This window comes from Panthera pardus, unplaced genomic scaffold (genome assembly GCF_024362965.1).
Source record: "Panthera pardus isolate Hobbes unplaced genomic scaffold, ASM2436296v1 HiC_scaffold_3, whole genome shotgun sequence".
Lineage (NCBI taxonomy): Eukaryota > Metazoa > Chordata > Mammalia > Carnivora > Felidae > Panthera > Panthera pardus.
The window spans coordinates 32108291-32250956 of NW_026526876.1; the positions used below are offsets into that span (position 1 = coordinate 32108291).

The 142666-nt window shown below is 48.5% G+C and overlaps 2 protein-coding genes across 9 annotated transcripts; one reads left to right on the forward strand and one right to left on the reverse strand.

The window, feature by feature from the left end:
• The first annotated feature begins 51057 nt into the window (after positions 1-51057).
• Positions 51058-66173, forward strand: ETV4 (ETS variant transcription factor 4). Of its 8 annotated transcripts, none has more exons than XM_053892777.1 (13): positions 51058-51277; positions 51752-51895; positions 52077-52170; positions 52394-52441; positions 59492-59545; positions 60746-60869; positions 61293-61454; positions 61717-61985; positions 63939-64013; positions 64169-64237; positions 64394-64566; positions 64815-64916; positions 65283-66173. In XM_053892777.1, exons 2-13 carry the CDS (start codon positions 51836-51838, stop codon positions 65505-65507), a joined length of 1455 nt encoding a protein of 484 aa, XP_053748752.1. In that variant the 5' UTR covers positions 51058-51277; positions 51752-51835; the 3' UTR covers positions 65508-66173. The 8 variants fall into 8 exon arrangements, with proteins under 8 accessions (XP_053748752.1, XP_053748748.1, XP_053748749.1 ...); XM_053892773.1 differs by having other exon boundaries at positions 51062-51277; positions 60743-60869; XM_053892774.1 differs by having other exon boundaries at positions 51062-51277; positions 51785-51895; positions 60743-60869.
• A 3704-nt stretch (positions 66174-69877) lies between these two features.
• On the reverse strand, positions 69878-100195 carry DHX8 (DEAH-box helicase 8). Its single transcript, XM_019434855.2, has 23 exons — positions 99958-100195; positions 95569-95654; positions 94946-95018; positions 94473-94558; positions 92469-92578; positions 91717-92088; positions 91162-91306; positions 90623-90826; positions 89884-89971; positions 87591-87688; positions 86512-86659; positions 85074-85255; positions 83343-83537; positions 82853-83038; positions 82516-82726; positions 81983-82164; positions 79726-79866; positions 76519-76674; positions 73208-73345; positions 72336-72464; positions 71959-72155; positions 71320-71499; positions 69878-70586 (listed from the first exon to the last, which is right to left on the reverse strand). Exons 1-23 carry the CDS (start codon positions 100103-100105, stop codon positions 70367-70369), a joined length of 3675 nt encoding a protein of 1224 aa, XP_019290400.2. The 5' UTR covers positions 100106-100195; the 3' UTR covers positions 69878-70366.
• Between the last annotated feature and the right edge of the window lie 42471 nt (positions 100196-142666).

Consider the following 142666-nt stretch of genomic DNA (forward strand, 5'->3'; position numbering starts at 1 on the left):
AGGAGATGAAATCATGGAACAAAGAAGATTAGAGCCGCATTTCTTCCCTTCTCTACAATGGAAAACTCTAAGATGGGAGAGGGGAACCTGGGGCGGCGGGGAGCTTGATGAGGTTATGGTTTTGAAACAGGAGCTGTCAGGAACTGCCGATCTGAAGGGTGACGAGGTTCTCGTTTTTTCTTTCTTCTGAGTGGGCTCTCTTTCTTGGTTGACCTCAGTTTAGAGCCTCCTCTGCCGGGGCGAGTCTGTCCTATTATGTGGCCAGCCTGCATGTGCCCCCTTCCGCCTGGCTAACCACTGGGCCTGGGCACCCGCAGAGGAGCAAGGCACCCCCTCCTAAAGGAGAAGGGCCCCCCCACCCCCCCCGTGCGGGAAGGGGCTCCAGGGAGTAGGAAGAGCCAGACGTGGAGTTGGAGGGCTCTCCTGCCACTTCCCAGCTTTGCAGACTCGCTCAAGTGTCCTAAACCTCCGAGCCTCAGTCTTCACTTGGAAGTAAAGATGATTTAACCCAGCTCATGGGTTTGCTGGGCGACGAAACAAGGCAGGAGGGGGCGGGAGAGGCGCTTTGGAAACCAGGGCTCCCCCCACACACGCAGCCCCCGCCCCCCACCCCCCACCCCCCACCCCAGCCAAAGAGGCAGGCAGGGCCTGGAGCGAGAGCATAGATGGAGGCCCACCTGGGCGTGTCTAAATCCTACAGAGCCAAACACCAACAGGCTCTTGAATGAAATATGTCGTGTCCTCCGACTTTGATAAATAGTCTGCCATGAGAACCTGGAAGGCCAGGTCTGAATTTGGAGCTCCTGGACTCCTTGGAGTTCAATATGAAACCCCACGGCATGGGGAAGCCGGCCTCTGGCCCCCTGGCCCGCCGCCCGGTCCCCCCTTCTCTTCCCACCGCCAGCTCCAGCTTGCATAGCAAGGGCTCCATGCAGACCCACGAGGATAGCCCAGGCCTAAGGTCTAACCTGTGCACCCCACCCTCCCCCCAACACACACACAGGCTGCAAATAGCTGTGGACCTAGAGGTACACGCACTAGGAAAATATCTGGGGACAGTGGGTTCGGGGAAGAAGCTTGTACAGATCCTAGAAGAGGGCTCCCCAGTCCCAGGAACACCCAGCTCAGTGGGGGAGGAGGCCGTTGGCTCTAGGTGGGCACATTCCCTTGGCCCCGCACACTGCTCACCCCCGTGGTCAGGGGCGTGGGTGAGAAACCAGCACTCAGGTCGGGGCCCCTTTTGCTGATCAAGGTGGTAGGTACTGCTCTGAAGTGATAGCAAGTAGGAGGGATTTTTATTCTCTCCCCAAGGTTTTGGTATTTCTTTCCTCACTTTCTCTCTCGGATTCTCCATCCCTCTCTTTTCTATTCTCCTTGGGACAAATCTGGGGATAATTTACGCACCAGCCAGTCAGAGAAGTGGGAGATCCGATGCCCTTAGGGACACAAGAACCGGGATGCCAGGAACTCTTGGGTGAGGTTTTCAGGCTTCGAAGCCTGCAAGTATCTCCCTTCCTACATCGCTGAGAGGCCAAGAGGCTTCTAATTTACTGTCTGAAAACAGAGGATCCTTAGAGCCTTAGATAAGAGCATGGCCGAAACCTGGGCAGGGGGAGGGGGTATGCTCCAAGCACTCAGCAAGCAGTGAAGGATGTAGGGCTGGACAAGGACACTTGGAGACGTGGTGACACCCACCTAGAGGAGAGATCCACGCCCCAGGTGGGGCTCAAAGCCTTCCTGTCCCACGTCCCCACATCAGGTGAGACGGCACACCCAAGCCCTGGTGAGCCTGATGCAGAGGGGAAGAGGCCACGGGGGGCAATGCAAAGAGATCCGGAATCTGGACCAAGAATCAAGAACCACACGCCTGGGCCTGGCTGAGGGGTGGTGAGCATCCTGGGCAAGAAGAACATGGGCTCTGAGACCCCAGACCTGCAACCAGCTCTTACTAATCCCAGCTACCAGCTGTTTGAGGTCAGGCAAAGTCCTATCCCTCTCTGAGCCTCAATTTTCTCATCTGTAAAATGGGGATAATGATGTTTTCCTCACAGAGTGATGGTGAGGATTTGAGTAGATAAAGCACAAGATACGCTTAGCACTGTGCCTGGAACGGACAAAAGGATCAATAAATGTTAACTACGTGATTATTACAATGATCGAGATGCCTGGGAAATGTCCGTCAAATGGTGGTCGAACTTGTATGACCTTCAGGGGGTCATGTCCCGTCTATGGCCCTTGATTTCCTCACCTGAATTTCTTTTATTCTCTGGAGACATTTCACCATCAATGCCCAGAGTTCCCCTGACACAAGTCATAGCTAACACTTGCAAAGGACCTGCTGGGGACCCGACGCTATCCAAAACAATTCACACACATGATGTCATTTCATCCTTCCCTTTGGGGGCCTTTGAGGAGCCTTCTATTATTCCCCATTTGGCAGATGAGGAATTCGGGACATAGGAGGGTTAGGAATTTGCCCCATGTCACCCGGTAAGACACAGGCAGCCTGGCTGCCCTTCACTGATACCTGATCTACTGTCCTTCCCTGTCCAAATGTGGGCCGTGCCCCTGCCAGAGCCACCCGGCAGTGCCTTCTGACCGAACCTTCTGGTCAATCCAGCCAGCTCATTGGTTTGGCCACTATTCCCCCCACCAAACTAGTAATGGAGCCAAATTAGTCATTTTGGCCCCTGAGTCAATGATCCTGCTTCAACGTGTTTAGAATTTCTGACAGTGACACATCCCTCTACCTCTGGGTTTGAAAGAAGCAGTGGTAGGAAATATTGATTTTGTTTTATTTATTTTTTTTATTTTTTAAGTAGGCTCCACGCCCAGCATGGAGCCCGACGTGGGGCTTGAACTCACGACCCTGAGCTTAAAACCTGAGCTGAGATCGAGAATGGGATGCTCAACTGACTGACCCACCCAGGCGTCCTGGAAATCCTGATTTTGAATTACAATGGGAAAATGGCCACTCCTCTGATCATTTACCTCTTAACCAAGGACACTGAGCCACCTTGTCCCGTGAGGGGACACCATCGTAAGGTGAGATACACTGGTCTGCGACTGTGGTTCCATTTCACAGCTGAGGAAACGCAGCTGGGGGCAAAGGGGTGCAGTCAGTTGCCTGGAATCTCACAGCCTGCTGGCGGTGGGGGCAGAGGTGACGCGCGAACCTGCTGATCTTCTGATGCACCTGCGTATACCCAGCTGGCGGGACCATCCCGCTGGTAACGCGCTCTGAGGGGGTCGGAGCCCCCGGCCACTTGGGGCATCACGGCGAAGGGTAGGAATGGCCGGGGACCATTTGGCTGGGCCTGACCCATTTGCTCTGCCTTTTGGCATTGGTGCACAAGGCTACATTAAGCATTCTTTTCCGAGTTGTTTGTGGGCAGACGAAGCCTGGAAAATGCAAGACACGGAGGCACCTGGCTCCCGGGGGACGATTTCAGAGTCTGTCTTCTCACCTTGTTTATTTGTAAAATGGGAACACAGACACAACTGGTGTATGTTTTACATTAAACCAAATAGGAGCTGGTGGCATTTCTGTCTGCACTTGAGACATGTTTATACTGCTGGGTCCATTATGAATCTGTTTAATATCCTCCAAATTCTGCGAGTCCTTCCATCCCTGCAGCCAGGAAGTGGATAATGTGCACACAGGGAAAAAATTTCCAGGCGCTCAGACCTTTAGGTAAATGAGGATTCTTTTTTTTTTTTTCTTTTTTTTTCTTTTAAGAGGAAAAAAAGCCTGTTGCAGAAAAATTAAATTCTTCCTGTTCAAAATGGTTTTTCCAATGATCCTTTCCTTGTAGGAAATGTCTTAGGTCCTAGAGAGATGCCGAGGAAACCACCAACTACTGGAGCCTGAGGCCCACACAGATGACAGTCGTGTCCCTTTACCCGGGAGAGCCTGGCATGGGGTCAGAGAAGTGAGTGACCCTCTAGGGCTGAGGAAGGCCTCGGGGATGTGTCACCAGGAGCTCAGGTCACCTGAGGGCTGCTTTGCTTTGCTGGGGGCTCCTGGGAAGCCAGCATCAGGCTAACCCTGCAGGCTTCCCACAGGACTACTGGCAGGAGCAGCTCCGTGCTTGCTGGCAGAACAGAGAAGGATTATTTTGGGGAGAAAAATGAGATTCCTGTTACTGCTTTATTCCTCCTGCAGAAATGTTGGTGTGTCCCAGCCAGGGCCAAGAGGAGAGGCGGGTCAGTGCCAACAGAGAAGTGAGCTCATCGCATGTGGGGACGGGAGGAGTTTCCAGCAGGGCAAGGGTGGAAAGAGGGCTCCCTGCTTTGAATCCTAAGTCTTTCATCAAAGCAGAACCCTTTGACCTTCCCGCCGCCTCCCTCCTCCATCCGTCTCGCTCTTCCAGTATGTGGGCCCTGCTCCCCATTCGATCCCTCTATCTTTTCGCATCTCTGGCCAAACACTCCCCCTCAACACGCCTGAGTGTCTGGGCACATTCTTGTTTGGAGGTTGCACAAAAGGAAGAGCCCAGGCTTTGGCATCTGAGAGACCGCAGTTCAAATCCCAGCCCCACCAGTTACTGGCTGTGTGGCGTTGGCTAAGGGCCTTCGCCTCTCTGGGCCTCTGCTGTCTCCATACTATCTTGCAGCTAGATGAGAAAGCAAATGGGGGGTGCCTCAGTCGGCGAAGTGTCCGACTTCGCCTCAGGTCATCATCTCACGGTTCGTGAGTTTGAGCCCCGCATCGGGCTCTCTGCTGTCAGCACAGAGCCTGCTTCAAATCCTCTGTCTATCCCTCCTCTCTCTCTGCCCCTCCCATGCTCATGCTTTCTCTCTCAAAGCTAAATAAACATTAGGGACGCCTGGGTGGTTCAGTCGGTTTGGCGTCTGTTCAGGTCACGATCCCCTGGTTCATGGGTTCGAGCCCCACGTCGGGCTCTCTGCTGTCAGCACAGAGCTCACTTCAGATCCTCTTTCCCCCCCTCTCTCTCTGCCCCTCCCCTTCGCATGCCTGTGTGTGCGCGCCCGCGCACAGCGCGTGAATTCTATCTCTCTCTTTCTCTCAAAGATAAATAAAATAAATAAATAAATAAATAAACATTTGGGAAAATACCTAGGACACAGTAGGTGCTCATTCAGTACTTCCTCCCTCCCTTCCCTCTTGCACCCACCTTGCGACCTTTAGGCAGGAGAACGGGCAGAACAGTTTTCTCCGTCCCAGTAACGTTGGGCTTGGACACGTGACCGGTAGGGGCCAATGGAGCAGAAGTGACAACGTGCCAGTTCCAAGGCACAGCCTAAAGGGGCACGATATGTTTCTGCCCCTGCTGTTCGCCTGGAGAAGAGCATGTCCCAAATAGCAGGTTGCCCAAGAAAAGGAAGAAACACGTGGAACATACCTGAACCTCCGCCTGGAGCCAAATACAGGTGAGATCCAGCAGAGCCAGCCACGTGTGAGCCGAGAAATACATGAACGCTGGTTGTTTCGAGATGGCTTACTACGGGGCATTATCGCAGCAAAACTGAACAGCACAGAGGCTGTGATCGCCTCTAATCCCTGAGCTTGTCCCCATCCTGCCTCTTACCCACACTTCCTCAGTTCATCAACTCATTTAATGAACAGTCGTATACAAGCCACCTGTCATGTGCCAGGCATCGGTCCAAGTGCCGGGGCGACAGAAACCCTGAGACACTTCCAGTCTAAGGAGAGGGACAGATATATAAATAAATGATGACACTATAACATAGTATGATACTGTGATTTATAATAAGAAATATATATTTGGTCTTTGTCCCCTTCCGGGCACAGAGCTCCTAAAACCTTCAGCGACAAGTCTTTTGTTATGTTAATGAGGTAGCTGGGAGGGGTGGGGGGGAAGCATCTGGGTCTCTTAAGGATGGGGGTGCTGCTCACCAGAGGAACCAACCACGTGATTGGAGGGCTGAAATTTTCAGTCCTACCTCTTCTGACCTCTAGGGAGGAGAGAGGGGCTGGAGATTGAGTTTAGTCATCAAAAGTCGATGATTTAATCAATCGTGCCCAGGTAAATGAAGCCTCCATTAGAAAAACCAAGAGGGTGGGGTTTGGAGAGCTTCTGGGTAGGTACACGTGAAGATTCGGGGAGAGTGGCTCTCTCGGAGGGCACGGCAGCTCCCCAATCCTGCCCCCATTCTGTGCCCTGTGCACCCCTCCCATCTGGCTGTTCCTACGTTATATATCCTTTTGAATACACGGTAGTCTAGTAAGTAAAACGTTTCCCTGAGTTCTGTGAGCTGCTCTAGCGGATGAACTGAACCCAAGGAGGGGCTCATGGGAACTTCTGATCTATAGCGGTAAGTCAGAAGCACAGGTGACAATCTGGACTTGCATCTCGGGTCTAAAGCGGGGATGAGGGTGGGAGCAGCAGTCTTGTGGGCCTGAGACTTTAACCTTTGGGATCTGATGCTATCTCCAGAGAGACAGTGTCAGAACTGAGGTAAATCTGTGGGACACCTGGGCAGTGACGGTGGAGAACTGAGTTGTTTAGAGGTGTGGAAGTCTAGGGGCACCTCGGTGGCTCAGTCGGTTAAGCGGCCGACTTCGGCTCAGGTCACGATCTCACGGTTTGTGAGTTCGAGCCCCCCGTCGGGCTCTGTGCTGACAGCTCGGAGCCTGGAGCCTGCTTCAGATTCTGTGTCTCCCTCTCTCTCTCTTTGCTCCTCCCCTGTTCACACTCTGTCTCTCTGTCTCAAAAATAAATAAACTTAAAAAAAAAAAAAAAAACCCTGCCCTGCAAAAAGAGGCGTGGAAATCTACTATAAGGGTATAAACACTGTAGTCAGGTCTATGCAAGCTGCTGGGTGAGGGGGAGTTCAGCACAGGGTTACACAGACCACGAGAACCAGATTAGCTCTGCTTTGCTTTCTTTTCTTTCAGCCTCTACCCACAGCCCTCCTAGCCACCCAGAAACCTGAGGCCTGGCTCAGAGTGCGTGCTAGATTCCAGAAAGTGTTACAGAAACAGCTGTGACTCCCAGGTACTCTTCCTTCATTGGGCACTGACTAGGTGCTTCTGTGCCAGAAAGGATGACACATGCCCTCCCGTCAAGTTGAGCTGAGTCTGCTGGGGATGACACTCGGCAGACAAGTGTGGAGAACAATCAGACACAACCTAAAAGGCTATCTGTGGCCCTGGGCACACAGCTCACCCACTCTGAGCCCGTTTCATTATCTTCAAAATAACACCCATCGTGGAGCACTTGGGTGGCTCAGTGGGTTAAGTATCTGACACTTGATTTCAACTCAGGGCATGATCTCACAGTTCATGGGTTCGGGCCCCGCATCAGGCTCTGGGGTTGACAGCTCAGAGCCTGGAGCGAGCTTTGGATTCTGTGCCTCCCTCTCTCTCTGCCCCTCCCCCGCTCACACTCTGTCTCTCTCAAAAATAAGTAAACACTTCATAAAAAATAAAAGTCTTCCTCTGCCTCTCGCTCGTTGTACAAAGCTGGGCCAAGCGCCTACCTAGCACGCGTTGCACCTGTGAGGGGTGGGTGGAGTTACGTGACAAGCAGGGCAAAATGCTACTTATGCTCATCCCCAGACGTTTAGGGTGTGGCTCATGAGTGTCACTACCGTATCAGTGGACCCCTTCTTGCCTGTGTCTTTTGAACTATTTCCTTGGGATCCATTCCAAATCCTTTCTCCAACCCTTTCTGCAGTTGTCAGATCCCAGGAAAGCAGGTAGCAGTAAATCCGGTAGCAGCTAAGGCCCAGGACCACACCATGGTGGCACCCTTGCTAGGAACTGCCCGTGGCTGGTGACCCACAGCTGCTCATTCTGGCTGATGCCCGGGTGCCAGAGATTACGTCATCGGGAAGGACAGGGTCTCAACAGTGGGGGTGGGAGGAGAGGGAGGAGCGGGACGTTTTTAGTCTCTTGGGACGGCTACCTCATCCTGAGCGGGAGGAAAACTGGTACACATGCAGAAGGCAGGCTTGCCCAGTAGTCCTTTGAGAACAGCCCAGAAAATCCTCATGGGAGTGTAGGTATCACATCTCAGAGTGGAGTTAGAGGCAGCCAAGGGTTAGGGTCGGGGCCCCAGCCTTGGAATCTGCTTCGTGAGAAAAAGCACACGAATGAGCATGAAGACGGAAAGCAAAGGCCAGAAAGGGGCAGGGTCCAAGATGGCGGCTCTCCACTGGACGGGCTTCAGGACAGCCTGAATCCCCAGGACTGCATGCATATTTTGTGTGTGTGTGTGTGATCCAGGTGTATCCAGCTAAGACACCCAATCCTTTGGGTTTGAATAAAGTCACCTCATTCCACACGCACTCCTCCCAGCCCCTCCAGGGTTACTGGGATCTAGCTTATGACTTTCCCAATTATCACAGACTCCACCATCTTCCAAATTAGTTCAGTTTGTGGGTCATCTCATCACACTCGCCTGCTGGTACAGTCCTTGTTCTACTCTGGATTGACCCAGAGGGAGAAATCAGCCTCCCTCCATGACTTCAACACACATACAGAATCATTCATTAATCATTCATTAAATCATTCATTTACCCAGCATGTTATACATGTTTGAAGGTTCAAAGACCAGCAAGGCAGATTAGACATTTGTTTTGTTTCGACGTTGCTGTTTTGTGTGTGTGTGTGTGTGTGTGTGTGTACGCATTGCGAGTTTGTTTTTTATCTGCTCAGTGTCCTTTTTGCCACCCAGTAAAAACAGAGAACTGCTGGGGTGCCTGGCTGGCTCAGTTGGTGGAGAATTCAACTCTTGATCTTGGGGTTGTGAGTTCGAGCCCCACACTGGGTACAGAGATTACTTAAAAAGTGAATTTTAAAAAATTTGTATTTATTTATTTTGAAAGAGAGAGTGTGCATTCATGAGTGAGGGAGGGGCAGGGAGAGAGAGGGAGAGAGAGAGAGTCCGAAGCAGACTTCACACTGTCAGTGCACAGAGCCCTACATGGGACTCAGACTCACGAACCATGAGATCATCACCTGGGCTGAAACCAAGAGTCAGACGCTTAACCGACTAAGCCATCCAGATGCCCCTGAAAATAATGAAATCTTAAAAATACAAACAAAAACAACAGACTACGTTTTCCCCAATTCCATGTTTCTGGAAATGTTGCCATAGACGGTGTCCCAGTCCCTCAGCCAGGGGTAAGCACCTGACCCAGGCCCTGCCCAAACCAACTAAGGTACCCCATCTCCAGATACCCCAGATGGTGTGGGGTAGGCCTGGAGATATTGGGGCCCTCTTCCCAACTGCATGGAAGACGCCTCTCTACAGGAAAGTGAATGAACCCAATACCAAGAGAAGCCAAGCCAAGAGGGACAGGGAGATGAAGAGAGATGTGTCCTAGATCCTCTTGAGCCCGTGTGACAGCAGCCATCACGTTAATGGTGCTCCCTTGATTGACTGTTACAGTTCAGTGGGATCATGGCTCCCCTGCCAACTTCCCAGTGAAGTGAGCCAATATATTTCATTTTCCCTGGGTTTTTTTTTTCACCTTAAGAAATATGAGTTGACGTTCCATCACTTGCTACCGAAAGACCAAGTACAGAAAGGGTTTCCATCTACCCGTCTTTGCTGGTCCTCAAACCTTTAGCCAAATCCACAACACATTTTTTGGTATTGAAGTCATGGGGCTAATTTCCACATCTAGGCCAACCAGAGCAGAAAGAGGGAAGTACCTGCCGGATGGTGAACCATTTTCACATGCAGAGCAAGTTAGTTTTCCCTTTGTTCTGCTCCCACCTTTCATACCCTGACCTGGGGCCCACAGCCCTGGCAAGTGATTTTCTCAGATGGGGACATTTTCTTTCCCCAAAGGAATCTGGAGGCGAAAATAGTTATATTTTCATAGCACGTATGTATTTTTTTCTATGTGTGTTTTTCTGGAGAGAGCATTGGTAGTTTTCATCCAATTCTCAAAGAGTTCCAAGACTCAGAAAACAAGATAGGAAAAAAGAAGGTGACAGGAGTGGGGAGGTGGAGAGGCCCTTGCACACGGGAGCAGGGGGAGGAACAGCCAGATGAAAGCTGGGGTCAGACACTAATGGGCACATCACACACCCTTCCAACCAGAAGTGTCCTGAGAGGTATTCAAACACTTTCAGGCTCAGCACCCTTTGTTCAAATGAAATCTTAACAAGAAAACCCAATCTGTGAAACAGACAAACGGAGGCAGATAAGGCTTCGAGGGAAACCCTCGAAGACCTCAGAGAGGTTTTGGGAAATCCTTAAGACTCCCAATGTACACTTCGGAAAAATCCCTGATCTAGCCTAATCGACACGTGTTACAGATGGGGAAACTGAGACCCATGCCGGGAAGTGAGATGCTCAAGTTGTCCCGCGAGTTGTGATATCACTGGGACTAGAATGTATGACTTCCAGGTTCCAGTGGCCAGGTCTGTGCTCTTCTCTCTGCCTGGGAAAATGTGAAAGCCATATTTTCTGCCCCCAAAGCTCTTGGTGCTCAGTGCCTCCCACAGCCCACACGGGGACCTGCCTCCAGTCCTATAAAACAGCAGCCACTCCAGCCCTATGCCCCCTGCCCCAGCCTCTCTGGCCAGGACACAGAGGATCTCCTTCATCGTGACTGTGGAGGAGGGGCTGGAAGACACCTCCCCGCTCATCTGGCAATGCAAGGCCGGGCTGCTGTCCTCTCTCAGGGCCGAGGAGGAGCCAGTGTGAACCTCGGGCCCAGGGACCAAGGTCTGCTGGGGCAGAGTCCCAAGACATCTCACTTTACAAGGATGGAATTTCACGACTTGTGCATTTTAATTAAATTTTTATTTTTATGCAATTTTAGCTAAAGTTCCCCTACTCCTACAGCTCACTCATTGTTATTAAAAACCATGACAAGATGAGAAAAAAAAAGGAAAGAAAGAAAAACGCTGTCCGAGCAATGAAAATGAGGCCACTTTTTAGAAGAGGTCTGACCGCCCTTGCACGCTCGAAACCCACTCCCAGCCTTCGGATTCTGATTCCGCCCCCGTGACTTCACAGATCAGATTTTAAGTCTGTGGCTTATTGCTTTCTGAGCCTCCTGGGGCTTATAGGATTATTCGGGATTTAATCCTTTAATAATTTTTCCTCCCTCCTGTCTGAGGGCTGGTTTTCCAGCTGAAATCAGCCTGGGTGAAAGAGCCTGCTCCCAGCCTTTCTCAGACTGCTGTCCTCCGTTACTATACGAAAATGAAGGAGGGCATTGGTGGAGAGCTGACCACTTCTGAGACTTACAAAGAGAAAGTTTATGGACCCTATTCTGAAGCTGTAGTGAAGAAGGGGGAGGCAGCCATACCAAGGCCTGTGCCGGAAGCCTGGCATACGTTATCCTCTTTATTCCTTACCACAGCCCTGGAAGTGAGGGTGATTATCCCCATTTTACAGAAGAAAAAACAGGCTCAACGACAGGTAACATGCTCAAATTGACAGAGGTGATAAGAAGCAGAACCAGGCTTTCAACCCTCTCCCACTGGACTCAGGATCCCTGCTCTCTGAGCCACACCAGCTGCTGGGCACTGGCCCCCCTCGACCCTAACCTGTTATCCCTTTCAGCTGAGCATGTGGCTAGACAGGGACATTTGTGGAATGGAGACCCCTTGTTCAGCCAATCGGCTTTGGCAGTTAAAGGAGGAGTGATGGCCCGAGCTGATCCCCTCACCAACATATTCTCCGGGATGAGCAGGTGTGATCTAATTCCAAGTGCCCTGAGTACCTGCTGTAAACCAGGCAGAACAGAGAGGAACTAGCAAGACTTCTCACCTGGGGCAGGAACCAAAGCTATTTGTACTAACATAACGGGCCATGATGTTGCTACCGTGTGGGAGCCCAGAGGAGGCAATGAGCCCCTGACCTCGCCAGAGGCGGCCACATTTGGGCTCAACCTTGAATGGGTGAGTTGGATGTCCGCCAGCAAGGAAGGAACAGGGAAGCACTGAGTGGGGTGACAGCATGAGCAAAGGTGTGGGGGTCTGAAAGAAAAGGCGCATTAAAGAAACTACAGAAAACACAGCTGTAAGTGTGGAGCAGGAAGGGGCAGCTACAGGATGGCTGAGACATAGGATGTGTCCTCATAGTTTGGGACAAGGGTGAGATCTCAGCCGATGCTGTGTCTGGAGCATAAAGTAACAGGAAAGGTGGCTGGGATTCTGACCTAGCTCCAGAGAAGGGACAGGGTCCCCAGGATCCTTTTGTCATCCCAGAGGGAGACATTCCCAGAGGGGGGGAAATCAAATTGAAATCCTGGGGCGATTCCCACTCATGACCCGGAGGGCCCCAGTAACCAGCCCTCTTGCCCAGCAGACCCTCGCCGGAAGACAGCAACCGAGACCTTAAAAGGGAAGCCTCTGTCTGCTGCCCTCCTTCCCTCAGCTGAGCTCTGCAACCAGTAAGTCGGCTCTGGGTATACATTTCATTCGATCGGCAAACCTCGAGTGGGCAACTTCACTGTGCCACAGACTGTGCTAGGCATTGGCATGTAGAGGTGGAAAAGACAGCCCCGCCCTCCTGGTAGAAGGAAAGGACAAATAAACATTGGAACCCGGCAGAAATTCTATCAGTGGAGGTGATCACTGGGGGCTATAATTGCATCAGTATCTCCAGGGATCTCATTAGAAATGCAAATCTGGGGGCACCTGGGTGGCCAGTGGGTTTGGGTGTGACCATTGATTTTGACTCAGGTCATGATCTCTTAAGATCTAGCCCCACGTTGGGTTCTGAGCTGACAGTGCAGAACCTGCTTGAGATTCTCTCTCTCTGCCCCTCCCTTCCCCCCTCTCAGTAAATAAAAAAAATGTCAGGGCACTTGGGTGGCTCAGTTGGTTAAGCTGCCAACTCTTGATGTCGGCTCAGGTCACGATCTCACACTTCATGAGATTGAGCCCCGCATCGGGCTCTGTGCTGACAGCTTGAGCCTGCTTGGGATTCTCTCTCTCCCTCTCTCTCTCTCTCCCTCTATCTCTCTCTCTCTCTCCCTCCCTCCCTCTCTCAAAATAAATACATAAACTTAAGAAAAAAAATGCCAATTTGCACGCCCTGCTCCAGATCTATTGATTCAGGAACTGGGGGTTGGCCTAGGATCTGCTGTTTAACAAACCCTCCAAGTGATTCTGACGCAGGCGACAATGTTTCAGAATCAATGAGCTATAGGAATACAGAAGAGAGAGTGGTACTTAACCCTGAATGGAGTGATGGGGAAGGCTTCCTGAAGGAAGAAACTCTTGCAGTGGAATCTTCGAGAACAAAGAGCCAGAGGAAGGTGATTAAAGCTGTCCCAGGTAGATGAAGCCGGGCATGCAAATGCATAGGAGGTGAGGGGCTCTGGCTGTTTTCAAAGAATTAGAGGAGTGGTGGGTTGGCAACTCTCTGCAGATGAGAGTAGAGGGGCTGGGGAAAGCAAGACAGAAAGAAATAAAAGATTTCAGAATTTCTGATAGAAGGCAGGTGAGAAAGAGATCTGAGGTGTGCAGGTGGACCCCCCTGCAGTGAACAGCCAGGTCTGAGCCACGCAGGAGCCATGCCCCCAGAGGCCTGGAAGCTCCCCCCTCACCCCAAAACTTAACCAGAAAACGGCATGACCTCATGTGTTATGGCTGCAAAGGCACGGGGGAGGCCAAATCCGGTGTTTGTATTGAAATTAATTGGGGGCTCCGTGGATGATGAAGGCTTTGAGGAATGCACAGGCCCCCCCTTGTGATCCCACGAACAATGGTGTCACTTACGACCACCGAGCCCCCGGAGGCTCACATCTGCACATCCACAGCCCCTCTCGGTGAAATAATACTCGTAGGGAGACACGAATATTTAAAAGTCAAAACAGATACCTACAGGACCTTGGGATGAAGAGGGCTCGGGCAAGCCCCCCAGAGCTATTTTTAGCCTAGGAAATGGAGCCCCCCATTTTACCAGGGTAGCCGCTTGTCAATCAGGAAAATCCCTCTGCTCACCCCCAGCCCTGATTTATGGTGATTCAGAGGGGAGACGCTGCCAGGAACAGGGCTGGGGCCAGGAAAATTTCATCTGTCTGGAATCCGACAGGAAAAAAGAGGCCTGGAAATTTCAGAGGAAGCTGGGATCTGTGCGGGTTCCAGCGCCTCTGTTTGTGTTCGCTCAGCTGGCTCCTGTTAGCGAGTTAAGGGTCCGCTGAGGAAAAGCGTCAGGCCAGGTTTTTCCATCACTCCAGAACCTTGAGCTTGATCCCCAGGCAGCGGCTGCTCCTGCAACCTCTGACCCCAAACAACAGGAGCCTTCACCAGGTTCCCCCTGGCCCCCAGCCCTGGGCCATATCTTAAATCAACATCTTTGGGTTTTTTCTTTTCTCTTACCAAAAAAAAAAAAAAAAAAAAAAAAGATAGCAAAGTGATTCTATCTTTCTGTTGTTTGTTTAATCAGATTTAGCACAGTCAAGAAGTAGGGTTCAATATGAACACTAATGAATTCAATTTAGTTTTAATTTCCTTCCCTGGAGTGGCTCAAGCTCTCCCAAAGTGGACTCCTCATCAGCCCTCCCTGATGCTGGGGCACCAGGAGCACCCCCTGACTTCCAAATCTGATGCTACGAGCTCTAGAATAGAGCCCGGGATTAGGGCTCTGCTCAAAATCTTGTGTGGCAAATTCTAAAAGGACGGACGAACAAAATTATGTCCTTTGCCTTCGTGCATTCATTCATTCATTCACTGAGAGCCTGTTTTGTGCCAAGCCCGGTACTGGGGGTGTGGGGTGGGGCAGGGGGAATACACAGTGGACGTGACCTGCCCCCTTGAGGAGCTCACAGCTAGGTGGGGGCATAGCCCTGTAAATAAATAATTGCCCTATAATAACTACAGGGCAGAGGGACCAGTCAGCAGAGAGGACAGGCTGATAAGGCAGGGCAGTGGGGACAGAGGGGAGAGCAGGGTTTAGAGGATATATAGAATCCCAATTCAAATACCTGCGGTGGCTGAAACACGGGAGTTCAACTACCAAACATCAGTGGGCGAGGGGAGACCTAACTTCCTAAAGAACTCAAAGCAAGACCTCATGCCATAATCTCCAAAGGACAGAAAGAATCTAGGCCCGTGGCCGCTTCGTCCAGGCAGCCGGGGACCCAGAGGAAGGGAGTCTCCGTGGCCTGGCCCTGACCCATCTTGGAACCCAGGGTTTCCAGTAAGGCACTTGCCTGCACAAAATTTAAGGAGATGCTCAAAACTCAGAAATCAAGAGAGATCATATTTTAATGCAGTACTTTTTAAATCAAAGTGAATGAAAAGCTTTATGATAAACCAAAATGTGAAAATGTGAAATAAAGACAAAACCCAACCTCACATCCATCCAATCTTCTGCCTCAGCCACCTCACCCCAATCCCAAATCTGGTTCCAAAAAAAACCCTTTATTTTAAAAGACGGGCAGCCAGGGGCGCCTGGCGGGCTCAGTCGGTAAAACATCTGCCACTCGATCTCAGCGTCGTGAGTTTGAGCCCCACGCCGGGTGGAGAGATGACTTAAAAAAATAAATCAGTAAAAAAAATTTAATGAAATAAATAAAAAATAAAAAATAAAATAAAATAAAATAAAATAAAAATTAAAAAAAAAAAAACAGGCAGCCTGATTTTTTTTTTTAATACTGTGTTACATCTTATTGCTCTCGCTTACTGAGTCCTTTGGTGCCCCATTGCATTTTGAGCCTTTGACAAGCGCCTCGCTCCCCTCCCCCTAGACCAGGCGTTGCCAAAGAGGGTCCCTTCCTGGAATAAAACCCCAGTGAGGAGCCCTCCAGCCTGCAGAGATCAACACGCCCACTTGAATCCTGCTTGAGATTTCTCTGAGCTCCTGTGCACTGAGGGCTCTGTGTGGACCAGCAACCCAGAACCAAGAGGTCCTACAGAACCTGGCACCCTGTCGCTTGGAAAATCTGATGCTACCACACATCTGGGAAGGGTTGTGCAAACTCTCTAAGTTCAGTTGCCTCATCTGTAAAGTGGAGAGAGGAATGTTTATTCGTTCCTTCTCATTTCAAAGATATCTAAGTCGGTGCCGGCCCAGGACCCAAGCCCGGGACCTTTCGTACATCCAGTCCACCAACAATGAGCCCAGACCACGTGTCAAGCACTGTCCTGGGGAGACGGGGAGATAAGCAGCATGTAAGAAATGTACTCCCCACCCCCTACCCACCACTGCAGTTTATACCCACAGATTCGAAAGAGCGAGGCCCCAGGAGAGACCGGAATCATCCATTCATTTGTTCATTCATTCATTCATTCATTCAGTAATAGGCCTCCACTGAATAGCTATATTCGCCGGATGCTGCCAGGCATTGTTTGCATCAGGCGTGATCCTTGACCTCGAGATCCTCGAGTCAGGCAGGCATAGAAAAATGGCTGCAATACAGTGACGTGTGCTCTTTAGAGACAAAAGATTGTGGGACTTTAGAGAGTCAGGGGAGGTGTTGCAGAGCAGGACCTTGAATTCAGTTCAAGTAGAATCCTGCCAGATTGCCCAGCACTTTTCAGACAAGGACTTTGTCTTACCATTCAGGCCGCGACAAACAAAAGACCGTAGACGGGGAGGGGGTCATCGATGCCCAGAGAGAAACAGAGCAACCACAAGACAGGGGCCAAATACCGTCACCTTCTCCCAGGCTTTGTCATTTGCATTCCGGTTCTAGAGCCCTGACTACATGTAGCCTTGCCATAAACTCCCTTTTCCTCGCTGTGACATAAGCAAGTCTCTGTGCCTTGCAGATAAATGGTCCGGATCAGAATAGGTCCATCTCGCCCACTCCTGGGATACCAGTTTCTTCTTTCAGCATCCTTAAAATGGTGAGATATTGGGGCGCCTGGGTGGCTCAGTCGGTTGAGCATCCGACTTCGGCTCAGGTCACGAGCTCACAGTTCGTGAGTTCGAGCCCCACGTCGGGCTCTGTGCTGACAGCTCAGAGCCTGGAGCCTGCTTCGGATTCTGTGTCTCCCTCTCTCTCTGCCCCTCCCCTGCTTGTGCTCTGTCTCTCTCTCAAAAATAAATAAACATTAAAAAAAAATTTTTTTTAATGGTGAGATATTCGCTAGAGCTCTTAGCTGGGACGAGGGATGTATTTCCCATGCATCACTTGTACTATGTTTCTGGTGGATTACAGGTGAAATAGCTTGGGGGGTCTGGCTGGGGAACCCAAGCATCATGTGGGAAAATGAGTGTTGACTTTGGAACCACCAGTTTAACAAGGAGTTGGGGCCTGAGCATGGCACACCCATGCAGCCCAGTTGAGATCTCACTCCTCTCTCCATTTCCTCTTTCCTCTTGATCCTAAAAGCTGACTCAAGTCTCTCTCACTTTATGGGACAGACTCATATTCTCACTACCTCCACTCAGACCCTACCAGTCCCACATGCACTCCCCTCTCCCTCTTTCCCCAGAACTTCCTGAAGGAGCCATCCACACTTACTGCCTCCCCTCCCTCCCCTCCCACTGAGCTCTCAACCCTCTGCCCCACTTCCCATCATCCCTCTATACCCTCCCTCTGGTTAAGCTCCTGTGAGCCCAAATGCCCTGGGCTTGCACTGAAATATCTCTAACCTAAACTCTTCTCTAAGCCTTGAGCCTATCATGACTCATCTGGTCGTTTCATCTGAACATCTGTCATTCGCTCAGAATCAACAAGTCCCAAACTGAGCCTATCCTCTGCTCTCGACCTGCCTGCAGGGGAAAGGGTCAGTGAGAGAGAGAGAGACAGAGAATCTCAAGCAGGCTCCATGCTGAGCATGGACCACCCCCACAACCCCCACCCCCCCCGGGCTCGATCCCATGACCCGGGGATCATGACCTGAACCAAAACCAAGAGTCCAACCCTTAGCCAACTGAGCCACCCAGGCGCCCCTCTCCTTTAGATTATTGCAAAATATCCCAACTGACTTTTCTACTTCTAGACACTTCCAATTTCCATCCCTCCTCTCCATGGCCTCCAGCATTCCCTTTCTAGAAACAGATCAAACGTGCCATTTTCTGCCTAAGAGCTTCCAATCGATCCCCATTGCCAATAGGATAAAAACCACAGTTTTATCTTAGCATACAGAGCCTTTCACGGTCTATGGTGGGCTGGTCTTACCACCCGTCCTGCCACCACTCCTTCTCCTGCACACTTTGACCAGATTCCATGCTTCTCCTAGTCTCTAATCACGCTGCTTCTTGCACACTCTGCATAACACATGCAGATCTGCTGTGTTTGTATCCCCCCAAAATTCATGTTAAAATCCTAATCCCTGGGAGTGCCTGGCTGGCTCAGTCAGTAAAGCATGTGACTCTTGATCTCAGGGTTGTAAGTTCGAGCCCCGCCTTGGGTGTAGAGATAACTTAAAAATTAATAAAAATAAAATAAAATCTTTTTTAAAAAGAAAAGAAAAGAAACCCTAATCCCCAAGTTGATGGTGTATAGGGGCGGGGCCTTTGGGAGATGATTAGGTCATGAGGGCAGAGCCCTCATGAATGAGATCAGTGTCCTTATAAAATGAGGCCCCAGAGAGCTCCCTTACCCATTCTGCCATGTAAGGACATGGCAAAAAGACGGACAATTTATGAGCCAGGATGGAGGCTCTCACCAGCCTCCAAACCTGCTGGCTCCTTGATCTCAAACTTCTCAGCCTCCACAACTGTGAGAAATTCACTTTCGTTTATAAGCCACCCAGTCTGTGGCATTTTTCTTCTAACAGCCTGAATTGACTACAGCAGGGTTCTTGTTCAAAAAGTGCACCTTGGGGGACCCGGGTGGCTCCGCAAGTTAAGCGTCCAGCTCTTGATTTTGGCTCAGATCATGGTCTCATAGTGCATGGGTTCAGCCCCACATCGGGCTCTGTGTTGCCTTCTTGGGATTCTCTCTCTGTCTCTGTCTCTGTACCACCCGCCCCCCCATCACACACGTGTGCTCTCTCTCTCTCTCAAGATAAAAATAAACTTTAAGACAAAGAAACAAAAAAGCACCCCCTGCTCCCACTGCACACATCTTGGCTCCCTCCACCCAGAGATGAGAGGAGTTGCCCCTTTAATATACTAGTGTCTGTGGGCTCTGGGGGTCCCTGTGCCCAGCGCTCTCCGGCCTGTCGACTTAGGGCTGCCCTTCTGGAGACCTCTTCCTTCAAATAAGGGTCAGGCCCTGGGTGGCCTGGGGTGGAGGCCTGAGGGTGGGTCTTGGACCTCTGGCCTGAGGCCCGCCCAGCAGGGCGCCCTGTCCCCAGCAGGGTGGAAAGGTCACGGAGGTTTCTCTCCCTCCCCAACCTACCCCCCCCCCACCTCCCACACCCTCCCAGCCCTTGACCAAACACACAGCCTGCGGAGGGCTCTCGCTCAGTCACCGGCTATCCTTTGGAAAGGAGGAAGAATCCCAAGAGCAAACTCCAGATGCAATACCTCCCCATCCCCCCACAGCCCACCAGCCTGTCCCTGCTTGGAGCAAAGACAGAAATCAGCAAGCAGGGACAACGACATCAGCGGATGTTCGTTAGAGACCTTCACACCAGAAGGGGAGCAGGTCTGTGGAAGGAACCAAAGAGCAGGGACCTTGAGTGACCCTCACCGCCCCCCCCCCCATTCCTGCGTGCTGGCTTCTTTCTCCTCAGCCCTTTGGGCCCCCAAAGCCTTAGCTGCCCAGGAAGATCCTGTCTTCCTTCCAGCAGCCGGAATGTTCGCCTCTGCTATTAACAGAACATCCGGTAAGGTTTTCATTGAAAACTTAACTCTAATTATGCTACCTGCTGACCAGGAATGCGAACAAAACCAAGCCCAACCGTGAGGCAGCAAACAGATCCACACGGGAAAAGACAGGAGAGGCAGAAAGGGGCAAAGGCTGAGGAGCAAGGAACCAGGGGAACCCTGGACGTTTCTCCGACTCGAAGCTCAAGCACCTTGTCTCTGCCTCCCAGGAGACCCCCGGCTACTACCCTGAGACCCCCACCTCCCCCCGAACCTCCCCAAACACACATGCATCCTTTCCCACCGCTCCTCTGCTGCCCCAGCCCCACACTGGCCCAATGATCCCTGTCTCTTGTTCAAAGCAGGCTCGCTGTCAGCAGATTTTAATGTTGTGAATCCAGAGAATGACCTGAGACTGTCCTCTCCGAATGGCGCTGCGCTCCCCACAGGCACGCGGCAGGGTGTGGACTAGCCTGAGAAGCCACAAGAAACAAACGTGGTGACAATCATTTACTGGGATATCTGGCAGGGAGAACCTTTGTTCTCACACCAAGTCAACCCGGAGAGGTTATGAGGAAGAAAGCAAACCTAGGTGAATTTTTTAAGGAAAACACCATCTTCAGAATCGTGTGGGCTGAATATAATGTGGTATCCACCGTTAGATCCTGGGACGGAGAACGGGCATGATGGAAACACCAGAGAGATACAAGTAAACACTGGAGTTTAATTGCTATAAGGTACCAGTGTTAACTTCTCCGCTTCTGGATTTTTTTTTAAGTTTATTTTTATTCATTTTGAGAGAGAGAGAGAGAGAGAGAGAGAGCAAGCAGGCTCTCTGCTGTCAGTGCAGAGCCTGACAAGGGGTTCGATCTCACCAACGGTGAGATCATGACCTGAGCCGAGATCAAGAGTCTGATGCTTAACTGACTGAGCCACCCAGGCGCCCCCATTTCCCAGTTTTGACAAAAGGATCGTGGTTATGTAGGGTGTTAACACGAGGGGAAACTGAGTAAAGGGTATATGGGAACTCTGTACTATCATTGCAACTTTTCTATAAATCTAAAATGATTCCAAAACAAAAAGTTTAGTTCAAAAAACAAAACAAAAAAAAAACCCTCGTGGCTGTTCCGGGCTTCCTGCCCCCACCCCCACCCCCCAATCCCCAGCAGCGTGAGTTCATTATTGGCTCCATCAGGGATCCTTGGGTGGCAATCCCCAAGAGCCCCACAAGGATGAGCTGGGACCAGAGGCAGGATGTGTGGTCATGGGCAGGTCTGAGCCAGCTCGAACACAAGGGAATCCATCCGCAGAACCACAGACAGCCCAAAGCCCTGGAATTCCAGATCATTCCAGGTCTACAGGGCATTTGTTCACCTAATAAGTATTTATCACAGCACACGCCAAGGGTCGTCCCAGGCTGTTGTGAGAAGGGGAGCGTTGAGGGGGAAGAGCCCCATGGGTGTAAAGATGAGTAAGACCCAGAGAACTACGGTCTCCTCTCCTGAGGAAGCAGTGAGGGAAACAGATGTGCTCCCCCCGCCCACCCCACCGCGCAGTGACAATGCCCGGTAGTGACTGGAGTGTGGGGATGTGCCTGCTGGGGTGATCAGGGAAGGCTTCACGGAGGAGGTGGTATACATTCTAGCAACTAGAGCCCAGTTGCTCCTTGTGACCCAGAGAGCCACACCCAATCCTCTGGCTCAGGCGGCAGGAAGAAGCTGAGAGAAAGGAGGGCCACGCTCTCTGCAAATATCAAGTGCTGTCAGCACCATAACGTCATCATCGCCGTCATCCCGTCATTGTCATCATCACCATCTGACTCTGATGGGCCCAGCAGGAGGCCCGGGGCCCCAAAGGGAACCCCCCGGGTGGGGGACAACAGGCACTAAGGAGACCACAGCCCAGGGCCGAGGTTCTTTCCCATACCTGCAGCTAGCAGGCCCGCTCTGAGGTGGGCAGGGGTGTGTTGACACAGCTGGGGAAGAGAGGCTCCGTCGGCCTCATTAATCACTTCTGAACGGGGGGCTCGAGGGAGGGACACCCCAGGGGCCTGGGCTACCTCTCACCCGGGGCTCCTGAGGGCCGAGGGGGCGGGGGGCGCGCCTGGCCTCCAGCCCGGAGCCAGGGGAAGGTCTGAAGAGGCCAGGATGGCAGGACGGAGGATGCCAGGCCCCAGGGACCCCCCCCCGACCCCCCCCCCCCGCAAGGCCAGGGGATTTCCCAGCCAGGATGTTTGTCCGAAGAGTAGCAGCCTTCCTGCCCGGAGGTTAAAAACCACTTCCAGCCTGCGGCCGGTAACCCCCTAACAGGCAGGTCCCCGGAGGAGCATTTGTTTTTTTCTTTCTCATTTGGCCAAGCCAGTGTCAGCTGCTTGCCATGCGGTTCCTGACCCTCCCTAAACCCTGTCCAGGGTGTGTGTGTGTGTGTGTGTGTGTGTGTCAGGGGATAACCTGAAACCCTCAAGGGTCACCAGCCTTCACTGAGAACGGAGAGAAGATCCGTTCGAAAGATTGGTTTGAACCCAACAAGGGAGAGGACGGGGAACCAGTGGAATTGGGTCTTCATCCTTTGTTCGTTATTCACTCCGTAGACACTGCCTGAGCACCCACCGTGTGTCTGGCTCTGTCCTGGGTGCCCAGGGGACAGCAAAGAGCAGAGAGAGTGCCGCCCACCTTCTAGAGAGAGGGGCAGAGAATGGGGAAACGGTATGTTCGCCAGAGTTGTTAGGAAGGCCAACGCCCTGAGCCCAGACCCAGTTTCCAGAACTGCCCTCCCTGGGCGTCCTCTTCCTCTCTCCCTCAGAGAGGCCCCTCCCAAGTGTGAACCTGGAGGCCTGAGGCTGGGCTGGCGGGTGGAGGGCTGTGGAGGGCAGGAAGGCCGGGTCGTCAGGACTCCCCTGTGGCCGCTATCTGCTCTGAAGGGTGAAGGAAGGAAAGGCAAGCATCTCCCTCCAGTTTAATCCTAAACTGGCTGGACTGGCAGGTGGCCATGGGGCCGGGGCCTCTGCCCTCTCTCCACTACCTCGGAGCACAGGGCATGTGCCCTCTGCCTCTCCTCCTCCACTCCACACTCCTTTCTCTTTCCCTCCTCTTCTTCCGCTCTGACTCTGCCTTTCTTCCTTCTCCCCCATCCCCTGTGCTCTCTCTCCTCCCCCCTCCACTTCTTCCTGTCTCACATTTTCCTGCCCAGGAATCAGACCCCAGACAGTACCTAGGAAGTCTGCGGCCTTGCCTAATAGAACCGTAATAGTCCTCGGGGAGGCGCGATAATGACATCCTCCTTAAATAAAAGGACTTAATGGAGATTTCCCAAATTTGAAAACCACATTTCCACTAGCAACCTATTCAGCAAGTGACTGCTCTGGAAAGGAACTCACAAGGAAACTGCAGCGGGGAGGGGGCGATGTTGGAGGAGGGAAGGAATGGGTGCAAAGAAAGGTCTGCTCCGGGACTTTCCATCCAGGACAAAGCACCTGGTCTGACCGGAATCATGAAGGTGGGCCATCTCAGTACCCGCCCTCCCCCACCCCCCACCCTACTGGGCCAGCCCAGAAAGAGCAGGAGCTCAGAATCTGGAAATCCTGTGTGACCTGGGTGAGTTACTATTCCTCTCTGAGCCTTTGAGCCTCAGCTTTCCTCAGCAGTGAGTTGCCTTGTAATCATCATCTCCCAGTATCACCCCAGGGAGGTCAGGCCATTGGCGTTTACCTAGTTCCTAACATAGAGCAGAAGCCAGATGAACTGCTGGCCACACAGCTAGACCGGAGTCCTAATCCTGTAGGAGAGCAGGTAAACCCATTCACCCTGGATTTTGAAAATACCAGATTATTGCACGAGGATGAGGGAATACAATGGTGGTTTCATTGTCTCTCACTAGGATACTAATGAGCAGTACGTGAGATGCAGAATATAAACTCAAGATCTTGGGGACTCAGGGATCCCTCAATTTGCTTCAGGTAACCGTATAAACCCTTTTGGGGCTCCTGTTGGTACCTCTGAAGGCACGGACGCTAAGACTGAAACCACGGAGTCTAGAAACCACGTAATTCCCCCCACCCCCCGTCCTGAGATGAGAAATGTGCTGGGAAAGTGCAGATGGCAAATGGATGTTATCTGAATGAATCAAGTCAGAAGTCCTGGTTCACTGGTGAATCCAGCTCTGCCACTGACTTGCGCTGTGACCTCGGGGAAAGGTCTTCGCCTCTCTGAGCCTCCACTTCCCAAGATGTAGAATCATGAGATTAGGTGATCTCTAAGAGCATTCCCATTCTAAAAATCATTTAAATTGGAGGTAAAATTCTTCGGATTTGGGCCTCTCTGCGGCGCATGGGATGTGGTGGGTTCGCCAACACTGCCACCTTGTGGCAGGAACATGCAATTCCCTCCTGAGGCTTCCATTCGGTATCCTGTCTAAGCCACCAAGACCCACGGGGTCCTTGCACCCCACCACCCCACCACCCCATCCCACAGCAGAAATTCATTCTTATCCCCAGCTCCGTTTGGGGATGCCTGCCTGGCTCAGTCGGTACAGTATGCAACTCTTGAACTCAAGGTCGTGAGTTCAAGCCCCACACTGGATGTAGAGTTCACTAAAACAAACAAACAGGGGCACCTGGGGCACCTGGGTGGTTCAGTTAAGCATCTGACTCTTGATTTTGGCTCAGGTTATGATCTCACGGTTTGTGAGTTCCATCCCCGCATCAGGCTCTGCTGACAGCTCGGAGCCTGCTTGGGATTCTCTCTCTCAAAATAAATAAATAAACTTTAAAAAGCAAAACAGCGACTCTGTTTTGAAAAATCTCTCTGTTAGGGTCTGTAACCTAGGACACACACTGTTACAAATATGATCCCGTCTTGGAGGTGGAGGAAGACTACCATTTCCAAGCTCCTACCATGTGCCAGTTTCCGACGGTAAATAGGTTACACACATATTCTTTTGTTTCATCCTGAAAACAGTGCTCTAAGGAAGATATAATTGGCCTTTGTTGTACAAATGAGGAGACTATGGCCCCGAGAGGTCAAGTGACTTGCCCAAAGTCACATAGCTAGAAAAAGATGACCCCGAAACTCAGAGAAAGATCATCAGACTCCAAAGCTCTGGTTGCCTCCCCAGAAATGGCAGCTGTTTTTTCTCAGATATTTCAGAATACATCTTCACAGGCCTCTCAAGTTGGGGAGCAGGGTCTCCAAGGAACACCCTGCCCTGCTCCTAAAATGGGAATCGCTGAGACCTCACCCAAGGCTCTGGGCTCACCAGGCTGACTTGGGGCACATCAGAAGCTTTCAGAATGTTCCCTATGATGCCAAAGAGAAACCCCACATCCTAAAGAAGGCATGAACCCGTGACTCAGCCAGGACATCTTGCACGATCCCCAGCAAATGTAACCACCTCCACCCCCGTAACAGCTGATACCCCACAAACAACGTGGGTATCATCAGGAGAGGCGGAAGGAGAGCTGCAGGGATGATCTTTACCCCAGGCTGGAGATATCCGTCCGTAACTGTCTCATCTTGTAATCTTATCTTATTCTTATGGGCTGTTATTAACACCCACCCACAGGCCCCGGAAATGTCCCAAATGGACCAAGACACTGCCAGTACCTCCCCTAGAGCCCACCAACACCAAGATGGCATAAATACTACGGCTCCATGACTCTACCCCTTCCAAAAGAAACCTGTAAAACTCAAAGATGAAACAATAGCAATAACAATGATAATAACATAAAGTATGCGTGCAGTCAACTGGACGCAGAGCTAACCAGGAAAAGGCTCCGTCAGAAGTCAAATGGGAAAAGGCAGAGCACAGCAAGGTCTCGCTCCCTGCAACCTTCTGCCCCTACGCCTGTCCCTGTGCAGCTCACCCCCGTTCCACGGAAGCATGCCCTCCTTTAAACTTCCTCTGACACTTTCACGTTTGTTCACAGTACGGCAGCGCATCCAGATGTCCTTTATCTAAGACGTTGTCACTGTCCATTGAGCGTGATACGATGGTGATGCTCCGTGACAGCAGCTATCATTCCATGACACGTGCTCGGCCACTGCACACGACACGGTGTACACAGCTTGGCACTAGCTGTGTAGACGCGCAGGGGACCTGGGAAGACTGTGCAGCATCCCCGGAAAGCACATGCCACTCTGAGAGCTTACCCTCCTGCCCTGGGTTTTCCCATGAAACCCACCAGCCCGCTACACTGGCCCTTAGCCCCTGCCCTACTCGATCACAGGCAGCTTGAAGAGCCACTGAAAGCCATGTACAAGCCAGGGGAAAGCTTTACCTTATTGCGGAACAGTTTCTTGGGGACAGCTTTCTTTTCCTTGTGAACTCCAGAGGAGCGAAGCTCCACGAACTGGCGGGGTGGTGTTAGTCAGCCTGAAGCTCTGATTAACTGGCAGGGTGATGACGGTGTCGGGGTGAGGCATTGCCCTCTGGCTCCCCCCACCCAGGTCAGAGCAGCTGTTATCACTGAGGGAGCAGAGACTCCCAGCTCCTTTCCCTATAGGCCCGGTATCTATCGTCCGTAAGGGCAGCACCCAGAAGACAGAGCCTCAGACCAGCCCCACCTGCTGACCATCTAGTGGGGAACCCAGGCACCCAGAGGGCCGGCGGCACAGGCAACCGGCACAAGAACTCAGCACGGCATGGGCTCCCCAACACCGTTTGGGGAGACCCAGGGCCAAGCGAGGCTCCAGCCTCCAGAGGGTTAAAAACCCACTCTCCTCCATGGCTCCGTTCCAAAGGGTCTCCGTTAACACCAGAGGTCTCCTGATATCTCACTCACTTTAATAGATTTTTCCCATTGACGTCTCACTTTATTGACTATCATTTCCTTTTCTGCAGGGGAGCTATTTTCTGGGTCACTGATCCAACCAACTTAAAAGGGGCTGCAGTGATTAGGTTTTATTGGTGGTAACTTGCACAGAGATGAGCCGACTTGCTCCTACCTGCTAACGGCTCCTTTGTTTCCCCCTCCCAACCCCCACTCGTTGTGTTGACTTATGGGAGGGACAAAGTCGGAGCATTAGGTGGGGGGCTTTATGGAGTGACAAGAAACTTCTGGCTGCACTGCCTCAAGTTCTCTGCGGCATTAGGGTAAAGGCCATTAAAACACACACACGTGCGCACACACACGCACACACACACACCCCAAGAATTACCGCTAGCAAGAGCTTGAATAAAGACAGAAGCAAATCCAGAAAGTCACCCATTTACTGAGCATTTACTGAGCACCTACGACTACCATAAATAATGCCTTCGTTAACACTTGCAAGTTGCAGAACTTTTTTGGATTTATTATCTCACTTGACGCTCACAATTCTGAGCCATAAGTAGGATGGTTATTATCCCTACTTCAGGGATAAAGCACCCGAGGCCAAAGAAAGTGGCCCTAAATCACACAATTAGCTAGTGGCACACTCAGAACAAGCCTTCGGTTGTCTGACTCCAGAGTCTCCATCCTCCTAGGCTGAGAACCCAAGAGGATACCAAGAGATATAAGGCAAAGTTAACATTTAATGTAAGCAAAAAAAAAAAATTTAATGTAAGCATAGGGGACGGAACAGAAGCAGAATTGGAGAGGCTCCCATAGGCATCTGGTTCGACCCCCTCAACTTACAGGTGAGGGAAAATGAGTCCCAGGGATATAAAATCATGCCCAATTCACACCATGAATTCATTCATTCATTCATTCATTCATTTTCTGTGCCAGGTACTAGTATGTGTTCTCATGAGAGCTTATGTGGTAAGCAAGGACTTGAGTGCAAAGGAAGAGCCATTCGCCTGTGGGAACACTCGTTCATGTCGAGATGGCATCTGTCCAGACCGCCTTTGATCCTTCTCTCTCCTGGGTCACTGGTCTAACCTTTTCCCCTCCATAGGCCTTCCCACCCCAGCCTGTGACCATATTCGGAGCAGCCCATCTCCGGCCAGGACCCCAAAGCGCCAAGTCCCCCGGCTTGGTCTCCGTCCCACTCAAAATGCCCCTCCAGTGCCATCTTTCACTCTCAGCTTGTAATGTTCTAAAATCAGATAGACCTTGGAGCGCCCGGGCGGCTCAGCTGGTTAGGCATCCAACTTCAGCTCAGCTCATGATCGCAAGGTTCATGAGCTCAAGCCCCACATCAGTCTCCACGCAGACAGGGCAGAGCCTACTTGGGTTCTCTCTCTCCCTCTCTCTCTACCCCTCTCCCACTTGCATGCATGCTCAATTAACAAACTTAAAAAAAACTTTTTGGGGCGCCTGGGTGGCTCAGTCGGTTAAGCGTCCGACTTCAGCTCAGGTCACGATCTCGCGGTCCGCGAGTTCGAGCCCCGCGTCGGGCTCTGGACTGATGGCTCAGAGCCTGGAGCCTGCTTCCGATTCTGTGTCTCCCTCTCTCTCTGCCCCTCCCCCGTTCATGCTCTGTCTCTCTCTGTCTCAAAAATAAATAAACGTTAAAAAAAAATTTAAAAAAAACTTTTTTAAGTAGCGTTTCATATATACATGGAAAAGAAAAGACATTTATTTGGAATCAGACCTTGTCCGGAAGCACAGCTGCCACTATCCGGCTCCTTTCTGAAAACCAAATGCCAAGGCGTGCAGAACAAGAATCAACTGAGAGGATTCAATTCCACAGCCACGAGTTAGGGATGGGGGGCATGTATTTGTATGGGTAAATATTTATGTGATGGCTTCAGCACATGAGGGGCGATGTGATGAGGGACTGTGACCATGTTTGTGTGTCTGCCTTTGAGGCCTACGGAGTTATTCCTGTCCAGTCCCCTACTCGTGTGCTCATTCAGTCATTCAGGAAGCTTCTATTCGCCCAGCATCTTCTCTGTGGCAAGCATTGCTCTGAGATCCGGTGATTCAGAGATGACTGAGACACAGTCCCTACCCAGGAGAAACCCATGGTGGAATGTGGGAGAAAAACACATGTGCAAAGAATTACAGCCGCATGTGGTGAGCCCCACGGTCAAGATATTTGCAGGGGAGAGGAGAAAGGAAAGCGTCTGGCAAAACGCTACGTCTGAGCGGAGTTAAGGACAAGTAAGGGTTCACCGAGTGGGCCGGGGGTGAAGGAGGGTGTTCCAGGCAATAGAAAGAAACATGCAGGGGCATGGCGTGCTCTTGGAACTAGAACAGTCAAGTTCAAAGGAGGGAGAGAGGTAGGCAGGGGTGGATCACGGCGGACGGGACTGCTTCTGAACTCTGGGACTCTGGAGATCAGTCAGCAGGGGGACCAAGAGGGTGACATTGGGTGGAAGGACAGGCAGGAATGTCCCTCTTCAAATCTGGCCAACAAAGTGAACTCTTTTTCACAGAAAGGCCCCGAAGACAGGCCCTTATTATCCTTTTGGTCCGTGCGTCAAACTCCTTCCAGCGGAGAGAGGTTCTCTCCCAGCTTTGGCTGGAAATCACCATGTTCGTCTTTCTTCACCCCCCCTCTCCCCTCCCCCTCTCTCTCTCCTTCAGGCCCCTGTAATGCAGAATCTGTGTTTTGCTCCCTGTGAATGAGAGAATTAAACCATCTGAATTTAATAAATTAAACACATTTCTTCTCCTAGACAGGAAGCTTGGCACATTTCAGAAAGAATTCCAGCAAACCCTCCAGAAACAAATACAGAGCCTGGGATACACCCAAATGAGCAACGGCTAAAAGGGTCGGCTGGTGACCAGAACCCATTTTTGTCCGCATAAATCTGCAGCCATCGGGGGACGTGCATGACAAAAACCCATCACGGCTGTTCGCCTGGAGGAGCAGCAGCGGGTGCGTGCCCGGCACTCCCGCCAGAGAGAGGAGGTTCAGCACCTCCCCGCACGGCGCACGCTACATGCGTGTATTCGCCCAGGCCCCCGCTGAGTCCCAGATCCAAACGCCAAAGAGAGAGGAAAGCTTCTGGGCCCTGTTTTAAGGTGCTGCTCACACACTCACACACGGACACTCACCGTCGCACCCAACCTGCACCCACACACACATCACACATTAAGAAAAAAAACAACTAGACTTACCAAAAGTTCACTGCTTTTCCTAAGATGCCTTTGGAGCTATTTTATGTACAGTTTATTGGACTAGAACAGCTACACAGAAACGTGCCCAGATCGTTAAGTGTAGGTTCGATGCCTTTTTACAAAGACCATTCTTGGATCAAGAAGCAGAACGTTTCCTGATCCCAGAGGCCCCCACATGCCTCCTTCCCAGGATAACCACTCTCCTGGCTCCTAACAGCAGGGATTAGCTTTGCCTCGTTTTGAACTTTATTTTTTCTTTCTGGTTTTGAACTTTACACAAATGCAGCCAGAAACTCACTTCGATGCCCCGTAATAACATCCACATCCAGAAATTCATAACACTGACACCGTAGGACAAAAGAAGATTAGGAAACAGGCATTAATCACTCTGTTTAGACAAAGAATAAGGAAAGGCTTTGAAGAGTAAAAATGCAATCTACTGATGCAAGGGGTTCTCTGATCCATCGGGCGAAACTAAAGTCAGACTGGCTGCAGGACGGCAGGACGTGAGCCCTAGAACAGAGGATATGAGGTATAACCAGACCTATCCCTCCTGGGGTATTTTTCAAAGTGGATTGAAACCACCATACTGAATACAGACTCTGGAGATCTGGGCCAGAGAGTCCCAGCTCTGCCCCAAACTCTCTGATGACCCATTTTGTCTCTCTGAACCTCTGCTCTCTCACCTGTACAGTAGGGGGTGAGAATAATAATTAAACTTCCTTGAGCACTTGCTGTATGCCAAGCACTGCTCCAACCTACTTAATCCTCTAGAACCACGGGTCAGCAAACTGTGGCCCGTGGGTCAAATCTGGCCCCTCACCTGTTGGTAAATAAATAGCCTGCAAACTAAGAAACATTCTCACATTTTTAAATGGTGAAGATATTAAAAGGATGATATTTCATGACACATGAAAACGATGATATTCAAATTTCAGCGCCCGGGACGCCTGGGTGGCTCAGTCGGTTAAGTGTCCGACTTCGGCTCAGGTCATGATCTTGTGGTCTGTGAGTTTGAGCCCCGAATCAGGCTCTCTGCTGTCAGCCCAGAGACAGATCCTCTGTCCCCCCTTCTCTCTGCCCCTCCCCCACTCATGCTCTCTCTCAAAAATAAACTTAAAAAATTTTTTTTTTTAATTTCAGTGTCCGTAAATAAAGTTTTACTGCAACACAGCCATGCACATTCATTTCGGTTTATGACTATTTCCAGAGCAGCTGTAACAAAGACCTTACGGCCCACAAAGCTGAAAATATTTACTAACTGGCTCTAAACACTCAAAGGTTGCTGATTCCTACCTCAAACCACCCTCACCGTGGGCACTTTTTTTTTTTTTTACATCCCCACGTAACAAATACGGGAGCTGAGATCCAGAAAGGTTAAGAAAACTACCGGGGTGGGGGGGGGGGGGGCGCCTGGGGGGCGCAGTTGGTTAAGCGCCCGACTTCAGCCAGGTCACGATCTTGCGGTCCGTGAGTTCGAGCCCCGCGTCAGACTCTGGGCTGATGGCTTGGAGCCTGGAGCCTGTTTCCAATTCTGTGTCTCCCTCTCTCTCTGCCCCTCCCCCGTTCATGCTCTGTCTCTCTCTGTCCCAAAAATAAATAAAAAAAAAAAAAACGTTGAAAAAAAAATTAAAAAAAAAAAAGAAAACTACCAGGGGGGCCCAGCTGGGAGTAGGAGGTCTGAGCTAAGTGAGGCACCTGTTGTATCCAATCCACCCACTCCAATGAGCTGCCCGCCATATGTGAGGCCCTCTAAGCAGTGGGTGTGATGGCATTGCTTGGCAAACTGCAGAGAAGGATAGAAACGATAGGTGCCTCCCTAACCTGGCGGTCATCAGTGACTGATTCTACACCCCCTCTCAGATTAAAAGGCCCCAATACCTTACACATACCTTATCCAGCCCAAAGATCTTCTGATTTAAACTAGCAATTTTCAGGGGCACCTGGGTGGCTCAATCGGTTACGCATCTGACTTCGGCTCAAGTCATGATCTCACGGTTTGTGAGTTTGTGCCCCACATCAGGCTCTCTGCTGATAGCTCGGAGCCTGGAGCCCACTTTAGGTTCCGTGTCTCCCTCTCTCTGCCCCTCCCATACTCACATGTGCTCTCTTTCTCTCTCTCTCTCTCTGTCTCTCAAAAAATAAATAAATGTTTAAAACAAATTTTTTTAACTAGCGATTTTTCAGGGACCCTGGATGGCTCAGTGGGTGAAGCATCCGACTTGGTTTCAGCTCAGGCCATGATCTCATTGTTCATGGGTTCAAGCCCTGTATTGGCTCTGTACTTGGGATTCTCTGTCTCCCCCTCTCTCTGCCCCTCCCCTGCTTGTAGTGATTTTCCACAAACTTTTACTTCAGAGGCAGAGGGTTGGCTTAACCATACTCTGTTCATGGCCTGTTATAATTCATATTTGCAGAGTCATGTGTTTGGCTTCATTCATTCATTCATTCATTCTCTTTCATTCTCTTTCATTCCCAAGCCTATGTCCATATGATAGGATCTATCATTCTGTTTGCTGAGTTCTTGCAGAATGGGTAGTGTTATTTTATATGTATGTGGCTTTTTATTTACTTAAATGGTATTGTGTCATTTCTTCTTGTGCCCTACTTTTCCCCTTGGCAACATTTTTGCCCTGGACCCTCCTATTGAGGTACAACACGCACACAACAGTAAAATGTGAACTGTACCCTGGTCTTAAGTATAAAACTCGATTTTTTATCCATAAATCTCCCTGAGTAATCACCATCACCATCACAAGAGGACAGGTTTCCAGCCCTCTAAAAGATTCCCTCGGGCCCCTGCCCGTCTAGGGTCTATTCCCTTCCCCCATCTGCTGCCAGAGGTAACCACTCTTCCAGCTTCAACTTGTTCTTGAACTTCATCTGCGTGGAATCAGATGGTAATTCTCCTTTCATGCGCTGCTTCTTTCACTCGGCTTGTCTGGGAGATCCGTACATATGGTGTGGGTAGTAGTAGTTTGCTCTTGGGAACTGCTGGGGAGCAGGAAGTTTTTAAGATACAGCCACGCGGCTCTGTGTACAACCAACTGTTACTTTTCGCTGCCGCTCCACGGCACGTCCGCCCCATTTTACCTTTCCAGCCTTCCAGCAAGGGACCCAGGGGATGTGCCTCGGCAACCACCCTCATCCACTTCCCCTTACGGAGCTGTATGTGCATTTCACTGGGATGAATACCTAGGAGCGGAATTGCTGAGGGACAGAGTCAGGCTGAAACTGACAGGTTCAACCGAAGCAGGATCTGGGTGGGAGAAGGCAGAGCTGCTCTGCTGGTCTTCCCCTGACCCCATTCTCCCCTCCCCCTTCCCGTCTAGAAAACCTTTCAGCTCCTCCTCTGTGTCCTCTTGCGGGACCCCGCTAAGCGCCTTGCTTCCTGAATGTCTCTGCCTCCGTGGCAGCCGCGCCATCCTCCTGCATTATAACAAGACGATAATCAATGAACTGCTAACTCTATTGCAATAAAGGAGCGAGCCCAACCTTATATAATTCTTTTTAATTGTTTTCTCACATTACAAGGGTTTTTTTTTTTTTTTTGCTAAACTTATTCCGCCATAAGTTATGTCGTTTAATTTCTCAAAGTGCTAATAATTTAATTGCTTCCTTCCTGCGCACAAAGTGCCTGTACTGTCCTCCCTCCCCAGCGCAGAGATTATAAAACGGAGTTGGCAGGAATACCTAAGAGGGGAGTCTTTTTGGCGGCAGGATTTGATGGGAAGCAGCTTTCTCAGAAGTCAGTGTGTGGGACTGGGAACCTGGCTTCGGACTTCAAAGGGGCATGGGGCCCAGCCAAGCCTGCCTGCTCGCTGCTAGCTCGAGGGGGTTTGTGATAATCACAGGGGAGGGGAGAGGGGAAGAGCTGAGATTAGAGGGGCAGGATGAGGTAAGGGAGCCCTGAACAACACAGTGTTCCGGGTTCAGAAAGGCTGTCAGGGAGGCTGGAATCCATTTCCAGCAGGAAGGATTTAGATCAGATCCGACACATTCTTGACAGCCAGGACTCTGAAGAGCTGCCTGGACCAGGGCAGGGTGGGGAGGTGGCATCTACTAAGAGGAACTAGCATTTATGGAACCCCTCACTGGCAGCCTGACACTGTATTCCCCTAGGTCACCGCATTTTGTCTTGACACCCCACTCTCTGAGGTAGATACTCGTATTAGCCACTCTTTGACAGATGAGGAAACTGAGGCAAAGAGACGTTCATTTTCTCGGGTCCTCATAGCTTGCTGGTGGCAGAGCAAGGAGAGTCAGCCTCCAAAGTCCACGCTTTCATCAGCCACGTGGTAATGCCTCCACCATCTGTCTGAGTGGAATGATGACATCACAGCTTCTGTGGCAAGATGGGGGGAGGTAGGGGGCCTCGGAGGGCAGGACTAGGGATGAGCTCCAAGGCCGCGCTCTCCCCCCGCCCCTCTTGCCCAAAGTCTGATCCTCAGAATTGCTTTAACAGCCCCCCACCTCCACACCCTCACTGTCAATGACTCCACATTACCTGCAGGATACAAGGTCCTTAACTAGGTCTCCTCTATAGAATGTTCACACTCCCCAGCCCCACTTTTAATGCCCCAAACTCCATTTCCCTGGGACCCCTCTTTCCTTTTGGGCTTCTGCGCCTTTATAAATGCTGCTTCTTCAACCTGGACCTATCTTCCCTCCCCTACGGATGAAATTTCACAAGGTCCGGCTCAAATGCTGCCCCCATTCCCCCCCCCCCTTCCCCAAACCTCCCGGGACACTTAGAGCACACCTCTCTGGGAAGGACACCTGGTCGCCTGTACTGCTGGCATGAGCTTGCTCAGTGGTCTCCCCTGGTTACTTACTAGCTCTGTGCCTCCAGGAAACACCTCTCTGATCCTCGCCTGTGCGGTGTGGAACGAGTAACACACATGAAACGTTTAGCCAGGTACTGGGTGAGCACCGAAAGAAAGGTTCGTTGTTATTTTTGGCTGTCGTGGACTATTGTGTTCCCTTCTCCTGGCACACTACCTGTCATGTAGTAGCTGCTTAATAAGTAAATAAAATGGGTAAAATAGCTAATCAATTCATTACCTCCCACCTCCTCCCTCCTCCAGCCCCAGAAATGATGCTGTGCGTCCAAGTTTGGGACCCCAAATGTAGCATCTCTTTTGTTGTTTCTGCTAGCTGTGTACTTCCTCTGGAAAGCACGGCTTTCAGGGTTCCACATAAATGAATACCTTGTCCCCAGTCTCCCTCCTCTCCACAAAGCGGGCAGCAGAGGGCATCCTGAACCAGCAACCACAGGCATGGACCATTGTCCAGAATGTCCTGCCTCCAGATTTGGAGAACCCAGATCTTTGCCCCCACAGGGCCATCCCTCTTGTTTTTTCTATTCTTTCTCTGACTCTGGTTACAATCTCCATTATCTGAAACCAATTGAGCGCTTAATCAGGACTCTGCCCCCTTGCCCTGCTCCTCAGGATGGGGGTGTCTGGGACAAGTTACACATCTCCTGTTCTCAGTCTGTTGAGTCCATTCACACAAGGGAAAGAGCACTAGACCGAATCAGAGATGTTCTGGCTCCATCATTCCTGGCTGTGTGACCTTGGGCAAGTCACTTGACCTCTCTGAATCCCCAGGGTGCAGTGTGATACTGTAGGGAGATGGGTGAGACTCAGCAGTGCAAAGCCAGCCAGAGGTTAGCCTGATGGGCCCCCTTCCCTGCCTGCCCTGGGAGACCGGGTGAGGCAGAATCAGAGCTAAATGCCTTGGGGTCTCCAGAGTTCGAGATCCTGAGGGGACCAGGGAGGAGGGGTGGGATACAGAGCCACCCGCATGACCCTGGCCGTGGAAAGGTGGGGGACTCGGAGGGCATGGGCAGACGCCCTCCTGCCAGGGGGACCTCATGACAAGGCACCCTCAGTGTGGCCCTGGGCTGCCATTTCCCTTTCACAAGCCGTTGCTGGAATCGGGTTTGAACACAAGGCACAACTTGCTTCCCCAGCGCTGTCTGAGCAGAGCAAGTAGGCTTTGCAACTCCTAGAGAGGGAACGGGAGGGACCCAGCATCTCAAGTCCCCCTTGTATGTGTCAGGACGGACACACACACATCAGTATGGCCATAAACTCTCCATCCTCGGCAGGGAGCAGCAGAGAACAAATGAGAGCCTGACACCCCAAAACGTGGGTGTGAGGGGCCCAGTGTGGAAGGACCTCCAGGAAGAGCCAGTGTTCAGCAGGGGGCTCAGAACCTCTTCGGGCTAGAATTGGGGACGCCCCCTCCGGGAGTGGCTCCCCACCCTCGTGTTGGCATATACCCTGCCCGGGCTGCCTCGGTGCCTCAAACTTGAGACTTGAGTTATGAAAAATGTTATTATTATAACATTGCGCTGCCACTCCCCGCCCACCTCCCCTACCAGACAGGAAGCCTCTGGCAGGTAGAGGCCTGTTTTACGTCTCCATGGACAAACCCCTTCCCCCAGCACCCACTCACTTCTTCATTCACAAATATTTATTGGCTTCTGAAATCAGACAAGCCTGGGTTTATAGGCTGGCTCTGCCCCTTCCCAGCTGGGTGACCTCAGGCAAATTCCCTCTCCTCACCGAACCTGTGCGCTCCCACCTATATGTAATTAGGGGATAATGACAGACCCTCCTGCCCCCCACCCATAGAGTGTTTGAGAGGATTAAATTATTCTATGCAGGTTTAGAATAATGTCTGGTACCTAGTTAGCTCTCAGTAAACGTTAGCTGTTTCTATTTTACGTACAACACTTTCCCCATAGCGGAGAATGTCAGTCTTCCCTGCCAGAGGGCAAACTCAACCCCCAGAAGGAACTCCATGAATGTGTGTTGAATGAATGAATGAATGAACGAATGAACGAATGAATGAGGGAGGACAAGGCTGGCACTATGAGTATGAGCTTTCAAGAGTTGTTGCCAGTGCTGTTCAAGATGGTCTCCTGGGGTGGACCACAACAGTGACCATTCCCTACTTGGTCCCCAGGAAGTGCCACTCAGGTGTCTTCTGCTCATCTCTCTGACTCTTGGCTGGGTTTTTTTAAATTAATTTTTAAATTTACATCCAAATTAGTTAGCATCTAGTGCAACAATGATTTCAGGAGTAGATTCCTTAATGCCCCTTGCCCATTTAGCCCATCTGCCCTCCCACACCCCCTCCAGTAACCCTCTGTTTGTTCTCTATATTTATGAGCCTCTTCTGTTTTGTCCCACCCCCCCGGTTTTTAGATTATTTTTGTTTCCCTTCCCTTATGTTCATCTGTTTTGTATCTTAAAGTCCTCAGACGAGTGAAGTCATACGATATTTGTGTCTCTCTGACCAATTTCACTTAGCATGATACCCTTCGGTTCCATCCATGTAGTGGCAAATGGCAAGATTTCATTCTTTTTGATTGCCGAGTAATACTCCATTGTATACCCCGTCTTCGTTATCCACTCATCCATCGATGGACATTTGGGCTCTTTCCACACTTTGGCTATCGTTGATAGTGCTGCTGTAAACATTGGGGTGCATGTGCCCCTTCGAAACAGCACACCTGTATCCCTTGGATAAATGCCTAGTAGTGCAATTGCTGGGTCGTAGGATAGTTCTATTTTTAATTTTTTGAGGAAACTCTGTACTGTTTTCCAGAGTGGCTGCACCAGTTTGCATTCCCACCAACAGTGCAAAGGAGATCCTCTTTCTCTGCATCCTCGCCAACATCTGTCATTGCCTGAGTTGTTAATTTTAGCCATTCTGACAGGTGTGAGGTGGTATCTCATGGTGGTTTTGATTTGTATTTCCCTGGGGATGAGTGATGTTGAGCATTTTTTTCATGTGTCGTTTGGCCATGCATGTCTTTTGCCCATTTCTTCACTGGATTATTTGTTTTTTGGGTGTTGAGTTTGATAAGTTATTTATAGATTTTGGATCCTAACCCTTTATCCGATGTGTCATTTGCAAATATCTTCTCCCATTCTGTCGGTTGCCTTTTAGTTTTGCTGATTGTTTCCTTCTTGGCTGTTCTTTAAGGCAAGTTTCCTAAGTGTCTCCAGCTGCCTGGCCTCCCCAATGAGGGTGCAGGAATTAGGAGGGGAGCACAGTCCCCCTTGAGCCCCATCTTTCTAGGTGGTGGAGGGCTGGCCGGGGGCTGACTCCAGTGACACGGTGGCTGAGCTGTCACTTTGCATCCTGTGGACTCAGGACCCGGTGTGTGGTGATGGGCAGGGCTCTTCCCCGAGGATTCTGATTCGCTTCCCCATCTCATCCTTAAGTCAGGCTTCAGGAAAGTAAGAGCATTGTGTATTTGGAGCCTGTTCTTCCCCTCCTGCAGGTTCCTCACTCCTCTGTACCCCGGAGGGCCCTGGGAAGAAGCTTGGACCTAGAGCCAGATGGCCAAGCCACATAGAAGAAAAGCCCCTGCCCCTTTGTCACCTAACTCTCCACCCCACCCTCCAGCTTTCCTGACCTGGGGAAGATACACCTGCAAGGGTCCTTCTCGGCTTCCTGGGCAGTCAGGGTTCCTGCTGGCAAGATGGGTCATGGGCTGCCTCTGCCCTTGACTTGCCCAGAGATAGTCGGCCCCTTCCATTGGGCTGCCCAACCTCCAACACGGACTCCTACTCTCTGTGAATTATGTCCTCCATCTACACTCGAGAGCAAGGCTCAGCAAACTTTTTCAGTCAAAGGACAGAGAATAAATAACATAGGCTTTGAGAATCAGACACACTGTCTTTCCTGCAATACTCAACTCCTCTGTTGCAGCACAAAAGCAACCAGACAACATGTAACCCGGTAAGTGTGACTGTGTCCCAACGAAACTACTTAGAGTCACTAAAATTTGAATTTCTTATCTTTTGCATGTCCTAAATGTTGTTTTTCTTTAGCTGCTTTCTAGTTATTGAAAAAAGGTGAGGGGACGCCTGGGTGGCCCCGTCGGTGAAGCGACCGACACTTGGTTTCGGCTCGGGGCATGATCTCACGGTTCATGAGTTCAAGCCCCGAACTAGGCTCTGCACTGACAGTGCGGAGCCTGCTTAGGATTCTCTCTCTCTCCCTCTCTCTCTGCCCCTCCGACTTGCTGTCTCTGTCTGTCTCAAATGAGTAAGTAAACTTTTAAAAACTTAAAATATTAAAAGAAAAGAAAAGAAAAAAGGTGAGAACCCTTCATAGCTTGCAGGCCACGCAAAAACAGGCACTGGGCCCGAGGTGGCCCACAGGCCATAGTTTCCCAAGCCTCCCCTCAGAGACTCTGGTCCTTCCAGATCTCTCCAGCGAGCATCCCCTGGCCACAAACTCAGTTCCGGGGGCCGCACAAAGCAGCTTCAGCAGGCCCTTTGCAAAGCGCTAACTATTCCAGGGACTGGACGGGGCACCACACAGGGGTACAGGAAAGGAGTGGGGCACCCAGCCTGCCCCTCAGGAACTTCTAATCCAATGGGGGTGTCCAAGACAAGTCCAAGGAGGAGTCTAACACAGGTGGATAAAGATCAGGGTCATGAGAGAGAACTTACCTTATCCAGTGAACAAGCAAGTTCTGGCAACGTGCTTGGAAAAGTTGAGGGAAAATAACCAGCTCTCTGGGAGAAGAAATGTACCGGGAAAGACCCCATGGAGGAAATGACTTTGGAGATGGACTGGAGAACAGGAACTCCAGGAATGAAGAGGTCACCTCCACACGAAGGGCACCCTCTGGCTTTTGCACAAAAACACTGAGAATGTGTAGCCACGCCTCATACCCATAATGCCATCACTGGACGGTGGGCTACTTGGGGCAGGGGTGGGGGCCTGACTCATTTCTTAGCCTCTGGATCCTCCCAAAAAACGTGTTTCGTTTGTCTGTTTTTTATTTTGTAGTAATTCTTGCTCCCAAAGAAAGGAATCTCTCTCTTTTTTTTAAGTTATTTTTTATTTATTTATTTATTTATTTAGAGAAGGAGAGAGAGAGCACGTGCAGGGGAGGGGCAGAGAGAGAGAGTCCCAAGCAGGCTCCACACTGTCAGTGCAGAGCCTGATGCAGGGCTCGATCCCACAAACCATGGGATCATGACCTGAGCTGAGACCAAGAGTCGAATACTTAACCGACCGAGCCACCCAGGCGCCCCTCCAAGGACATGTTCTTCGTACAAAGTACGTTTTAGTAAATGTCTGCTGAGATTGAAAGGAGGGTGGGGACGGGAGAGCGGATGACAACGATTTGATGGAAATTGAACCAACTAGACTGTGTTGTTCCCTCCATTATCTCCAACTCCCCAGGTTCCAGAAAGGCCTTCCCCAGGAATGTGCCAGCTGTCTTGGGCACAACCTAAGAGGCTCTTAGAGGGGGCTCCTCATTCTGGGAGAGTTACTGCAGCCTTCTGACTTCTTGAAAACAAGAAGGGAAGCAGCAACTACTATTGTCCGTGTGTGTCCACACACACACACACACACCGACCCACAAACCCCCCCTTCTCTGACAGCCACCTCCTGCCTCTTAACTGGACAGCCCAGTTCTCTGCCAAAAAAAATGTGAAGTCTCTGAGACATCCCAACAGCCGCAGCAGACTGGGCTCTAGAGGCCTCAAAGCCAACTCCCCTAGGATCCACAGGAGCCCGATCACCAATACCCAGTGAATGAGATGGGTCACTCCCTTGAAGCTGGCAAACCAGAACCATGGCTGACAGCTACTGATGCATGCCCAAGGTAGCAGCACGCAGGAGAAGCGGGAGGAATAGTCGGGACAGATTGAAAAGAGCCCTTACCACCACCCCCACACCACTGGTTTTCTCCTCCTCACCCCGGTTGCCAGGGCTGACTGACCTCCCCAGAGGAATTCTCAGGGGACTGGGACTCCGCCCCTCCCACCACCCACCGCCAGTGCCCTTGACCCCGAAGCTAGCCCACCACCCACCACTGCCCACAGGATGTGCTGCCTATCCAACGTCAGTCCGTACACTGAGAGCCTGAAGAGGAGGAGGCAATGAAGTGAGGGTGTAGGAAAAGGGACGGCCACTTGCACATGTACATGCATATATGTGCACAAACATACAAAGAGAGACTGGGAAAGGGCTTGTCCTGTTAACTTGGCATTTACTACACATTATCTCCAGGGCTTTCCCTCCTATAAGGTCATTGACATCAAGAGCCAAGGGAGATCTTATTATCCCCATTGTACAGATGAGGATACTGAGCTTCAAAGAGATTACTTGATGGGAATGCAAACTGGTGCAGCCACTCTGGAAAACAGAATGGAGATTCCTCAAAAAACTAAAAAGAGAACTACCCTACGACCCAGCAATTGCACTACTAGGTATTTATCCAAGGGATACAGGTGGGCTGTTTCGAAGGGACACATGCTCCCCCATGTTTATAGCAGTGCTATCGACAATAGCCAAAGTATGGAAAGAGCCCAAATGTCCAACAACAGATGAATGCATAAAGAAGATGTGGTATATATATATATATATATATATATATATATATATATACACACATACAATGGAGTATTACTCGGCAATCAAAAAGAATGAAATCTTGCCTTTTGCCACTACGTGGATGGAACTAGAGGGTATTATGCTAAGCGAAATTAGAGAGACACAAATATCATATGACTTCACTCGTCTGAGGACTTTAAAATACAAAACAGATGAACACAAGGGGAGGGAAGCAAAACTAATATAAAAACAGGGAGGCGGACAAAACATCAAAGACTCTTAAATATAGAGAACAAACAGAGGGTTACTGGAGGGGTTGAGGGAGGGAGATGGGCTAAATGGGTAAGGGGCATTAAGGAATCTACTCCTGAAATCATTGTTGCACCATATGCTAACTAACCTGGATGTAAATTATAAAAAATAAATAAATTATAGAAAGAAACAAAGAGATTACTTGACTCACCCAGATCACAAAGCCAATCAGAGGCACAACCAGAATCTGGATCTAGGCCTACTTCCCAACCCATGCCGCTAACCCCAGAGTCAGTCTATGATTATGCCTAGGGCTCCAGCAAAACAGAGGTGCCACATCTTTTTTTCTTTTAAATGCTCTGGTATTGGTGATCAGGATAAAAATTGAGGCGCCTGGGTGGCTCAGTTTGGTTGAGCGTCCGACTTCAGCTCAGGTCATGATCTCGTGGTCTGTGAGTTCGAGTCCCATGTCAGGCTCTGTGCTGACAGCTCAGAGCCTGGAGCCTGCTTCGGATACCGTGTCTCCCTCTCTCTCTGCCCCTCCCCTGCTCACACTCCGTCTCTCTCCCGCTATCAACAATAAACACTAAAAAAAAAATAGAAAGATAAAAATCAAATCTTGTCTGGACTTCCTCTAAGTTATTCAGTGGTTTCTATTATCTATTGTTTGTATTTTTAATTGTGTGGCATGGGACAAGGGGCACAACTGTTGTATCTTAACAATACACAGAACAACCTCCAGAAGTTCTGGTCCTGATGCATAAATTGTTTCTACTACAGAACTACCAGTTCTACTAGAACTATTGCTTCTCTGGTTGTTCCAGACTCTGTCGGGATGAAGTGTCTTTGCTGGTGATACACTCAGGCCTCCGTGCTCACAATTCCACACCATTTGTGTAAACAAAGGAGAGGAGATTAATGTATGTGTGTGAGGTCTGTATTTGCTGCTGCTGCTGTGTGTGTGTGTGTGTGTGTGTGTGCGCGCACGCGCGCGCGTGTATACACACATACATGGTCCAGGTCACCAAGAACACACAAGAAAACGAACATCTTGGATGCCCCTAGGAAGGCAAAATGGGTTGCCAGGACAGAGATGATAAAATCCCACCGGAGAATATTACATGACTTGGGGATTTGGTACCATATGGATGTCTTACCTATTCAAAGAAAGAAAGAAACGCCTTACAACATTTACCGCCTCGTGTTAAGCAAAAACAACAGAATTCAGTAGCTTCTGTTTCCAACTCTGAAGACGTACCTGGGACAAAAAACAAAAACAAAAACAAGGGTCTGGTCACTGCCTTGTAGTAATGCAGACAGAAAAATACAGAGAACCAAATACAATTTAAAACATCACCAGATGAGATCCATGCAGAGTGAGGAAGTCAGGAAAGTGAGAGGGAGGGAAGTGGGCAGAGAAGAGAACTGGTACCAACTAGGGAGGCAGGGGAAGGGGCGCCAGAGGCCAAGCCCCTCCCAGCAGGAGTTTGCATGGAGGGTTGGGGGATTGGGGGGAGAGACGTTTAAAGCGAGGAGCCCAGCCGGTGATTCCTGAAATACACCAGTAAATCCAAACAGAAGAAGGAGGTGGAGCCACAGAAAACCAGCCCCTCACACATCACTGGAACTTCAGGGGACCCTTCGCCAATCTGGGACTCGGTTTCTTTGTCTATAAAATGAAGGGTTTGGCCCAGAAAGATCTCCAGGTGCCTCACAGCTCTAATATTCTCTGATTTGATGGCTGCAGCCTCTGGAAACACGCATAAAATAGATTAGTTTTAAGCAGTAGTAAAAACAAAACTGAAGATCAGATTTATCATTTTAATTAAATATACTTTACATTCTCAATTTCTAGGGAGCAAAATGCTACCCCCCCCCATCAGTTTTCCCTTTGTGGGAGACATTCATGTCTGATGCGCAATTTAAGAAAATGCCGAAGCACCCCCTAAGAAGATCCGCAATTAACAAGACCCTAACAGGTATTTCTTATCAGGAAAGTGGGACTTGTGGGGGGCGGGGGAGAACATAAAAAGTAAATGTCAAGGGGGGGGGGGGTCAGATGGGGTCAGGGTGTGGAGGACTAGGGATCCGCTGCTAAGAACAACTTGCTTTTGTCTCCTGTCTGCTCTCTACTCCCAGACGCGGCAGCCACCCCTGGAACTGGGTGGAGCTTGGAGGGGAATCGGGAGCTAAGAGTTTGGTCCCCGCCCCCGATGACAAAAGTGAATTGCTCTCTGAACTTTAAAGTGCTCAACTATAAAATGGAACCAGGGGCGCCTGGGTGGCCCAGTCGGTTAAGCGTCAGACTTCGGCTCAGGTCATGATCTCGTGGCTCGTGGGTTCGAGCCCCGCGTCAGCTCTGTGCTGACAGCTCGGAGCCTGGAGCCTGCTTGGGATTCTGCATCTCCCTCTCTCTCTGACCTTCCCCCGTTCCTGCTCTATCTCTCTCTGTCTGAAAAATAAATAAACATTAAGAAAAAAATAAATAAACAAAACGGACCTAAAAATACCAATTTCAAGGAGGGCCGGGCAAATGTAAGATAACATATCTGAAAAGGCTTAGGAAAACAATAAAGCATAAAGCCTGTGTGAGAACACCGTATTTTGGAAATTTAAACTGGGATTCCGAATGCCTGGTCGCCCCCCTCCTCCCCAGGTTAGGTATTGTGTCCTCTCTGAAAAGGCTTAGGAAAATAAAGCATAAAGCCTGTGTGCGAACACCATATTTTGGAAATTCAAACTGGGATTCCGAATGCCTGGTCATCCCCCCTCCTCCCCGGGTTAGGTATTGTGTCCTCCCAGCAGGCGCCCCCCTACCGTCCTTCCTCTCTGCCACGTACTTTCTCCACCCAGGCACTTGGTCCCCACAGAGAGAGAAGAAAACAGAGCTCCACCCAGAGGGAGGGTCATTTCCTGGGCTCTGGGCTCCGGGCTCCGGGTTCCAGACCGTAAATTAACAAACATGGCTGTAAATTGCCAGATAAATGTGGGCTGCGGTCACCAGCAGGCGGGACAGATGAGGATCAACAGAAGTAAATCTACAGCAGGGGCTCCCTGAGTCACAGTTTAGCCCTAGGGTGCCTCAGGGGCCGCCAGGGGCTGGGGGTGACAGACGAGTTTCTGTTTTGGAGAACAAAAACACTCAGAAATAAAACCGGGAATCCCCACCACTCTTCCCCCCAAAACAGTCCAGAACGAGTCAAGTACCCTGGCTTCTTGCCACAGCCTTAGCGATTTGGGGCATCCCTTCAGTTGCCCATTATTCGTGATGACAAAGAGCAAATATAGACACTCAGAGAGACTAAGTGAAATAAAAGACTTTTAATCTTTAAAAGGAAAAATTGCCTTCCCTTGGTAGAGCCCCGCCCAGCAGGAGCTGTGACCATTCATAATTCAAGTCTGCACGCAATTAAAAAGGGGAGCATTCTGGACTCTGCCCAACTGGCACCATTTCCATTCTAATCCTTCAGGCTGCTGACATTTGTCTGTTTGTCTCTCTTTGATAAAAAGAGGGGGTAAAAATCAAAAGGGGGGGAAAAAAAAGAATCTTCAATCCTGAAGCTTTCAGACAGGGCCTGAACTTGAGCTGGGGCACTTGGTCTATAAGTAGAGGGTTGAAAGCTAAATTAATAGGGGAAGAGACAGAACAGGACAAGGAAGGCTTTGCATTCTGGGGGAGTCCCGAGCAGCTGCAGGGAGCAAATAGGAAAAGCTGAAGTCACCAGAACCTTCTAAAAATAAACATTACTCTCCTCGGGGCGCCCTTGGTCTCTCTTTGGCCTTCCAGACTCTTCCCAGTATTAGGCTCAACCTTTCTTCTTGGGACAATATTCCAGATGAAAGGAGGATACATGTATTCAGCCTTGTTTAAAAATATTGAAATGCTAGGGGCGCCCGGATGGCTCAGTCGGTTAAGCGTCCCACTTTGGCTCAGGTCATGATCTTGTAAATTCAAGCTCTGCATGGGGCTCTCTGCTATCAGTGAGGAGCCTGCTTCGGATCCTTTGTCTCCCACTCTGTCCCTCCCCTGCTCGTCTGTGCGTTCTCTCTCTCTCTTTCTTTCTCTCTCAAAAATAAATAATAATTTAAAAATTATTGTTAATTTTTTTTAAATACTAAAATATTGAAATGCTAGGGGCGCCTGGGTGGCTCAGTCAGTAGAACATGTGACTCTTGATCTCAGAGTCGTGAGCTTGAGCCCCACATTGGGTGCAGAGTGTAGAGCTTACTTAAAAATATATTTAAATGCTATTCACTAGGTTTGTGACAAGTTCTTATACAGCCCTCCCCCAAAATATGGCTCCCCAGGAGGAATCCTAAAATCAGCCCCTCCCAGGGATTGGATCGGGCCCCAAGGAGGTCACTGTGTCCATCCCTCTCCTCCTGAGGATATCACAGCTGCCACACTCAGATGAGGGTCTTCTGGAGCCCTGGACCTCCCACCTCAAAGTACTGACTGCCAGCTCCTTCTGTCATAGAAGATTCCCTGGGAGTCAGGCTGGTGTTGATCACCTTCTATTTTTTTTTTTTTTCCTTAATCTTTATTTAGTTTTGAGAGAGAGAGTGGGGGAGGGGCAGAGAGAGAGAGGGAGACACTGAATCCAAAGAAGGTTCCAGGCTCTGATCTGTCAGCACAGAGCCCCATGTAGGGCTCAATCCCACAGACATGAGATCATGGCCTGAGCCCAAGTCAGACGCTTAACCGACTGAGCCACCCAGGCGCCCCATCACCTTCTACTTCTCCCAAAGTTCTTGAGTATAACCCACCCTACAATACCCAAGAGGAAGAGAAGCCTGGTCTCCAAGACCTCATCTTTAGGACTTTTCTCCCAAAACAACTCTCCTCTACCAGGGTGCCCTCTGGAATTGAGCAAGACATCAGCTTTACCAGCACCTTCCCCTTTAGCCTCATATGCTCCCAGCCATCTGACTAGAAGGAGGGCTCCCTTTTCTGTGGGGTCACAAGAAAGGGAAGGTAGAAATGAACAAGGGAAGTGGTTGCAACTCCCACCCCCAATATATCCTCCAAAGTGGATGCCTTTCCGACCACTTAAAAAAACTTATTTTTTCATGTTTATTTTTGAGAGACAGAGCGAGTGGGGGAGGGGCAAAGGGAGAGGGAGACACAGAATCCGAAGCAGGCTCCAAGCTCTGAGCCTGACGCAGGACTCAAACCTAAGAACCTCAAGATCATGACCCGAGTCAAAGTCAGACGCTTAACCGACTGAGCCACTCAGGCGCCCCCAACCATTTTTAAGGTAATAGATATTGACAAGATATTTGTAAAGACATCTATGATGAAAGACATTAACACAGTGGTTCTTTTTTTTTTTTTTTATGTTTTTTTATTTTTGAGAGAGAGAGCGCGTGTGTGCAAGCGTGAGGGAGCAGGGGAGAGCAGAGAGAGAGGAGGAGAGAGTATCTGAGGCGGGCTCTGCGCTGAGATCAGACAGTCTGACCCGGGCTCGAACTCATGAACCATGAGATTATGACCTGAGCCACAGTCAGATGCTTAATCTACTGAGCTACCCAGGTGCCCCAGCACAGTGGTTCTTAACCTGGAGGTGGAGGAGGTAGGGGAATCACAGACCTGCTCTGTGATGACCCTGCTAAAAGCCATGGCCCCTCTCCTCAGCAACGTGTACACACACACACACACACACCCATGCAGGCAGCTGGCTTCAGTGGGTGGTACGTCCACGGACCTGCTTCAGAACCCCTGCGCTTTGGAGGGGTCAGTGTGAGCGCAGGACTGTGAGTCAAGGACAAGAGGATGCCCACGAGTGGTACTTTGTTTTTGGTGGTCCTGCCCCACCAGCCCGTGGGGAAGACCCCATGATTTCCCACCCCTACAGCCTGACCCTGTTCTCTGGTTCATTCCCCCTGGTGACAGCTCTAGTTTGGGAGACACTAAAGGGACATGGGACAACTCTTGACCCTGTTTGTCTCATCCATCCGGCCTTACAGAGCTGTCTCCCGGGGTTACCTTCTGAATTCCACCCTTTATGCCCCTGGGACTCTGCACTCTCCCAGGCACTGAGGAAGCCAGGCCTTTGACAATATTTATGTCCACCCTTCACAGTCAGGCTGGACAGGTCACCCAGCGCTCCGCCACGACACTCTCTCTGAAAGCCGCCTGGGATAGCCGGCTTCTCTGATGGCTCCGGGGCCTCCCTGTCTGATCTAGGTGCCTCTCTCTTCTCCTTCCAGGGTTCAGCCCAGGTCTCTGAATAAGCCCCAGGCTGCTTGTACATGAACATTTGCATTTCTAAAAAACCCACACTGACCAACACTCCTGGGAAACTGGTCAGACTCCAGCCCCGATATACTAGAAAGAAGCATTTACCTGGGCAACCCCCACCCACGGTGTGTTGGGGACATTTCAGGGAGTATGTTGTGCTTCGTCCCCCACCACCCCCCCCGCCAGAGGGCACTGTGAACATCCTTAAGCTGAGTTGTGTCCACGTGTCTGTGTCCTGACTCTGGAGAATCCTCCAACCAGCCTGTTGTGTGTTCCCTCAATACATTGTCTCTGTGACAAAGAGTCTGTTTTTGGTGTTCTTGGTCTGTGGAGTAAACCCTTGGGGAGGATGTGTGTTTGCAAAGCCTCAATTTCCTCATGTGTTATGGGGAGAAGACACCTCACAGGATCACTGTGAAGGCTGTACGAGTTAATGCAGGTTAAGCACTGGACGTGCTCAGAATACGTTTCTTATCGTGATGTGATTTCCGACAGAAACCTCCAGCCCCTCTATTCCTTCCTTTCCCGAACTAGCTCAAGCCCTGGAAGAGGCTAGAATGTTCCCCTTGGAGTTGTCACTGCTCTGAACCTGGGTGTTGAATCAGAGGCCAGGTGAGGGCAGTGGCAACAGCAGTGGTATTTCCTCTGGCTCAGCCAGCATGCTGAGCCAGAGCCGGAAGGGGTTGGGGGTGGCTCTCAGCCGGGACCCCGGAAGGGGAATAGAAAGAGAACACTCACTCCCCAGAGAGCCTGGGGCCCTCCAGAGAAATGCAAAAGCTCAGAACCAGAGAGGCACCCCTAAGAGAGCCCCCCCCACCCACCCAGAGTGCCTGCTCTGGGACCTCCGGGAACCTTCTTCATTGTCATGGAGACCACATCAGAGCTGCCTTCCAGGAAGAATCCTCTGTCCTCCTCCCCCACTTCTTTTGGCCCTGAGACACAAACTCCTCCCTAAGCTGGTTCCATCCAGCCCAAAGCTGGGATTTGCTTGGGCTTGTCTCTCCTTCTTGGGGCAGGGCTCCTACTAAGCTCGATTAGTTTGGTCTTTATTGCACCTATTCACAGAACTAGTATTTCACGGGACTCTCACAAGCATGAAACAGGCTGGGGGAAGATTCTAAGAGGCAATGAGACCTGGGTCCTCAGGACCTGGAGAGCTCTCCATACATAAGGATGACTACACCAATGAGGCAGAAGGAAAGGCATCTACAACAGAGATATAGGCAGGAATGTTGTGGGGTCCTTAAGACTCAGTTATCTGTAAGGCTTCCTGGAGGAGAGGGGCAAGAAACATGAGCTTTAAAGGATGGTTGCTTGCAGGGCGCCTGGGTGGCTCCATTGGTTGGGCGTCTGACTTTGGCTCAGGTCATGATCACATGGTTTGTGAGTTCGAGCCCCGCATCAGGTTCTGTGCTGACAGCTTGGAGCCTGCTTCGGAGTCTGTGTCTCCTTCTCTCTCTGCCCCTCCACAACTTGTGCTCTGTCTCTCTGTTTCTCAAAAAATAAATAAATGTAAGAAAAAAAAACATTTTAAAGAATGGTTGCTTCTGGGGCGTCTGGGTGGCGCAGTCGGTTAAGCGTCCAACTTCAGCCAGGTCACGATCTCGCGGTCCGTGAGTTCGAGCCCCGCGTCAGGCTCTGGGCTGATGGCTCGGAGCCTGGAGCCTGTTTCCGATTCTGTGTCTCCCTCTCTCTCTGCCCCTCCCCTGTTCATTCTCTGTCTCTCTCTGTCCCAAAAATAAATAAAAAACGTTGGAAAAAAAAAAAAAAAAAAGAATGGTTGCTTGGAGAAAAGAGAGAAGTTTATTTTCATTTGCCCACAATGATCTCCTGGAATGAGCACTAAATAAAATAAATAGTCCTGGGTGCTAGAGGTTTGGCGTTCTAGTCCGAGTTCTAACCCTGACCAGCTGATAGAGCTTACAGGTATCACTTCCTTCTCTGAAACTCCATTGCCTCACTTGTAAAGTGGGGGTGTTAAATTAGATGAATTTTGTGGTTTGTTTTAAATAAACGCTACCACCGGCATGGGGCTCGAACTCACAACCCAGAGATCAAGAGCCCCATTGCTCTACCTCCTGAGCCAGCCAGGCACCCCAGGTTAGATGAATTTTGAAAGCAGCCCCAACTGGCCTGGGGTTCAACTAGTCTCTTCTATATATCACAAATAGGCAAGGGGCAAAATCAGGCACTCCTCTTTTTTTTTTTTTTTTTTTTTAATGTGTATATTTATTTTTGAGAGAGAGAGAGAGAGAGTATGAGCAGGCAAGGGGCAGAGACACAGAATCTGAAACAGGCTCTAGGCTTGGAGCTGTCAGCACAGAGCCTGACGACGTGGGGCTGGAACTCAGAAGAGGTGAGATCATGACCTGAGCCCAAGTCTGACACCGACTGAGCCACCAGGCGTCCCTCAGTCACTCCTTAAAGGAATGTATGCTCTGTAGACCCAGAGATTGTCTCTGAAAGAAGGCCTGGGTGACTTCATGTCCTGTGTGCCCCCATGGCTATAGCCTAAACAGCCCCGCTCTTATCAGGTGTCTTGGTCACAGCTGCCTACCTGCCTACCTGACACCCAGCACTATGTCTGGCACAATAAATGTTTATTGAATGAATTGGTGAATGATTGAGGGAACAGAGCCTATGACCAGCTTTTTGGCTAGACTGAAACCAGTCCTACCCCCAGGTTCTCAGATACCTTGAGGCTTTTCTCCCTAAGACTCTATGTTTGCTCTCAGGGTAAGGGGAAAGGTAACTCAGAGAAACTGCACTCTCCGAAGTCCACGCTGGGGCCTCTGGTTTCTACTGCAATCAACAGAAAGTAGGTCACAGAACAGCTCTGAAGAGCAGACCCTTGAGGAAGAGCCTGGATTCCATGCTAACTTACATTTATTGAGGGCCTACTGTGTATCAGTTGTTGTCACAAAGCTTAATTCATTTAACTGTGGCCTCAAAGGGCTGTACAGGAGAATGTGGGGGGTTGGGGGCTGTAAACCCCAGCTGTGCTGAGTGACCGCGGCCAAGTCACCACCCTCACTGAGTTTTCATTCTCAATCTCTGTCAAATGGAAACAATAGAAGCACTTCGCCAGGTTATGGGAATGAAATGAGCACGTGGAAGCGAAGTGCTTCATAAATGCTAGTTATTACTGTTCCTCTGGGCACAAGTCCGCTCGCCTCCCCGCAGGGCGCGCACACACAGGCATGTTCACACTCCCACGTACACGCAGATGCAGAGACGTGTGCAGACGCCAGCCGGGCCAGCCCGAGGAGCTCGCTGAGCTTCACACCCAGGGACACCGCTCAACCCCTCGGTGAAGCCTTCGGGTCCTTCGCTTAGCTCCTTTTCTCTCAGCTCTTTATGAATGAACTCCGGCCGCTGAGGAGTTTATTTTTTTATGAATGGGAGCCCAGGCCGTGAATGAAGCCGGGAGCCAGCCCCTGCGTCCTGATTGGCCCCCGCGTCTGGGAAACTCCGCCCCCCACGGCTCGGCCGGGCGAGTCTCCGGATTGGCGGGCGTGCCCGGCCCTGGGGTTTCATTCACAAAAGTCAATGAAACAAAGGGAACGGGGTGGGGGTGTGGGGGTTGGAGAGAGAGTCGAGGCCGAGGCAAAGGAAATGCACCAATCAGCGGCTCCCCCGGGCTCACAACTGTCGGCGGCGCCCGGAAAACAAGCGGGTGCGCGGGGAACCCAGGGCCGGGGTTGCCTCGCTCCGGCCTAGCCCCGCGGCCCTCCGTGCGGCCCCGGGGCAAGCTCTCGAGCCCCCGGGGCTCCAAGACAGACGCCCGGGCCTCAGGTGAGGCTGCGGGAGGGGGAGGGAGGGAGAGCGTCTGTGACTCCTCGCCCCATCTCCAACACACGCTGCACTCTTCAACTGCCGCCTCCGCAGATTCTAGGGCAAGGGGTGGGAGGCGCTGGGATTCCGGGTTGGAGGGGGCGCGGGAGTTGTGGGCGTGCGAATGGTGAGCGCCTCGCCCGCTCCTCCGCGCGCGAGCGCACACACACACACACACACACACACACACACACGTCTTATGTAACCGAGCTCGGGCAGAGCAGGGCTGCAGAAAGCAGCCGAAACGCCGAGCCTGGCTCCCAGGAGCAGGTGGGACCTCCTTTGGCGGGAGGGGGAGTGGTGGCGGCGCTCAGCTCGGCAGGCGGAAACCTCCCCATTGCCTGAGTGAGTCGGAGAAGTTTTGCTGTCGGACCTAGAGCCTCGGGACTGCCCCTCCCTGCTGCCCTTACCCACCCCCACCCAATGCCTTCCCAGGACGGTGTGCGAACGCAGCCCCCCCGCCCCCAGGTCTCTGCCCCCGCGCGGGGCCCTGGCCGTGCGGCCGGAGGGAGCGGCCGGATGGAGCGGAGGATGAAAGGCGGATACTTGGACCAGCAAGTGCCCTACACCTTCTGCAGCGTGAGCGCCGCGCCGGCCTCCACGCCCGCCCCCGCCCCGCACCCCGCCCCACAGCCCCTTCCCCGAGACCCCAAGGCGGTCCAGCGCTGACCAGCCCCTGTGTCACCCCGGGACCCCAGCCCCGCCCCCCAGGCCCCGCGGCCTCGGGGTGACTCGGGGGCATTCTTCCCCTTCTCCGCAGAAATCGCCCGGAAATGGGAGCTTGCGCGAAGCGCTGATGGTCCCGCAGGGAAAGCTCATGGACCCGGGCTCCCTGCCGCCCCCCGACTCCGAAGGTAAAGAGCCGGAGAGACAAATCGTGACCCTCCCCACCTCGCACACCCAGAGGGCCGATCCCGGAGCCCCCGCCTCGTTCCCCAAAGGAGTCCCCTCCAAGGGATTCTGATCATTCTTGGGCCCCTACCACCAAGGGGGGAGGGCCACCCGGCTTGCTAGGGCTCCCTCCCTCTCACCATCACCTCCACCTCACCTTCTCCAATTCCATTATTCACCCCTCAGATCTCTTCCAGGATCTCAGTCACTTCCAGGAGACGTGGCTCGCTGAAGGTGAGTAGTTTTGTGACCTTTTCTCTATTATTGGGGTGAGGAATTCTCTGGAATTGGTATTCCAACCTAACCCACTTCTCTCTCCCCGCCTCAAGGAGCTCTCCAAGACCCCCCCCCCACCCCGCCCCCAGTTCCTACTCCCCGCTCTCCCCAGCGCCCAGTGTGGACACTTATATTGATATTTATTTTCTCTGCCCTGAGCCAGGCTTGTGTAACTAGGCCTGGGGATGAATCAGACCATTGTGTGGGGTATTTGCTTATTTGAATGGAACTTGGCCCCAGGCCCGTTTTCCTGGTAGAAATTTTCATTTGCAAAGTTGGTTAAGCAGCAGACACCAGGCCAAGGTGTGTGTTGGTGTGTTGAGGGTGGGGGGCGGATAAGAGACAAGAGGGTGGGGAGAAAGAGCAATTAATATGTAACCTATGTGCTGGAGTTGCCAAAACATTGATTTTCACCCCCCTTGGTTTCTCCTCTTTCCAACCCCCAATGCTAAACAATTTACTGTCTGAGCCAAAAGCACAACAAAAGTTTAAATAATTCCTTTTTGCGGCACTTTGGCAGAGAGGGCCCAGGGCTTCCCCCCCAAACAGCCTTGATTGTAATTCTGATGGCATGTGATCCTCCCTCCTCCTTCCCTCCTGAATACCTCTGCCCTAGGCAAATTCCCCCTGCTTTGGCTGGGGTGTTTGCGGAGGGGTTAGCTGCGAGCTGGCTGGGGAGGGGTCAGGAGCTGGGCCTTCTCCGGGTAGGGAGGTGGGTTCCGAGTGTTTTCTGGTTGGATCCACTGGTGTGTTTTGGTGGAGCCTCAGGGTGTCGCTGGTGGGGTTGCAGGTAGAAGCCTTATGGTATTTAGACCGTCTCTGAAAGGGAAGGGTTAATACCCCCATCTTAGGGTCCTTTTATTTTAACACTCTGGAAACCAAGAAACCACTGCCCACTGGGAACCCCTTTCTAAGGGCTTTCCTTTAAGATCTCGCCATCCTTCCACCTGGGTATCTGGTGATTTTTAAAGCTCAAACCCAGCTCCTCTGGAACCATCTTTAAAACCTTCAGATAAAAGGGAAAGACCCCTGACTGGATCCTTGGAGTGAGACTATCTGTCTTGACTACCGTGGTATCCCCAAAATATGTGTATTAATGGAACGACTATTTAGCATGGAGCAAACACTCAGGACGTTTTGTAGAATTTGTGGCCAATGGCTGCATGGGTGCTGGAGGGATCTGGGGTATTACACACGGATCTGGGGTATTATACACATCTTCTCCCAACTGCAAGCCCCATGTGCCCAGCCCTGAGTGACAGTCAGAGTATGCCCTGTCGGCCCATCCTCCTCCCGAGGTTCCGGAGCTGGGCTGGAGCTGAAGAACGCAGGGGTGTCAGTTTCCACAGTCTCTCAAAGACTTCCTTTCCCAATGCCTGATTTCTGTCTGGCTTGCCAGGCTTCTTGTCTGTCAGCGGAGGGTCCCTGTGCTCCCCACAGTGGGCAGCTCCCAGGGCTGTGATTTAAGGGCAGACTCGGAGGTGGGCATTTTGGCAGCAGCTGGTCCATTTGTGCCTGGTTCTGGAATGGGAAGGGAAGGAAAACGTTCTCTCAACCTTGGAAGCCCCACCCCTTGGCGGTGGGGGGTCTAGAGACTGTGCATGTGTCAGTGTGAGGGCGAGTGTGTGTGTTTCAATGCTGCTGCCCTGGGAGTCCCTGTACATTTAAATCCAGTGGGTGGGGAGGTGGGGGTGGGGATCTCCTTGGTTCCCTCTCCTTCCTTCTGAGGGAGCAGCTCAGGTTCCCAGCTGGCGATGGATGGCCAGGCCTGAGAGGGGGATGCTGAGGCCACTGGCTCCTCACTCTCTCTGCGGAGACAGATGCAGCTGCCGGGGCCTTGTCCCCCTGCACCATCCCAGCACCACCCCAGCCTCCTCTCCTGCCTCTTCCCACCAGGTCAGTGACTCCCGAAGCCCAGGGGGGAGCTTTGGGGTGGTAGGGAGGGGTCTAGCTTCTTTGGAAACTTGCCAGTGGTGGGGTGCACCAGGAGGAGTGGGACCCGGAGCCCAACCTCCCCTTCGCAAGTTTGATTTTTTTTTTAAGCCCCAATTTGGAGAGATGCGGTGAGTCCTAGTAGTGTGGGTGGGGCTGTGAAGAATTCAGGGGATGCCAGGCTGGGTCCGAGAGGATGTGGTTGTGGGTTCAGTCTGGCGTCCGGGCTTATTTAGGGGTGAGTGTGAGTGGGGCTCTGTAGAGACAACTTAGACATCTTTGGGTTTGAGGTTTTTCTAGACAGTGGCCGGGGATGGGGGGGGGGGGCGGTTTGAAGTAAGGCTAAGAGGGTGTGTCTGTTTTTGGGTATCTGTTGAGTTGCTAGAGAAAGGATCAGGCTGCTGTAGGGAAACCCAGGTTCGGGCAGGCTGAGCCCAAGCTGTGCCTGGTTATGGTAAAAAATGTGCTGCTTCTGGTCGAAGGTTCCTTTCTGGGCTTGTCGGAAGCCTTCGGGAACCCTCAGGGACAATGACTTTGTTCTGTTTGGTATTAAGGAACATTGAGTCTGGACCACGTATGTCCTTTGTATGAGGCTGGGGTCTATAATGTAGAGTCTGTGGATTTGCAGAATCTGTGTGGATAGGTTGCAGGGGTCCTTAAGCCCTCTGATACTGTGTAAAATCGTTAGGGGTGCACCATACACAAAGCAATGTGGATTTTTCTAGGAAGAGAAGATCCATAGCTTTTATGAGGTTTTTAAAGGGGTGGGTCTGTGCTCCCCTTTTCAGAAGGTTTACGGCTCCCAAATCTTCCTCCAAGTTCTCCAGTCCCTTTGCCCTTTGGTTTTCCCCCATCATTTTTGCAAGCCGAAAAAGAGACCCTAGTGTGTGAAGGGTGTGCACGGAAGATGTGTTTCACCCGTGTGCTGCCGTATAGTAAAAGGAATTAGGGTGTGTGTGAATCTGTGTGCTTGCACGCTGGTGCCTCAGCGTGTCCGTGGAGCAAGATGGGGATAATCCCCTCCCCCAGTTTTTCCTAGCTACAATGCCTCCTTCGACATCTTTCTGTCTCCTCCCCTTCCAGAAGGCTCTTGGGGACAAATGTCCCTCCATAGATAGAGAACTGGTTCCTTCCAGTACAGAGGCTACCAGGGTGGGGGCAGGGTAAGGGTGAGCGACAAGGCCAGTGGTGACACGGTGGAGCAGAAGCCCTGGAGAATGCCTCCCCCTACTTCTACTGGAACTCCTGAAGAGGCCCCTTCACCCTGTGATGGGGCCCCAGGAAGGGGAGAAGATGATGGGGCGTATATGGTGTAGGTAGGTGGCTAACCTGGGGTGAGCTTAAGCTGCTTGGCTATTTTAACCTGCTTCTCTTGGAGCCCAGCCTGGGAGGCTTCCAAGCCCCTTCTCTTCTACTGACCCCCATATTGGAGGGATGATCCCCAAAATTCTCTCTTTCTGGGCATTATGCTGGCGTGGCACTTTTTCCACCCCCTCCGTAATCATCTGCCATGTCCCCGGGCAGATAAACTCCACCTTAGTGCCAGGATGGAGTTGGGGGTAGACCCTGGCACACTAGCTCGGCAGCCAAAACTCAGCCAAGTCAACAAATAAATAAAATGGCATACACTCAAGACCAAACACGGTAATTAGAAATTCTCCTGCTCTCCAGGAACTCGGGGCTCGGTGTTCCTGTTCCTATTTCTATCCTTGTGGACAGTCTCTGATTGAGGCCCCTCTCCTATCCTTTTGGTTTGAGAAGCCAGTGTTCTGGGCAGGAGCCAAGCAGAGACTGGGGTTCACATCACAGCCCATTTTTGCCTTGGCTGATTTCTCCTGGCCCTGGGAAGAGGATGGCCTCTCTTTGGGAGGAGGGGCTGTGTGCTGGGAGGAGGGGCCTCCCCGGGGACTGCTGCGGAGTGGACATTGGGGTCAAACCTCGGGGGCCTGAGGCGGGAGGGAAGGCAGGATGACCCCTAGGGCTCTCTAGAGTCATGTGAACTGGCCTGTGACTGGCCTGTGACGCCAGCAGGAGATGCCCCCAGCCCATTACCTCAATGGAAACTGGCAGGTAATGAAGCCCCAAAGGGGGCCCAGAATGCGTCAGCCTCCCCCACGCTCTGCACCTCCCCTGCCCTGGGGACCCTCCCTCCTTGCCTAGGTAGCAGGGATGGGAAGGTTGCTTATCCTGCTCCATCACCCCCATCCTGCCAATTTTGGGGGTATCGCCCGTGGCTGGGCCAGAGGGCACATCGGGGATGAACTTGGCCCTTGCGCCCCAGAGCAAGGTTTGCTCCTTCCTTTTATCTCGTGTTTCCCAAACCTGACTTTTTTTTTTTTTTTAAGAGAGAGAGAGAGCGAGAGAGAGCGAGCGCAGGGGAGGCCGGGGAGAGAATTTCAAGCAGGCTCCACACTCAGTGTGGACACTCAAAGAGGGGCTTGATCTCATGACCGTGAGGCGCCCCTCAAACCTGCCTGTTCTTATGGGCCACCAGGGGTGCTTGTTAAAAGTACAGGTGCCTGGGCTTCAACCCTGCCTATGGAATTAGATTCTCCAGGGGTGGGGACCGGGAGTGTGTGCATGTTTAAGCAAACTTTACACCCAACGTGGGGCTCGAAGAGTCGCATGCTCCACCTACCTAGTGAGCCAGCCAGGGGCCCTAGGAATGTGTACTCTTTCTTCTTTTTCTTTTTTTCATTGTATTTACTTCAGCTAGAGAGAGCAGGGATGAGGGGCAGAGGGAGAGAGAGAGAATCTCAAGCAGGCTCTACACTCAGTGTGGAGCCCGACGCAGAGCTTGATCCCACAACCCTGGGATCATGACCCCAGCTGAACTGAGCCACCCAGGCGCCCCAGGGATATGTACTTTTAATGCCCTGGGGATTCTTGATTTGGGTCAGTTTGGGGGATTGTTGCCTTCGTGCCTCAGCTGTGCTTCTGAATAGATAGATGCTGCCTGTGTGTTTTTGCCAGGGGACTTCGTGTCCTACTCATTTATTTGATCACTTTGGAATAGTTTCCCGCTGACTTCTCGGGAGTCCTTCTTTAGCTGCTGGTGGCTTCTGATTCTTAAACCCTTCAGTCCAATCCCTTTGTCAAGATGTCAACTATCCATAAACGTACCTTGAAGTACTTGGCACATCTGATATTCAAAGCAAGTTGGGGAAGAATCCTCCTGCCGGGCAATTGATCACAGCCTAAAGCATCCCTTGTGAGATGTGCTTTCTCTGGAGGGAGGACTTGCCTTTATTAAAGTTAGCCTGTGTGTGGGAAGGGGGATGTCCTCAGGGAGAGGGAAGAGCTGATTTGTTAGGATCTCTGCCACTCTTGCTCCCCAGTCCACAGTGTCAGCTCCCACCAGCCTGGGGATGGGATCGTGGTATGTTTATTCACATAGTCCACAAATAATGCATTGAGCATCTATTCTTAGCCAGACCCCATTTTCCAGTTGCTGGGATATCAGGAAGACAGAGAAAGCAAACGCCCCTGCCCTCAGGGAGCTTAACTTTCAGGTGGAGAAGGTAGACAACAAACCCATAAAAGTAAATGAATTAAAGAGATGCAAGTAAATTAATAAGATACATGCACGTAGCTGTACATGCGAGGGCAAAAATAAACAAGGGAAGCGATGGGTAGCCAAGAGGGACCACTTCGGTGTGGGTGGTCAGAGAAGACGTCTGAGGAAGTGACCAAGTGACAGCTAGGACTTCAGTGGCCAGGAAAAAAAAAATACAGGCAGGCAAAGGTTTGGGGAAGAGGAATGAAGAGCTCTGGAGACGAAGGACAAGGAGAGGCAGGTCGGACAGGTAAGCAGGCCAGACCATGTGGGGCATCAGAGGCCTGCTGAGAAGACGACTTTGGGGTCCCTGCTTTAAGCAAGGAGAAAAGGGAGGGGCCTTCTATTGCAGAAAGACCACTCTGACAGCTGTGTGGCACCTGCTGTAGGAGGTAAGCACGGAAGCAGGGAGTTCCAATATAGAGGCTCTGGCTGAAATCCCAGGAAGAAACCATGGAGCCTCTGCTGACTGGGAAGCCTAGAGGCTGGGGTGTGTGTGTGCAGGGCTGGGAGTGGAGGTATTCTCCAGCCGTCTCCTCCTGCCCTTCGTCCTTCCCAGCCGTTCTCGATCTGGTTGCCTTCTCCGTCACTTTCCTCCTTGTCCACTCTGAGAGCAGTCTCCTTCCTTGGCTTCCACCACCACGTCACTTTCAAGCCACTCTCTTCCTGGAGTATCCGGGAGTTCTTCTTGGTGTCTACCCCTTCCCACTTCTGTTTTGACTATTCTTGAGAGAGGGGCAAAGATTCTGGGGTCAGGGGAGGGACTCTGCTATATTCCCTCCTGAAGGTATTGGAGAGGCCAGGGTAAGCACTAGAAATTAAAGCTGGAATATCCAGGTTGGAGATCATGGATGAACTGCTGTTCTGTTGCTGCCTAACCCCCAAACCCAGTGCCACCCATGCTGGCACCCTGGGAGTGCTTCTCAGACCTCCAAGCTCGGAAACCTTCCTCTCCTAGCTGCATGCTGCAGACGGGAGGCAAGGGGACCTGCCCGTGTCCCCAGCCACTTCCTCTCCCACTGTCCTCTTATGCACCTCTCTTGGACCACCACCCTTCCTCTATTCCATCTTCTTCCCCAGGTTCTAGATTTCACCCGGGAGGTTGTATAAAACACAGATTCCAGGGCCCGGCCCAGCTACAGAATCTCCCCATGTTATTCTAGGTTCATTAGGATATCCTGCAATGCCTGCCCCTCCCAGATGTGACTCTGCTGGGAGATCTGGGAGGGGCAGGGCTGCCTTCACTTCAGGAAAATGGAGGGAATGAATACAAAGCATCCAGGAAAAGACTCTGGAATCTGCTCAGACAGGTTCTGGGAACTTGCAGCCTGCCCTCCAGGGTCTTAATGGAGCGTAGAGATGGAGGGCGCTAGGACCTGGGGTGGGGTTGCCTTGCGTCCTAGGAAGGCTGTTTTCCCCTTGGGCTGGTGCTAATCTGCAAGGCCACCGCAATGGTGTCTCCTGGGGACTGCCATGGGGGGGGCCCCACCCAGACTCACCTCTGACCTCTCTCTCTGCAGCCCAGGTACCAGACAGTGATGAGCAGTTCGTTCCTGATTTCCATTCAGAAAACTGTGAGTGGAGGGCCCTGGGTCAAGGGAGTGGGGAGTAGGGGAGGGCAGGAAATGAGTCATAGGGATAGAGAATCACAAAAGATGAACTTGTTCCCTCCTAAAGGAAAGGGAGAACAGGGCTCCCCATTCTTAGGTTTGGACTCCAGGACTCAGTAACTGGGAGATGAGGCCCTTGGTCCAAATCGGGGCTTTCTGCATCCTGGCTGTGGGACGTGCGAACTTCATCTCTCTGATCCCCCAGTTCCCAGTTTCCGAAATGTGGGGCTTGAGCCAGCTCAGCAGGGTCCGGTTCTACTTTTCTCAGTTACTTTCACGCACCCAGGAGCAATTTTGCCCCCGAGGAGACACGGGGCAACGTCTGTAGATGTTTGGGGTTGTCACAACCGAGGGTGGGGTGCTACAGGCATCTAGTGGGTAGGGAGGCCAGAGGTGCTGCTGAACACCCCGTAATGCTCAGGACGGCCCCCCACAACAAGAATGATCTGGCCCAAAGGTCAATAGTGCCCTGTTGAGAAGCCCCGATTTACTGTCAGATACTCTGGTCTCAACTGTCTTTGATAAAATGCAGTAAGGGCACATATAATGGAAAACAGGGAACAGTCAGTCACAGGCATTTGGCTCCACGCAGGAAGACAGACCCTCGCGCTCAGCAGACTTGGAACCAAATGTGCTGCGCGGCCTGGTGGCTGGGGTTTGCAGACCCAGCGGGGGCCACAGGAGAGACTAGTCTTCACAGAGAATCAGGACCATGTGTTTAATGTTGGTCAGCTGACGTGCAAGTAGGCTAATATCCAACCTCAACCGGGAAAAGAAAGATTCTTTAGAGCACCAAATAAGAAAACATCTCTCTCCTTTGGAATTTTCCAGGGCGCTCAGGCAAACCACAGCCCCTGGGTTGGAGGTGCTCAATCCTACAAAGGTGTTTTTTTGGGGGTTGGGGTTGTAGTAAATGTTGGATTTTGGACAGTTTCTTTGGTTAATATTGGACATCAGCCCGACGTATAAAGCTAGACATGGCGTCAACAGCCCAACTGTCTGACCGTGAGTCTCTGAAAACTGAGACCCAGAGAGGGGCTGAGTCTGCACAGGTCACCCAGCTGGCCGTCAAAGAGCAGAAGGTGTCGGGAGCTCTTCTGGCCTCTTCTGTGACCCGCTCTGGCCTTGTTCTGCCCCCACCCCCACCCCTCACCCCTGCAGTAGCTTTCCACAGCCCCCCCACCAGGATCAAGAAGGAGCCCCAGAGTCCCCGCACAGACCCGGCCCTGTCCTGCAGCAGGAAGCTGCCACTCCCCTACCACCATGGCGAGCAGTGCCTTTATTCCAGGTAAGCCCCAGCCTGGCCCTGGTGAAGGGCCGGGATGGGGGAGGGAGGGCGAAAGGCGGCAGATGCACTGCCACATAGACCACAGAAAGGATTTCTGAGCCCCTGTAAGGGGAGCCCCACGGCTCAGGATTTCCTCTGAGTTGGCGGGAGGAAGAACGCAGCAAGGGGGTTCAAGGGATGTGTGTGTCAAGGCCTGGGCAGAGCCCTTCCACCCGAGGAAGCCACCGGCCCACCCAGGGGAGAGGCATTCTCAGGATTCACAAAAGGAGAAAAAGAGTTCGCTTGGGGCCCGGGCCTTTCCCAGCACCTTCTACTCGTCCTCCTCCCCTGATCCCTGTGACTCACTTCCCGGGGGGATAAAGGGTTCAAAGATGCTCGCCCAGCTTCTCTGCCCCCTCACCCCCATCTCCCCCTCAACTCCAGTGCCTATGACCCCCCTAGACAAATCGCCATCAAGTCCCCCGCCCCCGGTGCCCCTGGACAGTCGCCCCTGCAGCCCTTCTCCCGGGCAGAACAACGGAGTTTCCTGAGATCCTCCGGCACCTCCCAGCCCCACCCTGGCCATGGGTACGTCGGGGAGCATAGGTAAGGAGGAGGCCAGGAGACGCACAGAACCTGTGGGCCCGGGCCTCACCAGTTCTTCCTCAATCCCTGAGTGTTCTCCACCTGCCCTTAAGAGACCTGGCGTGGGGGGAGGTAGGGAAGAAGGGATGTCGACACCCCACCCCCAACCCTGACACACACACACACACCTGAGCCCACTCTGCAAGCTCTGGGGGTGGCCGGCGCGAGGACCCAGCACGGCTCAAATTAATCTCTTCTTCCTTCTCCCTCCAACCACACCCAGCTCTGTCTTCCAGCAACCCTTGGATATTTGCCACCCCCTCACATCCTCCCAGGGAGGGGGCCGGGAACCCCTCCCGGCCCCCTACCCACACCAGCTGTCGGAGCCCTGCCCACCCTACCCCCAGCAGACCTTCAAGCAGGAATACCTTGACCCCCTGTACGAACAGGCGGGCCAGCCGCCAGTGGGCCAGGGTGGAGTCAGCGGGCACAGGTACCCAGGGGCGGGGGTGGTGATCAAACAGGAGCAGACGGACTTCACCTACGACTCTGGTAAGAAATGCTCCCGGGGAGGGGGAGGAGGAGTTTGGGGGGGATCGCCGGGGAGGGTGGCATGTGATCAAATGGACGGTTCCACTAGACCCAGAATGTCTCCCGAGTGTTTTCCCCACCCACCCCCACGCCCATTTACCAGTGCCTACCTCCAACCCACCCAACCACTCGCTTTTTTTTAATGGAGGTTCAAAACAATTGTCATTTTCCAGTCAGCAAACTTGTACTCAGATAAAAGATGAGTGGTTTGCAGGTCCTTGCCCTCAGGCAGCTTGTGACTTCCTAGGAAGCCTTTCTTCCTGTTTCTCTTCAGCAAGGGTTTGAGGTTATAATGACCTTACCGGCCTGGAGTGTGGGCTTGTGGCCCTGGAAGACACAGTGATGAATAGGATGTGTCCCAGTCCCCACAGAATCCGAAACACATAAACGGATTTGAATGAAGAGAAACATGAACCCGCAGCTAGCCAGGCTCAGTTCCCAACTGGAACGCGGGGTGACTGTGTGGTTTCCACCTTCTTGTTGGGGCCTCCGGGTTGATGGGGCCGGATACCGAAATAGGACTGCTAGTTCCGCCTGGCTGTGGACAGGAGTGAGATACGCTCAGCCACATTCATAAACAGCTGGAATTCAAAGCCTCAAGTCCCGAAGGGAGGGCCTTTCTCATTTAGGAGGGACCCAGAAAACCTTGGTTTCTGTTCCACTGTTGCCATCCCCAAATTTGAATTCATCTGCCAGCTTGTATGAGAAAAATAAATACTGAGGTTCGAGTAGGTGCAGAGCTGGCTCGAGCTTTCGAATTTCCCTTTTCCTGATGTCCAGTCTTTCAGGGGTAGGGGGATGAACCACAACTCCCCCCCCCCTCCCCAATCCAGGGCTACCCCAGTGAGAACCAGAAAGGCCCGCCTCTCCTCAAACCCGGGGCATTAGCTGAGTCTCACCAGGCAGTGAGGTGGAGGAAGGAGGAGGGAAACGCTCTCGCTGCTGACCTTCAAAGGATGTAGACCGGAGGAGATCTGGTTACATGCCCTTGAACTCCTGCCCCTCCCCCTTCAGCTTCCTCTCAATGGAGTCAGGAATTCCATTCACAAAATGGAGGCATGAATGAGCCCACCCTCCCGCCTCCTCCCGGAGGTGTCGGGTTTCACCATCTCATTCATAGGTGGGAGTGGAGGGGGTAGGGCGGGAAGGGGCTGGGACTTGAACGGGTGGCTTCACACAGCCGCCTCCTCCAGGTGGAGTAGGGATATTTCCATCCTAGGGAGTAGAATGAAAAGGGAGTGAATATGCTCTGCTGTCAGAAATGAAAAAAACACGGCCCAGTGCCCACTGCCTTGTCCCCAGATACAGATACATTCTGGCTTCTGGTGTGCTCTCGCTCTCCCCCCTTCCTCCCTCTCCCCCTCTCCCTCTCTCTCCCTCTCCCCCTCTCCTTCCCTACCTACCTGCTGGTCTTCCCCCAGCCCCTGACCTCCGTTTCCTCCCTCCCTAAACACATGCTCAGTGTGCTCGCGCTCGCTCTCTCTCTCTCTCTCTCTCTCTCTCTCTCACACACACACACACAGCTAGAAACCCAACCTGCTGACCGGAGGTTAGCCCATTCCAAGGGAGTCTTAGGTATGGACACTGAACCCTTTCCCCGGAGGTTCATCCCTCCCCTTCCTCCTCCCCTTAAACTCACAGGAAACAGCTGTTCCCTGGAATCTTGGGCCTTGTGCAACAGTTTGCCAGGCCCAGCTGCTGCCGGCCATGCCCTCTGGCCCAAACTTCAAGCTGAGAGTTTCAAGCCTTGTGCCCCCTCTGGGTGAACTTGCCTTGGGATTTGGTGGTTGGCAGGCAACTGGGAAAAGAACCGGAAAGCAGGCTGGCAGGAAGGAGTTCTCGAATGTGGGTAGGACTGCTGCCCCCACCGCAGCCACCTGTAACATCACCCTTTCTTCTCTCCTCCCCTCCCAGATGTCCCTGGGTGTGCATCAATGTATCTTCACACGGAGGGTTTCTCCGGACACTCTCCAGGCGACGGGGCCATGGGTAAGGCAGCCCCCTCCTCTCCCCCAAGCCCTCCAAGGTGGAGGAGGGAGTCATGCTGTCGGGGAGGGTCTCCTGTGCAGGAGTCCCTCTGGACTCTCTGGAGGCTCATATCGATGAGCCCCCAGATCTGAGTGACCCCCAACTTCCTCCTCAAGGTTATGGCTATGAGAAACCTCTTCGACCATTCCCAGATGATGTCTGTGTTGTCCCTGAGAAATTTGAAGGTCAGAGAAGTGACTACGAAAGGGCCAGGGTCTTACCCTTGCCTTCTGTGTCCCCACCCCCCACCCCGAGAATCACAATACCGCTGGGGAGGGGAGATGGGGTTACTTGGGGGACCAGGAGGCACAAACCTGACACCTGCTTTCTGTGTTCCCCAGGAGACATCAAGCAGGAAGGGGTCGGAGCGTTCCGAGAGGGACCGCCCTACCAGCGCAGGGGCGCCTTGCAACTGTGGCAATTTCTGGTGGCCCTGCTGGATGACCCAACGAATGCCCACTTCATCGCCTGGACTGGCCGGGGGATGGAGTTCAAACTAATAGAGCCCGAGGAGGTGGGCCTCCCAGATGTCCCCACCTCTCCTCCCAACACCTCTGGGGCCTGGAGATAACAGGATCTGGGAATGCGGCACATGCCTCCCCTGACCTGAATTCTTGTCAAACCTGGGTCTGTGGGCTGCTGCTTGGTCTGCAGGGCCAGCTTCTGTTTTGCACGAAGAATCTCAGGTGCTCTTTCTGACCTGCCCCCCGTTTTTGTCTGCTGAGCCAGCACCAGCATCCCAAACCTCTGTCCCGTCCCCAGGTTGCCAGGCTCTGGGGCATCCAGAAAAACCGGCCGGCCATGAACTACGACAAACTGAGCCGCTCGCTCCGATACTACTATGAAAAAGGCATCATGCAGAAGGTGAGGGGCCAAGGCCCCAGGGCCGGGGCGGGTGAGAGGCAGTAACTGTGGGAAGGTGATGGGGGCAGGGGAGCATTTCTCAGCAAGTTGGTGGGAGCCGATGATGAACCGGACAGAGGGAATGAGAAACTGTGGACAAGATTTCCCTCTCCTCAAAAAAGTGCTCAAACAGTAAGTGAAAAGCCCAAAGTGTGGAGACATTGAGATTGGAGAATGGGAACTCTGTGGGGAGCTGGCTTCTCAGAGGAGCCGGCACGGGAGAGATGTGCCCCACGCACCTGCTGGGACCTGGCCCAGGGCTGCGTCCCCCAACCCACACTCACCTGGAGGGAGAGCTAGGCCCACCCAGCCCCTCTCTTCCCACAGGTGGCTGGTGAGCGCTACGTGTACAAGTTTGTGTGTGAGCCTGAGGCCCTCTTCTCCCTGGCCTTCCCGGACAATCAGCGTCCAGCCCTCAAGGCCGAGTTTGACCGGCCAGTCAGTGAGGAGGACACAGTCCCTTTGTCCCACTTGGACGAGAGCCCTGCCTACCTCCCAGAGCTGGCTGGCCCTGCCCAGCCCTTTGGCCCCAAGGGTGGCTACTCTTACTAGCCCTGGCCGCTGCTCCCCTACTGCCGGTGGGTGCTGCCCTGTGTACATATAGATGAATTTGGTGTTGGGGAAACCCTCACTCTGAAGCCCGCAGATGTCTTTGGAGCAGATCCCCGCTGGCCCACCAGTTGCCCCTGCCCAGACTCTGAACCGCTCACCAGAGTTGATGGGAAGGAAAAGCGGAGACCCTCAAGTGCAAAGGTGGGGTCTAGAAGCTCCTCTGGGGATGTCACCTCCAGCCTCTTCCCAGGTTCTACGTCGAGGCCCAAGCTTCACTCCTCTCCCCCATCACAGAGAAAAGAGTCTGCTCTGTTCTGGGGGACAGAAGGCGCGTTCCCACTTTATCCTGGTGGAGAAGGGTGCATTGAGCTCCCCAGATCTCCCACTGTGGGCAGACAGAAGTCTGGATCCTGCACTCCGCTCCAAGCGGTGGCCCTGGAGGGTCCTGCTTGTCCATTCTTGGTGCTGTGTTCCCAGAGGCAGGGGGAGGCTGGAGTAAGGAACCTGGGGTGGGGGAGGGGCTGCAGGGTGGAGGCAGGGAGGGCTGGGTTCCTGCTCCTAGGGCCCTTTGCCTCTTCTCTGCCTTTTCCTAGGCCCGGGCCTGGGATTCCACCCCCACCTCCACCACATCTGCCAGACCCCAATAAAGGCCCCTGCTTCTCCTTAGCATCCTGTGTCCTCTTTGCCACCATGGGAGAAGAATTGGGGTTGGAAAGAGCCCCAGCTTTGGGGCAGACGATCAGAGTTTGGGGCCTGGCCCTGACACGTAACTTCCCTTATGGATCTGGGAGAAGACAGTTCACCTCCGATTCTTTTCCTCTGAAAAATGGGCTCAGTGTTACCTGGCCTCTCCTCCTCCCACGATTATTGTGTCCAGGTCCTGGAAGAATGGTTGAAGGGTACTTTTATAATCTGGCCTGGTGACCCCTGGCCACCAGGCGTCTCCCTGCCCAGGCAGGGGCCAGATCGGGCTACTGAGCTTGGAGGCCCTCCCGGGGCTTCCTCAGGCAGGCTTTGGCCTGTGGGTTCTATGATGCCCTTCCCATGGCCATGCTACCCATGTCTACACCTCAACTGTGTGTCCCTCCCTCCTGCAGTGGCTCCAGGTTGGTTTTTGCTGAAAATGGGGACAAGAGTTTGTATGGAGAGGGTCTGGAGAATGGAGAGAGAAGAAAGGCACCCGGGCAAGAGGGTGTAGGGAAAGGCCAGAGCAGGCCCTGCATGCTGGCCTGTGGAGGAAAAGACACTACATCTTCAGGGAAAGGGGAGCAGAAAACACGTGCCCCTTGCCCAGAATCCTGGGGCTGTTCTCTGTGGGTGCTGGGAGAGGCAAGGCTGAGAAAGTGGTGACACCTGGAGGGAGTAGACCTGATACCCCTCGAGGTGCAAGGGGGCAGAATGGAAGGTTCTAGACCCAGGCCCTGTGGAAACGGCTTCCCAGGATCCAGGCTCTGGCGAAAATGTACTCTTCAGGTAAACCAGAACTGCAGCGCCGAGGCTGCGCTGGCCCAGCCCTCCTTAAGGCTTGAACAGCCTGGGTCCCCAGTCCCCGAGCCCTCAAAGGAAGGGTGCTGGTCAGCCACTATGCACAAATAAAAAGCAACATTACTGTTCTTCCTAGAAACCAAAAACAACTTTTATAATTTAGAGCAAGGGAACAGAAACTTTTTTTTTTTTAATTTTTTTTTTTTAACGTTTATTTATTTTTGAGACAGAGTGAGACGGAGCATGAACGGGGGAGGGGCAGAGAGAGAGGGAGACACAGAATCGGAAGCAGGCTCCAGGCTCTGAGCCATCAGCCCAGAGCCCGACACGGGGCTCGAACTCACAGACCGCAAGATCGTGAACTGAGCTGAAGTCGGACGCTTAACCGACTGAGCCACCCAGGCGCCCCATATAAACTTTTAAGATACAAGTTTTAGGGGCACCTGGGTAGCTCAGTTAGGCATCCGATCAGCTCAGGTCACAATCTCACGGTTTGGGAGTTCGAGCCCCGCGTCGGGCTCTGTGCTGACGGCTCAGAGTCTGGAGCCTGCTTCAGATTCTGTGTCTCCCCCTCTGCCCCTCTCCACTCACACTCTCTCTCTCTCTCAAAAAGAATAAACATTAAAACATTTTCTTTTTAAATAAAACACAAGTTTTTAAAAATATACGTTTTTTAAAAATACATATAATGTAGGGGCACCTGGGTGGCTCAGTCGGTTAAGCGCCTGACTTTGACTCAGGTCATGATCTCACGGTTCGTGAGTTTGAGCTGAGCCCCACGTCAGGCTCTGTGCTGACAGCTCAGAGCCTGGAGCCTGTTTCAGATCCCGTGTCTTCCTCTCTCTCTGTCCCCTCCCTTCCTTGCACTCTCTCCCTCTCTCAAAAATAAAATAAACATTAAAAAAAAAATCTTCATAAAAAAAATGCATGTTATTTAATTCCATATTAAAACCAGGCTCTCATGGTAAGAAGGTGTAGAAGTCCATGGAAACCCTGAGGTCCCGAGTATGTGTATAGGAGTGACAGATTTGGGTGAGAAACGGTGTCCACAGCCTGACCTCTACCCTCTGAAATGTTTATTAACAAGTCACTCCTCACAGCTCTTTGTTCAAATCCTTAACCTTGGAGGGCCACTGCTTAGAGGAGGCAGCTTCTAGCAACCACCAGGGGAAATCAAGCTCCGGACTGGATGAAGGTGAACCCTAGACCGAGGAGCCTGACCCAGCGGTAGAGTTTACACGAGCCCCACGGGGATGGTCCCCCCCACGTATGCAAGCACAGACTCAGCACGTGCACAGGGGCAGGAAATCCCTGAGCTAGGCTCCTGCGGGGTGGGGTGAATGGCCTAGAAGATTCCAGCTCCCTGCAGGAGACCCACATCCTCTCCTGACCTGTCACTCAATCTCGGGAAATATTGTTTCGAGGAAGAGAAACAAGGGCCCCATTGTGTGGGAGCAGCAGGCAAGTTCTTCCCAATCTGGCCCATCTCCCTCTGAGCAGGCTCAGCGATGCTGCCGACATGCTGTTTCCTGATGGCCAGTCGGAAGGTCAGACATCAACCACCTTGACATAGCAGAGAGACAGCTCTTGGGACAGTTGTTTAAGGAACACCCACAGAGCCAGGGTCCTTTGCTCACCTAACCCACAGGAGATGGCTAGCCCTGCTGTCTCTCACCTTTGCCTGTGGAACATGTCCTTCTCAACCTCAGCTTCAATCCCAAACCTCCCCACCCTGCCCTCAGGGCCATAACCATCTCCTAGGTGCCAATGTCTTTGGTGCTGGGCGCTCAGCTGGGGCAGGCAGGCCGCCAAGCCCGGAGGGAGTTCTTAGAGACTGGGGAGCTGGGTGCCCAGCCCCTGCTTTGCTCTCGGCCTCCTCCTCTGTACATCCCTGCCTCTCTCTCCCCGTAGGGCCTTAAAGGTGAACACACAAAGATCCCCCGCCCTTAATTACTGGCCAGGGCTTCCCAGGAGCAAACAGAATTGGAGGCGCTCACTCAACTCAAAGAAGGGGTGGGGATCTCAGTCAGCAGACTCCCTGGCCTGTGCTCTTCTCTGCTGGATTCTCTCTGAATCGTCTTTAGGGTGGTCAGTTTGCCGCCCAACAACAGCTTACGTTCTTTCACATCCTAGAATGTCATAAACTCAGCATCTGGTGGACAAGTCAGTAGTTCTATACGAGGTGTCCAACCCCCCAGGGGCTTCCCTACAAGCTCCACATCCAGACCAGCTTTCCAGAAGCTCTGGAAACAACCTGGCCTGGCAGCATCTGTGGGATGTCCTTCAAAGTCAAGAGCTTCCTTGGGAGCCATGACAGGGGCGCTGGGAGGTGGCTATTCCCCAACCAAATGCTACAAGAAACCCACTCGGCAACAGCAAGCTGACTCTGAAAGGGGTTCGGTGGGTTTTCTGTTTGTGGTGGGGGGACGAGAGGCTTTGACCATAAAAACCCTTTGTTAAAGCCCATCGAGGACCTGGGCGGGGGGAGGGGGAATAAAAACAAAAAACAAACAAAACAAAAGCTGTGACGTCCCTTGCATGTTTCAAAAGGGAAAAGGACACGCTGCACATTGTGTGGTGTGCAGCGGAGGGAGCCAGGAGAGCCTTCTGGATTCCACATGCTGCATCTGTAACCACTCAGGCGCCCAGACTGGGGCAGTGGATGTGGTTAATCATGGGACCGTGTGCAGCCACACCGGGCTGGTGCGGGTGTCAAGAGATACGACTGCAGGCTTGGGCTATGCGTCACCTCTGAGCCCAAAGAGGCCCCAAGCTCTGGTTACAGGGGACTCTCCACCATGTGCACCAAAGCCACAAATCTCCCCACCCTGGGCCCAGGCCAATATCCTAGCCTTTCAGCTAGAAGAAACGGCCACAGAAAACCATTTATGTTTCCTTAAGAAAATAAATATTTCCAAGAGGTTAAGCGAGAGTACAGGGGCTGGGCAGGGGCAGAAGTGGGGCCAACACTGTCAGTGAGCTCCGCGGCCCCTTCCTCCAGAGTCCCAGCTCGGGCGTCAGGGCCCTCGCTACGTCTGGGCGTCAGATGCTCGCAACTCCGTTTTCCCATCCTAGGGCTCCACGAGTTGCCCGTTTTGTGGAGATGATGCCATGTACTCCCATACCGGCTGCGAGCCCCAGCTGGCCACAGTGCCTTGAAGCGGTCAGGGCTGGGGGCTCTGGTCAAACCGGGCATAAATCCCTGTTTCTATTTTGACCACCGGGGAAGAAATAAGAATCAAGTTTAGAAAATGCCCCGTGAAGATACTCAGTCACTGGATGGCTGCATCCTCGGGACCAGCTTTGCATCAATAAAAGGGAGTCCAAGCCCTGGGCCCCCTCTGCAGGAGAGGCAGACAGAGAAGTGTCACCTCTCAGCGCCGTCGGAAGGCCCGGGATATTCTCCACGCGTTGGGTTCCTCGTAGCGGTTGTACAAGGGTTCAAGACGCTGCTGCTTCTTCTGCTTGCTTAGCTTGGTCGGGTCAGAGACCTTGAAGAAGGCTGGAGCAAACTCCACAAGCCACCTGGGGTCGATAGTGGTGACCTCACGCATGTACTCCTTCGTGGTCAGTACCAGCTCGTGATACACCACCCTGAGTGGGGCACAGAGATCAGGCTCAAGCCTCCCATCCAGGCTCCACTCCAGTCACCGTGGTCCCCTGTGGGCCTCAGCTGAGCTTGAGTTTTACCCTCTTAACTCCCCTGCCTGAACCCTCAGGGGACTGCAGTCTCTGTTTACGACAGCCACACCCCAGTACTGAGGAGCCTGCGTACCTCTACCCACGAGAAAGCTGTCAGGAGGCTCCGGCCCTAACTGGTTAAGTGACACGAAGCCAAACACAGCCCTTCTCTGGACCTGGTTCCCTGCTCTGTGGAGCGTGAGGGTGGTTTTTCAGGCTGTCTACACAGACTCTGGGGCCCTGAAGAGGAGCCTCGGGGGCTGCCACAGGGACCGGGGAAGGCCACGCAGCAAGGCTCTGCATCTCCGATCCTCCCTGCAAGGCAGCACCGTGGTTTCTTATCAGTTTGATATTAGGGTGGGTAAGAGTCCCATTTTTTAAAAATGTTGCGTAAAAAACTTGTTTAAACCGCCTCATTAGACAATCTCTAAAATCCGCCTTCCCTCTCACCCCTGTGATTTTATTTCTCTTGAATAGGCCGGATACTGTGCCCACTTCAGGCTTCCACTGTTCTAGAAACAGAAGCAATGGAGGAGGAGAAAGTGCTGGGTTGGGCGAACACCTAAATGTAACATGGCAGTAGAATTTACAGGTTCTTTCTGTCCACAACTGCCCCCAGACCCTGGCCCTGCCCCTGCCCACCTACCATTCTGGCTGTCTATTGAAGAGAGCACTGGAAGGGTGGATGTAGACCACCTGTTGGTCAATCAGTGTCCGGTAGCCCTCCTGAGGGTCTTTCTTGGCAGCATTCCGGAAGAATCCACTGCAGATGGCCTTTTGCACTCGGACTGTGGACTTGCCACAGGAGACCACATCCAGCTTGTGTCTAGCAGGGCAATAAATCAAGGGAAGATAAAGATGGGAGACTACCTTGCATTCAGAGGTTCTGTCTTCCAGAATGATGGTGCCCAACACCCCCACCATGGGTCCCCAGAGTCTGGGGTTCCCCTCTGGAAGAGGTACCTAAAGGTACCACAGGCACAGCTCCACAGTGGGCAAGATGGATACAGTAAGAGCCAGAGATCTTATTCAACTCTACCAATAATGTCCCAGATGCCTGTAAACTAAGCATTTTTCAACAACTAATAAATCAACCTCTTAGGAACTTTCTGAAGTGATTCTCAGCTGCACCCTTGCTTGGAGAGAGGTATAACAAAGATGGAAAAGCTGGAGGAAAAAGCTTATGTGAGGAGCCTGTAACTTCTCTCAGGTGCATTTAGAGATCAACAGACATGACGGTCAAGCAGGTTGAATTCACACATGGGGAAAAGTCGCCAGATGTTACCTGTCCATTATGCCTAACATCTGCTTGCGAATATCCTGGGCCCGACGCAGCGAACGAGCCTGGATGAAGTTCTCATAGCACCAGGGGTTGGAGAACTTGTTGTTCTTCCAGGAGTTGTACACAGCCAGTAGGGTGAGGTGGTCCCCTTCGGTCTGGTGGAATTTAGCTTTCTTTTGATCTGCAAGGGCTTGTTTATCCTGCCAAGAAGTGGGATAGAGGATCGTTTTCTGTCCAACAGCTACTAAGTAATCACCCAGCAGTTCCAGGGAGCCCTATGTGACCCTGTCAAGTGTCCACTGTAAGCACTTCTGTGGCAACAGGCTGATTTTACCCACCTTCGCCACACCCCTACCTGAATTTGAGTCTGAACTCCCTACCTTGGGCCTGTAGAAGACATTCTGCACAGACAGCATGGACACAATGGTCAGCATTTCCTCACTGCAGCCCAGATGCACAGACATGATCAGCATTTTGCACAGCATTGGCTCCAGAGGGAATTCTGCCATCTAGAGGGAGAAGAAGAAACTACAGTTGCCCTGGGGAAAACCCGTCGGTACTTGCCAGCATCAGACACTGATGGTCCGAGGGGGCAACAGACCACAGGACATTGACTCAAGCATGATGATGTGAGTTGCCTCTCTCTATCGGAAGAATGTTGTTTTTTAATTTCCCAAATAAACCTCAATGAAACGTATGTGACCAAAGACATAACTACTGTCGGGACAGATGGGAATTTTGCAGACATCTTTTAAAATTTAGACTCAATAACATATCCTGAAGAGGGGTACCTGGGTGGCTTAGTCGGTTGAGCCTCCAACTCTTGACTTCAGTTCAGGTTATGATGCCACAGTTATGGGATCAAGCCCTGTGTTGGCCTCTGCACTGAGCATGGGACCTGCTTAAGATTTTCTCTCTCTCTCTCTCTCTCTCTCTCTCTTTCCTTCTTCCCCTCTTCCCACTCGCATGCACGCACATACACTCCTCCCCCAAAATAAAAGAAAACTGTTTTAATTTAAAAAACATATACATATATATACATCCTGAAGTAAAACTGTGGATAGAATTCCTTTTTCTGTAAAGAAGAAATAGTTTTAAGTAACAGTGGAAAATCCAATTTAAAAACGGGCATCTAGAATTCTCCTCAAAGTTTATCCAGGGCCCCAGAGTTTGATTTTGCACAGAATAAAGAGTATGGAAGGCTGGCCAGGGAATCTCCCCAAAAGGACCAGAAGTTAAGTCTGTCTCCTACCCTGCGGCCCAGGCGAGTAAGCAGGCCCTCGTCATCCAAGGCCCCCAGTGTGTACAGTTGCTCCATGGCTGTGATCAAGGTTTCCATCGGAGGGGCATCCATGAAGTCAAAGGACAGCAGGTCATTGATGCCCATGGCCTAGAAAAGAAGGAAAGAAAGTGTGTGTTGGGAGGGTCAGCCCTGCCAGTGTTAACGTGGAAGGAGAGTACTTGTCTACTTCTTTCCAGTTTCTTCTATTGCAAGTAGGAAGTCATCCTCAAGATTAGCAGTCACCCCCACGGCTGAACCACATAAAACTCAGACCGACAGAAAGCTTACACGTTCTCAGGAAACTTTTTTTTTTTTTTAATATTTATTTGTTTTTGAGAGAGAGCACGAGTGGCAGGGGGGCAGAAAGAGAGGGAGACACAGAATCTGAAGCAACTCCAGGCTCTGAGCTGTCGGCACAGAGCCCAACACGGGGCTTGAACTCACAAACTGTGAGATCGTGACCTAAGCCACAGTCAGACACTTAACCGACTGAGCCACTCAGGAGCTCCTCTCAGGAGACTTTTAAAACCACTTCTTCAGGGCGCCCTGGGTGGTTCAGTTGGTTAAGCGTCCGTCTCTTGATCTTGGCTCAGATCATGATCTCACAGTTCGTGGGATTGAGCCCCACATCAGGCTCTGCACTGACAGCGTGGGGCCTGCTTGGGATTCTCTCTCTCCCTCTCTCTCTTTCCGCCCCTCTCCCACTCGCGCCTATACACACATGCGTGCTCTGTCGTTCTCTCTAAATATAAAAACTTAAAAAAAAAATAAAATAAAAATAAAAACCACTCCTTCAAAGTAAATGTAAATACAACTCAACAACAAAAAGAAGACAACTTACAAATGGGCAGGGGCACCTGGGCGGCTCAGTCAGTTAAGGATCTGACTCTTGACTTCGGCTCAAGGCATGATCTCACAGTTTGTGAGTTCGAGCCCCATGTCGGGCTATGTGCTGATAGTGTGGAGACTGTCTGGGATTCTCTCTCTCTCTCTCTCTCTGACCCTCCCTTGCTCACGTGCTCTCTCAAAATTAACTAAATAAACTTAAAAAAATATATATATAATATATATAAACACAAACATATACACACACACACACACACACACACACACACACACACATATACACGTATATATATATACACGAATTTTTTCCCCCTAAAGTTACTGGAAGATGATTTTCCAAAAAAAGGGGGGGGGGGCAAAGGATTTGAAGAGACATTTCCCCACAGAGGTTATAAAAATGGCCAAAAAGCACATGAAAATATGCTCGACATAACTGGTAATTAGGGAAATGCAAATCAAAAGCACAACGAGATGCCATTTCACACCCACTAGGATGGCTAGAATCAGGAAAAGAACAGAACAAGTGTTGGCAAGGATGTAGAAAAATCAGGACCCTCATACATTGCCAGTGACAATGCAAAAACGGTGCTGCCGCTGTGAAGAAGCTTGATGATTTCTCAGTAAGTTAAACATAGGATCACCATATGATCCAGCAACTCCCACTTCTAGATATGCCCAAAAGAAAGGAGGGACACAAGCAGACACTTGTACACTAATTTTCACAGCAGCACTATTCACAATAGCCAAAAGGTAGAAACCACCCAAATATCCATCAACAGATGAATGGATAAACAAGACATACACGATGGAATAGTATTCACCCTTAAAAAGGAATGAAATTCTAACACATGCTCCAACATAATGAACCTTGAAAACACTATGCTAAGCAAAACAGCCCAGACACAAAAGGACAAATACTGCATGATTCCATTTACATGGAAATTAAGTTCACAGAGACCAGAAAGTGGAATAATGGTTACCAGGGGCTGGAGGGAGCAAAGAAGGGATGGTTTAGTTTACGGGGTACAAAGTCTCTGTCTGGAATGAAGAAAAAGTCCTGGGAACGGACAGTGGTGATGGCTGCACAGCACTGTGAATGTACTGAATGCCGTTGAACTGTATATCTTAAAAAGGTTAAAAGGGTAATGTGCTGTGTATTTTACCACGATTTAAAAAAAAAAAAAACACACAAAAAAACAGCACACCAGCTTCTGCTGTCTCTTGCATACATAATTACTACTGTGCATCTAGGAAGTGCCTCATACCCTGTCAGGCTATGAGGATGACTAAGGAAGGTATGGTCCCAGTTCTCGAAGAGTTCACAATGGAAAGCACAGACACAAAACCACAATAACAGTGCAATCGGCGGGCCTTACAGAGTAGGCATTCAATACATTTGTTAGCTAATCTGATGAATCAAAGAAACAAATGAATGATGCATCATCCCAGGGTATATAAGGGGGATGCGGTAGGACCTAAGCCTTCTGTTTCTCTCCCCTAACGTGACTGTGACCATAAACACAGCAGGTGTTCAATAAATGCTTATTGTATGAATAACAACTACAAGGAATTATGCTAGCAATCAGTAAGCACTATGCCAAGGGCCTTTACCTGTATTGTCTTTTATTTTCACAACATATACTATTAATAGCTCACTTTTGGAAAGGAGAACGTAGAACAGAGGGCTGAGCAGATAAATTTGCCAAGGACTCAGAGCTCGGAGCAGAAGTTTGAGCCACAGATGCCGCTCTGTTCTCACTCCAGAGACTGAACCGGGTTTTTTTCCTGAAGCTCTGGTTTAGTCTCTCTTATACCAAATGAATAATAAATTACAACAGAGCACTCTGCACCAGTAGAGTGCCAGGGCCCCAGGGCAGCATCAGTGTCAGGGGGTGGGGATGCCATCATCTGGGAAATTATTCATGCAGCTCCCCCTGCCAAAAGAAAATGAGGGTCCTCACTGGGGACTGAGAGAGGAAGAGCAATGATTCAGAATGAAAACCAAGCTCCCAGAGGGTCAGTCTCAAACCTGTACTGACAGTTCCCTTGCAAAGTTTTTGGACGGGGAGTTCTGCTGCCATTCTAAAAGAAGAGAATTGGACGAGGGTTGAAGGAACTGTGCCTGTCCACACTTTGGCACTAATTAGATTTTTCTAATATCCTTTTAGAAAACGCTAACTAAAATCTTTTATAACCAAGTATCCTGCTGGCTGTTAAGGTAAGAAAAAACCGTGTGCTCACAGCAGACATGGCAACTTAGCCCCAGACCCACAGTGGAGAGGCTGTTATCACAGCCGTTTGCATTCCTTTCAAAGGGACTGGTTCCAGGAGGTTACTAAAGTATTTAACGAGGTTCGTAAAACTGACATTCATTTACTATGGACGTAGGATTGGAGTATTCCACCAACCCATTCTAACAAGACAGTGATTTCTACCTTGAGAGAGAGCACTGTGCTCGCCAGGTTGGTCCTCTGGATTTCCGGCACATTGGTGGTCAGCATTTCATCTCGGTAGGCACGTTCTGTGTACAGCCTGTAACACTTCCCTGGGCCCGTTCTCCCGGCTCTGCCAGCTCGCTGCTTTGCCTGAGCCTAGAGGGGCGGGCATATAAAAGTAACATATCTGTAAAACGTTGCTGAACGGCTTTGCCCAGGAAATCTGCTAAAGGGCGGGGGACACTTAGCAACCGGCAAAAATCTGAAGTGGGGTTTTTCACTTCCTTTAGGACCATTTCCGAGACTATCAATGCTTTTATCATTCCCTAAAACTCAGCATTTCAGGAAAGTTCAAGTGAGGCAAATACAAGCAATGTGAATGGAAGAAATATAAAGATCCCAGAAACACACATTCAAAATAGTGTGGCACAATAGAAAAAGCGTAACATGAAAAACACCATCCCCACAGTTGTGGCCAAAAATGTAAATGAACTAAAGAAATGTAACGTTAACCATAACAATGATGACTCTTGTAGCCATTTTAAAAATCAGGTTGGGACTCTCAATGACAGAAGGAAATGTTCATGCATAGAAGTGAAAAAGCAAGTTATAAAATAATACTAATTTTGTATTAAAAAAAAAAAAACTAGCAAAAGGAAAAAATTGCCCTAAAACTGAGGCTAACTCTGATGGTAGGCTTGCAGATAGGTTCTATTTTCTATACTTTCACAAATATCTGACGTTGAACATGTTTTATACCTTAATAATGAAGAAAATTAAATATTTAAACAAAAAATGCACAAAACTGCATACTTAGTAGACTACTAGACTTGCAAACAAGCAACAAACATAAAAAAAGATGGGCAAGGGGCGCCTGGGTGGCTCAGTCGGTTGAGCGTCTGACTTCGGCTCAGGTCATGATCTCGCGGTTGGTAAGTTCGAGCCCCACATCGGGCTCTGTGCTGACGGCTTGGAGCCTGGAGCCTGCGTCAGATTCTGTGTCTCCTTCTCTCTCTGCCCCTCCCCCGCTTGTGCTCTTTCTCTGTCTCTCAAAAATAAATAAAGGTAAAAAAAATAAAAATAAAAAAGATGGGCACGAAAAACATCAAAATGATGACAGTTGGTGGTAGTAGGATTATGGATAATTTAAACATTTTTCTCCTATTTCCCCCAAAAAATGTAATACTTCTCCGCACTATTTAAGGGAAAGGAGCACTAATTTTTAAATTAAAAAGATATACAGGTAGGGGCACCTGGGTGACTCAGTCAGTTAAGCATCCAACTTCAGCTCAGGCCATAATCTCACGATTCGTGGGCTCGAGCCCTGCGTCGGGCTCTGTGCTGACAGCTCACAGCCTGAAGCCTGCTTCAGATTCTGTGTTTCCCTCTCTCTCTGCCCGTCCCCTGCTCCTGCTCTATGTCTCTCAAAAATGAATAAACATTAAAAAAAAATTACAAAAAATAAAAAATACAAAAAAGATATATAGGTAGTTTAACCACAGGTTGCCAGGAAACAGTGAATAGCAATCTGAAGAGGGCAATTTGCTGACAAAACCACCTGTCTTATGACAAACGGTATCGGGATTGGGGCACCTGGGTGGTTAAGCGTCCGACTTTGGATTTCAGCTCAGGTCATGATCTCACAGTTCATGAGTCCGAGCCCTTCATCAGGCTCTGCACTGACAGTGCAGAGCTTGCTTGGGATTCTCTCTCTCTCCTTCTCTCATTCTGCCCTTCCCCCGCCCTCAAAATAAGTGAACTTTCAAAACAAAACAAAACAAAAAAAAATGGTTATCAGGATTTTACAAATTCCTATGCCAGCCCCAAACCAAAGGATACAGTAGAAGTCTCTAACCACACAAAGGCAGGCAGCAATGGCACACTGGCAGACTCCACAGCATTCTACAGATGTCTCTCCAAATCAGAGAGGCCAAGTACAGCTAATTTCTCAATTAGCAAGTTGCTAATTGCACGGTGCAAGTTGCACCCACCACGCAGGGGCCAGACTACCCCGGTTCCAATCCTGGCTCCCCCAGCTGTGTGACCTTAGGCAAGTCACTTAACCCCTCTGTGCCTCATGCTCATCTGTGAAATGAGGGTAATAACAACACCCACCACCGAGGATGTATGCGAGAATGAGTTCGTGTATTGTACAAGTACCTCGCGCCTGGCACTTACTAAGAACTCTACAAGTGGTAGCTATTGTTACCTTAAGCTCAAAATGAAAACAGCCTTATGATTTTTATGGATGACGAAAATCATACGTGCCTCTTATAAAATATTAAGAAAATACGTAGAAGCATAAAGAAAAACAATGCATTTCACCCCCCTCAACATGATAACCAGCAGCTCCACCGACAGATAACCCCAACGACCGTGTTGACTACGTGCTTTCAGTCCCAGGCACGCTCATGCACACTGTATACCCGCGTGCGCTATTTATTTTTAAACAAAAGTTGGATTCTACTGCTCATGCTACGTTTCAGCTCACTTTTTTCAAAAAACACATCACAATTATATGCTGATGTCATTAAACATAGATGCGCACCACCCTGTTAACGCCACACAACATTCTATGGCGTGGATATACCATCTTTTATTAAACGACTTTCCTTCTGGAGTTCAGCTAGAATTTTCCCAGGTTTCCTTTCACATAAATAATGCTTCAGTGAACATCCGTTTCCCTTACTCTCAGACATGCGCTCAGTCACTACTAAACTTTGAGATGTACTCCCGGAAGTGGAACTCTTTTGTCCAAAGAATGAACTTTTCAATGTTGGATACGCTGTAGCCAAAATGTCCTCAAAAAGGCAGACCAGGTTATTCATTTTTAAAAATAATTTGAGTAGGAAATGATTCCATAATAACCAAAGAAACACATTAACGTCTCATGCATTATTACTACCTCAGATGTCTGCGGCTAAGCACGGTATTTTTAAAAATACGTTCTTTTGTATTTTTATAATCTAGAGTGGTAAGTTAAACTTTTTTTTTAATTTCACATTTGACGAGGCTTTTTAATATCAAAACACTACCCTGAAGATTAAACACAAACAACACAAAAACGTCCCTTATCTCACAAAAGCCCCTAGTACCTTAAAGGTTCATCTTTGAAAACAATGAAGTTCAAAATACAAAATCATAAAAAATTTTCAGAGAAGCCTCAAAGAGGATTTTCAGGACCACTGTGGGTAGACGCTGCCATACCTGAGAGATTGGAGTGACCACGAGCTGGTCGATGCCAGTCTTGGAATTGTAAACTTTCTGCTTCACAAACCCAGGGTCCACCACATAGTAGATGCCGTCAATGGTCAGCGAGGTCTCTGCGATGTTGGTGGCAATCACGACCTGCAGACAAGAGGGACACAGCTGGAGTGAGCTGCCCAGGCTCAGCCCTGAGGTGTGACACAGGACATCTGACCCCAGACATCTTCCTAAAGGACTGTGCAGCGATCTCCCTTTCTAGGTGACTAGCTGGCACTTATTCTGTTTGGCTTCATCTTAAGGGTCAAGTTGGGGACAGGGTGGTACCTGAGAGGAGAAGTGGAAGAGGAGAAAGCAAAAGCCAATGAAAGCCAATTTCATTTGGTGCAAATGGCTACATATCTCATTTTCTAGATCCAATGTTGATTACTACAATTTTAATTTTCTCGCACCCTGGGAAAGCAGAGATTTCCTGGCATCACATGTGCCAGTGCAAAATGAGATTTTTCTTCCCCCGTGGGGACATCTGGACTACAAAATGGGCTGTTTGTGTATGTGGAACAAGAGAGAGATTTTTTTTTTCCCCTGATCATAAAATGAACGAGGCGGCAGAGGAATTTCACGGTTTGTGTGTATGCAGCAGTACGCGTGATCTAGAAGATTATTGGTCTCGGCTTGGCACTGCCACTGTTCTTCCACAGAGGTTCAGCTAATAAACCACAACTGCTTGGAAAAATCATTGCAAGGAAGCACCAGAACATCCCACGTCATGCCAGCATCTCACTGGCCCTGAAAGGCTTCCACCTGCCACAGAGCTGCAGAGCCCTCTTCCAAAGAAGTCCGATCACCACCAACAGAACAGAGGAGGAATCGCCGTCTTTCCACCCCCCCAAACCTGCTCCTCCTCCGTCTTTCCCTCCTCAGCATCATCTTCCGTCCAGCTGTCCAAGCCAGAAAGCTGGGAGTCATTCTTGACTTCTCCCCGCCCTTCACCCCTATACCTCCAGGCACCCACTAGGTCTTGTCCACTCTAACTCTTCAATGTTATTCAAATCCATCTGTCTTCCATTCCTAGGAATATACTCGAGAGAAGTGAAAACATATGCCTGCACAGAAACTTGTAAACAAACGCTCCTAGCAGCATTGTTCATAATACCTAACATGTGGAAACAACCCAAATGTCCAACAGCTGAGGAACGGGTAAACAAAATGTGGTACATCCACTCTGTGGATGTAGAATATCATTCTACGACAGAATATTATTGGGCAAAAAAAAAAAAAAAAAAAAAAAAAAAAAAATGAAGTCCTGACACATGCAACAACATGGATGGAGCTTGAAAATATGCTGAGTGAAAGAAGCCAGTCACCAAGGACCACGTATTACATTATTCCATTTATATGAAGTGTCCAGAATAAGCAACTCCAGAAAATAGATTAGTGGTTTCCAGGGGCTGAGCAGAAGGGGGAATTGTGGGGGGTGGGGGGTGGGGTGGGGGGGGGAGGCGGTGACTGTTAAAGGGTACAGGGTTTCTTCTGGAGGTCATGAAATTATTCTAAAATCAACTGTACTGATTAATGGTTAGTTACTATTAATGGTAATTAATGGTCAAACAATTCTGTGAATATACTAAAAGTCACTGAATTCTGTTTTAAAGAGGTGAATTGTATTTATATCTATCTTAGTAAAACTGTTATTTGAATAAGTCCATCTGCCTCCTCTCTCCCGTCTCACATGCACAGCAGTTAGCTCCAGCCATGAACTACGAACTCGCAGCCCCTGAAAGGTTCTGCACGCTCTTGCCCCTGGGCTACCACAGGCTGTCCTCTCGTGTCCTGCTGTCCTTCTCGTCTATGTGAGCAGCCACGTGCTCTTCAGGACTAGCTTAGATCCTCACCTCTTCTAAGAATTCTGGGTCAGGGGCTCCCCCTCTGGGTACACAGAGCCCCAGCAGCTCTTTCACACCATATGTTAAAGGCCTGTCTCTCAGTAGATGCCCCATGGCAGATAGCGGCCTGGCCTCCCACCCCGGCGTGTACCCCAAAGCCTGACAGACGCTTCAAAGATACTTGCTGAATGAAGGAGAGGAAGAGGAGCAGGGGCCGCATATAAGATCCTCATTCCTTAACAGATTGGTCGGACTATTTTCTAAGACATAAAAAAACAAGGCTCGCATACACCCGAAGCAATCCCCATCAGGGCCAGGTGCACACCCCACGTGGTTTCAGAGCATGCGGGCGCTTCCCATCTGCCCAGCGTTACCTTTCTGCTGCCAGGTGGGGCCGGGTCAAAGATTCGGGTCTGCATCTCACTGGGGAGAGCAGAGTACACGGGCAGGATGATCAGCTCCGGGACATCCGGTCCCAGGGATTTCATTCTCTCGTACAGGATCTCGCACGCGGTATCGATCTCCTCCTGACCAGTCAGGAAGACGAGGATGTCACCTAAGAAGAGAACGTTTACTTCCTGTGTGTATGTTCCACACGAAAGCCACGGTGACATTAAAAGAACGCCCAATGATGGAAAACACGCTCCTATTCCGACCTCTAAGAAACCAAGAGGTTTTCATCTGTCCATGTTTATTCTGGTTTTTCATTTTTTTCTCATTTTTCATTTTTTAAAATTTGTGTCTATGCTTCACGTTATTGTATAGACCATTACCACCGCTTCAAACATGCAAGACTTGGGCTTGCAGGGAGACCAATATTTAAAAGACATTTTTTAAAAGATGAGAAAAAAAGCTATCTGCATTAGGACTTTTGGCCCATGAGGAAAAAAATTCTCTTTCCTCCTACCTGGTGGTTCTGTTAAGTGGATCTGCATGACAGTGATCAAGCTGGCATCCAGATAATCTGTCTCAGGTTCCTTTGTGTACAGTATTTCCACTGGATATGTTCGACCTGGGATGGTGAAGATGGGAGCTTCATAGAAGTACTGAGAAAACTTCACTGCATCCAATGTGGCTGAGGTGACAATCAGCTTCATGTCCTGCCGTTTCTGGACCGTCTAAAGAGAAGTGCAGTGTGGCTTTACTAAGAAAGACTAACCAGTAAGGCACAGGTACTCAAATCCAATTCCCAGGATTCAGTCCCCAACAGGCAGAAGAAGGGTCGCCAAAGAGCACCTAGTTACCTTCTTCAACAATCCAAAGAGCACGTCAGTGTGAATTGTTCTCTCGTGCGCCTCATCCAGCATGATGATTGCATACTGTGTGAGGTCGGGATCAATCAGGCACTCTCGGAGCAACATCCCATCTGTCATGTACTTGATGACTGTTTCTGGGCTGGTGCAGTCCTCAAACCGAATGGTGTAGCCCACCTAAAGCAGAACCAAAGCTGAAAACCTAGACACAAATCTCTCCTTTCTGCAATTCCCAACCAAGACTGTAGCCCAGTTAGACTGTTACCTGAAATCTTAGGTAAGAATCTGAGCAAGATGTGCAGTGATTTCCTCTTAGTAAAATCTGCCTTGGACTTGACCCTGAACACATCAATGACGACAACCCTCTACCCCTCAGGAGAAACCTGAAGAAAGGTAGTACTATTCCCATTTTATAGGTGGAGATGTGGGCCTTTTGACACTTTCTTTAGGCATTTCCGAAACAACTTCAGTACCCATTTACCTCCTGGCCTAAGCAACAACCAAACTCCTCCGACACTCTTTTGGCCACCGACATGGCTGCTACTCTTCGGGGCTGGGTACATCCAATCTTGCCCCGGGAAGTGTAGCCTGCCTCTGCCAGGTATTGGGTGATCTGCGTTGTCTTCCCAGATCCTGTCTCTCCAATAACAATCAGGATTTGATTGTCATGAACAGCCTGAAATTAACAGAATATAAACAAATACAGTCATTAAAATCTCCCACATTACTCCGGAGGAAAATAATATTTACGTTCCAACACTAAAGAAGAAAAGGGGGATCGATAATATACATATGGTGAGATTACAGAGTTAAAATTATTTTTAATCACACATAAAAAAATATTAATGGTGGTTTTCTATGGGCAAGGCTCTTTCTTATTTTAACTGCACGTATAACTTAAAAACTTGAAACTTTATGGGTATTCTTTAAATGACTCAATTCTATTTTTTAAAAATGTTATTCGTTTTCTTTTTAAATTTTTTTTTTAATGTTTTTAGTTATTTTTGAGAGAGAGAGAGAGCGCATGAGCAGGGGAGGGGCAGAGAGAGGGGGAGACACAGAATCTGAAGCGGGCTCCAGGCTCTGAGCTGTCAGCACAGAGCCCGACACGGGGCTCGAACTCATGGAGTGTGAGATCATGACCTGAGCTGAAGTCGGACACTCAACCGACTGAGCCACCCAGGCGCCCCTTATTCATTTTCTTAAATTTATAAAAACATAAAGGCAATGCTAAAAGCATAAGCTACCACCCAGGTATCTCTGATTCTACATATTTTTTTTAAGTACTACATCCACATGGTTAAAGAATTCAACAGTAAATAAAATAGGCATATAACGTGTTCCTTTCCACTGCCAAATCTCCATACCCCAAAAGTCATCTTATTTCTACACCGTTTATAACAGCAAAGGATTGCCATCAACCTATATGTCTATTAATACAGGGCTAGTTAAATAAGGACTAGTTAAATAAGCCAGGGCATATCCACATAACAAACCACCACACACACAAAAAAAAGGAACAATTTCTGAGCTGTATCATTAAGGGGAAAAACAAGATGCAGAGTATATGCGTAATATGCTGCCTGCCATCTAGAAACATACAATACACATAAAACATATAATGTCTATGAATGCATGTGCATATGTACTTGTACTTGCTTGCGTACGTCTGAGATAGCACTGAAAGGATTCACTGTGAACTAGTAAACTCAGTTGCCTAGGGAAAGTTTGGTTGTCTTAAAATCCAATCTCCAAAAAAATGGAAATAACTACCTAAAGCAAAGTCTTGCCCATATGGGATCATTGGTCAAGCATCCCCATTTTTCTTACTGACCAGAGATATTGGTCTGCCCACTTGGAACTGCTCTAGGGGCCACCAGTTCCAACAGGTTTATTTCTTCTTTGGGGGAAAAAAAAAAGGTAGAGGCGCCTGGATGGTTCAGTCTGTGAAACATCCAACTCTTGATCTGGGAGTTGTGAGTTCAAGCCCCATGTTAGGTACAGATTACTTAAATAAACTTTAGACAATGTATACACTAATACACATATGTATTTTAAAGTACTTGGAAACATTCTGGGTTTTTTTCTATCCTCTTTGGAGAATGTACAAATGTACACATACCTGTCCAGCTAATTTCAGTTCAAACACGTCATCCTTCTTTTAGAAAACACCGCTACTCCTGCACCAATACAACACAAAGGGGCATCTCACCTGGACCAGCTGCTCCTTCAGTTTGTAGATGGGCAGGCTCTCTCTCTGTTCAATGATTGACATTTGGGTCTTTTTTCCATAAGAAGCTTTGTTGCCCCCAAAAGCATGCTTCTTCCACTCGGGAATGTCATTGGGCATCATCCCGATACCCCTCATATTGGCAGCGATCTGTCTGCCTTCCGCTGCAAAGGAAAACAGGCAACTTAGTACTATCCTGAAGCTACCTCAGTGCCCCTGCCCTCAACAGTCAACAAATCCCATTTCTCTGGTTCATCCCTCCTGTCTGCTACCTCTTGTGTTCAAGCCACCATCCAGTCTCTTCCATTAGAAAAGCCCTAAGTCAGCTCAGGTGTCTACACTTGCCCATCCAATCCATTCTACAGGGTACCCTCAGTAATTCTTTGGTAATGCAACTCTGATCATGCCCTTCCCCTGTTTAGAACCTGGCAACACTCCCGAGTGGACTTTAGAATTGAGCCCCAATTCCTAATGCCATCTCGAAGCCCTGGCTCCCACCCCCCCACCTCATCCCCACCATTCCAGTCCAGCCACACAGGCCTGCTTTCCACCTCACGGCCCAAGCCCAAAAAATTCCTCAGCCTGGAACACGTGCCCCCTGGCCCCACCTCAGCCCCTCCGATGACAAAGTCCTATTTATCCTTCCAGTCTCAACTTTCTCAGGGAAGTGACCTACACCACCTGTACTTCTTCATGTACCACTAGTCATGATTTAGTTAGTAATTTAGGAACTGTTTGATTAATAATTGATTTTCCCTGCTAAACTGCAAGCCTCATAAGAGATCATGTCTACTTACTTTAAAGTGTGGCTCAGTTCCCCAGTTGCCTAACACATATTACTAAGTACTTGTTATGACTGTATCGAGGAGTTACTTAACATTTACTGCACAAAGAATTATGTAAAAATGGAAGTTTCAAAGCTGTATTATCTTTAGCATAAAAAAATTCTTAGGGTGTCTGGCTGGCTCAATTAGTAGAGTGTATGGCTCTTGATCTTGGGGTTGTGAGTTTGAGCCCCACACTGAGTGTGGAAATCGCTTGACAATAAAATACTTTTTAAAAAATCTTTTTCTTTTTTAAGTAAGCTCTATGCTCAACATAGGGCTTGAACTCATGACCCTGAGATCAAGAGTCCCATGCTATACTGACTGAGCCAGCCAGGCACCCCAAGCATAAAAAATTCTTAAGTTATTCAGAAGAAAAACTCAGTCTAATGATTTGACCAGGGTTACTAAAACATTTTTGGTTTTAAACGTTTAAAAACAAACAAACAAACAAGCACACAAAAAACATGCTTTAACCAAAGGGAAAAATCCCCAAATCAAAGCTAAGGCTAAATTTTTAGTATGTGCTGGTAGTGCTTGTACTTCAAGGCTCGGGTTATTTTTGAGAAGTCCACACACCCCTACCAGGGTCTTACCATCAGGCAGAGGATCAACCCAGTGTTTGTTGAGCCCCATGGGAATAGAATCCATCTCAGCTTCCCGCTGGGCCTGCTTGAGTTCCCGCCTTTCTTTGGCTAAGGCACTCTGCATCATTGCTGCTTGGGAGAGGGAACCATCCGGGTTCTAGTGCAACAGAAGACAAGCAGCATCAGAATGAGATCTCAGCATAAAATGGCCAGGAACTAAAATGTAAATGTTAAGCCCCTTGAATCTAAAAAACGAGACCCACCTAGAAGGACGTACCATACTACACTGGAGGTACTGGGGGTGTTGGTTGAAGATGAGAACCCCATGAGAGAGAGGACAGACAAGAAAGGGATAAGAATTCTTCTGTAAGGTCCCAAGAACTAAAATTAAGACCAACATGGATGCCTCAATGAGAGATTTCAACTCTGCTTACAGAAGAGCTAATAATCAGATCCATCTGGAGACGGAATGGCTCTCCTTAAGGATTGATGAGTTCTCTGTCACCAACAATGTCAAGCAGATAGAAGACTACACGGGAGGAACACTGCAGGACACAAGTGAATTACAAGCACTGCATGGATGGCTGGGCTGGGAGACTTTAAAAATACTCTTCTCCAAAATATAAATTAATTAATAAAATAAAATACCCTTCTCCAAACCTAAAAATTTATCACAACTTCCCACGAATTCTCTTCACAGCTCTGTCTTTCCCAGTACCCGCTTTCCACTGAGGGCCAGCCCCAAATGGTCACGTGAATGCTTCAAAACTGCCTTTGAACGTGTAAGGTAATTAGCCAAGCCCCTAAGGCAAGGGCAAAAGCAGTGATAGATCAAACACTCCTATTCCCCTCTTTCTTCCCAAAATACAGTAGAATGAGAGCAAAAGAATTAAAAAGTCCAAAGTAACAAAGCCGTCAGTCACCCTTTAAAACAATAATATTCTAGACCCTGACCAACAGTCAATACACCTTCTAGCCTGAGTTCTGCTTACATGGACGTAATAGCCTGCTCTGAAAAACGGAACAGTTACTTTAGGGAAAAGAAGTTCATGTGACGTGTCCCAAGTTAGAGTCCCAGCATTTCTCACCTTAACGATTTTAATAGGGCTCATGTCCATGCTTTGCTTGGTGTGCCCTCTCAGGAATGGAGGCTCTTCCTCAACCAGCTCGATCTCAAGATCTTCATCTAAAAGTCCCCCCAAAGAAGAATTAGCAAAAAAAATAAGAGAGAAATAGCCAATCATTTTCACCACAACTGGTTTCCATGGGCACCAGCAATCTTTATCAAAGATAGCTCCCAAGGTCAAAAAGACAGCAATCCAAGTGAAACTAATGGAAATGACTGTTTCCCCTGCCCTCCAGGTATTTCTGAGCATTTATGTTCTGGCCTAAAAACTGATCAGCGGAACTACTTCCAAAAGAAGTTAAGCCTGTAGAGAAACGTGGTCTAACATCCCAAATGTTACTAGGTATTTTCCACCCAACTTCATTATGGAGTAACTTAACCCACAACAGATTGGCAAAAAAATTAAGTTGAACAATTGGACGATACCGACTGTCGTCAAGAATATGAGCCACAGGAGCGCACACTTACGATAAAAGTATAAATTGGGGGCACCTGGTTGACTCAGTGGGTAGAGCATGAGACTCTTGATCTTGGGATTCTAAGTTTGAGCCCCACATTGGTCACAAAAATGAGTTAAAACCAAAAGTCTCTTTTTAAAATGATTTTAGTGTTTTTTATTTGAGAGAGCAGGTGCACACACAAGCAGGGGAGGGGCAGAGAGAAGGAGACAGAGAATCCCAGCAGACTCGAGCTGTCAGCACAGAGCCTGACACAGGGCTCAAACCCACAAACCACAAGATCATGACCTGAGTCAAAACCAAGAGGCGGAAGCTCAATCGACTGGGCCATCCAGGCTTCCCAAAAATAAAATCTTTAAAAAAAAAAGAGGTGTAAATTGAAACACAAACTTTAAGAAGCAATTTGGACTGCGTCATAAGGTTTAAATCACACACTTCCTACTACCCAGTCATTCTTCTCCTACACATATAGGGAAAAGAAAAGGTCCTGCTATGTGTATTAAGAAACAAGAATAGGAATTTCGTAATAGCGTTACATGTAAACAAAATACCAGAAATAGCCCTTATGCCCATCGAAAGCAAAATGGATAAATGATGATAAATTTCTATACAGAAAACACTACACCAGCAAAAGTGAAATACAACTATAAAAATCATCATAGATAAATATCAAAAGCATGATCAGAAAAAAATGAATGAAGTTCAAAAACTGACCAAACAAGACAATGTTTAGGGACAGATATACAGATAATAAAATGTTAAAAAAAAAAAAAAAAAAAAGGCAGGGAAATAACACAAAATTTAGAACAGTGGTTACCCAGAGAAAAGAGTAAGAAGATTTCATCAGAGGGGTACATGTAAGGGCTTCAAAGCTGCTGATAAAATTCCACTTAACCAGGGCGCCTGAGTGGCTCAGTCAGTTAAGCATCTGACTCTTCATCTTGGCTCAGGTTATGATCTCACGGTTCCTGGGATCAAGCCCCAGGTCGTGTGACGTGAGCGCAGAGCCTGCTTGGGATCCTCTCTCTCCATCTCTCTGTCCCTCCCTGGCATTCTCTCTCTCTTTCAAAATAAAGAAATTAAAAAAAAATTCCACTTAAATTGAGTAGGTACATAGGTGTTCCTTTATTACTATTATATCAATTATATGTCTTATTGGATTTATTTCACAATCTTTAAAAATTGTTACTAGGCTGAGTTAAAAGTTGTTTCCAGGGCAACTCAGAGGTAATCTACTTGGATCCAAGGTTTGCAGAACACTTACTAAGATTATGAGATGAAATTTCCTCCCCAAAATATAATCAGAATTTTTTGTATCCTGAATATGTATCATAACCAAAAAGTATAACAATATATAAACATCTGTCAGAAAAATGAATTTTTGGGTGGCTCAGTTGCTTAAGCGTCTGACTCTTGATTTTGGTTCAGGTCATGATCCCAGGGTCGTGGGATCAAGCCCTGCTTTGGGCTCCATGTTCAGCATAGAGCCTGCTTAACATTCTCTCCCTCTGCCTCTCTCCCTGACGTGTGCACTCTGTGTCTCTCTAAAAATTTAAGTTAAAAAAAGGAAAAAAAAAGAAACCAATTTGCACCTTTAAAAAAAAAAAGAAAAAAGAAAAATGAATTTTCTGCTTCCAACCTGGAGGAGCCCTTGTTCTTGGAGGTAATGAGTGGTAAGACCTAGGAAACAAATGAGTTAAGCCACTAGGTTAAACTACATCTAAACCACCCCACCCAACTGCTCAGCTCATCCACTGTCCTGATCCACCATCCTGCTCAATCTAAGTGGCTAGTTACCTTCTTCATCATCCACTTTAGGGAGAATGCCAGTCTCTTCATCGAAGTCCGGAAACTCTTCTTTGGAAAGGACATTGGCAGCGATCATCTAGTGAAAGGACAGAAGCGACATCTGTAACCTGCTGGGATCGAAACTCTTCTTTTGCAGTACAGAGGTTCCACATAGGAAACCAAGGTTTTTCTTCTTTTGACCAGGATTGCAGGGCCTCAAACATCACATATCTCATCCCTAGGGGGCACAACATGGCGCTTAAAAGCAGGGCTCAAGGGTCGTGCCCCCAGGAAGCATTATCTGCTCCTTCCCTGGTTTCCGCAGCACTGTGCACATCCCCTGTTATGTAACATCCAACTTTGACAATTATGTTTCTATCTGTCTCCCGCCACTAGACCTTGAGCTCCTCAAGGGTGAGGAACCATGATACATTTGTCTCCATCACCTGGCTCTGATATGTACTGAGGAATGGCGGAAACAAGAACTCACACAGCACTAACCACACGCAGGCACTAACGTAAGTGCTCCACTTCTTCCGCCTCATTTAATCCCCACGGTGCCACTACTGGTCCTGTTCCACAGATGAGGGTACTGAGGCACAAAGAAGTAGAGTGGCTTGGCTCAGGATCCCACGGCTAGTAAGCGGCCAGGAAGTTCCCCCGGGCCACTGAGCTCCAGGGGCCACACTCCTAACCACCACGCTACATGCAGAATGGCTATGAAGCCATATAGGCAAATGGCCCCAACCTGTTTGATCTCCCATTTCTCTGGATCAGAGATGCGGGTAAGGCGCTTGCGCTCCAGAGAGTCATCCTCTACTTCAGGGGCGCTGACGAGGGAAAGGTGAGTGGGTCTGTCCGGATTCCTCATTGAAGTCTCTTCATTGGTCTCCCCAACAAGATTTCGTCGTCGATTGGGATTTAGATCTTCACCAGTCTCTTGATCCACATCCTAGGGCAAAAAAAAAAAAAAAAAAAGGAACTAACTCATTTGCTGTCCTCTTGTTTCCTTGGCCATCAGATATGGAAACGGGCGCCTGGGTGGGTCAGTTGGTTAAGCATCTGACTTGGGCTTAGGTCATGATCTCACAGTTGGTGAGTTGGAGCCCTGCATCGGGCTCTCCGCTCTGAGTGCAGAGCCCGCTTCAGATCCTGTCTTCCTCTCTCTCTCCCCCTCCCTTGCTCACATGCACACGCGCACTCTCTCGCTCTCTCTCTCTCAAAAATAAATAAGCATTAAAAAAATGTTTTTTTAAGACCTGGAAACAGACTGGATATCTCACCTACCTTCATGCTCAGACTGGTCTTGGTCCCAGTGAAGGAGAGCACTTTGACTTTGACCCTCTGGCCTTTGCTCACCACATCAGCCACATTGGCCACACGGCCTTCTCGCCGGAGCTCAGAGATGTGCACCAGGCCTTCCCATCGCTTCCTGAGGGAGAGTCACATATATGTGGAGCATGCCTAAAATACCTTTTCCCCAACCAATTTCCACCCCGTTGGAACTCAACAAGAGGAAATGGTCTTAAGCTCAAAAACTCAAGAGGAAAGTACCAAAAAGACGGTTAAAAAAAATAAAATAGTATTACCACCCTCCCAAAGAAAAGACATGGGGGACAAATTCTCATGTGTCTCAGTGAGCAAAAGGGCAGATCTCTTGAAGGGAGAGTAAGGAATGTGTGGCTATATATCATTTCAAATAAAAGTCAAATTCTAACAACCTGATACGGCTGATTTGATTAAAGCGACATTAATCGTAACAACTTTTTAAAATATGAAAATCCTCAGCGAGAAGAGAAATTCTGCCCATCACAGGTTTGAAAGAAGATCACCAGCTAATACCTTAATCCCTCTAGCTGCACGAAGCATCCAAACTGCATGATGCTGGTAACTTTGCCATTGTAAATGTCCCCAATGGCAGGCTCCTCCGGGGGAGGGCGGTCCACATGTTTATCCCGCCATCTGTCCAGATTCCTCTCCCCATACTTGTCCCGGTCCTTCCGGTCCTTGGGGGGACTCTGACTTCTGCTCCTAGACCGATATCTAGACTTCCCTTTATTCCTCTCCCGGGTCCTGGAATGTGACCGAGAGCGGGACCGGTGTCTCCTCTTGTGGTCTCTATCACGGTCTCGCTCCCGCTCCCGGTCACGCTCGCGGTCGCGGTCGCGGTCACGGTCACGGCTCCGGCTCCGCTTCTTCTTCTTTGTCTTGTCTCTAACAAATCAACAAACATTTGTTTTAAAAGAGAAACCAGCCCAATTTCACCTCTGCATCCCCAAGCACCCCACACAGTGCCACGCACATGTCAGGTACCTACTAAGTGCTGAGCTGAATTAGTTTCTCTCGGACATCCCTGTAGGCCCATGAAGGATGAGGTCACAAGTGCCTCCTTCAACCCTGATTTCTAACTTATAAACGTCTTAGCGTTTTCTGCATAAATACTCTTTGCAGGGAACGATGAAAATAGATCTAACAATACAGTACATGGCCAGTCTAGAGTCTGTAAACTTGTCCCAAATTTTGCTTAGCTGGCCCACGAAACTCAATTATTGCAGCACCCTAAGCCTCCAAAGGATAGGACATGATGGACAAACCGGTGCTCCGCATCTCTTTGCTTCTCCTGGCCCGCTGCACTGGGCATTAAGGCCTCCAGTTCTTTCAGGACATCCACAGCGACTTTTACATCATCCTCATCCAGCATGGTCTGCAACACCAGAGGCCAGCAAAGTTAGGAGGGGAGGGGAAGAAAATCATGTAAGAATCTGTATTCTGGGTACATCTACAAACCTGACAACCCCTACATCACTGACCACTTATGTGAAGGAGGCAGAGACGGGTGGAGATTTCCAACACCATTTGAGAGAGAGACAGAAGGAGTGAGCAAACACTCTTGGAAGCTGTTGATACATCTGGCAAGTGCCCTTTGTCCTTAATACAAGCCCATGGAGGGCAATTAGCCATCACCCCTCCCGTGAAAGCATGCAAGAAGTATTATAAATAGAAAATGATGTTAAAATTTTTAAAAAGCAATGCTTTGGGGTGCCTGAGCGGCTCAGTCGGTTAAGTATCCGACTTTGGCTCAGGTCATGATCTCACGGTTTGTGGGTTCGAGCCCCGCGTCGGGCTCTGTGCTGATGGCTCGGAGCCTGGAGCCTGCTTTGGATTCTGTGTCTCCTTCTCTCTCTGCCCCTCCCCCACTTGTGCTCTATCTCTATCAAAAATAAATAAATGGAAAAAAAAATTAAAAAAAAAAAAAAAAAAGCAATGCTTTAAAAAGAAGGCTTAGGGGGGTGCCTGGGTGCCTCAGTCAGTTAAGCATCTAACTCTGGCTCAGGTCATGATCTCAAGGTTCATGGGTTCGAGCCCGGTGTCAGGCTCTGTGCTGACAGCTTGGAGCCTGGAGCCTGCTTCAGATTGTGTCTGATTCCCTCTCAGTCCCTCCCCTGCTTGTCTCTCAAAAATAAATAAATGTAAAAAAAACAAAAAAAAAACCTTAAAAAAAAAGAATTCTAGCAATTCTTTTTAAAGAATTTAAAGAAGTGTTTTTAAAGAATTGCACTCTTCCCCCCTTTCACCTGCTAAATTTTTTTCCATAGTGCTTACTGTTATCAGCTATATTATACACTGTGTACTTGTTTACTGCCTGTATCCTCCCCACTAGTGGAGTTTACATGTTTATTTCCTGCCCCCATCCCAATACTATGATGTAATCTCCAAGAGAGCAGACATTCTATCTGTCTTGTTCACAGCTGTATCCCTGGTACTTAGATTAGTGCTTGGTACATAGTAGGTACTCAATAAACACTTGCCAGAATAAAATTTAAAAATCAAAACACTTTAAAAAAATTAGACTGAACACATAACAGAGCAAAAAAATCTCACTTCACACATCATGTATCTGTTCTAGAACCTTATTTCATAGCCCTAATCACTGCTTCCCACAATTCTCAATCCCATTTCCCTCAAATATTCTCTAAACTCTTTAACACTATACTATGTATAGTACATGCTCAGGGAGTGATCCAACACTTTCAATTTGAAAAATATATTATGGGGCCCCTGAGTGGCTCAGTCAGTAAAGCATCTGACTTCAGCTCAGGTCATAATCTCACGGTTCATGAGTTTGAGCCCCGCATCAGGCTCTGTGCTGACAGCTCAGAGCCTGGAGCCTGCTTCAGATTCTGTGTCTCCCTCTCTAAGCCCCTCCCCTGCTCACTCACTATCAAAAGTAAATAAACATTTTTAAAAAAGAAAGAAAGAAGAATATATTACAATGAGAACTCCTGGGTGGCTCAGTCGGTTAAGCGTCCAACTCTCAATTTCAGCTCAGGTCATGATCTCATGGTTTGTAATACTGAGCCCCACATCGGGCTCCATACTAACAGCGTGGAGCCTGTTTGGGTTTCTCTCTCTCCCTCTCTCTCTGCCCCTTCCCAGCTCACACACTCTCTCTCTCAAAATAAATACGTAAACTTAGAAAAGAAAAACATATTACAATGAACACAAATGTAAAACCAGTAACTAATGACACACACAAAAGGGACAGGGCTCAGAGAAATACCCAATTAGAAGAGACATTCTCAAAATGGTATCAGTACCCGGACAGAAGGGTTGTCTGGTTGACAAAGCACTGGGAAGAGTTCCTTCAGCTTTTCCTTTCCAGTTTTGGGTTTAACGACTGGATCTTGTTTCATCACAGAGCATATAAAGGGGTTAAAAAAAAAAAAAAAAAGATATATTTAATATTCTCAATGGTTAACAGTGAACCTTAACATCAGATTTGCATCAAACTAAAAACAGAACATGGCATTTTTCTACATGTTATTCATATACATTACTATACACATAATTTAATTTCCTAAAAATAACGTTGATTACAAACTATGTGGGCATGGGGGAGGACGCGAAGATACATCAGAATTCATCTGGTTATGTAAGCTTAAGTCATTTGGAAAATTTTACCAGGATGTGTACTTGCTCAGCAGCTGCTGCAAGGGACAGAAACAATTTACAGGATGCTCACAAGCTAGACCATTCTGGAGGCTGAAGCTCAGCCAGATGCCCTACTCACCTTTGCTAGTAGAAGGCTTTGCTGGAGGCCGCATGGTTTGTATGAGGCGTAGCAAGTTACTAATAAGAGAATCCTTTGAAAAGAAACAGAACAAAAATGATCAGCCCCTGAAACAGTGCTTGAAAACAGTCAGAAATGGGATGACCTTTAAAGGGTGGTTGCATAGCTGAATGTAGCTAATTGGAACAAATGAAGTGCAGAGTATCAATTTGATGTGGCGTGAACCTAGCAAAGTAGCTTCGGATAAAGCGGCTATTTTTGGACTTTTGGGAGGGAAAGGTAATTTAGTTCCCTTCAACCATTTTTATTTTCCACGGTTTAGAACTACCTCCAGAACCTAAACTCTTTTGCTTTTGACTTCCAGATTCATAGAACAAGGATATAAACACTCATAAAGACTTAATGATGGAAATCCTACCCCATTTTCTTAGAAAGGTGTCACAGGAAATCCAGTTATGTCACCACTGCTCGGTGGCATAAAAAAACATTACACACTTAATGGTTTCTTTGATTGGTATGTACAAATTCTCTCCTTTCTCTATCAAAATCCTATGTTCAATCCTATCAAAATTTAAATTCAATAGTGACATTAAAACGAAATAGGGGTCTCCAGATACACATACCGTGAATTCAGCACCATTTTTGACCAGAGAAGCCTTAAAAGTATCAAAGGTGGTATTTTTCTCAGCAAGACTGATCACAAATTCAGCTGCAAACGAGAAAAGGGATTAAAACTGGAACGGAGGCGAGCAAAAAATCATTTTCAAGTACATTAAAAGCAAAACCAATTAGCCAATCCAACAGTCATAGAAACCAAAGAGTACTATCCAGTGAGGGTAAAGAAAGAGAATTTAGAGTACCAAGATTATCCGTGTATGTTCTAGTTAATTTTTAGAAATGAAAACAAGATATTCCTACAAAATGGCACACCTCACTGTCCCAGATGATCCCCTACTCTTCTCATGAGACTACTAGCTGTGACCTGTTGTCATACAGACTCCAGAAGTAACAACGTCCAAAAGCAAGAGCCCACCCTCACCCTCCTGATGAAAGCCCACAGTAGGATGCATTCTACAGTTCCTGCAAGGTCAGACTCAATCCACATATGAGAGCCAGGCAGCTGCTGGATGGTCCAATCTCCAAGTTGATAAAAGACTTACTTGCTTCCCAAATTCTTCACTACAAACCTGCCCAGTGTTTGAATTTCTTTTTTTTTTTTTTTTTAATGTTTATTTTTTGAGAGAGACAGAGACAGAGTGTGAGCAGGGAAGGAACAGAGAGAGAGGGAGACACAGCATCTGAAGCAGGCTCCAGGCTCTGAGCTGTCAGCACAGAGCCCGATGTGGGGCTTGAACTCACGGACCGTGAGATCATGACCTGAGCCGAAGTTGGATGCTTAACTGACTGAGCCACCCGGGCGCCCCTGTCTTTACTTTTTTGAGGACATTAAGTAAAAGCTAAATGCCTTCAGGCTACATGAACATAGCCTACACATAACAAGTTAGTATCAGCAATGCCAGTGGTTAAGACTTCTGACCACCTGCTACATGCCAGGCACTATGCTAAGTGCTTCACATGAGCTATCCCCATGATCCTCATAACCCTCATTGGTAGGTACCATGACTGGCCCTATTTTACAGACGAGGAGGCTAAGGGTTTGAGATGCTGACCTACCCAATAATAAACGGTGGAGCCAGGACTGGAACCCAGGCAATCTGACTTCAAAGCCCACATTCGGTAGAGAAATGTGGAGGGAGAAGTCAGTCATATGGTGCTAGACATGCAATGTTCAAGAGTCTATTTCAAAGCAATCAGCAGCATATTCACACTGCAGCTGTCATTAGTTAGGGCGGTTGTTTTTGTTTTTTGTTAATTTCAGAATTATATGGGGGCACATTAAATTAACCGAGCTACCAAAAATGAATTAGTGGTTAAAAACAAGTCCATTGGAGCACCTGGGTGTCTCAGTTGGTTGAGTGTCTGACTCTTGCTTTAGGCTCAGGTCATGATCTCACAGGTTCGTGGGATCAAACCCACATCTGGCTCTGCAGTGGGGAGCCTGCTTGGAATTCTCTCTCTGCATCCCCCCCCTCTGTCCCTCCCCCTGCTCGCTCGCTCTCTCAAAATAAATAAACATTAAATACATATATGTGTGTGTATATATTTATGTTTATTTACACTTATTTATATTTATATTCATATTTGGTCTTCATCCCCTTACCAGGCACAGCATTCCTAAAAGCCTTGGAATTTCAGGAAGTGTAGAGTGAAAAACATCTTTTGTTACATTAAGAAGATGACTTTAGTAAAACCCCTAGATAATGTCATTTGGGAGCTGGTTGCCAGGGAAACCAACCATGCGATTACAGGCTGGAACTTTTAGCCCCACCATTGACCTCCAGAGAGGGGAGAGGGGCTGGAAATCGAGTTGACTTACCAATAGCCAATGATTTAATCGATTATGCCTCCTATAATGGAGCCTCCACAAACACGCAAAAGGACTGGGTTTGGAGAGCTTCTGGGTAGGTGAACAAGTGGAGACCTGAGGCAGTGGGGCACTCAGCATGGAAGCTCCTCAATCTTTCCCACATACCTTGTCCTACCCATCTTTTCCGTCTGGCTGTCCCTGGGTTATCTCCTTCCCTAATAAACCAGTAATCTAGTCAGTAAAATGTTTCTAAGTTCTGGGAGCTGCTCTAGCAAATTATCAAATCCAAGGAGGGGAGTCGTTGGAACCTCTGATCTATAGCCACTGGCTCAGCACAGGTGACCACCTGGACTTGTGAATGGCAACTGAAGTTTAAGGTGAGTCAGTCTTACAGGACTGAGCCCTTAACCGGTGGGATCTGATGCTATCTCCAGATAGTGTCAGCATTGAGTTCAGTGACACCGAGCTGGTGTCACAGAATTGCTTAGTGGTACTGGAAAAAACACACATCATAAATTGCAGGGGGGGGGGGGGGGAGGTATGCCTGGCTGGTTCAGTGGGTGGAGCATACGACTCTGGATCTCTGGGTTATAAGTTCAAACCCCATGTTGGGTGTAGAGATTACTTTAAAAAAAAAAAAAAAAATCTCAGGACGTCTGGGTGGCTCAGTCAGCTAAGCGTCAGACTCTTGATTTCAGCTCAGTTCATGATCTCCCAGTCCATGGATTCAAGCCCCGCATCGGGCTCTGCACTGACAGTGTGGAGCCTGCTTGGGATTCTCTCTCCCTCTCTCTCTACCCCTCTCTGACACATGTGAGCCCCCGCTCTCTCAAAATAAATAATCTAAAAAAATAAAGTAAAATCTTTTAAATAAATAAACATGTGAATAAATGGTGTTGGAATTAGAAACAGAAAAAGCGTATTTGTGGCTCACTTGCAAATTAAATGGGGTCTTCAGTTATATACAGGCTAGAAAATCATGGAGTTTACACCTCACTTTACTTTTGTACATAATGAGGGTAACATCGAAACAATTTAACACTGGCTCAGTAAGTATTTGCTGAATGAAAGAACATATTACCCAGATAGTAAACTACAGGAGTGTTGCTCATTACCATCTAAAAGAGAAAGAGAATGAGAGAAAATGATACAGGACAGGCACATCTTGACTGGGAAGCAAGAAAAAAGTGAACTAAAATACACTGGCAGCAGAGCATCTTCCTAGGTGCTATATGGTCACCCTGGGAAAAGCAACTATCATCCCCATTTCATAGATGATGAAAAGGGCTTCAGAGAAATTGGGTATCTTACTCAAGGTCACACAATCTAATTCCCCGGACCCCTTCTGTCACATGCCCTTTCCCTTCCATCTCTCCAGCTGGTGACTTAACTTCATCTTCATTTAGAAAGCAGAACAATCAAATAGATGCCTCTCCCTCGTCTTCCTACCACCAACCCCTAAACCTGTCCGCATCTATAACCACATTCTCTGTTCTCCTTCCTATTAAGGAAGTGGGCCATCTGGCTATCAGATGGGCCGCCTGGCTGGCTCAGTCAGAAAAGCATCCAACTTTTGATCTCAGGGTCATGAGTTCCAGCCCCACATTGGGTACAGGGATTATTTAAATAAGACTTTAGGGGCACCTGGGGTGGCTCAGTCAGTTAAGCTTTCGACTTCAGCTCAGGTCATGATCGCACACTTCGTGGGTTCAAGCCCCACATCCGGCTCTGGGCTGACAGCTCAGAGCCTGGAGCCTGCTTCAGATTCTGTCCTTCTCTCTCTCTGCCCCTCCCCCACTTGCGCACACTCTCTCTCAAAAATAAATTTAAATAATTAAAAAAAAAAAAAACCTTTAATGGATCAGGCATCCCTGCACCTATCAAAGGTCAATTCCTCCACTCATGCTCTTGACTCCATCCATCCCTTTGCCTTCATAAGGACTCCATTTTTCTGTGGCCTTAGCTCTAGGCCCTTAGCCTTTTTCAGTTCCTTAGTTGGGGTTCTCCACCTGTACCGTCTGTCCCAAAACGCCTAATAAATGGTTGAGAACTGTTAAAGGCAGACCTCAAAAGACCTGGGTTCCAGATCAGGCTCACATTTGATATGTGATATCGAGGGGGATTACTTAATTAATTAATCAGTGCCTTGTTTTCTTAATCGAAAAACAGATAACACATCTCATAGGGTCGTGACAAGACCAAGTAAGATAACATAAGTAAAACACCGTGCATAACATCTGGCATGCCAATAAATCTCGGCCATTATCATCATCATTATGATGCGGCTGCTGCTACTGTTATTATTAACGCTGTTTAATTAACTGGGACCTGAGGAAAATAAAAACAGGAAGCAGGAGCGATAGCCACTCTGGGTTTCACTGACAGCTCTGGGCAATGGTTTCTAAACAGCTCGGCCTGGAGAGTTCTCAAACGGTGAGCCCGGGCCGAAGGTACCGCAGGACCGAGTGTCTGCGACAGAGAAAAAGAGACTCGTACGGACACAATACTCAGCCTATCAACCCCATTTCTCCTTCGCTTCCCTCGACCCTAAGCCCAGAGGCCGCAGGGGCCTCCCCGAGCTTACCCAGGTCCTTGTCGTTGATCCCCAAGTGATTGTCCAGCTCGGTGCAAACTTTCGACACTAAAGACAGATACTCGAGTTTGGCGAGTTCTTCCGCGGGGCCTAGCTCTGTTCCGGTCACAGCCCCCGCCAGGGCCACGGCCACGGCCATGGCTACAGCCGCCCGCACCCCGCTTTACCCGGCCTTCTGAACTGCTCCGGGCCTGCTCCAGTTTTCACTTCCGGGTCGGCGCACGTCCCTGTTGTTTACAGTAAATTGAAAACTACCGGAACTTCCCATGACGCAACAGAGAATCATAGAGATCAAACAGGAAGTGCTTAAGGAAGGGACGGCCAAGTGGGTTACTCTGGGCGCCGGCCGCGCCCTCTACAGGCCGTCCAGTTTCTTGGTCGGTTCTCAGGCCCGGAAACATTCACTCTGAGAGCTCTCCCACCCACCGTCGGCAGAGGGCGACCGTGGCCTGCGCAAGGGGCGCCGGGGAGGTCACGATCCCCGCGCCTCACGCGCGCCTGCGCCTGCGCTTTGAAAAAGGAACCCAAATTCAAGTTTGGAAAAGGCAAAACTCGGTTTACAGAGGTTCCCTGTATTACCAGGGCTTTGCCTCTTCGTGGCTCATAACTATCTCGAGCGATTCTGTAGGTGATAGTCTACTTCTGTTATTAATTCATTTTACAGATGAGGAAACAACACTTCTGTTATCTAGCTAAATGACATTGGGCAAATTAATCTGTGGAGCCTGTTTTCTCATCTATAAACCGGGATAATGTTGTTCTAACTGGGCTTAGGTGATAACGAAATAAGATAATTGTGCAAGGAACCTAATGCACAGTAAACACACTACAAGTGACGGTTACTATAATCCCAAAACTGAGAGAGACTATGGCTATTGTAAAATTCATCTGTCAAGTACAGATCCCCTCAATCTGAGACCCCAGGGAGCCACCTGGCTCCTCTCTTGTGAAAACCCCTTCTGGGGGGGAACCTAGATGGCTCAGTCAGTTAAGTGTCCAACTCTTTTTTTTTTTTTTTTTTAAGTTTATTTATTTTTGAGAGAGAGAGAGCCTGTGAGTTGGGGAGGGGCAGACAGAAGGAGAGAGAGAATCCCAGGCAGGCTCTGCATTGTCAACACAGAGCCCAATGTGAAGCTTGAACCCATGAACCATGAGGTCGTGGCCTGAGCTGAAATCAAGAGTGGGACATTTGGGGCGCCTGCGTGGTTCAGTCGGTTAAGCGTCTGACTTCAGCTCAGGGCGTGATCTCGCGGTTCGTGAGTTGGAGCCCCGCATCGGGTTCTGTGCTGACAGCGCAGATCCTGGAGCCTGCTTCAGATTCTGTGTCTCCCTCTCTCTCTCTGCCCCTGCCCTGCTCATACTCTGTCTCTCTCTCCGAAATATAAACATTAAAAAAAATTTTTTTTTTAAAGAGTAGGACACTTAACTGACTGAGCCATCCAGGTGCCCCAAGTGTTCAATTCTTGATTTTGGCTCAGGTCATGATCCCAGGGTCGTGGGATGGAGCCCCCGAGTTGGGCTTATGCTCAATATGGAGCCTGCTTAAGATTTTCTCTCTCCCTCTGCTCCTCTCCCCCACTCACAATCTCTCTGTGTCTAAAATAAAAATAATTTTGGGTGCTCAGTCGGTTACTTAAGGATTTTTCCACACCACACTGCTCTGTGTGATGAATAAGGAAATGAAGGCACCCCGAAGTGAATGACCCTCCAATCAAGTAAAAGGGAGGAAATCGGACCCTTTTGCTTTCAGCTTCAGGCTACGTTACACTGCTGCACCTTTGGACTGTGTCCCTCCAACATGTCAGCATGGGCTTAGAAATGGCAGAGCAAACCACGGAGCAGTAGTTCTCGCTGACTGCAAGAGCTCCAGGTTTCCAGGTCCCTAAGGAGTCAGTACTGCACTGATTCCTTTTCCCCGTGAATGGAAAGGAAAATCCTTCAACTTGCTCAACTTGCCAGCTTGGAATTAGGATATTAGAGACTTACTCCATTTGACTTCCTTTCTCTATGCTTCTTGGCTTTTAAAAATGTTATATTTATGGGGCACCTGGGTGGCTCCGTCAGTTAAGCGCCCGACTTCGGCTCAGGTCGTGATCTCGCGGTCTGTGAGTTCCAGCCCTGCGTCGGGCTCTGTGCTGACTGCTCAGAGCCTGCTCTCTGCCCCTCCCCGACTCGTGCTGTCTCTCTCTCTCTCTCAAAAAGAAATAAACATTAAAAAATAAAAATAAAAATGTTATATTTATATTCTGCTCTTCTCCAATATTTAACTGGAAGGCGGGGGGGGGGGGGGGAACATAGAGTCTGTTTTGTCTTAAAATCTCTGTGGGGAAAAGGGCTATAGAACCACAATGGGTAATAGTAGGAGCAGTAAAATACTGTAGAAACTTTTAGAATTATTTGGGAGTTATTGAACATACATCTCAACAGTAAATACAAACAGGAAAACTTATTAAATTTTACTTACATAGGTATGTTTCAGGAGTGCAAGTTTGTTATGCAATACACATATTTCCTGTAACACCAAGGAATTTTTTTGAAGCCAAAGGAAAAGAAAGAAAAGCGTAGATAATGGAACCTGACAGCCAAACACAGATACACATGGTATCCTCCTTCTCTTAAGAGACACTGAATCAAATGCAGTCCAAAAACGAATGCATTCTAATTGTCCTTTGGTTCTTAATATATTTAATTAACGTTTTTATTAATATTAAAAGATATTTTTAATATTACATCAATACAATTAATCCCCCATTATTATTATATTGCTTTCCTTGGATACCTTCCTTGTGACCCTCTTAACACAGCCATTGACAGTTCCCTGTAAATAATTTACCTTCACCAAAAAATATATATATATTAAAATAAATAGCCTGTGTTTAGCATGCTTGGTCACCACCTTCACCACCACCCATGATGGGTAAGAAATGATTTCCTACCACCCTCTTTGTAGTAACAAGGACTTTGCATTTACGTCTGTTCCTAGACTGATATACGTGTTTGGCCCTAATCGCAATTCCCACATTATTTCTGCTCTGTCCCAGAAACTAGTCACAGCTCCTGGCATTTGGCTAAGAAGTTGGGGAAGGTAGAAAGCAGAGCAGAAGGCACTGAACTTCTTAGCAACCCTAGATTGGATGGGGGAAGGCAGAAATCATCTAAGTGTGTGTAGCTGAAAGGTGGCATCCTTAGGGAAGTTGGTGAGAAAAATCAGGACTTCCTGTCACCAAAACAAAATGGTATTGCTACAACCAACACAGCCTAGCTTGTTCTGCTGGGGTAAAACTCAGGTCTCAGGAGAAACACCTCTGCTCTGGAAGGCAAAATCAGAATGATTTGCTTCTAAGCATATAACTGCCACTCAGTTGTTACTGTTATTAATGCAGAGGAACTTCAGAAAAAATGGCGCCTCCCTCACTGCTCCACTGGGGCCCTGAGGCAACCCAAATATATTGACAAACGTGGCCTGAGCCCCTGCATTTGAGGCCCTCCCTGATAGGGACGGGACCCCAGAGCAAGTGAAGTCCTGAAACACCCCTTTGCCTCTTCCTCCAAATTCTTCTCCAAATTTGAATCGATTCATCCAAACACATATTAAACCTCTACTTTGTGCCTGGGCCCTGTGGTAGGTTCTGGAAAGGACCCTTAGGGATCTGGAAGGTGGTGGGAAACGATCAAGGAAGGACTCTAAATGCTGCACTCGGGGCTGGTGGCAGAGCTGTGTTTATAACAGCTGCTCTCTGCTGCCTAAACATGAGGGCAGGTGATTGGAAGACAAAAAACAAAGCAGGTCTGCTCCCTGTCATCTGGGGGCAGCTGGGGGAGAAGAAGGGGCAGCCCAGGGTCAGGGCCATTTCACAGGGCAGTTTCTCCTGCTGCAACCCATTATTTGTCAGCCTTATCTTTTTATGCCCAGGCACAGCCTCAATTTTGCCCCAAATATCCCTGACCTAAAATTCCCTCTCTTGTTAGGCCATCAAATACCATCAGTAATAATGGACACTTTGGCTGCAATTCTCCAAAACTTCATGGTATTAGGCAAAAAATATTCCTCAAGAGGCTCTTTCTTGAGGCGCCGGGGTGGCTCAATCAATTAAGCATCCAGCTTTGGCTCAGGTTCAGCTCTCGCAGTTCACAAGTTCAAGCCCCACATCCAGCTCTGTACTGACAGCTCAGAGCCTGGAGCTTGTTTCAGATTCTGTGTCTCCCTCTCTCTCTGCCCCTCCCCTGCTCGCACTCTGTCGCTCTCTCAAAAATAAATAAACATTAAAAAGAAAAAGTGGCTCTTTCTTTTTCATCACAAATTTCCTCATTCCTCACTTTAAGGCCTATCTTTAAAATATCAGGAAAAAAGAAAAAAAAATCAGACATCCAGACAGCCTTACAATTTGAACTTGGTGAAAAACGAAAAACAAAAGATTATTCTCTCATCTCCACCTCCTCACCTTCTGTGAGAATGATAAGGAATTTTCACATATTTATTTATGAATTAATCATCCTTTAAGTGACCCTGCTTCTTAAACTTAATTTAGATTGGTTTTCTTTATTTTTTAAGTGTCTTTTTTTTTTTTTTTTTTTTTTTTTTTAGTTATTTCTATACCCCGTGCAGGGCTCGAACTCATGACCCCAAGATCAAGAATCACATGATCTTCCACCGAGCCAGCCAGGCACCCCTAGGTTGGTTTTCTTCAAACAGAAATTTTTACCAGTCACTATGATAAGTATGGGCAACAAAGTGACATGTTACATTAGGCTTATTTTTTCTCTAGTGATATTTTTGCAGCCTCTGGTTTCTGTTTGAGGTCATTCTTTTTTTTGTTGTTTTTAACGTTTATTTATTCTTGAGACAGAGACAGAGCGTGAACAGGAGAGGGGCAGAGAGAGAGGGAGACACAGAATCTGAAACAGGCTCCAGGCTCTGGGCTGTCAGCACAGAGCCGGGCCCAGGGCTTCAACCCACGAACTGTGAGATCATGACCTGAGCCGAAGTTGGCCGCTTAACCGACTGAGCCACCCAGGCGCCCATGTTTGAGGTTGTTCTTTAGGAACTTTTAAGGCTTTCCTCAGAAGAGATGCAAAAAACAAGCCCAACCAAGCAGTGCATTAATGGGAGGAGACCAGAATAAAGAGGGACTGACATTCTCTTTGCAAGCCAAGCATGTAAACGGTTGTCCAGTTAGTCCGGGACCAAAGATCTGGGTTAATCTGCAGACTCTTGCCACTAACTCAAAAGAAACTGCTCCTCTGGAAACTCCAGTTCTTCCCCCAAGTGAAGGAGGGTGAGTTCCCAGCAGGGCCTCCATCCAGAATCTGGAATGCCCAGCAGAGCAAGCCATGCCAGACTCCTTCCCCAGCCTCTCCGGGCCCCAAGCCTCCCGTCGAAGAGCTTTGGCGGTAGCAATAGCTGCTGCCCTGTGCCAGAAGAGCTGCCTGCCCACTTGGGGTTCACAGCAATTATGGTGATTTATGCCGCCAGAGTGAAAATTAGCAATCTGGTGAGGTAACTAAAAATGAATGCATCTCTTCCTAGAGTTCACTCCACCCAGCTGAGCCACCAAATAAAACCAGCATATGGGGCAATTAGGGAGCCAAGCTCCTGCTTTCAGGGCTCAGCAGAAGGAGGCAGAGTCGCCCGGGGTCCCCTGCCCGGTTCAATAAGGATCGCAGGTCCTACCGAGTATCTCCGTCGCCCCTCCACAGTGCCCCTAGTCCTGTCGTGAACACCAGCCTGTGGTGCTACCTTTCCAAGTCATTTCTTTCCAGGATGAGCTACTTTACCCTCTTTTGTAGCAAACTGGCCGAGAGAGGGGAAGTAAGGATCAACCTCTATCACGTGGGTATGTGTGGGGCAAAGATATTTTTTCTTCTTAATCATATATTTGCCTTTACGTGACCCAGAAAGAGTCTGATCTTCCCTAACTTCCCTAGCCCAGCCCGTAGAAGTTATATGAAAATGTGTGAAAGACGTAGGGGTCCAAAATGGATTGATCATCCTCACCACTGAGCACGTGCAGAAATCCCCATTCTGCTTTACCCCCACGGACATGGATCTAATGGGGCTTCCCAGATAACAGAGATTGATTGGAGTCACGCTGTCAGCTACTTGGAAATTTGGATGTAAATGAGGTATTCAATCATTCGTATTACTCGCGAAGTGTTAGAGTTGGAAGGGATTTGAAAAACAATGTAATCAAACTCACTCTGAGATACTGACTTAATTGGTCTGAGTGTGACCCAGGCATCAGGATTTTGAAACGCTCCCGGATGAATCTACCGTGTAGCAAAGTTTGGGAACTGCTGTCTTAATCCCCTAATGCGAGGTTTCTCTTGTCAGCCCTATAGACACTTGGGGCCAGGATCATTCTTTGTTGCTGGGGGTTTTCCTACCCATTGTAGGCTGTTTAGTAACATCCCTGGCCTCTAACTACTAGATGCCAACAGCATCCCCTCCCCCCAGTTGTCACAGATGTCAAAAATGTCTCCAGAGATTGCCAAATAGCCTCTGGAGAGCAAAATCAGACTGGTTGAGGGCCACTAAAGAATGTCTTCGGTTCCCACCCTCCTTGACCTGTCTGTAGCATTGAAAAAACCCTCCTTAAGAAGACTCTCCTTAATTTGACTTTCTCAACACTGCCCTCTCTGACTCAGTGTGCAAAGACGTATTGATATTCAAAACATGTTTACGGAGTGGACCTAGAAGTTGCTCACATGTCTTTTGCTCACCTCCCCTTAACCAATTATCTACAAGGGACACAAGAAATGTGACTTTTATTGTGGCAGCCATGTCTAGCTAAAGACTGGGGTTCTGGTCCTATCATACTTTCAGGTCATGTCTTTTTCCCACTTCCCCCCCCCCCCTTCCCACTGGCTGGAAGTGCACATGTGGTCCTGTTGAGCCATCTTGGACCCTATGAACAAGGTCACGACCCTGGGGTTGTTGAAGCAAAAAGACAGAAGGAGCCTAAGTCTCTGACCTCCCAGAGCCTCCATACCAGACCTAGACTGCTCACTCCTGAACTCTTATGTGACAGAGAAAGAAATATGCTTCTAGGGGAGAATGGCTAGCTCAGTCACTAGAGCATGCAACTCTCCATCTCGGGATTGTAAGTGTGAGCCCCACGTTGGGCATAGAGATTACTTAAAAATAAAATCTTAAAAAAAAAAAAAGATACACTTCTGTTTGGTTTAAGCTACTATTATTTGGGCATCACTATTGCGTCAGCTGAACGTACAACCTAATCAATACAGATTCAGTCAAGTTCAACTATCACTTCCAGCAACTCTCGGATCTACGTCTCCAGCCGCTACAACTCTCCCAAGCTCCGAGTCCACATTTCGGTTACCTATTGGAAGCTGCGGCTGGATCCTCCAACAAGGACCTTTAACTTCATATGTCTAAAACCAAAAGTGTCACGCTTTTCCCCCCACTGACTCTTCCTGCTGTTTTCCTGCTTCCTTCCTATTTTGCTGCTTAGAAAGCATTCCAGTCTCCAAATCACTCAGGCTCCAAATCCTAGAGGCATATCTGAGTCATCCCACAGAAGTCCGTCCCAGAGCCTTGCACGTGGTAGGCACAAAAATGTTTCTCAAGTTGAAGAGATCGAGTGGCTTGCCCCAAGCCACACATCGAGTTAGAAATGTTTTCCTATATGATGGAGATTTCACGTTCAAATGATAGATGATTTCCTGCTTTTTTTGTGGGGCTGACAATGCCATGAGGACACAGACTTCTTAGGACAAGGTTGTGATTTGAGAAATTCTAAACTACAATTAAACAAGTGTTCTGCTATTTTGAGCCTTTGGCATACCGTGCACTATAATTATATTCGTGCATCTGTGTACTATAAGATATAATATAAGCATTTTATGTATTTTCATGGGCTAGATGTAAATCTTCACCCAAGCATGCTCTAGCCTGCCTAACTCATTGTGGGCCGGTAAGTATTTAGAATACTGAGACATTTTTGAAATGAAGGATCATTGTGGGATCCTCTGGGCCAATGTTAAGCACATCAGAGGGTACCATAGTCAATATTTGAGCCATATGGCCTGCTTTTACAATTGAATGTCTGTAGCCAGCCCTTTTTATGTGCCCGTGATTTTTTTTTTAAAGATTTTTGAGCTATAAAAAAAAAAAAGAAAGAAAGAATCCGTATTCGTTGAGTATCTACTTAGGCATGTGGCTAAATGCTCTACTTGTGATCATCACAACCCTAGGAGGTAAGTAGGAACCGCAAAATACAGGAAAGTGGGGAGACAGGCAGCAGGGCCATTTGGCTAGCCCTCAAATGATGGGGCCTCCAATTTTCACTGCTTTTCAGAAGCAGATCTGAGCACAGCTGGTTTAAGCCTTGAACTATATCCTCCAACTCTTTCTAAAAGCCATTTGCCCCCAGTTGCCTTGGCCTGGACTCGTCATTCACAGCTATGTGTAAATTCCAGCTGAGTTTGTGATCAAGAAACTATCTCCTTGGCCACTTAGGAGAGAGTGTTCGTGCTATTATCACTCTGGTTCACAAAGAGACCTTTCCTCCTCCAGAGCACAAGGAAATATGCTCTCTGAGTATCTTCTAACTATTTCTATGAATATAAAAGAAAGACTGGTATTCATACTCTTGTATATTGCAAATTACATATATAATAATACATATTATTGATATATTTGTTTATTATAATTTTAAATTTCTGATTCATTAAAAGATATTTCTTATAATTTTCTATAAATTTCTTATAATTATCATTCCTGTATTCGTTTTATTTCTTTTTTAATGTTTATTAATTTTTGAGAGAGAGAGAAAGCAAGGAGGGAAGGAGCAGAAAGAAAGGGGGACAGAAGGTCTCAAGCAGGCTCCGTGCTGACAGCAGAGAGCCTGATGTGGGGCTCAAACCCACGAACCGCAGGATCATGACCTGAGCTGAAGTAGGACACTTAACCAACTGAGCCATCCAGGTGCCCCTCCCTTTATTTGTTTTTTTTTTTTAATTTGTTTTAAATGTTTATTTACTTTTGAGAGACACACACACACACACACACACACACACACACACACACACAGAGGTACGAGTGGGGGATGGGCAGAGAGCGAGCGAGACACAGAATCCGAAGCAGGCTCCAAGCTCCAAGCTGTCAGCACAGAGGCCAACAGAGGCTTGAACTCACAGACCGCGAGATCATGACCTGAGCCGAAGTCGGACACTTAACCAACTGGGTCACTCAGGTGCCCCCCTTTCTTTGTCTTAAACCTGGTTTACATAAAACAGAAAGATTCCACATTCAATTATGTTCGTTTATGCGTATACCAATGCTTTTTATCTCTCTGTCCATTCTGTAATAATAGACTTCATATCAGTTTGCATTTTTTTAATACTCACAGAGTCACATTTACCATTTTTAAAAATATTGTTGTTTTCTTTTTTTTAATTTTATTTATTTATTTTGGGGAGAGAGAGAGAGACAGAGCATGAGCAAGGGAGGGACAGAGAGGGAGGCACAGAATCTGAAGCAGGCTCCAGGCTCTGAGCTGTCAGCACAGAAGCCAATGCAGGGCTTGAACTCACGAACCGTGAGATCATAACCTGAACCGACGTCGGATGCTTAATCAACAAAGCCACCCAGGGCTTTGTTTGTTGTTTAATGAGACATGGAATTATCGTTGTTTAATGAGACACGGAATTCCAAAATTTAGGTCTTGCCCAGGAAATAATTTGTTTAAAAGTAACTGCTTTGGGGCACCTGGGTGGCTCAGTCGCTTGAGTGTCTGACTCTTAATCTCAGCTCAGGTCTTGAACTCAGGGTCTTGAGTTCAAGTCCCGCATTGGGCAAAAGTAAAAGTAACTACCTTGCATACTTTTGGTATGTGAAAGTAAATATTGCGTGTCACCAAGTTTCTTTGTATTAATACATTAAAGATTTTCTGACTTGTCTCATTATTTTTCAGTCCCCAGGTCTAGCTAGATGTCAGTACAAGACAGAAGTGTCCAAATGTGAGAGCTGTATACCTCACTATGGCTTTGGATGGTGTTATTAGTCTCATATTACAAATGAGAAACTGAGTCTCAGAGGTGAAGTGCCTGTATGGGTGGGTTCTCCGCCAGGCTCACTGTGAGTTTCCCAGATCTCTGGAAATGGTTTCGTCTCCACTGCCTGACACCCCCCCTCCCCAACCTTGCCACATTTGATTGGTCTAGGACCAGACACCTGACCCACACCAGGCAGTCCAACTTCTTTTCTAGGATATTTGAAAATGGAATTGAGGAAAGAGACCAAGCCTTCTCTAATGGTAAAGTTAGGATCCATGAGACGCGAGAACTACCAGAAACCTTGATGCCCTCTCTGGAGAGAAAGCCAAATTGAAAGAATAAAGCCAAACACATGAGAGAGAAAAAAATTCCAGGGGAGAGAGTGTCCTGGAGGCATTTAAGTCCCTGACTTCAGTTATCCCTGATTCTAGATGTTCTCGGAACCTTCCACTAAATCCCCCTTTCTGCCTAAGCTGAGTCAAGTCGCTTTTATGCAACTGGTAACTGGCAAGTAAAGAGGCCAGTTCGAGGAGCTGACTCCTGAGCCCATGCTCTGTTTGCTACAGTCGATCAACTTCACCTGGCTGCTCAGATCTTGTCCCTGGCAATGTGGGAATGAACAGTACAAAGGCACCAAACCCAGCCCATCAACTTCACTCGATCCACACATACATTCAGCTTCAATCCCCCACAGCGTGTGGGAAGCTGATGTTCCCACTGATGTTGTACATTTAGAAATGACACGTGCACCTAAGGGCATGGGCTTGGAAGGGAATGTTACACTCTTAGCTATGTTTCTGCGTGGGACTTGAGGAACATGGTGAATAATCAGCCCTATGAAGCCACACCCAGACAGCCTTGGAAGAATGGGAAGGGAAAATAGAAGAAGTAGAAAAATCTGAATTAAAGGCAAAGGTAATAGGCCTCTATGTGGCTATATGCCTTGCTGCTTTCCGAAGTTCTTTCTCATGCATTATCTTGGTTTGGGTCCTATGGCAACTCAAGAGGGATAGAAAGCAGGTGCAGTATTAACCAACGCTTTATGGAGAAGGAGACTAAAAAGATACCTACCGCAGTGTCAGGAGCATAGTAGGTGCTCAGTAAACTCATCCATTCATTTCCTGCACTACTGACATTCAGTAACCATCTGATGAGTGAAAAATGTGGCGCGAGGACATGATGTGACTTGTCCAATGTGACACAGCTACTCAAGGGCAGAGCGAGGCAACTACCTCTCTCTGCCCTTGACTAAAGAGGAAGTGAGCATTTCTAACCCCTTCGTGAATTCATGTACTGCAAGTTCAGAGAGCTTAATTCTCCACTGCACGAGAGAGGCAGTGGGCTTTACTGTGTCTCAGGCTTGCCAGCCCTGCAGAAAGTTCTTTGAATAAATGCTGCCTGGCTGCAGATATTATCATGCCTTCTAGCATTGAAAGGTCTTGCTTCTCAAGCAAGCACTCTCTGAAACCTAGGGTTCCAGCACAAAAATGCTCAAGAAAAAAAAAAAAGTGATTACTGCATGGAGCTAATGAGTGATTTATGGATCAAACATACAGTCCCAATTCCTTTTTGCTACTCTAATGGCATGTGAAGCTAATTCAAGGAGGCAGAAAGGACATTCCATGGCCCAAGTTCTGTAAAAGGGAGGTGAAAACCCCACCCTTCTATAGCAGGCAATCCCAGTGGCAGAAAATGTGATCTCTCCTGCCGAGCACATGAAGATGATTGAGGCCTGTCATTGCTTTATTCCCTTGTCACCAGAAGAATATCGGTGCAGAAATCACGTGCAGAAATTAGATCAAAATTTAAATGGGGCTGAAGGCGTTGCTGTCACTTGGGGAATCTCCCCCTGGTGAAGTTACAGAAGCTCTTCCTGTACCCCCTGGGAGCCATCTGTCACTGACTCCCCCGCCCTCCCCGTACCTGACAGATGCTTCTGTTCCCTGGGCAGGCAGAATCAGCTGGGTGTGAATCTCCAACTCAAATCTGTCTTGGACAATGGGAGTTCCTGGCTAGATTCCAAGCAGACCCAATCCTGAGGAAATAAATAGAATAAGTCCCAGCAGAAGAGGATTTGCTCCTTAGGGCAGACTTTTTGGGGTCAGCCACAATCAACCTGGCATCCCCCCAAGCTTTGGAGATAATGAGCATGCAGATTTATCCCGGGTCTCAGGGTGGCTCTGGGAATTTGGTAATTCAAGCCAGCAATGCAGCGAAGCAACTGAGCAGTGCACGATACGGGCTTTAGCAGTGCAGCTACCCCTTGGTCAACCACCTCAAACCTCCAGTGGAGGAAGGAGATCGTAAGTTGCATTGGTCCACCTAGGTTGGCGAGCAGTATCCAAAGAATTTATGACTACTCACCCAAGTCACCAAGAGACTGACTTAATCAGGCCGCATCGACCGTTTACAATGAACGTGAACCTCCCCAGTGCTGGGAGTCCTCCAGTCTGAAATTATGCAGGTGCCAGGACCACATGGCACCTCCATCAGCTGGATGGTCCTAACTGAATTATTACATGAGGATGTCTCATGTTTATAGAGTCACCAGGCCCTGAGTAAGTTTCACAAGAGGTTAGCGGTTGTCTTAAAATTTGTATGTTTCCATACTTGGCAATATCCATCTAATTTTTAAATCTTGTTTCTAGGAATGTATCCTACAGACATGCGCACAGCAGCATGTAAGACTACATGTCCAAAAGAACAAAGATGTTCATTGCCCCACTGCTTACAACAGTGAAAACCTGGGGCGCCAGGGTGGCTCATTCGGTTAAGTGTTCATTCGACTCAGGCCATGATCTCATGGTAGTGAGATTGAGCCCCACCTGGGGCTCTGCACGGGGCATGGAACCTGCTTAGGGCATGGAGCCTGCTTAAGATTCTCTTTCTCCCTCTCCCTCTGCCCTTCCCTCACTCGCACACTCCCTTAAAAAATAAAAAAAATTAAAAAAGTGAAAAACTACAAATAACTCTAGTGCCCATCAGCAGGGAAACGGTTAAATGAATTGCAGCACGACTATACGGTGAGCGGCTGTGAACTGGCAGAGTGGTGTGGTGCCATCATTTTTTTCTTTCTTAAAGAATAGATGGTACTGGGGCGCCTGGGTGGCGCAGTCGGTTAAGCGTCCGACTTCAGCCAGGTCACGATCTCGCGGTCCGTGAGTTCGAGCCCCGCGTCAGGCTCTGGGCTGATGGCTCGGAGCCTGGAGCCTGTTTCCGATTCTGTGTCTCCCTCTCTCTCTGCCCCTCCCCCGTTCATGCTCTGTCTCTCTCTGTCCCAAAAATAAAAAAAAAATAAATAAATAAATAAAAAAAAAAGATGTTATTTAAAAAAAAAAAAAAAAGAATAGATGGTACAGATGGATATAAACACACTTAGAATCATAGGTTTTCATACGTATCTAATCTAGAAAGAAGCACAAGAAACAAGAGAACTAAGAAAGGGCAATTAATTTAACTATTTTTTTTTAATTCTATTTGATCTACTTGATCTTTTATTAGAATTAAATCTACTTGATCTTTTATCAGAATGATGTCAGCCCAGCATCTGTCCTGCGTGACCATTGTCTGGACCATCAATTACTCAGTGAGCTTGCCATTGAACTTGATAGGCTTCCGTGAGTTGTGACTCCAAGGTCCCTTCCCTGCCCACAGCTGTAAAAAGAAAAGGTTCAATCATTTGACCCCATTATAGGTGAGTGATTCATGTGGTTGTACAATCATTTCTTCCTAGAAACGGTGAGAAGCAGAGACCTGGGTCAGTTAAGGGGGACAAATCCACATTGTTAATGCTCCTTCCACCATCTTAAAACATACTGTCAAAAGAAAGGGTGAGGGCAGGCTGGGGAGTTACTGTTTAATGTGTGGAGAGTTTCAGTTTTGCAAGATGAAAGAGTTTTGTGGACGGATGGTAGTGGTTGCACAATGAATGGACTCAATGCCACTGAACTCTACACTTGAAAATGGTTAACATGGTAACTTTTATGTGCATTTTACCACAGTTTACTAACTGTGGCTTCACACAGCCATTAAATCAGGGTTTACTTTTAGTTTTTTCTTTTTAAGTGTATTTATTTGAGAGAGAGAGCAGAGAGAGCGAGCAGGGGAGGGGCACAGAGAGGGAGGGAGAGAGAGAGAGAGAGAGAGAGAGAGAGAGAGAATCCCAAGCAGGCTACACACTGTCAGCGCAGAGCCTGATACAGGGGACTGAATCCACAAACTGTGAGATCATGACCTGAGTCAAAACCAAGAATCGGGCGCTTAACCACCTAAGCCACCCAGGCACCCCTAGGTTTTTTTTTTTTTTAACGTTTATTTATTTTTGAGAGAGATCGAAAACACAAGCAGGGGAGGGCAGAGAGAGAGAGGGGAACAGAAGATCCAAAGCAGGCTCCATGCTGACAGCAGAGAGCGGATGTAGGGCTCGAACTCGCGAACCTCAAGATCATGACTTGAGCTGAAGTTGGATGCTTAACCGATGACTGAGCCACCTGGGCGCCCCAGGGTTTATTTTTTAAATGTTAGCAAGAAAATAAAACAAAAGCAAATGCCCTACCCCCCTTTTTTAAATGTTTATTTATTTTTGAGAGAGAGAGAGAGAGACAGAGTGCAAGCAGGGGAGGGGGAGAGAGAGAGGGAGACACAGAATCCGAAGCAGGCTCCAGGCTCCGAGCTGTCAGCACCAGAGCTCAATGCAGGACTCAACCCCACTAACTGTGAGATCATGACCTGAGCCGAAGTCGGACACTCAACCAACTACGCCACCCAGGAGCCCCTATGTCCTCCCTTTTTTAATGCATTCTATCTGAAAACAGAATCAATGACAGCCATTAGAATCTTGGCAAATTAAGCCAACTCGCTCCTCAAAACAACACAAAAAGCCCTTCATATATTATCTAGCTCTAAACAGATCTATTCTCTCTGTGGCAGGATAATATCTGAAAAGGAAAGATTTTTGCAGGACACCAGGAAGGGGGCCATTTGTAACCTTCTTATAAAGCACCGGGACAGATGAAAATTAATTGTGAGCCCTTGAGGGTGACAGACAAACAATGGAGCAAGGTGCGTGAAATGGAACAGTGGCCCCTCCAAAGAGAGGGGCCTAAGCAGAGACATCCCAGCAGCTTCTCCAGCAGGTAATTGTTTCCCTGCGTGCCCATCAGTCACTCATTAGCATCCAAATGCCTGCCCAAGTCACATGGGAAATGCCGGACTCTGGCCAACTCAGGAAAACCAAGGATGTGTGGCAAGTTCTGCTTATCGAAGTTTACTAAATGCAGGCTAGTAATATGTGGGGTGAGTGAAAGGAGAAGGCTGGCTCTCCGTCCTTATCCTGATTTCCAGTTCTAATCCAGGCAGACTACAGATGGGGGGGGGGGGATGTTTCTATCCTCAGAGATTCTAGAAAAATTATAAGTAGGAAACATTTGGAAAAATCTTTTTAACCAAGAATAGGCATAGGTCTATATCCCCATTCCCACCCAGAGGCCGAGTGCTTCCTTTCCTGCTGCAAGTATTCTCTTAACTTCTTTGAGCCTCAATTTTGTCACCTGAGAAATGGGATAATTGTAGTGCCTATAGGCAACAAACAAGCAAACAGGATGATGTTAAATTAGTAAATTAGTAAACAGGATGATGTTTGATAGCAATAAAGGCTGTGGGAAATATAAAGCAGGGGGATTGATTCATTCAATGTTCATTTAAAAAAATTTTTTTTAATGTTTGTTTTTGAGAGAGAGACAGAGAGAGATAGAGTGCGAGAGGGGGAGGGGCAGAGAGAGAGGGAGACACAGAATCCGAAACAGGCTCCAGGCTGTTAGAACAGCGCCTCGAACCTATGGACCGTGAGATCATGACCTGAGCCAAAGTTGGACGCTTAACTGACTGAGCCACCTAGACAGCCCCATTCAATGTTCATTTAAATAAGATGTAGGAGCATCTGGGATGGGCCAGGCTAAGTGCTGGAGATATGTCAGTGAGCAAAATCTGACAGAGATCCCTGCCCACTGGATCTTATTTATGTTCCAGCTCCTAGAGGCTAGAGAGTGTGGGGATAAACAGAAGCAGTGGGCAGGGGGAGCCTCTTTAAGGAAGAGACTTTTGATCTGAAGAGGAAGTCACTAGAGAACTGCACAGGAGAGCAGTAGATGCAAAGGCCCTGAGGCAGGAAGGAGGCTTCCAGGAACCGAAAGGAGGTCAGTGGGGGCTGAAAACAAAGCAGGAGGGAAAACAAAGCAGGAATTTCACTTTCTGAAAAACTCCACAAGTTTCCAAACTTTGGCACTGTAGGTGGGCAGGGGAGTCCTTGGGACACTGAGCGTGGCAGTGGGTTTGGGGGATGGGAAGGTTTTCACTCCCTTCTCCCGCTTGCCCATTTTCCTCTGCCTGGAACAGAATCCAGAAAGGGACTCATCCAACTTGCTTGCTTGCTTGCTTGCTTTGGGCGGGGAGGGGGGTGTGGGTTGGGGGGCTCGTACAGCTTTCTAATCTGAACTCCCAAGGAAGTAAGAGTTCAGGTGAGGAAATACTGCTGTGCCACCACCCACCGGGCTGGAGCCAGTCACCCTCTCCAAACTTGGGAGGTTCCCTCTGCCAGATGCATACCTCCCTTGCTGGAGGGAGTGGAGGCACCCAGGACAAGTGCCATAATGGTTATACTAGATTTTTCCAGCATCCAAGCGCCAGCCAGCCACTTCTCACTTGTCTGCTTTGTTAGAGTTCGAAGTCGTTCGGCCCCCAGGTGCCGAACGTGAGATAAGCTGCACTTTGGTGTAGGGTTAGGTCTGTTTTCTCCACCCAGGAAATCCGCCCCCCGCCCCGCCCCCAGCAGCCTGGACAAACCCACTTTCATTCTTGTGGATTTCCCACCTCAGGTGTGAGGCTGTCAGGCCCGACAACTGCCAAAGGAAGGCGTCTCTCCAAGGACAGCCTCTCCTTGAAGCTGTGACATGATGTTGGGGTGTAATTTATACTGGAAGTAGATGTTGAAAGTCATTCTTAATTTGCAGCTCGCTGGCATTTCACACAACAACAAAAGTTATGGTCCTCATGGTGAGGGGCTAGGTCAGTAATGCCTTTTGCATTTCTCTCTCTCTGTCTCTCTCTGTCTCTCTCTGTCTCTCTCTGTCTCTCTCTCTCTCTCTCACACACACACACACACACACACACACACACACACACACTGGGATTTGCCACCTTTCCTTTCACTTCAGAGGGCAAAAAGGAGTTCAACCCAGAGCTGGCAGGCAGAGAGGGGTGGGTCAGGACTTCACGTCTTGGGATGTAAGAGTGAAGTGCCCTCCCTTGCCCCGGGGCTCAGCACTTCCTCAGCCATTTCTGGGAAGGCTCTCTATCCCAGAGCGCTGACAAATTGGCTTCGGGTTGGAACTGCAGGAGCGCCCGCCAGGAACTGAGAGGTGCCAACGTGGGAACTTGGAAGAAGCTCAATCTTAAATTAGGTTGGATGGCTGCCTCTTTGGAAATGGCAAGTTTCTAGAAGATGGCGGAGTCAATATTGTCTGTCCTGATGAACAAACTTGAGAGAGTCTTCTACATAAACAGGGAACCCAGAGGAGCAGACGCCCCAGTTTCCAGTCATGGGAGGAGACAACGGGGTCACCCCAGGGTGGCTCAGAGAGGCTTCACCCATACCCTGTTATCAGCCTGCCCTGCTCCCTGGTTTTGATGGGGGATATTGATCGATATTGACTATTTCCCAGTCTTTTTTTTTTTTTTAATGAAAAAAGTTGTTTAATGTTTATTTATTTTTGAGAGGGGGAAGGGGCAGACGGAGAGGGAGAGAAAATGAATCCCAATCAGGTGCCACACTGTGAGTCCAGAGCCCGACATGGGGCTTGAACCCATGAACCATGAGATCATGCCCTGAGTGGAAATCAAGAGTCCGATGCTCAAGCAGCTGAGCCACCCAGGCACCCCTCCCAGTCTTTTCTGAAATACAACCCCCCACTCCCACTTTCCATGTGGTTGCCCTTTAGGCCCTCTTGGATAGAAATTTCTGAAGCCACACTGGTAAAAAGAAAAAAAAAAAAACATAATAAAAATAATAATCACTCAAAACCACTCTGACCCTATGCCATTTACACTGTCAACCTCAAAATGTTGTATATTTATAGAATGTGTCACAATTCTCACTCCCCTTTCCCCGTAAATTATTGTTGTGAATTTCACGACAAACCTTCAGGTAATAGGTAGGGGTTATTAGCCCCTTTTTCACTGCAGAGGAAACTGATGCTCAGAGAGGTTTAGTAACTTGGCCAAGGTCACACAGCTAATCAGGAAGTGGTGAAATAGGGCCCAAGATCCAAGCATCTGGATTCCTAGTTCCAGAGTCTTAATACCATATGCCCTCTGCTCCGTGTAACCTCGGATTCACCCAGATCTCGGTGGTTGGCAAACCGCATGTGCTTAGGGGGGCCACGGAAGATGGGGAACGGGCTTTTTCACCAGATGTGGCCGTGCGTGCTCAGTGACAGCCTCGTTACAATGATTAAATCGTCCCGTGTTGGTGACAGATTAGAAGATTGGGAGGCAGGTGGACTATGAACCCAAGAGTGCCTCTGGGACAGCCAACCAAGGAGAGCCATCCATCACTAGGAGCTGGCAGGCCCGATGGGCACCTCCAGCGCCTCTGGGGACAAGAGAGCCCGGGGCCCCTGATGAGCCAGATGTTATCCACTGCCATTTGCATCTAAAATCCCTTATTTCTTGGCATAAATTGATGGAGGAAGCAAAAAGGGGGTGGTGTAATGAGGTTGGTACTTTCAGCTCCTTTCTGACCTCCATTTAGGGCAACCTCAAGGGGGAAGTTCTCCTAAGGTTAAATGGCTTTAGGTGTTGAGCAGGAATACAATCAGATCACTTGGCCAAGAAGTGTCAGAGGCCTGTGGAGGGCAATTTGGCAGAATCTATAAGACTTTTAAATGAATGAACTTATCCTACAAATATATTCTCTCCTGGGCCAAAGGAAGCATTCGCAGAGACGTTCATCATGGCATTTTGTATTGCCACAAATGTCTATTCGTGTATTGAACATCTATTAAGCCCTGTGGATACAGCCAGAACCAGGCCAAAGTAGCTATCCTCCTAAGCTTTGATTCTAGGAAACATTTATTCGAGGAAACATTTATTCATTACTAAATAAACCTTTACTGAGTCCCTCTGTGCTGGGCACTGTTCTAGGATAGAATTGCCAGATAAACTACAGGCTGCCCAGTTACATTTTCTAAGTTTTTCTTTATTTATTCATTCAAGTAATCTCTACCCCCCTACATGGGGCTTGAACTCACACCCCAAGAGCCAGTCACCAACTCTTCCAACTGAGCCAGCCAGGTGCCCCTGCCCAGTTAAATTTGAATGTCAGATAAACACAATATTTTTGTTAGTATAATTATGTCCCAAATGTCCTACCTTCTTGGGACATAAATATGGGACATACTTATATTTTTAAAATATTCATTGTTTACCTGAAGTTCAAATTTAACTGAGAAAGCTGTGTTTTAATTTGCTAACTCTGACAACCCTATTTCAAGGACGTTGTTGGTAGCCAAAGCTCAGACACAACCTAAGGGTCCATCGACGGGGGACTTAAGGAAATTGCGGAAATCCAAGCCATAGGAAATTATTACCAAAAAAATAATAAGCTAGATCTATATTATGATTTGGAATCATTTCCAAGATGCATAGTTAGGTGAAAAGAGGAAGGTTTGGAATAGTGGGATAATTTGCACACCTTCTGGTAAAGAAAGAGATAGAGATACATGCATATATGTTCATGGAAGGTGCTTGCTTCAGAAGGAGAACAAAAAAACTGGGGAATAATTAAGGTGCCACAATGTATACCCTTCTGTACCTTTTGCATTTTGAAATTTATCCATACATTACTTACTTTTAAACAAATTAGTTATCTGTGTGTGTGTTTTAAAATACTTTGGGGGCGCCTGGGTGGCTCAGTCGGTTGAGCAACCGACTCAGGTCGGTAAAATACTTTGGGGGCGCCAGGTTGGCTCAGGTCATGATCTCACGGTTTGTGAGTTCAAGCCCCGCGTAGGGCTCTGTGCTGACAGCTCGGGGCCTGAAGCCTCCTTCTGATTCTGTGTCTCCCTCTCTCTTTGCCCCTCCCCCACTGATGCTCTGTCTCTCCCTGTCTCAGAAATAAATAAACATTAAAAAATAAAAAAAATAATAATAATAAAATAAAATAAGATACTTTGGCTGGTGGAGCGCCTGGGGGGCTCAGTTGTCAGTTAAGCTTACGACTTCGGCTTGGGTCATGATGTCACAGCTTGTGGGTTTGAGCCCTACATGGGGGTCTGTGCTGACAGCTTGGAGCCTGGAGCCTGCTTTAGATTCTGTGTCTCCCTCTCTCTCTGCCCCTCCCCCACGCGTGCTCTGTCTCTCTCTCTCTGTCTCTCTCTCTCAAACATAAATAAACATTAAAAAAAAAAAAATACCGGGGCGCCTGGGTGGCTCAGTCGGTTGAGCGTCCGACTTCGGCTCAGGTCACGATCTCGCGGTCCGTGAGTTCGAGCCCCGCGTCGGTCTCTGGGCTGATGGCCCAGAGCCTGGAGCCTGCTTCCGATTCTGTGTCTCCCTCTCTCTCTGCCCCTCCCCCGTTCATGCTTTGTCTCTCTCTGTCTCAAAAATAAATAAACGTTAAAAAAAAAAATTTAAAAAAAAATACCTTGACTGGTGAGGCTGTAAGATTCTTGGACAGGGTCGCCATAGCCTCCCTCAGTGTCTTCCACAGTCAGGATTTCAGGATGGTCCCAGAGGCAGGAGGTAAGACAGAATGACCTTAGAGGGTCACCTGAATTCAACATCAAGAACCATGGCACATAAGTAGGACCAGATACATAATTCTCAGGGCCCAGTACAAAATGTTGACTACTTATTCATAAATTATTAAGAATTTCAAGAGGGGAGCCCAGTGGCTCTGTTGCTTGAGCGTCCGACTTCGGCTCAGGTCATGATCTCACGGTTCATGAGTTTGAGCCCTGCGTCCGGCTCACTGCTGTTAGCGTGGAGCCCACTTTGGATCCTCTGTCCCTCTCTCTCTGTCTCTGTCTCTTTCCCGCTCATGCTCTCTCTCTACAAAATAAATAAACCTTTAAAAAAAAAAAAAAAGAGGGGCGCCTGGGTGGCTCAGTCGGTTAAGTGGCCGACTTCGGCTCAGGTCACGATCTCGCGGTCCGTGAGTTCGAGCCCCGCATCGGGCTCTGTCCTGACCGCTCAGAGCCTGGAACCTGTTTCAGATTCTGTGTCTCCCTCTCTCTCTGACCCTCCCCCGTTCATGCTCAGTCTCTCTCTGTCTCAAAAATAAACGTTAAAAAAAAATTAAAAAAAAAAAAAAAAAAAGAATTTCCCAAGAGTCACAATAGAACATTAAATCCAGCGTGGGGGCCTAGTCAACGCAGGGCTCTGCTCCTGTGCATGCGTCACCCACCCATGGAGCTGGCCCTGCACACACACAGTGGCCAGCGGGGCAGAAAGAGACAGTTTGGCCGCAAGACATCCAGCCCCACAAAGCAGGGAAAAACCCATGGCACCTGGTCGGTTTCCTCGAACAAGGACACCCGGGAACACATTTCCTTACAGAGTCATTTTCCACGCTCGCTGCTGCTGTGGTCACGAGCTTAGAAGAGAAACCAAAGCAATAAAATGGACATAAATCAAAGCCAATCATGTTAATAAAATGGATCCAAAGGGTCAGTGTGGCAGGCAGGACATTAGGATTCAGACAGCTTTAGTATCTTCCTGGAAAAATTACACACATTGCTGTCAGAGGTATCTCAAAGTTCACACAAAATATGTCTCCTGGCTCATTTAATTCCCATTTCCCCAGCAGTAAATTATTAACCGAACAAGCTTGAGCTGTGGTACAGCTGCTGTTCCAACATAGGCCTGACATTCGCACAGAAACCTGCTCAACGATTTGTCCTGGAAGTGACCTGGCTCTGAATCCATCTGTCCTGGAGCTGGCTCCAGCACCTGGCTGTGGAGGAAGATGCCCCCGCACGGCGTCCAGCTTCCTTTTGGACTGGGGTGCACAGTCCCCATCAAGGGGCCTCAGGGCAGTGGTCCATAACCCGGTGATCAGCGACCTCATAAGGCGAAGGCACCAGTGTGGGGAGAAGGAAAAGGGGGAAGGAAGGGAAAGGAAAGGGGAGGGGATCGGCTGAGGAAGAGAGAAGAAATACAAGCTTTGGGACAAAGTACTTGGTTCCAAAGTGCAGCTTCTACCTTTTCTGGCAGGAAACTGAGTCCTTGAGGCTCAGCTCAGGAGGTATTTCCTCCAGGAAGCTTTCACTGATTGCCACTGAACAATGTTGCTACAAAAAGAAATAAAAGCTAACACTGGTGGAGCGTTTCCCATATGCCACCTGCATCATCTTGTTTAGTCCCCCCAACCCCTCAAGGTGGGCGTTATTACTGCCCCGATTTTGCATATGAAGAAACCGAGGTACAGAAAGGTTTAGTAACCTACTCAAGGTCACACAGGGGGGTGGGGGGGACAAGTGTGCAGCTGGGACCGGTCCGACTCCAGAACCCTCACTTTGAACATTTCAGCACTGCTATTTCCTTCTCCTGCCTCACTGTGTGTCCTCAAGTGGCTCAGACATTTCTACTTGTAGTAGGGACGGTGGTGTCCCAGCTTCCTCTCCACCCCCACTCCTGAGAAAGCCCCCTTGAGCATATGACTCTGCCTTCCTTAGACTCCCCCTTTCCAGCAACCTAATACAATGTCTAGTACATAGTAGGTGCTCAGTAAACATTAATGCCATTCCTTTCTCTCCTCAGACACATGTACACAAAGCACTGTGTCTCAGCTACAGACGGAGAAGATATTTACAAATCACATACCCAACACAGGATTTGTATCCAGAATATACAACAAACTCTCAGGACAAATGGGAAAATAGACAACTCAATTAAAAAATGAGCAAAAGGCATGAGTGAATACTTTACCAAGGAGGATATAAGGATGGCCAATAAGCACATGAAAATATTTTCAATATCATTAGTCATTAGGGAAATGCAGATTAAAACCATGACGAGGAGCGCCTGGGTGGCTCAGTCGGTTAAGCAAGCATCTGACTCGATTTCATCTCAGGTCATGCATGGGATCAAGCCCCAAGTGGAGAAAGATTCTCTCTCTCCCTCGCTCACTGCCCCTCCCCCCATGCTCACGTTCTCTCTCTCTCTCTCAATATAATAAACATTTAAAAGAAAAAGAAAAAACACGATGAGACATCACTACGCAACTATTCGAATGACTAAAATAAACACTACTGATAATGCCCAATTCGTCCATTGCTGGTAAGAACGCAAAATGGACCAGCCACCTTGGAAAACAGCTCAGCAGTTCCTTATACGATTAAACACACATACATTTACCCTATGACCCAGTGTGCCCACTCCTGGGCATTTATCCTGGAGAAATTAATATTTATGTCCACACAAAAACCTGTAAATGTATATTTATGGCATCTCTCTATATAATTGCCCCAAACTGGTAATATCCGAAATGTCTTTTTAGTGGTTGAACAGATAAAAGAAACTGTAGAGTGTCCATTCGATGGAATCCTACTCGGCAATAAAAGGAACAAACTTTTGGTACACACAACTTGGATGAATGTCAAAGGCATTTGTACTGAGTGAAAGAAGCAAGCATCAAAAGGTTACATGCTGGATGATACCATTCATATGCCGTTCTCACATGATAAAACTAGAGGGATGGGAAAAAGATCAGTGGCTGCCAAGCGTGAGGGGTGGGAGAGGGATGGCAATAAAGGGCTAACACAAGGGAGTTTTTTGGGGGGTGATGGAACGATCCTGTACCCTGATTGTGGTGGTGGTTATAAAAACCTATATATGTGTCAAACTTATAGAACAACCCACTAGGATGGTTACAGCCTAAAAGAAAGATCATTACAAGTATTGGTGAGGATATAGAGAAATTAGAACCCTGGGTGCCTAGGTGGCTCAGTTGGTTAAACGTCTGACTTTGGCTCAGGTCGTGATCTCACAGTGTGTGGGTTCAAGTCCCGCATCAGGCTCTGTGCTGACAGCTCAGAGTCTGGAACTTGCTTTGGATTCTGTGTCTCCCTCTCTCTCTGTCCCTCCTCGGCTCAAGCTCTGTCTCTCAAAAATAAATAAACCTTTAAAAAAAAAAAAAGGGATGAAGTACTGATACATGCTACAACATGGATGAATCCTGAAGACATGCTAAGTGAAATAAACCCAACACCAAGGCCACATATCGTGTAATTCCATTTATATGAAATGTCGAGAATAGACAAATCCATAGAAAGGGAAAGTGTTTAACAGAGGTTTGGGGAGAGGGATAAATGGAGAATAACTACTAATGAGTACAAAGTTTCTTTGGGGAATGATGTAAATGTCCTGGAATTAGTTGTGATGGTTGCACAACTTTGTAAATATACTAAAGCCACTGAATTGTGTACATAAGGGTGAATTGGGGTGCCTGGCTGACTCAGTCAGCAGAGCATGCAACTCTTGATCTCAGGGTTGTGAGTTCAAGCCCCACATTGGGTGGAGAGATTACTTAAAAATAAAATCTTTCAAAATAAAAAGTAGGGGGTGCCAGGATGGCTCAGTTGGTGAAGCGTCCAACTCTTGACATCTGCTCAGGTCATGATTTCGCAGTTCGTGGGTTCGAACCCTATGTCGGGCTCTACACTGACAGCTCAGAGTCTGCTTGGAATTCTCTCTCCCTCTCTCTCTTGCCCTACCCCACTCGTGCTCACTCTCTCTCTCTCTCAAAATAAATAAATAAACTTAAAAAATTTTTAAAGGTGAATTTTACGGTATGTGAATTATATGGGCAAAAATATACATAGAACTGTACACCAACAGAAAAAAACGTTTCATTAAATTTAACAAAATTAACCATTGTGTCTGTTTTGTATCACCTAAGGTGTTACAAATGCTTAGGACAGTGGTTCCCAAACAGCTACACTTTGGGACCACCTGAGGGTCTTTATAAACTTCTGATGTCTGGCAACCACTCCCACACATTCTCATTTAATTGACCCGGGGTTCAAGCTGGAGACGGAGAGCTTTGAAAGCTTCCAGGATGATTCTAACATGCAGCAAAATTTGAGAACCACCGGCTTAGCAAATGGTTGATGAACAACCATTCCAGGCAGCCAAAAGTCAGCCCCCTCTCCCACTTCACTTTAGAGAAATCAGATCAGATTTATCCTTGGCAAAAAGAACAAATGTAATCGTTCCAGCGGTACACCAAGCTGGACACAAACAAATTAGAACATTCTTTCCAAGTTCCTTAAGGGCCACCACTCTCTCTGTAGACTTGTGGTTGATGAGAACATTAACAACTCAAAGAGAAGATGTTCTGCAACGCTGTTGCGTTCCTGCTCAGGCTCTCTCACTGCCCCCATTGGTAGTTGGGGATGGGAACTTGAAGGAGGAGGGAGAGAGCCATTTAATAAACACATTCTTAGTAGATGTAGCAAGCGTTCTTCATTGCCCTTCCCAAGAACATTCACATTTTCAAAGAAGACCAAATACCAAACAAAGGCATGAATGGCTTAAGGATAGAATTTCAGATGTTAGTAGGGGTGGTTTTGGAGGAGAGTCTCTTTCCCTTGACTTTTCAGGTACGTGTCTGTACTGGTCCTGATCTTCTGGACCCCGTTTTCTTAGAACAGAGAATGATACTGTAGCTAGCAGCATTCCAATCGCTTAATGACAGTGATTTGAATTGAAATTTCATTCAGTTATGATTAAATATTGTCTGTGGCATTTATGGACTTTATTGGGGAAGCAATCTCACTCTTAACTGAAAGTGCTTTTGTGTTATCCACTGTTGTTTGATACAGGTGATTCTTTTCTTCCTGTCTTAGTTATTAAGACTTTTGGCTGCAAATTATAAAAACCAACTCGAGCAGGTTTAAGCAATAAGATTTTACAATCTTTTTTTACAATAGATTTGTAAAGGGAGTTTACAATAAGATTACAGGTGGAGCCAAGAAAAGCCTTGGGGAGAGCAGGAATCCGGGAATATAAGGTCAAGATCAGGGAGTAGAAAACTGGGGCCCCACCCTAGTCGATGGGGAAGTTAGAGCTCAGAGAATAATAATCACCTAATATTAATTGGACATTTACCGTGTGCCAGGCACTGTTCTAAATCCTGCATGTTAATCCAATGAGGTTATTCTTATATTATTATTATTATTATTATTATTACTATTATGAGGTACATTATTATTACTATCGCCATTTCACAAATGAGGAAACAAGGCACGTACAAAATAAGCAACATGTCCTAGGTCTTCCAACCTTTGAAACCGGCCTGCATTTGAACTTAAGTGGTTTGGTTTCAAAATCCACATTTTTTTCTTCTTTTTTATAATGTTTATTTATGTATTTTGAGAGAGAGAAGGAGAGAGAGAATCCCAGGCAAGCTCTGCACTGTCAGTGCAGAGCCCAACGCAGGGCTTGATCTCACAACTGCGAGATCACAACCTGAGCCAAAACCAAGAATCAGACATTCAACGGTCTGAACCACCCAGGTGCCCCAGAATCCATATATTTAACCACCATTGGAATGGCGCCTTCAAGATTTGTGTAGTGGGCAATCTGTATACCCGTACATAGCAGCCCTGACTATGGAATAAGGACTAGATCAGTGTTTCTCAACAGGGGCACGGTGGGCATTGAGAGCCAGATAATTTATCGTGCACGACTATCTCAACCCTATTTACTAAATGCCAGTAGTGATCATTCCAATCATTGTGACAATCAAAATGCTTCGAGGAGAGAGTACCAGCCCCAACAGAGAACCACTGGGATAGACAACCCCAAAAGGTGTCTACCTCTCTATTTGGTGAGCCCTTTGAGACCTAATATCCATGTGTCTTCTTTTCCTCCTCCCCTAGCAAATGGCCCAAGGAACTGTGCATGTACTCCACACGCACAAGACACACATTGTGCCTAGAGCCTGAAGGTCCTACAGTCCTCACCCCCAGGATGTGGCTAAGCATCGAATGAATGGGGGGTGTCTGGTCATAGCAACCTAAAATAATAGGGATGAAAATGAGTCACACGTGATAGATTCACCTTCAACGAGCTTTTCACAAACATACAACAGTTTTCACAGTTTAGAGATTAGTCATTTCTATTATGAAAAAAAGAGTGCAATGGTAATTTTTTTTTTTTTTTAATGGGGAGGAAGGGCAGAGGGAGAGAGAGAGAGAGAGAGAGAGAGAGAGAGAGAGAGAGAGAAAATCCCAGGCAGGCTCCACACTCAGCATGGAGCCCAATGTGGGGCTCCATACCATGACCCCAGGATCTGAGCCAAAATCAAGTTGGACACTCAACCGACTAAGCCACCCAGGCACCCTAGTAATGTTTTGGTTTTTTTTTTTTAATTTTGGGAACGAGAAAAGTACCTATAGTCTTACTTTGTTTTATAACTATTCCGGTTTTGTTTTTTTGGTTTTTTGTTTTTTTTTTTTAGTTTTTATTTCTTTTTGAGAGAGAGGGAGAAGAGAGCGAGGAGAGGAGGGGCAGAAAGGGAGAGAGCACGAAGGATCCCAAGTGGGCCCCGTGCTGACAGCAGAGAACCCAATGTGGGGCTTAAACTCACAAACCATGAGATCATGACCCGAGCTGAAGTCGGAGGCTTAACGGACTGAGCCACTCAGGGGCCCTGACTCTGTTTCTCATGTTACCTACATTCCGCATCTACTACTCGCTCTCGCTTTTACAGTATATATACACTGTTACAGTCAAAGAGCAACAATCTGGGCTTCTGTTGTTTCCAGTTAACATTTATAAGTGGTTTCCATGTTGCTACCTGGTCTTCTGCACGGGGTTTCGTTACACTGATCTAGTTAAAAAAAAAAAAAAATTTTTTTTTGGGGGGGGGGCCTTAGAAACATCTTTATTACAAGTGTTTTTGGAGGATCTACTTTAATTTTGAGCCAACGTCCAAGCGCTAGATGTTTAGCTAATTTCCAGGTGTGTTGTTTTTGGTGTTTTGCTTTATCAGGAACGCTGCAATACACAGTTTTAGGCATCTAGTGCTGCTTCCGTTTTAATTATTCAGATAATTCCCAGAAAAGGGATTATTGAGTCAAAGGGTGTGGACTCTGGACTTTATGGCTCTTGAAACAAAGTTCCCTATCACTTTCCAAGAAATACATACCAATTTACACTGCTTCCCGGCAGTCTATGAGGGCACCCATTTAGCTACAACTTCAACATTAAGGACTCTTCATTGTAAAAAATAATTTGTCCACGTACGTGAGGTGGTGGTATTGCAAAGTTGGCTTAAAGTTGCATTTCTGTGATTTCATGCATTTTCCTGGTGCTGTTTATTATTGCATTTCTCCTTATATTAACAAATTGTACACAGGGTCTGAAATGCTTATTATTACCTCATCTTACATGTTAAAACCCCACTAGAGAGGTTAGGTGAAGTTGCCCAAATTCATGGAGTTGGTCACATTTCGAAGGAGGGGCGCCTGGGTGGCTCAGTTAGTTCAGCTTCTAATTCTTGATTTTGACTCAGGTCATGATCTCACGGGTTCGTGAGATTGAGCCCAGCATCAGGCTCTGAGCTGACAGAGTGGAGCCAGTTTGGGGTTCTCTCCCCCCACCCCCACCCTCCCGGGCTCAAGTTTGCACTCTCGCTCTCTCTCAAAATAAAAAAATAAACACTTTTTTTTTTTAAACTTAGAAGGAAAATTTTTCTACCTGGTTAGTCCGGTGCTCTTATCACCCCACCCCAGAGCCTCCCCTGGCTCAGATACCTTCAGTGCTGAAATTAGCTCATAGGATGCAGTTCCCGCCCAGGAGTAAATGAGACGCTGGTGCAGAGGGCCTCTGAGCTCTGGAGTTATCACCCACCTGGCCCAGGTCTGGAGTTATCACCCACCTGGCAACCCCCAGAGGGGATCCTAGGGGCACCTCAGCCTCCTTCCCTGACTTTTTGCTCCAGGTACTTCCGAATGAATGAACTCCCAGTATCTCACCTCTGATGTACTCCTTAGACTTGGATTCCCAGACTTGGCTGTTTCCCCAAATCCCTTGGGAGAAACCTTCCCACTTTCCACACAGAATCCTGGCCTATGGAATCAGAATCTTCAGAGGCATAGGCCTGAGCAGCTCCGGTTTTCTAACCCCTCCAGGTAATTCTGAGGCTCACCAAAGTTTAGAACCCACTACCTTAAGGTTCATAAGATTACCCAGGGGTGCTTATTAAAAATGCAGCTTCCCGCCTGCCTCGGGTCTGCTGTAGGCCATTGCATTTGCATTTCAACAAGCATGCTGTCCACAGACCACACAAGTGACCTTTAGGGACTGGGAAACGGCTTCCCAACCACGACTTTTGCAACTGAATCATAATGTAGATTAGCCTCAGAAACGGCTCTTCCTTCTTCCCAGAGGAACCGGCTAGACTTCCTGTAAATCCAGTTTTCTCAGCAAGATCCAAAGCATTAGCATATAAGCATTGGACAGTGGAGGAAAAGGAGAAGAGCTTTTCTGCCCAGGAGAAAACTCTCCCTCCCAAGCAGAAGGGGGGCTTCGGGGGCGGGGGTGGTGGGGAGGCAGCCAGTGTGGCAGGTGCTGTTTATCTGCAATCATGGGCTATTCACCAAACTCCCAAACCGCCTCTTAGATGCAAATTGTTCATCAGCACCATCATGTAGCCATTCATCCTGGGGCTAGATGGCAGCAATTTAAGTCGCCTTTTGTTCCCCCCTTTCCCAAATCAAAGTCTCAAAGAGTCAGCAGAGACTGGAAGCCACACAAAGACACCAACTTCCTGTGTGAAAAGGACAGGACATCTACCCGGGGGTGGGTGGCCAGCTCCTGGACTGAAAACACGGAGTCAGGTTTGTTTGCTTAAGCAAAATCACAAAGATGTTTTTATGTAAGTTCCAAAATATTTCCTCCCTTTACTGGAGGAGGGGAGAGAGGGTATTTCACTTCAGACTTCTAGCAATCTTCCTACCTTACTCTTTACCAAAAATTTATCTGTGAGCAGGAATCTGGGGAATCTCAGCCCAGACCAAGTCATTTGTTTTATTAACTGTCCTCACTGCAGGTTTGCTGCGTGTCAAAAGCCAACAGCCTTGGAGACAAAGGACTGGTAAAACCACAGTGTATCTCTACATCATGACCTGCAATCATTGGTTTTGAGGTGGGAAAAACCATTCAACGTAGACACAATGGAATTACAGTTGCAGTAAAAAATCTTTTTTAAAAAAAAAAATCTATCAAATTGGGCACCTGGGTGGCTCAGTCAGTTAAGCCTCCAGCTCTTGATTTCGGCTCAGGTCGTGATCTCACCACTTATGAGTTCGAGTCCTGCATCCAGCTTTGTACTGAGTGTGCGGAGCCTGCTTGAAATTCTTTCTCTCTCTGCCCTAACCATCCCCCCCCCCCAATTAATTAATAAATATTTTTTAAAAATAAATAAAAATCTATGAAATTGACAAAGATGAAAAGGAATTCTAATACCGAGATTAAAAGGAATTCTAATTTTTTAACATTTATTTATCATTGAGAGACAGAGACAGAGCATGAACAGGGGAGGGGCAGAGAGAGGGGGAGACACACAGAATCTGAAGCAGGCTCCAGGCTCCCAGCTATCAGCACAGAGCCTGACGCAGGGCTCAAACTCACAAACTGAGAGATCATGACCTGAGCCGAAGTCAGATGTTTAACTGACAGAGCCACCCAGGCGCACTGGTTTTTTTTTCTTTTTTTTTTTTAATGTTTATGTATGTATTTGTTTATTTTTGAGAAAGAGAAACAGCGCACAAGCAGGGGAGGGGCAGGGAGAGAGAGAGAGGAAGACACAGAATCCGAAGCAGACCTCTCAGGCTCTGAGCTGTCAGCAGAGAGCCCAATGAGGGGTTCAAACCCACAAACCACGAGATCATGACCTGAGCCAAGGTCGGATGCTTATCCAACTGACTGAGCCATCCAGATGCTCCTCTAATATTCAGTGTTGACAAGTATGAAAGAAGTGGGCAGCCCTCTCGTCTGCTGTACTTCCTGGAGGACAGCTGGGCAGTTTATGCCACCAGCCCTAAAAATTAGGTAAATCCAATGCCATAGCAATCACACTTCTAGGAATTTATCCCCAAGGCGGGGCAGGGCGGGTGGGGGGGGGCAGAAATCAAAGGTGTGCAGATATTGCTTGCAGTGATATTTGTAATATTTTTAAGAGTCTGCTTGGAAGTCTCTCTCTCTGTTTCTGTCTCTGTCTCTGTCTCTGTCTCTCTCTCTCTCTCAAAATAAATAAACTTAAAAAAAGAAGAAAGTAAGTTTGCCAATCTCTGCTCTGGAAGAATATTTACTGACAAAAGAGAATGTTTACGATGTAATTCTAAGTGAAAATAAAAAATCAGGCCACCACATAATACCATTTTTGTTCTGCATAGAAATGAGACTGAAAAAAATTCAAATAACAATGGGTTTCTCTGGCAGGTGGGCTTATGGGTGGTGAGATGTGTCTGTATGTTTCTGACAGGCTTTTCAAGTTGTCCATACTGAACACGTACCACTTTTATGATTAGCAAGAGGGAGGAGGAAACAATAAAAGTAACTGGAAGATGTATCCTTCCTGCGTCTGGCATCAGGGCCAGTTTCCACTCTTCCATCCTGACCACCCCCCCCATCGGAACCCCCAACTACAGCCTGATCCCCTTCCCAAGTACCTCCTTGTCCCAGCCCCCACCCCAGGCTTGTGTTGCTTTGCAAAATCCCTGCTCAAAGCAGGGGGGGGGGGGGGCGGGTGGGGAGAAGATAATAAAAGATATTTCCTCTTATTGCAGGGGCTACATCAGCATTTGTACCTGGGGACATGGGATGAGGGACAAGGGAGAGCGAAAGAAGTGAGCTTGTGTGTTTTTACTGGTTTTGCCTCTGGACTTAAAAAAACAAACTTTAATAACCTAGGCATTCAAGGCCTTAGCCCATTCTTCAAACCAAGAATTCCTCAGCACTGTCACAGTCTAGCATCCTGGTAAGCACCTGTGCCAAGGTCGAAAACCTAAGTACTGAGCAGCATTTCATTATTGTAAAGGGATCACCCTCATTCATGTACCCATTCAACAGCTTTTTCCCAAGCACTCCCTGGTACCAAACATAGGCCTACCTCAAAAACTGCAGACAAGCTTGGAACCTTAAAATAGTAAGAACATATAGAATAGAATAGAATAGAATAGAATAGAATAGAATAGAATAGAAATAACAACCTCTTAATAAGAAACTTATACTTGCACAGCACATTACAGTTGTCAAATCTCTTGTACACATTGAAGTCATTCTATTCCTCCTTAGTCAAGGTAGAAACACTTTGACATTGTCGGGCACCTCCTCCGAATGTGACCCCCCTGGGAAGTATAAAACAATATAAGCACACCAGCACAGTGGCCCTCAGTCCAGTTGCCCATCAGGATCACCTGGGGAGCTTTAAGAAACTACAGATGTCAGAACCTGCCGGAAGTGCAGGCCAAGAATTTGATTTTTAAAGCTCCCCCAGAGAGCTCTCCCGCGTGCAAGGCAGTAGTCCATGTGATTTCAAGAGATGGTTCCGGAACTTGGCTGCACGATAGAGTCACCTGGAGAGTCTAAAGATCCCTGTGTCCAGTCTGGCACCCAGAACAATTAAGTCAGAATGTCCATGGGTGGCCCCAGGCATTCGTGTGTTCTAAAACTCCCTGGGTGACCCTAATGTGCAGCCAAGGTTGAGAACCACTGAACTGAAGGAATTCAGAGGTTATAAGAGGATAGACCAGAGTGGCCCAAGAATGTTTCTGCAGGAGATGGGATCCGAGCCATGGCCTCAAGAATGAGCAGAAAAGAGGAAAGGAGCTTGAGGCTGGAGAATAGCATAAGGACTCCTTTGGCTTAAGCAAAAGATTTGTCATGAGAAAGAAGGCTGGGAGCATCGGGTGGGGCCAGATCTCAAGGGGCCCAGAATGCCAAGTAAGGGCTTTAACTTAAACCTAAGAGAGAGTCATAGAAGATCTTGAGCAAGGAGGTGACTGATTTAAGATTTGGGGGAAGATAAGTCTGGGAGTAGATAACAAGTTCATAGAGAAGCCAGCAGGGCCATACAGACGCCAAGGGAACCAAATAAGAGATTATTAAAGATTTTTTTTTTAAGTGATGATACGTAGTAATGGAGAGGGTACACAGAGACGCACATTCCCACATACTGCTGGGGGGTGTATAAATTAGTACAGCCTTTTTGGAAGGCAGGGCAGCCCTAGGGCCTCAGGGTGCCTTTGTGAGAACTGGAACAAGATGCCCCTACCTCCAAGTAGATACAACCCCATGCCACAGCGTGTGGCTCAGCAAACAGAGTTGAAGCTGGCTTTTCAACTCCGTCTTGCTCCCCTTGACACTGACCCCCTCATGTGCAACAACCAGGCCTCACAATTCCCTGCAGCAGCCCTGCAACAGAGCAAGTGCGCAAAGTCATAGGACTGCCCATAATCAGCCTCGGCTATGGGTCACTAAACATGGAGCATTTAGGGACTATTCTTACACTAGGGACAGGTTTGTCACAGAGCTGCATATATCTTGGAAGTGCCCAAGAAAGCAGTGAGTGTTCTGGAAGAACTTGGACCAGGACAGAACACATCGGTGGTAAGCATCGTTGATCACCTGTCCAGCAGATACTCCCTCTTCTGCCTTGATTCAGAACCCTGCGTTGGTCACACAGCCATGTCCCCCAGCACCAAGGGTGACTTGGGATTGGTCTAAGCCGTTCCTGCTCATTGCTGTTCCCTTTTTCAGCGATTGGCCCAAGGGAGCATACAAACAGTTGTAGCTCTCAACAATAAAGGGACTTGCCTTGCCCAAAACAGAGAAATATGGGAAGCAGAAACCCTTTTCCTGCCACCAAGACCTGAGGCCCGCATCGTTGTTTCCTGTTGGGAAGGCTGTTGCGTGAGAATGTGATATTGGAGCTGTGGCAGCACCTTAAAACCATAAAGAATAGCAGATTCTCAGAGATCGTGAGCCCAGAGAATCTCCGAGGTGCTGACTCAGTGCCCTGACCTCGCTGAGCTGCTTAACTAATCCTGGAACCACTTACTTCCAGACTTCATGTTTTGAAATACCTTTACAATTTAAGTTACCATTCTTTAGGTATTGTATCCCTTACAGCTGAACACATCTGAACATTGGCAAATTAATGTGTTCAACAAGAACCTAAGGAGCTCCTACCTGATACTAGGGATTTAAAGATGGAGGAGTTTCCAGACTTTTGGGAGCTTAAATTCTAGAGGCAAAGACAGACAGTTAATACCAATAAACCCATGAGATAAGTGCTCCAACAGAAGTAAGAATAAAGTATTAAGGATGACAGGAGGCAAATTGACTTGGTCTGAGAATAAAATACATAGATGGGGTTTTGTTTTAGACATTTGCTTTGAGGGATATCCAGGTGAAGACATTTGTGATGCTGTGGGCAAGAGGTCTGCATTAAACATATGAACCTGGGAAATATCAGGGGAAAGCTGATAGGTGAAGTCCTGGGAGATGTTGACATCTCTCAGTATATCAGTCAGGAATGCTTTGGGCAGTTTAAAAATGAGAATAGCAGGGCCAGGCCAGGACTCTGTGTTCATTGCCTTAAACTACACCAAAGCTCCAGGGTAGCATAGCTGTGATTGATCTTGTGGGTCTCTTCCCCAACCTCACAAGATGGATGCTGCAACTTCAGGCACTATACCCTCATATCTTGACTAAAGGCCCAAAGGGCTGCTTCTCCTTACACATTTGTCCCCTGAGATCCTTCCTATCCAAACTTCTATTCAGGGGCCATTGGTCAGAGCTATGTCACGTGTCCACCCTTACAGAAATCACGTGCAGAGACTAATTTTTTCCTGTGATTTTTTGGACCAATCATGATTCATCCCCTGGCAGAGAGGAGGGGGTCTTCCTCCCTGAACAAGAAGAAAAAGAGAACGATTGTCAAATGGGCAGCCAACAGTATCCACCACTCCCTGAAGGAACCAAGAGGGTGGACAAAGGCCAAAGACAGAGAACTGGGAACTTGTCAACATCTTAGGGGGTGCGGGTGGGGGGAGGTAGAAATGGAGAAGAAAGGATCTGAAAAGCAGGAGGAGGGAGTTCCAGGAGACAAGAAAAGAGAGTTCCCAGAAGGAGGAGGTGGCCAACAGCTTCAAACATTATAGGGAGGTCAAACAGATGAGGACAATCCTGGCGGTCATCAGTCTTGGTGAGGAGATCACTCTTGTAAGAAGAGTGTTGCTGAGAACATAAAAACATTGAAGGGGGTGAGTGGGAGGTAAAGAAGTGATGTGTGTAGGCGAAGGGAAGAAACAAAATATGCAGCCAGAGGGAGAAACCTTGGAGGCAAAAGCTATATTGAGCACAGAGTCAGCTAGAATCCTAAGCTATAGCCAGACCTGATTGGAGCTAAGCAGGAAGACTTGACCAGCTTCCTCTCCTACATATTCATCAGGGACCTTCTTGCCAGCTTGAGAGAGAAAGAGTGAGACAGTAGAGCTTCTTCCACCCCGGCTCCATGATTAATTCCCATTTCCCTTGGGGCGTGGCACAAAAGAAGGACTAAATCATGCTCTCCCACCATCTGGGCAATTATGGTCTCCCATCAGCTGGTACAAAATGAAGGGTTTGTGACACTTCGTGGCACCCCTGCCCCCATCACATCTGGGCCTTAATCTCTTGAATTAGCCAAATCAAGGGAAATTTGGGGATGTATTGTGATTCAAGTGATGGAATAAACAACCCCTTGGCCAGGCAGCACTCCAAGTCTCCCTGCCTTTGTGATGCTTAATCACAGAAGGCAAAAAAGGTGTGACTGGCTCTGCTCTCCGAAGGACGTCTTACAGGGAAAAACAGGCATCTGGGCAGGAGGGTTACAGCAGGAATGTGCCCAGCCTGGGTTCCTCCTTATGGGGCCTTCCTAGAGCTTCCTCATCTGCTGTCTGCCCTGGACCCATGAACTAGAGCAAAGGGCTACTTCGAGTTGGCTGGGGGAGGCCATGCTGGGTGACCCACATCCATAACTAAGGAAGGACTGATGCGAAGATTCTGTGATCCTGGAACCCCCACGTGTCCCTCTGTCCTGGCACCAATCACACAGCATTGAAATCCTCCAGCTCTCTGTCTGTCCCATGGACGGTTTGCTGCTTGAGGACAAGGAGCAGATCGACCTTTTTCATACCACTCTCTACCCAGCCCAAGGGCTGTTGGCCATGTGAAGAAACAAACGAGTGAAGAAATGAGAGGGTGTGCAGAATATATTCTGACTGCAAAATACTCCTGAAAGCACATTTCTTCAGGAACCACCATGTGTCCATGGGTGGGGGAAAGGGTGGAGGGGACGACACTGTGCCACTGGGATCATGCCTTCTGACAGGAATCCCTATTGAAATAACACCAGCATTTTTCAGAGCTAGAACAAACAATTCTACAATTTGTATGGAACCAGAAAAGACCCCAAATAGCCAAAGTAATGTTAAAAAGAAAACCAAAGCTGGAGGCATCACAATTCCAGACTTCAAGCTGAATTACAAAGCTGTAATCATCAAGACAGTATGGTACTGGCACAAAAACAGACACATCGACCAATGGAACAGAATAGAGAATCCAGAAATGGAGCCACAAATGTATGGTCAACTAACCTTTGACAAAGCAGGGAATGCTTTGGTGGGAATGCAAACTGGTGCAGCCACTCTGGAAAATAGTAATGAGATTCCTCAAAAAGTTAAAAATAGACTACCCTACGACCCAGCAATTGCACTGTTAGTTATTTATCCAAATGATACAGGAGTGCTGGTTCGTAAAGGGCACATGCACCCCAATGCTTATGGCAGCAGTATCCACAATAGCCGAAGAACGGAAAGAGCCCAAATGTCCATTAACTGATGAATGGATAAAGATGTTTTACAGATAAACATAGGGGAAGGGAAGCAAAAATAAGACAAAAACAGGGAGGGGGACAAACCATAAGAGACTCTTAAATAAAGAGAACAAACTGAGGGTTGCTGGCAGGGTGTTGGGTGGGGGGATGGGCTAAATGGATGACGGGTATTAAGGAAGACACTTGCTGGTATGAGCACTGGGTGTTACATGTAAGTATGAATCACTAAATTCTGTTCCTGAAATCCTTATTACATTATATATTAACTAACTTGGATTTAAATAAAATAAATAAAATTTTAAAATAAAAAAAAAGTTGGGCCCCTCTCCTGGTCCCCTTTGGATTAGGAGGCACCTTCACACCTGAAACAGATTCAGTAAGAACCTTCTTGCCTCTGTCAGGGATGCAATCATGGGAGAGAATCCCCTTCCCGTTTGTGATGGATTCATCCTACAACAGGATCACATCTCCCCTTTTACAGATTAAAAAAACAAAAGCGAAAACAAAACCTAGCTCAAAGAAACAAAATGCCTGCTCGTGTTTGCACAGCAAGTAAATAGAAAAGTCAGGACTGGAACCCAAGCCAAGCTCAACCCTGTTTCCACTTTACTACCTTGCCTCTCTGCACATCCTCTGCCTCCCTTCACACGGTATTTCCGATTAGCAAAGCCATCTTCTCCGAAAGCTCTACACATCCCAGGGAGAACCCAAACTGCTAGGTAGAGAGTTTGAACCTATCCCCAGGGCAACCAAATGCTTTGCCTAGGTTCCTTTATTCCCAGCCTTGAGTATTCCCAGCCCCAACTGGCCGAGCATTCAGAATAGAGCCTGTATCATGCCTCAAGCTTCTGGTGCCATGTTGGCCCATCCTCCCAGGAGACACTCCAGGTTGGGGCAGTAGAGTCCATTCAGGCAGCACTGAAATGCTGGAACAATAGATTCGTAAGACCCAACCCTCTCAGCTCAGATACAGCTATAGGAGAAGCAAATCTCCTCTCCTGGAGAGGTCTCGGCACTTGTCACTGGTTCCATTTCTCTTTTTAATTTTATTCATCCCCTTCAATTTGTTTCTCAGATTTTTTTTCTTATAAAATAAACCTTAACCATGTGGATACTCACAGAAAAGGATTTAAAAAAAAAAAAAAAAAAAAGGCAGGGGCGCCTGGCTGGCTCAGCTGGAAAAGCATGTGGCTCCATCTCAGAGTTGTGAGTTCGAGCCCCACATTGGGTACAGAGATGACTTTAAGTAAGTAAATAAATAAAGTAAATAAATAAACTTAACGGGTGCCTGGGTGGCTCAGTCGGTTAAGCGTCCCACTTTGGCTCAGGTCATGAGCTCATGCTTGGTAGGTTTGAGCCCCTCATCAGGCTCTGTGCTGACAGCTCGGAGCCTGGAGCCTGCTTCAGATTCTGTGTCTCCCTCTCTCTCGGCCTCTCCCCCACTCATGCTCTGTCTCTCTGTCTCTCTGTCTCTCTTAAAAATGAATAAACATTAAAAAAAAAAAAAGTTAAGTGACTGTCTCAAAGTCCTACAGCTCTCTGTATTGCAGAAAAGAAAATGGATAGGGGCACTTGGCTGGCTCAGTCAGTGGAGTGTGTGACTCTTGGTTTGGGGGTTTTGAGTTCGAGCCCCACGTTAAAATTAGATTAGTTAAAAATAAAAATTAAAATTAAAATTAAAATTAAATAAATAGAAACTGGATTAACTAAATCAACCCAGCTTTAATGAACATTTGCCTGCGTAGGGTGAGGGGAGAGATAAGAGAGAGGAACCAGGAGGAGGAATGGGGGGTAGTCATGTTAGAGGAGCAAAGGACCTTGATTTGGAGTCAGCAGCCCCTGCCGTGTCTGGCTTTGTGACTTCTGGCAATTCACTTCAACGCTAAAAACTTCAGTCTCTACAGCCCCCAAATAGGGAAAACCCTATAATAATAGCTAGTAGGGACTGAATGTTAGCGTCTCCTACGTCAGTTTCACCTGTTGAAATCGAATCCCCAATGTGAGGGTATTTGGAGGTAGGACCTTCAGGAGGTAAAAAGGGTTAGATGAGGTCAGGAGGATGGGGCCTCCATGACCCGATTCAGGCCCTTCTGAAAAGGAAGACACAGAGCTCTTTCTTTGCCACATGAGCGAGTACAGCAAGAAGGCGCCCCTCTGCAAAGTAGAAGAAGGATCTCACCAGGAACTAAATAAATCAGCCAGCTCATTGATCTTGGACTTGCCAGCCTTTGGCACGGTGAAGATACACTCCTGTGTGTAAGCCACCTCATCTGTGGTATTTCCGTTATAGCGGCCCGAACTGACTGCCATAGCTAACGCATAGGAGACACACTGTGAGCCTGGCTTGTTCCAAGCTGCTGCGTTCATTCTGTAAGTATCTTTTGCAAACCTCTCTGTGTCCGGCACTGTCCTAAACACTCCAGACACTCACTCGGCAAACAAAACAAAGATCCCTTCTTTCTAAAATTTGCAGTCTAATTTGGAGTGAGAAACAATAAACGAGGAAACTACTAATCGTGACAAAAACTGTGCAGAGTAAATGCTATCATGATCCGCATCTTTAATTTTTTTTAAGAAATCTTTACACCCAACTCAGAGCTCCAACTCACAACCCCCAGATCCAGAGTTGCATGCTCCACCAGCTGAACCAGCCAGGCACCCCTCATGATCCCCGTTTTTATTTTATTTTTCTAAGATTTAAAAAAAATTCTTTTTAACATTTATTCATTTTTGAGAGAGACAGAGCGTGAGCGGGGAGGAGGGGCAGAGAAAGAAGGAGACACAGAATCCGAAGCAGGCTCCAGATTCTGAACTATCAGCACAGAGCCTGATGCTGGGCTCAAACCCACAAACCGTGAGACCATGACCTGAGCTGAAATTGGCCGCTTAGCTGACTGAGCCACCCAGGCCCTAAGTGTCCAACTCTTGATTTCAGCTCAGGTCATTATCTCACAGTTCATGAGTTTGAGCCCTGCGGATCCTCTGTCTCCCTCTCTCTCTCTCTGCCCCTCCCTCGCTTTTGCAGTGCTCTGTCTCAAAAATAAATAAACACTAAAAAAAATAAAATCTTGGAGCACCTGGGTGGCTCAGTCGGTTAAGCGTCTGACCTCAGCTCAGGTCGTGATCTCACGGTTCATGAGTTCGAGTCACAGATCGGGCTCTCTGCTGACAGCTCAGAATCTGGAGCCCGCTTCAGATTATGTGTTTCTCTCTCTCTGCCTCTCTCTCTCTCTCTAAGATAAAGAAAAACATTAAAAAAAAAAAAAAAGATTTGGGTGCTTAACCAACTGAGCCAACCAGGCACCCCCAAGACTGTTCTGTTTTTAAAGTTTTATTTATTTTGAGAGAGAGAGAGTGCACGCACATGTACAAGCAGGGGAGGGGCAGAGAGAGATTGAATCCCAAGCAGGTTCTGCACCGATGCGGGGCTCCAACTCACAAACCATGAGATCATGACCTGAACCAAAACCAAGAATCGGTCACTCAACCAAGTGAGCCACCCAGGTGCCCCAAAGATTTTATTTTTAAGTATTTTCTATATCCAACATGGAGCTCAAACTTATAACCCCAAGATCAAGAATCACATTCTCTACTGACTAAGCCAGCCAGGTGCCCCAATGATCTCCCCCCTTTTTTTTTTTTTAACATTTTTTCATTTTTGAGAGACAGAGAGAGACAGAGCACGAGTGGGGGAGGAGCAGAGAGAGAGACAGACAGACACAGAATCCAAAGCAGGCTCCAGGCTCTGAGCTGTCAGCACAGAGTCCAATGCGATGTGGGGCTCGAACTCACTGACAGTGAGATCATGACCCGAGCTGAAGTCAGATGCTTAACCAACTGAGCCACCCAGGCGCCCCGCAATGATCCCCATTTTTAAAATGAGGAATCTGAGGGGCGCCTGGGTGTCTCAGTCAGGTAAGCGTTGGACCCTTGATTTCGACTCAGATTGTGATCTCACAGTCATGAGATGAAGCCCCACATGGCATCGAGCTCCATGCTGGGTGTGGAGTCTGCTTTAAGACCCTCTGTCTCTCCCGCTGCCCCGCCCCCAAATAAATAAATAAAATCTTTTTTAAAAAAGATTTTAAAAAAGAAGAAAAATAAAATGAGGAATCTGAGGCATAGGAGGTTAAGGGGTTCACTCAGTCTCATAGCTGGAAAGCCACAGACCCAGCTTCAAATGCAGCAGTTAACCCGAGACCACACACTGTACCTCTATGCTATTCTGGTCTCTCCAATAAGAGCCTCATAGGTTCTTGTGGGAATCCAATGAGAGAAAGCGTGGGAAATCACTTTATAAACATTGGAGCTGATGGTGTGGCTGGCCAAGATCTGCTGAGACAATGACAGGCAGTGGGAAAGCGACCCATGGTCTGCCACCCTCCATGAGGCCAGGGCCTCTTCCTCTGCCCTCCTGCAGCCCTGGGATTCCCCTAGATGCCTCTGATGTGAGCAGCGGGGAAGCTAGGGGACAAGCAGAACAATGAATTCGGCTCCCTTCCTGGTGGCTCAGATGCCCCGCAGAGATGCAGCCTGGAATGCTACCTCACGCTCTGGCCACACTTTTATTCTGGGCCATCATCTGGTAGAAAGGGAAGTCCTGTAGGCAACGTGACTAAGGCTGGTGAGTCATGGCCCATGTCGGCCTCCTCTCTGCACCAGCATCCGTGGCTGAGGGAGAGACTGAAGAACATGCCCCTGCCCGCCTGCACCCAGGGGCGAGGGCTGGGGGCTGGGGAAGCTAGGACTTCCCCGCAACAGATGGTTGTTGCTCGATGAAGGCAGGCTACAGTCGCTCACAGACCCTCACACACAGATACACACCCACGTGCACAGAACAGGCCCCTGTCTCGAGGAGGGGCTTGTCAGACCTTAGAGAGAGCGCTCAGTAGTTACTGGCTGACTGAATGAGTGCGTGAGTGGAAAAATAAATAATAGATCACATTTGCCAAGCACATTGCAGCTGACAAAGCATCGTCACTCCCATCGGTTCGTGTAATCCTCCAGAAAGAACGATGCGGTGGATGTCACAGTGTCTCAATTATATTCATGAAAAAACCGAAGCTCAGGGAATTAATGTCAATTTTTCAAGGTCCGGCAGGTAAGGGCCTTTACTGAATGAGTGAATGAATCAATGAATGAATGAATCAATGAATCAATGAATGAATGAATCAATGAATGAATCTGAAGGATGTTGTCCTTTCTGAATTCAGCACTGTTTCTACCATATGGGGTACTACTGTCCTCAGCCAGAGTTTAACGGTCTCCTCTAAGGAGTTGAAGTTGGAGGCAGTTATGAGAACAAGACTGTGCAGAAATGTCACCACCTCGGCTGATGCCTTTCTGTGGACAGTGACCTGTCCTCCATTCCCACCAAGCCCTTGCTCTCACGGCCATCCCAGACCACACCGGGCTGTTGGGTTGTAACATATCTGCTTATGGGCCCATCCCCCCCCTTAGCATGTGAGCTCCAGGAGCACTGAGCCTTATGCATCCTGTGCCCCAGCATCTGGCATCAACCAGATAATGAGTGAATAAATGAATGAGCTCAGGGTGCCTGGGTGTCTCAGTGGTTGTGTGTCCGACCTCGGCTCAGGTCCTGTTCTCACAGTTCGTGGGTTGGAGCCCTGCATCAGGCTCTCTGCTCTCAGCATAGAGCTCGCTTTGGATCCTCTGTCCCCCTCTCTCTGCACCTCCCCTGCTCTTGCTCTCTCAAAAATAAATAAACCTTTAAAA

What these genes read in the sequence shown, in the direction of transcription:
- ETV4 (XM_053892773.1), top strand. Translation starts at nt 51,836, where the DNA reads ATGGAGCGGAGGATGAAAGGCGGATACTTGGACCAGCAAGTGCCCTAC. An exon ending in GAGCAGTGCCTTTATTCCAG is followed by an intron (nt 60,870 to 61,292) that starts GTAAGCCCCAGC and finishes CCTCAACTCCAG; the next exon opens with TGCCTATGACCCCCCTAGAC. An exon ending in GGGTACGTCGGGGAGCATAG is followed by an intron (nt 61,455 to 61,716) that starts GTAAGGAGGAGG and finishes AACCACACCCAG; the next exon opens with CTCTGTCTTCCAGCAACCCT.
- DHX8 (XM_019434855.2), bottom strand. Translation starts at nt 100,105, where the DNA reads ATGGCCGTGGCCGTGGCCCTGGCGGGGGCTGTGACCGGAACAGAGCTA. An exon ending in CAAAGAGATGCGGAGCACCG is followed by an intron (nt 92,089 to 92,468) that starts GTTTGTCCATCA and finishes TTGATTTGTTAG; the next exon opens with AGACAAGACAAAGAAGAAGA. An exon ending in TGAAGGAGCAGCTGGTCCAG is followed by an intron (nt 83,538 to 85,073) that starts GTGAGATGCCCC and finishes TGTTAATTTCAG; the next exon opens with GCTGTTCATGACAATCAAAT.